The sequence below is a fragment of the Anastrepha ludens genome, chromosome 4 (assembly GCF_028408465.1).
Source record: "Anastrepha ludens isolate Willacy chromosome 4, idAnaLude1.1, whole genome shotgun sequence".
NCBI lineage: Eukaryota > Metazoa > Arthropoda > Insecta > Diptera > Tephritidae > Anastrepha > Anastrepha ludens.
In genome coordinates, this window is record NC_071500.1 from 90,900,475 (window position 1) to 91,044,653 (window position 144,179).

A 144,179-nucleotide genomic window follows, 5' to 3' on the forward strand; every position below is an offset into this window, starting at 1 on the left:
TATTTTGAATATTAAATTTGTAACCATTTTACGTCAATAAAGTTTCAAATTTCGAAAAAAAACCGCACGAACTTATTCATAGTCCTATTATATTAACATAACATAACATAACATAACATAACATAACATAACATAACATAACATAACATAACCATATCACAAATTGGTCAGTGAATGTTGAGGCCATTCAAAATTCAGATCACAGCGCAATAACTTTTAAAATCGAAAACAGCTCCAGCGTTACTGCTGCAAAAAGTACATCAACCTATCTATACAACAATAAGACAGCCAACTGGAAGAAGTTCGAAGAAGTTTTAGATGAGCAGCTCAACATAAAAGATATTTTAAATGTAGACCTTGCCAATTGTACCGCATATGATCTGGACAATACTGTAGAATCTCTTACTGGAATTATCAAGAAGGCGTGCTCAATATCTATGAAAATTCGAGGACGTGGCAAAGCAGCAAATCCATGGTGGAATAATGAACTCGAGGATCTTAAGAAAAAGTGCATCCAACTTCATCATAAGCTAAACAACTCAAAAAATACTCAAATTTCGACAGCAGTTGCTATGCAACATTCCAATGCTAAACGCACATATGCCGCTGCACTAAAGAAGGCATCAACTGAGCACTTCCGAGAATTCTGCGCACAACAAGGCAAAGAAAATGTCTGGTCACTGACAAATCGATTAATTAAGGATGCACCATTACATCGACCTCCAATGACGCTTCAATATAGCGGACTATACTCTGACACCAGCGCCGGCACAGCTGAAGCTCTCCTGCAACATTTCTTTCCTGACGACACCGTTGACTCTACGCGTGAACACCTCCACCGTCGCAATAGAAACAAACATTACCTTAACACACCCAAGGATGAACCATTCACTGAAGAAGAAGTACTCGAAGCGTTAGTAACCATGAATCCAAATAGAGCCCCAGGTTTAGATAACCTAACCTCAGACATATGCTTGGCTTTTACAAAGAAATATTCCAAATTTCTCACAGCTCTCTATAATGCATGCCTCCGTGTGGGCTACTTTCCAAAAATTTGGAAAAAGGCTTACATTAAAATTTTACCAAAGCCAAACAAAGTTGAAACTAATGAGCTAGGATCTTACCGCCCCATAGGACTCCTTCCTGTGTTCGGAAAGCTGTTAGAGAAACTCTTTACCAAACGCCTTATATATCATGCTGAATCGAATCAACTATGGTCTCCAAAACAATATGGTTTCAAAGAGCAGACCTCAACTTTGGATGCTTTGCGTAACGCAATTGAAACTATTGAGAAGGAGAAGCGTAAAAAGCGGCAGGTAATTTGTGTATCTCTAGACATTAAAGGTGCGTTTGATCACGCTTGGTGGCCGGCGCTCTTAAATCAGCTAGAACGAATGCAAACTCCGTCTAATATTTACAGGCTTATTATAAGCTATCTTACAGATCGCAGCGCTTCACTAAACTACGCCGACGCCACTGCAACAAAAGCAACAACTAGAGGCTGTATCCAAGGGTCTGCATGTGGTCCAATTTTTTGGAACATTATCATAGATGAGCTTCTTTCTATGCCGCTGCCTGAAGGGTGTGAAATTCAGGCCTTTGCAGATGACATCCTCTTAATAGTCAGCGCCAAAACTGCAAAAGAACTGCAACTTTAAGCTAATGATGCTTTGCGCCTAATATATAATTGGGGAAAGAATGTGAAGTTGACTTTTAGCGACACCAAGACATATGCTATGGCATTTAAAAGTAATGCTAAACAAGCTGAACTATTTTTAAATGGCAATCGACTTATCTTCGTCAAAGAAATTAAGTACCTGGGTATAGTAATAGATGATCGACTGAGATTCACCAACCACGCTAAGTACGTTGTCGATAAAGCTCAGCGAGTATATAAAAACTTATGCCGATATGTTAGACCCACATGGGGTGTACACGCAGACAACGTTATCACAATCTATAAGCATGTTGTGGAGCCAACTATAACTTACGCTGCAAGTATATGGGGCAAAGCTATACAGTTTAATTATATTCGCCGTCTTCTTCGCTCGTTCCAAAGAACTTTCGCTATACGAGCAATCAGAGGCTTTCACACAGTTTCGGCTAATTCGGCTCTGGCGCTTGCAGGTTTCACACCGCTGCATCTGAAGATAAAAGAAACTATGCAAATCGAAAGTGTCAAATTATCCGGAGTATATGATGAAACACTAAACGTCATGCTTGAACAACGCACTACACCAAAAAATCAACTACATCCTTCCGAGCGTCAGTCTATACGTTTTGAAAGTATAGCATCACAACAGGAAGCTGACAATACTATGGATGCAAATGCGACCCACATCTATACCGATGGAAGCAAGTTAGAAACAGGCGCTTGTGGATCAGCTTTTGTCGTTCATAAACAAGATGACGACTGGACGTCACGTAAATTTAAATTACATGACACATGCACTGTCTTCCAGGCTGAAGCTCTAGCAATTGACACTGCACTTAAATGGGCTCAGAATGAATTGAAAACTGAAAAGCTAGTCATATATAGCGACAGTCGCTCTTGTTTGGAAGCTATCCAAAATCGGAGCAACCCCAATCCTTTAATTGCATCAATTCATCAGCACCTGTACCTTCTTCGCCAGCGACACAGAATTGACTTTTACTGGGTCAAATCGCACATCGGTATTGAAGGAAACGAGCGTGCAGATGAACAGGCAAAAGAAGCAGCAAATCAAGGAGTCGATCCAGTATATACTGCATTTCCCTTAAGCTATGCTATACGGCAAATACGTTCTCAAATATTCGAGTCATGGCAGCAGGAGTATGCCGACGATACCACTGGCTCCATTACAAAGATTTTCTTTCCAATTCTTGAAGATGCGCAACTATACCGACAACTCTTTGGGATATCATTTGAATTGACACAGCTCTTTACTGGCCATGGTTTCAACAAGGCATACTTAAAGCGATTCAAAATCATTGACGAAGACTGGTGCCCGTGTGACCAACTCACTGTGCAGAGTATGCATCATCTTTTGCACGACTGCCCACGCTTTCACAGTGCACGACAGAGACACGAAACATTCTGTGCACAATATGATATTCCAGCATTCAACATAAAACAAATTGCAAAATATCCTAGTTTGATAACATCATTTAATGAATTTGTCAAAAAAATAATTGATAATTTAAAAAACTTCAATGCTTCAAACATTCCTACCTAATGTCTTAATCATAATAGTAATATAGTAGAATAACCATCTAACTGCTTGTATCCAATCGCAGGCATTTTATTTCAGTTAGTTTTGTTAAACTATAAAATATTTATGTAATTGAAAATACTTGTAATCTATCTGAATGTTATACTGCACATATGTATGAAAATATTTGCTCTAGAAAACAAACTAATTGAAATAATAAATTACTCGAAACGCAGTAAGCGCGTAGAGCCCAAGGAAAAAAAAAAACATAACATAACATAACATAACATAACATAACATAACATAACATAACATAACATAACATAGCATAACATAACATATCATAAAGCATTCACCAACAGCTTTCATTTGATACCCATATTGTACATACACGTCCGAAGGTTACCCGGGTCCACGTTTTGACCTATATCTCGAGACCCTATCTACCAATAGGTATTCAAACTATACGGAAATCATCTTCAATACCTACTTAACAATGTGTGTAAGTTTGGTTTAATTCGGTTCAAAGACACGGCGGGTCCACGTTTTGGCATATATTTCGAGACCCTAGTCATCAATAGATATGAAAATTACCTCGTATTAAAGCACTTATCAACAGCTTTCATTTGATATCCATATTGTACAAACACATTCTAGGGTCCACGTTTTGGTCTCTATCTCGAGACCCTAGTCACGGAGCGGATGGAAATACTCTGAACTAAAGCATTCACCAACAGCTTCCATTTGATACCCATATTGTACATACACATCCGAAGGTTACCCGGGTCCACGTTTTGACCTATATCTCGAGACCCTATCTACCAATAGGTATCCAAACTATACGGAAACCATCTTCAATACCTCCTTAACAATGTGTGTAAGTTTGGTTTAATTCGGTGCAAAGACACGGCGGGTCCACGTTTTGGCATATATTTCCAGACCCTAGTCATAAATAGGTATGAAAATTACCCCGTATTAAAGCACTTATCAACAGCTTTCATTTGATACCCATATTGTACATACACAACCAAAGGTTACCCGGGTCCACGTTTTGTTCTATATCTCGAGACCCCAGTCACGGAGCGGCATGAAAAATACTCTGTACTAAAACATTCACCAACAGCTTCAATTTGATATCCATATTGTACAAACACATTCTAGGGTCCACGTTTTGGTCTCTATTTCGAAACCCTAGTCACGGAGCGGCATGAAAAATACTCTGGACTAAAGCATTCACCAACAGCTTCCATTTGATACCCATATTGTACATACACATCCGAAGGTTACCCGGGTCCACGTTTTGACCTATATCTCGAGCCCTATTTCCAAAATAAAATATAATCCATGTTACTCGTGGATGATGTAGCTTTCGAATGGTGAAAGAATTTTTAAAATCGGTCCAGTAGTTTTGAGCCTATTCATTACAAACAAACAAAGTTTTCCTCTTGATAATATTAGTATAGACAACATATCTTATAAGGTATATGGTAAATATTAAAATACATTTTTTCCTTCATATATAATAAAAAAATTAATAATTATAACATTAAAACAACAGGTATTATTAACAAACTTGGTTTTATTTTAAATTCTTCAAGTGAATCAAATTAATAATAATCAATAAGGAGGCATATGCAAATACAAATACGTGAATTTATATATGTACATATGCGCATATACATACATATATACGCTCACTTAAGTAGGAGAGAGCAAGATGTCGAACGTTGCCGTTCGTTTGCTTTGTTTGCTTTGTCGTTTGTTCCGCGCTCTCGCTTGCAGTTCATTCAAGGTAACACTAATGAGCAAGGTAACACTAAAGAGCAAGGTAACACTAATGAGCAAGGTAACACTAAAGAGCAAGGTAACACTAAAGAGCAAGGTAACACTAATGAGCAAGGTAACACTAATATGAGCAAGGTAACACTAATGAGCAAGGTAACGACACATTTTTTCGTGCGTGCAGCCTGTTAAATCGAATTATAAGACGTTATCACGTCAAAAACAGATTACAAGGTGCGCCATCTTTTATGTCGGTATGAAAACAATGAATAACTTTGAAAAACAAAACAACTGATTTGTATAAGTGAGGTATTTTTATTTGGTTTGGTTATTTACAATTTATTAAAACTATTTTTGGAATACAATATCAATAGGCCACCTTTATTAAAAATCACAAACTGCGATCTTTTTTCTGCGTTTGTCATCACCTTGTCAAGCATTTCGATTTCGGCAGGAATGTTTGCCTTAAGCTGGTCAATAGTCTTCGGCTTGTTGACGTAAACTTTACTTTACAGATAACCCCACAAAAAGAAGTCCGGGGGTTAAGTCAGGTAATCTGGGGGGCCACATTGACATTTGCATTCACAGGATGGCATGGCGCACCGCCTTGTTGAAACCAGTAACCGTCTAAACCTTTCTCTCGCATTTGCGGGTAGACGTAATGAGGCAACATCCATAGATATCGGTTTCCATCGACCGTTTCATTTTCTCGGTAAAAAATATGGCCCAATGATGGTTTTGGCGCGAATGCCGGCCCAAACATTTAATTTCCGGTCATGCAATGGCGTTTCATGGATCCCGTGTGGATTCTCAATTCCCGTGAAATTGTACTGAATTGACGTATCGAAAACATGTACATATATTGAAGTCGATCGGTTGGTAAATGATAAAGTTATTCAGCGTTTAAATACCAACATAAAAAATGGCGCATCTTGTACTTAAAAAATGTCAGTAAAAATTTAATATCCGAATCTTCGTACATGAAACAGCCAAATGATAGAAAAAGTTTTTTCTCATAGCGGTCGCTCCTCGGCAAGCAATGGCAAACCTCCGAGTGTATTTCTGCCGTGAAAAAGCTCCTCATAAAAAACCATTTGCTGTTCGGACTGTAGATGCCTCCATTTGTGGAACAACATCAGAAAGCACACCACAAATAGGAGAAGGAACTGAGCCTAACACCTAACAGAGGTGTACGAGCCAATTAGTTACTCTTTTTTTTTTTAATAATAGGACTATGAATAAGTTCGTTACGGTTTTACAACAGATGGCGTAACTTGATTATTATTCCATCGATCCACATTTCCAAACATTCATTGGAGAGCTACTGTCGTAAGGCACAAACGTCAGTATAAGTTTTTTATTTGAAGCGTAAACAACAATATTTTTACCACACTTGAAAATGTCGAATTTCGTGCCAAATAATGTGTTTTTGCGGGGAATTCTTCTTCATTATTTTAATATGAAGAAAAAAGCAGCCGAAAGTCATCGTATCTTGGTGGAAGTTCATGGTGAGCATGCTCTATCTGAGCGAACGTGCCAGAAGTGGTTTGCACGCTTTAAAAGTGGTGATTTTGGCTTGGAAGACGAAGAACGCGAGGGTGCGCCGCCAAAGTTCATGGATACCGAATTGGAGGAATTGCTCGATCAAGATCCGGCTCAAACGCAAGAAGAGGTTGCAAAAACTTTGGGAGTTGATCAATCAACCATTTCCAAACGTTTAAAAGCCATGGGAATGATCCGAAAGGTAGGCCATTGGGTGCCGTATGAATTGAAGCCAAGAGACGTTGAACGCCGTTTTATGGCATGCGAACAACTGCTTCAACGGCACAAAAGAAAGGGTTTTTTGCATCGAATTGTGACTGGCGATGAAAAGTGGGTACATTACGAAAACGTCGGGCAACGTATGGATACCCTGGCCATGCTTCAACATCGACGTCGGCGCAGAATATTCATGGCCTGAAGGTTATGCTGTGTATCTGGTGGGACCAGCTGGGTGTTGTGTATTATGAGCTACTGAAACCGAATGAAACGATTACGGGGGATGTCTACCGACGACAATTGATGCGTTTGAGCCGAGCACTGCGAGAAAAACGGCCGCAATACGCCGATAGACACGACAAAGTTATTTTGCAACATGACAATGCTCGGCCACATGTTGCACAAGTGGTCAAAACATACTTAGAAACGCTCAAATGGGATGTCCTACCCCACCCGCCGTATAGTCCAGACCTTGCGCCATCCGATTACTATCTCTTCCGATCGATGCAACATGGCCTGGCTGACCAGCACTTCCGTAATTACGATGAAGTCAAAAAATGGATCGATTCGTGGATTGCGGCAAAACCGACCGAATTTTTCACAAAGGGAATCCGTGAATTGCCAGAAAGATGGGAAAAAGTAGTAGTAAGCGATGGACAATATTTTGAATATTAAATTTGTAACCATTTTACGTCAATAAAGTTTCAAATTTCGAAAAAAAACCGCACGAACTTATTCATAGTCCATTAAAAAAATTAAAAATAGATATTAAAATAAAAAGGCTATGCTTCTTAGAAACAAAAAAAAACAAATTACTTGAAAAATGTCACTGAAAACTTATTATTAAAAAAACAACTACACTTTATTTTTATACAACTACTCTTCCTTGCTCAACTCATTGCAAAAAGATATTAAAACGCTAAAAACACTAAAAAAATTATTAAAAAATATTTTAAAATAGGAAATAAATTATGTTTCTTAAAAAACTTCATTATAAAACTCATTACGAAACCCCCAAATGCACTCTTATCTTATTAAGCTACATTTTTTCACTGTCTAATAACAAAAAAGAACTTAAGAAATATAATTTTTTTTTTGAATTTTCAAACAAATTTGCTATTTTCACATAAAAAGTGTCAATAAAAATAACTCATTATAAAACACTCAAATACATTGTCTTTTTTATTTCACTGCAATAAATTTTTGGCTCAGTCCAAGCAATTTTTAAAGAATGCAGCGCATATCTTAGGCATTTCTTCATTACCACCGCCTCGCTTTGGCACATCATTTTTTATGTCCGCCTCGAATGGTTTTCGTTATGCAAAATCGTAAAATTATGACTTCATTGGCATCGGCATTTTTTGTACGGCCACTATTATTAATAAACTCATAAGCGCAAATTGCACGCATACACACGTATGTACATACATACATACATAGTTCATACTTGCATACAAAGCTACAAATGATATCAAGTTTCAAGGAAAAAAAACAAAACAAATAAGCAACTGCAGTAAAATTGCACTAAAAGAATAAAGGAATGGCAAAAACTTCCAAAGTCGAATTAGTCAGGCATTTATTTGACGATATTTTTCTGAAAATATTAGAATAAGCATTGAGCTATTTACGTTCTCCAGTGAAGCGCACAGATAATATTAGAAAAAATACGCACATAGAAAATCCTCAGCATACCCGCAACAGTGTATTGAAGAAGGTTTACACAGGAAGAAGGATTAACAACTTGTACATATTTACATATATACATTTGTATATAAATCAATTTCGAGCATTCGTTATATGGAAGAATATGTCCAATCCTTCTCCAAAAAATTCCTCAAAAATCAATGAAAATTTTTAGCTACCTCAAACTTGCGCTTTATTATAAAAAGTGGCGCAAAATTAATCATTCAACTTTGTTTTTGAATATTAATAAAACTGCAGCTGTTCACAAGTGTCAAATATGAGCGACGTACGACGTCATTCGCAAAAATTGTAAATCTTCCCTTAGGGTGATTAATTTTCCGCCACCTTGTACCCGAACTAAATGAACTATAAAACTGCATCCACACCATTTTCCCTGAAAATTGACGTACGACGCTATTCGCAAAACTTAAATATCATCCGTTAGGGTGATTAATTTTGCGCCACCTGTACTCGAATTGAATCAACTATAAAACTGCTTACATACAAGATTTTCTTCGAAATTTCGATTGACGTACGATGCGATTCGCAAAAATTATAAATCTTCCGATAGGGTGATTAGTTTTGCGCCACCTTGTACTTGAATTGATGAACTATAAAACTGTCTTTTGTCTTTTAAATTTTGATTGACGCACGACCTTTCTTCTGCAGTCTAGCGACGAAATTTATAGAATTAAACTAAAATTGATCAATTTTAAGATGTTAAACACTTTAAGATCAGTTGACGCGGCTCACGTAATTAGCACACGCATTCTTCGGTAGGAGCTTCGCCTCTAAATTGATGAGTGAGTCTGGTTATTAATCCACAAATGGAAGAATCTCTTTTCATGAGGGAGCTTTACGATTGCCTTGCCGAGCGGTGATTCTTATAGCATAACAAATCTTTTTCCATATATCGTTTCATGTTTCACATCCACAATGGGCAGTTAACTCGAGCCAACCGAAAGATAGTGGCAGTCAATTTGTGTCTGTCACAGTGAAATTCAAATATGCAACTTTTATGCGACATAGGTACGTGCACATCCAACCAATTCAGCTAAGAAAGAATAAAAATAACACTTTTAGATTCTTATTGAAATATAGGGCAGACAGCTGCTTACAACTAATTTCAACCCTTTAATTAATGCAGTAAAAATTGCAAACAACAGGACTTAAAATCAAAGGAAGAAAGACAAAAGCATTTAATCTGAACTGTTCCTTATCAGATTCTTTAAAAGCTGTTGTGCAGTTTTTTGCAAAGTGGATAATTTTTGCTACTCGCCGCAGAAGGAGGATGTGAGACTGGCTTGAAAGCAGAATTACCAAAGCCAAAGCGCCGTTCGGCACTTTTGCACCGCTCGCACAAAATAATAACATAACTTCGCACACCAAACTGCGAATTTGCAACGCATGTGTCAAGTCCGTCCTGCCTTACGGGCGTGCAACGTGGACGGCCAGCGCAATGATCACAAGAGCTATCCAAACGCTCATTAATCGCTGCTTGCGCCACATAATGCGTATTTTCTGGCCTCGAACACCTCGAACTTTATCTAACACCGACTGAGGAAGTCTAATCCGATGTGGCGTTTGAAACCCGCAGAAGGAAATAGCAGTGAATTGGCCACACTCTGAGGAAGCGTGACGCCAATATCGCCACACAAGCGCTGCGATAGAACTCCTTCCAACAGACAGGACGAAATGTAAGCAGACCACGAATCAGCTAGAGCCTTTCAACGGAGACGGAATTGAGGTTTTTGAATAAGACTTGGCTCTGTGTTCCAACTACGAATTGGAGGGTCCTATATACTTATATATATGTATAAGCTACTATCCATCGATTTTGTGCAACACCATGAGTTATGCAAAGCAAATCCAGCACGTTTTGATGTTATTCAGCTGCACAAAATGTTGTATCAAAGAATTCAGCAAACGCCACATGCTTCTTTTTTGAAAATTTTACAAATACAATAACATTTTCAAATATTTCAGCTACGGAAAATTCGATTTCGGGCCTTTAAAAAGTTCTGATGTGAAATTCAGCTCGTCTCAAAAGTGCTTAAAAAGTAAATCAGAAAAAATAGCTATATTTTAATTAACGCAGCTAGCGAGCTTTGAGTGACAATTCTTTAATGCATACCTATTCAGCGGCTTGTAGAAAAAATTATAAGCAATTGAGCCAATGAACTTTCAGCGAAATATCTGCGATTTATGCCTATTCAGCGGCTTATAGGAAAATTGTAAGCAATCGAGCAAATACACTTGAAACGAAATATTTGTTTTTATACTTATTCAGCTTCTACATTAATTGTAAGTATTGAGTTAATCCACTTTAAACGAAATATTTGCAGTTTGTACCTATTCAGCGGCTCGTAAATAAATTGTAAGCGATTGAGCTAATGAGCTTTCAACGAAATATCTGCGATTTATACCTATTTAGCGGCTTCTATATAAATTGTATCAATTGAGCTAATGAATTTTCAGCGAAATATCTGCAGTTTGTACCTATTCAGCGGCTTCTAAATAAATTGTATCAATTGAGCTAATGCACTTTGAACAAAATATCTGCCATTTATACCTATTCATTGGCTTATAGGAAAATTGTAAGCAATCGAGCTAATACACTTCAAACGAAATATTTATTTTTATACTTATTCAGCTTCTAAATAAGTTGTTAGTATTGAGTTAATCCACTTTAAACGAAATATCTGCGATTTATTCCTATTCAGCTTCTAAATAAATTGTAAGTATTGAGTTAATCCACTTTAAACGAAATATCTGCAGTTTGTACCTATTCAGCGCCTTCTGAATAAATTGTAAGCAATTGAGCTAATAAACTTTACACGAAATATCATCAATTTATACCTATTCAGCGGCTTTTAAATAAAAAATTTAAAAAAAAATCAATTGAACTTTGAAAGCACCAACGGGTTCTAAAATATAAACTCTTCAACAGTTTAACTCATTGCTCCGAAACATAATTTTTATACAATTCAGCAAACGTTTTTTGCTTTATTTTTAAGAAGGAAATTTTGTCTACGGTTATTTTTTATAATTGTCTCCTTTTTCTTTGCTTTATTTGAAAAATAGTGGTTTTTCAGCGTTAAAAAATTCTAAAACACTTTTCTAAATTTCTTTTCTTTTCTAAATTTCTTTCAGAATTTTCCAGCAATTCAGCAACATATTAAAAATACAGATTTTTCAGCGTTATTTTAATACGCAAAATTAAATTCTAAAATCGTTTTAAGATTTTTCAGCAATTCAGCAAAATATTGTTTCTGTTCTTAAATTTAGTTTTCCTTAATTTCATAGTTATGAGGGAAGATAAAATTCTTTTCTGATTTCCTTTTCTTTTCTAAAATTCTTTTAGAATTTTTTTCAGCAATTCAGCAACATATTTAAAAAAAATATACCGATTTTTCAGCGTTATTTTAAAGTGCAAAAGTAAATTCTAAAAATTTTTTAGAATTTTCCAGCAACTCAGCAACATATTTTCCCCCTTATTTTGTAAAGTAAGTATAAACATCTTTTCTAGGGTTGTTTAAAAATTGTTTTATTTATTTTTTTGTTCAAATTTTGTGTTATTTATTACAAAAATATAAGTATGTTTTTCTTAAATTTAGTTTTCCTTAATTTCATAGCTCTAAGGGAAGATTTTCTTACACTTAAAGTCATACAAGCACATACAAATTTTTTTTTAAATCACAAATTTATGCATAACGAATGGAAGACTTTCGAAGATTTTGCCGTTATACATAGAATTTGTGTTGAATATCGTTAAAAAAATTATGACAGCTTACAACTAACGGAAATTAATTAATTAATAATTCTTAATACTAATTAAAGCTTCAAAACGCACACAAGCACACATTTTCATATAGAAAATAAAATGAAAAATTCACTCAATCAGTCAAAAAAAAAACCAAAAAACAATATTGCACTGATCCACAGGATATAAGACAGCTGATTGGAAAAGCGTTGCACTGGGTGATCCGCAGGCTTTCTAATCACTCGCTGCGATAGTCACAGTGAAAGTGACAAAACCGCGAAAATTGTTGAAGTTCTGCAAAAGCATCATCTGCACAGTTTGAATTCAATTCCTGCCGTTGAAACTCGCTTTTCTTCATTCCAGCGCCACACCACACTTTTTTACTCCCGTTTCAACGAAGGCCGCTTAATCCTTTTTCCTTCCTGCTATTCCTAATCACTCGAGGAGTGGTTAAAGCTTGTACGCAGACGCTCCAAGAGCTTTAAAGCTTTGCACCAGTGAGTACGAAAACTGCAAGAGCTGTGATAAAAGCAACCGATTATCCTTGCTACTTTTTTTCTTTGCTTCTACATGCAACATATATAAGTACATATGTATGTGTGTATGCATTTTGTCTCCAGCTCTCCAGCGCGCACACTTTAGGCGCACGCGCCCACTTTACGGAGTCGCGCTGGTCTACTACCAGCGTTCGCGGCACGTCTGGGGTCGTGTCAACTCGCGTTGTTCATTTCGTACTGATCGCGTCGGGTGCGTGGCAGCGAAATTTAAATGGTTCCGAAATGCGATAAAATGCGCGGACTTCTCTATGGGAGTATGTGAGCATATATACATATACATGCGCATACATATATGTATATGTATGAGGATGAATATATAAATGATAAATATACACATTGTAAAATATGCATATACATGTGTGTGTATGTATGTGTGCGCATAGCAGACACATAAAACGGCAATCAAAGCCCCCATGCCCAACCATGCACACCAACAACGACGCGGCCGACAACTTCAACGAAGGAACGATCATTAAATATACACAACGTCAATAACAACAGCAACAACACAACTACCAATAAATAAAAACAAAAACAAAAACAAAAACAAAAGCAATAAAGTATTGTGTTCCCGCGAAGACGCGAGAATCACATCACAAACAAATAAGAATTTCGAAGAAAGCAATAGGACTGAGTGGCTAACTGACTGCCTGTCTGTCTGTCTGAATGCCTTGTCGTTTAACTGCCTGCTAACATAGCTAACTTGGACGTTATATCTGTTCATATGTACGCATATGTAGTGTCGGGTTTATCAGTCTGCCTTACAAAAAAAGCAAAACATAAAATAATACCACAATAGCTTCACGTCAAAAATGATGACGATGCTGTATGAAGTATGTATCATACAAACAAACACATCAACACACGTACGAGTACGCTCAGATAAAACTTGGCTTCCAATAGTGGACCCTTTCATGTGCTTCATTCGTGGGCCGCAGCGGCTCACATACATAAATACAAATGCATACATAGGCCTATGTACAATTAGGCGCACATACATATGTACTTACATATTTATGTAGGAATATGTTAACTAAAAAAGGGGAAGAGTAAATAAATGCATGCAGGCAGAGAGGTCAACGGCATAGGGGGTATATGCACCACTGCCAGGGGGCTTACACGCATACATACCCGCATTTATTTGTAAAAAAATATATTATATGCATTTATGTATGTATGTGTGTATGCTCACAAGTAGAACTTGAACCCGATCCTAAACTCCACATCATCACTTAACTGAAATTCAACTCTTCCTCGTGATATTGAAACAACTTCGATTGTAGGAAAAATGCAATTCGGCAAAAGTGCACTTTAAGCTATTCAGCTTTGCACTTACATACATATGTATATGCATACTTATATTGAGCTTAAGTGGATATTATCATTTATAAGTATTTGGTTTGCATTTAGTAGTGTAATGCAATGCCTCCTTTAAGTGTTAGCGCACAATTCCATCGAAATAAACGTCATATTGCAATCACTTTCGCAAAGAGCTGACTAAAAAAAATCACTTTCTTGAAAGTAAAATTTTGTCAAAGCCCATCTCGAACTTGCAATAACGACGATAAAATACCCCCTTTTTTTGTGGTAGGTGAGGTAGGTTTCAAAATGCCCTCGCACTTACAGCAACCGTCGTCTATTACGTTGAGTGTTGTGACCACTAAAACAACCCCTCCTCCTCTTCTAGGAAGACTCCCTTCCCGGAACTTTCTGCATTACCTATTCAGCCACGTCTAGCTCCACCATAGTTGCAGCCAGCTTCATGCTATAGGTTAGGTTGAAGCGGTTGTCCTGTGGGACACACTCAGGCTTATAGCCCATTGTGTTGCCGCGAGGGGAGCTTTTCCTATTTCTCCTAAAACCAGTGTGTGCTTTTCAAAAATTTTAGAATATCTCCTATTTCTGCAGAACTGTGATCTTCCAATTCGTTAAAAAATTGTCTGCCTAGAATAGTAAATCTCCGTCTGAACAATGGCACAGAAGGTGCAAGATTGTCTATTCTTCTTCCTCATCAAGACAACTTTTACGGAAGTCATGTGCTTGCACACCCATCTTTTGGGCGTGCCTACCTATTAGGCAGTATCCCGTTATGACTGAAATCAATGTGCTAAGACTGTGTTTGTTTTGGCTTAGCAAAGATTCTGTGCGTGTAGCATTGAGTGTCGGCCACAGTTGATGGACGCTTTTGCAGGTGGCTTCATTACGGCATCTTTTGTTTGCTTTCCTTACGATTTCTTCAAGGATAAATAGCTTACATGTTTGTAAGGGTATGCCTATGTCATTGGCTATGTACTCATCGGTCAATTTGGTGCCGATTCTCGCTAGTTCAACGGCTCTACAGTTACCCTCAATGTCGCGATGGTCAGGAACCCATATTATCCTTAAGCGAAATGACTCAGCCATCTCGTTCAGAGATGTGCGGCATTTCATGGCTACCTTAGAGGTTGTTGACTGTTTTGTGAGAGGTTTTATCGCCGCCTGGCTGTCAGTGAAAATGTAAATGTCATTTCCAGATATCGCATCACACTGTACCAGTGTCGCGGCTTCCATTATTGCCATCAGCTCAGCCTGAAAAACTCTACAGAAGTCGGGGAGCCGAAAACTGAAGAAGGTCCCCAGATGCTCGGAGTATGCATCTCCGCCCACCCTGCCCTCGAGCTTTGAGGCATCTGTGTATACATGGATAGACTCACCCTGTTTTACATCGCCCCGTTCCCACTCTTTTCTTGAGGGTAGGAGGGTCTTAAATGCTGTAATGGCAAGTGTAGGCAGAAGTGCATAGCGCACCAATCCGGGAAGCTCTGAAGTGCCAGTCAGGATTTCACCGTGAGCGTAGTTCTTATTTGACCACTAACTTAGAGTATTCAGTCTTATTGCCGCATAGAATGCTTTCAATGGTGTGGTTGACATCTCGCCAGTTATGAGAATAGATGCTAGCCTTTGTCCATGCTATAGTCTCGTCTCTATTATTATTATTATTTATTGTTCGACTTTTTTAAAATAAACATTACATTTCATTTTTAATCATTAACATTAGAACGTACGACAGTGACACTAGGTCGTTTGTCGGAAGAAAAAAGAAACAAAAAAAAAACGAAAGCAAAATCTTACATATGTTACTATGGTACTATGTATTGAATTCGCTTAAAATTAATTTTCTATATTCTATAGCACCAGTGATGAACTTAAATAAGTTATTATATCCAGAAGGGCCAACACCATTTAAAATGTCTATGATTTCATCTCGGTTTAAACTATATTTTCCAAAAAATCTTTGACGAATTCTTTTAAGTATCGGGCATTTTCCTAAGAAATGTGTGATGTCTTCTAATTCATTTAAGTTACATAAAGTGCAATTTAAATCCCTTTGGCTTCCCAAGTATATTAAATCACATCTGGCTTTCATAATCCACATAATTTTATAGATTCTAGTATTATCGTTTAAATAGCTTCTGGCGTTGCTATGGTCTAATTCCTTATATAATCGGGTGCTTTGGTGTGCCCTTTCCCATAAAGTTCGAATATTCGAATCGTAAAGATTTTCTATTATTGAAATTATATTTCTATTCCACTCTCTTTTATTTGAAGTGCCCCAGTTACATGTTATATTTAACTTTTGTTCTAGATTACTAATTTCTTCAACCCAAAATATCTGTTTTTCTAAAATCTTTTTTGATAGTATATGAGGCAATCTATTATCATCATATTCAAATAACGTTTTGAATATATATTTTAAGTGAAGCAGTGTATCCAAATGAAAACTTGGAACATTTGTCTCCAAGAGAATGCAATAAGATGGCGTATTACTCGGGAGATGAAGTACCCTTTTTAAAAAATAAAGTTGAATTTTGTCTACTTCTTCAAACAACGAGTTTCCCCATACCTGAGCAGCATAACTCTGGATTGCTCTAGTCACCGCTAAAAACAGTTTCCATTTTGCCGACAACTTAATTTTATTTTTACTAAGAAATGTGCACCAAGTTGCATTTATGCTGTTTTTCGCTAGAACATTTCTATTTTCTATATGTTGCTTGAAACTGAGATTTGATGTTAGCTTTACACCCAAGTAATTATATTCTTTCGTTATTGGTATAACTTCGCCGTGAAAAAACCACTTTTCTTTTTCTGCTATTCTACCGCCTCTCCGAAAAATCATTATAGCTGACTTAGATAAGTTTACTTGCATATTCCACTTATCGCAGTATTTTTCTAAGTTGCTTATCATTTTTTGAAGAGCACTAACCTCATCTGCCAATATGACGATATCGTCAGCATATAATAGCAAACGGATATTTAACTCATCTATAAAGAGTCCCCCCTCCAAGCAGTCGTGCAGGTCATTCAAGTAAAGAGCAAAGAGCAAAGGTGAAAGCAGGCACCCTTGCTTTACTCCTGACGATATTTTGAATTTTTCACTCATTTCATCTCCTACTTTTACTATCGAACATGTATTTCTGTAATAACTTTCAATAAAGTTTGCCATTTTGGTGGAGATTCCTATTTCATGAAGCTTGTATAGCAATAGTTGTCTAGGGACAGTATCAAAAACTTAATATGGACTATTGCTGCTAGGTTATATATGTTATCTACAGTTGAATGTCGCTTCCTGAAACCTGCTTGAAATTCTGTTATAATATTTTTATTTTCTACCCAGCTTGTGAGTCGCTCATTTAAAATGTCCATCATTACCTTTGCAACACAATTCATGAATGAGATACCTCTATAATTGGAGGGAGATTTCCTATCGCCTTTTTTAAAGAGCGGATATATCAGACTTGTTTCGAAACATTCAGATACTTGGCCCATATTATATAGCCTATTAAAAACGTTTGCCAACTCAACAAGAAACCGGTCATCGGCATTTTTAAAAAACTCATATGGAACCTTGTCTGAGCCTGGAGCTTTTCCACATTTCGTTTTTTGTAACATTAATCTGATTTCATCTATTGAGATTGGTCTGTCTAGACAATCATCCCTTACTAAATTTCCCACATATTGTATACATGGTGCACAGCGAGTTGGATTTAATAATGTTTGAAAATAGTGCATGAATATTGCTGGTGATACCTCTAGACAAGATTCTGTGACTGAACACCGAAGGACGTTGACCATCTTCCACCAATCCTTACTGTTATTAACCGCATTTATTCTGAGTTCAAGATTGTCATAGTAATACTTCTTGCTCTCTTCACACAATTTCTTGTATTTTCTATTTGCCTGAATATATTTCTTTTTATCACTTCCACTCAAAGTTTTGTTATAAATTCTCAGTTGTTTTAATGACATCTTTCTAGCTGACTGACATTTCCAGGTAAACCATTCAGATTTTTTTTCTTAATCTTTCTTTATTTCGCCTCTGTGAAGTTGATATTCTAATTATTTCAGTTAAATCTTCAAGATCTAGCTCTTTTTTTACATATTTCTTTTTCTGTAGGTTGCTAATAAGTTTCTTGTTATACAATTCTGCTCATAATTCATCCCAAACAATTTTTGGTAACAAGTTCGCCTTGCATATTGAAGCTGATTTTCTTGCAGGCAATTGCATTTTTAAAATAATAGGCATGTGATCAGACCATGTTTTATTGTCCACTATCAAATCAGACGCATGTTTCAATATGTCCCGAGATATTGCACATATATCATTTACAGATTCACCTATATTTATTTATTTATTTATTTATTTATTTATTTATTTATTTATTTAATTAATTAATAGTCTAAAAAGTAAATTTTCCCTCAACATCACTACTTAACATGCCATTCAACACTATTAGACCATTATTTATACAGAACTCTATGAACTGCCTCCCACCTCTATTGATTTTTTTGTCTCTTGAATTCCTATCTGCTTTTCCTCCTACAATATCATTTAGTAAGATTTCGTCCATATTTACTTGTAAGTCTCCAATTCGTACATTAAGGTCACCGATTACAACACCATTTACAAAATCATTTTGAACAAAACTTTCTTCTCGTCTCGTCTCTATTTGTGCCGCGTTTGTGTCTATTGGCCACAATGGAGTCCTGGATCCAGAGTCCTCTCCTTTTGACATATAGAGGTTTTATGTCGTCGATAGTTTTCATTGCCCCACTTTTTGGATCAAAAGAAACATCGGAAGTAAAAGATATCAAATCTGTTCGTATCGACTTATTTCCGTCTGATATCGTCTTGAGCGTTACCTTAGGCGTTCGTGAGTGTCGTTCGTCAGTCAAGCAGTTAGTGGCTTCTTACTCAAGTGTTCCTACTCTTCCGCCGCCAACTCCGCGTTTCGGAGGTGCTGCATTATTTTTGCTGCATATATCTTAACAACATTCCAGTTATTGTTTGATCCACACTTGGCTGGTATCAGATTATTCGCCTGCAACGGGTATCCAAGAAGCACCTCTAGTGTTTGACGCTCGTCTCGAAAACGGTCACATTGAAAGATGACATGCTCTACAACTTCGATCGAGTTCGAACAATGTGGGTAGTAGGGGTTGTCTGCCAGCTTAAAACGGTGGAGGTACGACCGAAAGTATCCATGTCTGCTGATTAGCTAGAGCGTTAGCGTTAGATAGAAATCAGCGTCCCCGTATTTCCTGGTCAGGTATAAGTCACTTACTAAATACCTTAGTGTAATAATATAAAGTATGCTATTGTTTTCATTCTGTTTTATTCGTGAAAAGATATTCAACCCACATAGCGAACATTTTTTTAATTTGATACTAAATGAACAGAAAAGAATTAAAAAACCCCAATTAAGCAATTGAACAAAACACTTAAACAAAATGAGTTACACCAAAAATTAATCTAAAAATTAAAAATATATATATAAATTAAGTTTTGTTGGAAGATCTAGAGCAACTAGAGCTATATTTGCTAAAATCAAAAATTAAAATAGAAAACTTCAAATGGGCATACATCAAACTGTCTAGCATGTTTTATATTATGACACTATACTAAATAACAAACTCCAGTTCAATTAAAAATCGCCTCATGCAAACCGAGTGACCACCTTTTTCATATTCAATTTTCCGTTCAACAAATCGGCTGTGAAAATTTAAAAGTCGAAATCGCTTTTAACGTTCACTACATCATGAAATTATATATTTATCGATAATAAACGCTATCGATAAACATATACTCGCCACCCAAAGCTAATTCATAGCAGATAACTTCGCTGGAGCAAACCCAACAACATGTGTTTTGCTTTTACTACTAGTAGTCGGCTTAACAAAATTTCAATGAGAATGTAAACAAAGATATGAGGTAACAAAAAAAAGCAGTTCGCTTTACCATTCTAATTAATAAATTGTAAGGAAAACAAATATCAAGTGCTATAGCGAACTCGCCTTCCATGAATTCGCTTTATATCCGCCGTTGAGTGAACAGAGTTGCTATTAGTGCTGTAGGCGAATTGAATACTGAAGGTGGCGTCTTCCCAAAACATTTACTTTAAAGTGACGTCAGACATCATAATATAACAAAACAAGCAAACAAGAGGAGAAATTATGTGTTGTATAAAATTCAGTGTAATGTTGCGATTTATGTTATTTAAACTAAAGAAATAAATGTAAACGAAGTGCCACGTGTGAAATTGTGAAAGCACAATTTTAAAAATGCCACAAAATGCAATTTTTGTGCGGATGACTCCGTGGCAGGAAAGTGTATGTGGGTGTATAATTGCTTGTGCTAGCTACTTTCTATTGCTTGCGCCTACTATTCGCCTTCTTTTGTTTGTATATTCTAAGAGCATGACGTCACAGTGAATTTGGAAAGCGCAAGCTCTTATTCTATCATTCTTGGTACAATTTCACTATAAATTCACCTACGAATACAAGCATTCAATTTTGTAGTCCGATAGTGATATACGGGAAAATTTTCATGGCTGTGATGTAACAATTCACAATCTCTTCTCAGTGTTATGCAAAGCCAGGCGGAATCTATATACGGCAAGGCACATCAAACAAGTAGCAGGAGTAGGGCTCTAATTTTGATTTATTTTTCTATCTATTTATTATCTTTAAATTATCAAATTTTGTTTAAAATACTCTGAAGTGTCAATCTTTGCTTATAGTTTTTAAGATTCTATTCTGCTAACTGCTTAATGCGTCTTGATATACGGTAATACAGATTCTACGAATACAACTATTTGATGGACTAAGGAACAATAGGAAAGAAAATACAAATACACTCACTTTGTGGAACAGGTATCAATCAATGCAACTAAAGCTGATACAACACCACCTTGTATACATACGCCAAATTGCTGTTGAATGTCTCTTGATACAAGGTAAGACAGACTTCACAAATACAACTATTTAACGGGCTAAGGCAGAAAAGGAAAAAAGACACAAATACACTCACTTTGATACTCAGGTACCATTCAATACAACCAATGATGATAGAACACCTCCATGCAAGAACAAAGTGCCTGTATAATTTGCATTGTTGCTCTAGCGAACTCACCTTCTATGAATTCGCCGTGACAAAGCATGTTTTCTCTTCTCCTAATGTCATTTGATAACTTGAGTGACAACAACCAACAGCTGAGTTTATGGCACAAACTGTTTACAATTTACAAAGTGGACATAGAGATAGCACACCTAAATGTGTATTCAATATTAACAAGGCGGATTTATTACAGGTGACAGCAAACACATATAAGTAAAACCCTACATGTATTTGTTGTTGCGTTTGGTGCAAGCATCATGTCAAAATCAGCAAGCAAATGTAAACATACGAATGTAAACATACCAATACATACAAACAAAGCATATCATTTTGACGTAAGCCATACCTACGGCGAAAAATTCAGCTGGGTGAATGCTGTCACCTTATTAAATCCACCTTGAATATTAATAATAATAGGTTTACTCACCGGCGTTAACACAGTCGCTTAACGGAACTCGTGAGAAGCGCCAGCTAGTTAACTTGAAAAAAACGCTCTATTACTAATTGTTTAAGTTTTCTGTATAGACGCTAACAAAAAACAACTCCGGCAAATTGCTTGTGAAATTTTCCACGCATACATAAATGGTCATTCATTACGTGCGTGCGTGTTTACGTGTATGTTGTTAGACGCTTCTTGGCCAACACACTTGTTAACCATTCATAATTCTCGCTTACAAACGTAAACATATAACGAACATTCCAGAACTAGAAAAATGTCCCTTCGTCGCCGATACGCACAAGGTAGTTCAGCGCATTATACACAACAACCAATGGAACCCTTTTGTGATTGTGAGTTTCCAGACAGTGTACTGCTCTCCGCCCACAAAGGATATATACCGAATTTAATAAAATGTCGTTGTGGCGAACCTACAGAGAATAAAGAAAAAAATGAAATGACAGAAAGTGAAAATGTGAAGGAATCTGAAAATACGGTTTGTCAACCCAGTGGAGTAAAATGGAGTTGGCAGCCGGATGAGGCCAGTGACACATTAATATCTGGCCCTGACATTGTCTTTCATCCCACTTATAGTCAGGGTACGGGAATCGTGCGCAGTGAACTGCCGCTGAAAGCTGGTATGGTGCATTATTGGGAGATGCGCGTCCTAACGCCACTGGCGGGTACCGATGTGGTGAGTATTAATGTTGTGAAACATTTGTTAAAAAAATATAAAACGAGTTTTAAAAGGCATTGTGCTAAATTATAGTAAATCACTAAAATAATTGCGAAGTTATTGGTTGAGTCAATTAAGGATATTCTTCTAATGTGCGGTTTTAACTTAGCGCGCGATCTTTTTTTATATTATAAAAGATGAAGTCCAAAATAAACAAGACTGGCGTTATTTTAATGTTTTTGATGGCGCCATCTTTTTAATGAGTTAGTGCATTGAAAGTTACATCCCTAGCTGACTTCCAGTGAATGCTTGGTAACATTCGGTTCAGTGGAAGCGAAGTTATTGCGTCTAAAGTGTCAGTATGTTTGTGTTATGGGTACAAAAATGAGTTTCGAACAAAGATCTAATATCAAGTTTTGTTTTGAAATCGGTAAAACGTTTCCGAAACATTTAAATTGATGAAAAAAGTTGACGGCGATGACTGTCGTGTCAGAGTTCAAGAGTAGTTTACACGTTTCAGAGATGGGTGTGAGGACATAAATGACAATGAGCATACGGGCCGCCCAAAATCACTTATCACTAAAACGAAATCATCGTTGAAATTCATGGAATCGGAGTTGAATATCTCCAGAATAACGATTTTTCGCATTTGAACTGATCATTTGGACTTACGACAGGTCTGTGCACGTTTCATTCCGCACAAGTTTACTGATGACCAAAAATTGCTCAGAATTCAACATTCGAAATACCTCATCAAAGAGAAAAGACGAGAAAATCCTTTACAACATTGTAACTAGTTTTTCCAACATGAACCTGAAACTAAGCGTCAAAGTACCGAATGGATGGCTCCAGATGAGCCATCACTCATAAAATTGAGTTTGGAGAAGTCAAAAATCAACTCGATGCTCATTTGTTTTTACGATTCTTAAGGGAATTGTCCACAAGGAGTTCGTGTCAAAGGGCCAAACTGTCAATGCAATTTTCTATCTGGGCGTTTTGAAGCTTTTATTGCAACGCATTCGTCGAATTCGCCCTGAATACCGCGAAGGAGGAAACTGGCGCTTACTGCATGACAATGCACCATCTCATCGCATTTAAACCATCAATCACACACCATATTCGCCTGATATGGCTCCCTGTGACTTCTACCTATTCGAAAAACTGCATTTGGCCATGAAAGGAAAACGTTTTGCGTCCGTGGAGGTCATCCAAAAGGCTTGAACCGCCGACTTCCTGAAGGACATTCCGGTCAATGACCTGAAACACTCTTTCGAAAAGCTTTTAGATCGCGCGAAACAGTGTATCGAGGTCAGAGGGGACTATTTTGAATAAATAAACTCGAAGTTATCAGATTAAAGCTCCTATCGTTTCTGATTTAGCTCAGTCTTGTTTATTTTAGACTTCACCTTGTAAGTAGGTAGGTATACATACATATATTATATATTAGAGAACATATACATATGCATATATACACTAGCCTGAAAAAATATGCGTTCAGTTTTTCTTTCTGCAATATTCACAAAGTTTGTCCAGTTTAATGTTTTTCGCCAATTTTTTTGTAAAACTATAGCACTTACTGTAAAAGAAAAACGTTTAAGTAAAAGTTTCAAAAATACAAAAAATTTCCCAGAATTGCCATCAAAATTTTGACCAAAATTTTCAAAAACTTTTCAAGTATACAGATTTATAGCTCATTTAATTTCACTACACATGTTCAGAATCTTTTTCTGCCTAATGCGTATATATGTATACATAAATACTAATATATGTACATAATAATAGAAATAAAATATATGTTGTAAACCTAAAATTTCATCAATCTATAAAAAATAAGGGCGTTCTATTTTTATATTTTATAAATTTATATATTGTACTATATATACATATATTGTAGTATTTCTTTAATTCTTTTGAGATTATAATTTAGCATTTCTATTTATAAAATTTTAACCGCTCAATTCTCAAACTTATCACTTTGCGCGCTCATGTGCTCTTATGGAATATAGTAGGTAAAATTAATTTTAAGGCAATCGCATTTAAATTCAATATAGTCTCTAGGTGATTGATCAGAAATTCTATATATATAAAGTATAATCATCGCACTCATCAATATCCAGTTTATGTCGCATAAGCGCACGCTTCAAACGCATGCAGTCATTGTTTAAATGCGAATGTACAACTTTTTACCTGTAGATGTACAAAATATTTTTACATATATAGAGTTTACTACTTTGATTTTGTTTTGTTTACATTGAATTTATTATCAATGCCTTTGTCATAAAGCTCATTTCGTGCCCTTTGTTTTGCTTCAAAAAAACAAGAAACAAAATTATTAGTCCGGCAACATATGTATTTACATATATGTACATATACATATACATACATAAATAATCTTGTCCTATATTATCGCAGGGCTCGAGTCTATCAACGTTTTAAAGCCTCTGTTTCTATGAGTATATTTTTTTAATTTAATGTTCCAGCTATCTGCTGGTGATTAAGCGTTGGTACTACTAAGCACTCGAAACAGCAATTAATATTTTTGTTTTTTAGTTGTTATTGAAGATATGTTTTAAAGATTATTATTTTGAAAAAAATAATCACATAAATATTTCAACACAACTGCAACAGAGTTCTTTAACTTTGGTTTTGATGCTTAGGAAGAAACCTAATGACCTCAGTCAAGACAAAATACGTACTTCCATAGTACATATACTATGTACATATATGTATGTATGAATGTATGTGCGCTCGCTAGATATTTTACTGGACCAAATGATGGCTTTTAATTTATGACCGCATGGATTTTTGAGTTGTTTGCTTGGAGACACACATAAAGTAGGTCAACAGCGTGAAGCCACATATTGTTGTTATTGTAACAGAATATGGTGCTGTAATGATTGGTAGTACTTAATGGGCTATAAATTGACGTGCTTCCAGATCCATTTTTGGATGCATTTTTCCCAGCACACGTTTTCTTCAAATAATCGGTGATTTCGCGAGCTTTTTGGAAAAATTATTGTTGAACATGGCTCTCTAGCAATTGTTACTGTTAATAACATCAAGGGAATGATAGGAGAACGAAAATACTTGACTGGTTATAAAAACAAGGAGTGAAAATGGGTTCCGCATAGACTTTCCGTCGCCAACCTTCAGCAGAGAGTGAATTTGTGTTCTCAGCTGCTGCAACGGCTTGAAAATGAAAGTTTTTTGAACCGCATCGTTACTGGTGATGAAAAATGGCTCTTTACAATAATCCGGTTCGCAAACGCCAATGGTTAGATAAAGACGAAACACCGGAACCGACCCCTGGGGAGGACCTTCACCACAAGAAGATTCTCCTGTCTATTTGCTGGGATATGGCCGGTATTGTTTGTTATGAACTTCTGGCACCAAACCAGACGATAATTACTGATTATTATTCCCATCAGCTATCAAACCTGAATGAGGCACTTAACAAAAATCGACCGTCTTTAGTGAATATACGCCAAGTTTTGTTTCATCACGACAACGCAAGACCTCATACCGCAAGGCAAACATTAAGCAAGCTGAACGAGCTCGGATGGGAGCTAATGCCGCATCCACCATACTCTCCGGATATAGCACCCTGTGATTATCACCTTTCCCGTGAACTTCAATCCCATATAAGTAACAAGAACTACTCCTCAAAGAAGCTATAAAAAGCGATATCGAAGCGTATTTTGGCTCCAGGGACAACAATTTTTTTAAGCAGGGAATTAAAAATTTGCCTATACGCTGGGAAGACATTGTAAATAATGAAGGAGAATATATTATTGATTAATAAATACTTTAAACATCTTTTTTAATAATTTTAAAACCACCTTTAAAAAACGCACGAACTTATGGACTGACCTGAAGATAATCTTGTGCCTGATCAAAGCTTTTTTTTCAAAATCAACAATATGGCGGCCTCAGGAAATATTTTTCAGATTTTCGAGAAAAAAACCGACAATTAATTGTTAAAAAAATCGATATTTAAAAAATAAAAATGCTTCGATCAAGCACCAGTTTTTTATGTTTTTCAAAAGCAGTATAAATTTTATTGAAATCTACCAAGCGGTTTTTAAGTTACAGTGAACACCAGCTCAAAAAACATTATTTTGAGAAACACTCATTTAAAGTTTTGCGCCGAGCGCCCTTTGTTGTTGAACAACTCGAAAAGTATTTGTCGGATTCACTTCAAATTTTCACACAATATTTTTAAGATATTTTACTTTAAGAGGCCCGGAGCCCGTTCTGCCACTCCCTTCTGCAGCCATCAAAGCCACGGTTAGCAAACGGGTTACTCTAACCCACAAGCGAGCTTGGCAGGCTGAGAGAGGCTGCAGATGGACAAAACTGATGTTACCTGTCATGATTGACCGACTGTCGCAGTTCCTCCTGTCCCTAAGCAGAAGCAACTGTAGGAGGCTGGTTGGACTGATGAAGGGCCACCTTCTATGGGCACAGCACATGGAAAAGGTGGGCATCTCAGACAATGCACTCTGCCCAGCATGTGGAGAGGAGGATGAGACGACGGACCACTTTCTGTGCGTCTACCCCGCCCTCACTCGAATCAGGCTTGAGGTCTTTGGCACTGATGTGTTAAGAAGCGACCACCTTGGCTCTTTGGCACCATAAGTCCTACTCAGATTTCTTCGGAGGTCGAGTAGATTTAAAGAAAATTAAAAAGGGAATCCGAGTGCAGTACAATGGATTTAGTTGTGTCTGAGTGCTGTACTTGCTAGTCTTTCCGGACAAAAAAAAAAATTTTCAGAAATTAAAACAAAATTTTTTTTTGAAAATTCTGACTACCCCTAAACCACTTAAATAAAAAGTTTAGTTCTGCACACTTTCCTTTATCACTCAGTGGAATTCTTATTTCTTTACGTTCTTTAAATATATCTGTATGTTTGTCTATATTGGGTGAGGGCAATTGATTAGAAGCCACCCAATTGCTTTCAATTGAAAACGTTGGCATATGGTTAAAATCTTTAAGCAAAATGTGAGATGTCCCGTGGCATTTCCTTATCCATATGTATGGAGGTACATATGTATGTATGTCGTCAAACGTCTTTTGTATGTGACACTTTAAATTTCAATGGCATAATTGGTGAAATTGACGCAGTTAGAATACCAGTTGAGTTTAATTTTGAAAGAAGGAACATCACCTAAGCTACATATTCGTGCGTCAGAAATTAGAATTTATTAACGAGGAGTCAAAGCTGTAACTAAGCAAACGAAATCACAATGCTTTTGTTTTTGTTTTTTTTTATTTTTTTAATAATATTTGTTAATCTATTTAAATCGATGTGCACTTAGCGTCATACAGAATCACAACTTTGTGTGGGTTTACAAAAAAAATTCACACTTTTATTTTGCTATTAATTAATTTACGCCTCATTCATGCGGTTTCAATGTCAACCGGCACTCGGCACCCTAAATAGAAGCATCTTATGTAAAATTCCATTAGAGTTATAATTACACATTTATTTTACATTATCTTATCTGAATTGTAACAGATTAAATATGTGAAATGACAAAGGAAGAGTGTTGAATGCGCGCAGTGCCCGGCAGTAGTGAGTGCACTTGGCCGGAGAAATGGCACGTACCACGTTTCAAGTGCTGCTTGTTTTACTTACTCGTTTTATATTTTACTCTTTTTTTTTAGCTGCAATAAATTTTTAGAACCCTCTTTGTATGTTCTCCGCAAGTACATCTAAGCTCTACACAAACAAAGGATGTGAATGCGCTAAGTGCGCACACGCGCTGATAAAGTGGCTTTCCTAATTAATTCGACATAGTATTTATGTGTGTAAAAAAGGTTAGCTTACATACCTATGATTTGCAATAGTTATTAAGCACACATATTGATTTACTTACATATATGTACATATTTACATATTCATGCGCAAGCAGATGTAATTTTTAAATAATTTTTATTTAGTTCCTTATCTCTTTGTCGTGCATCATCTCACAGTCGTTATGCTTAAAATTTATGTACTTATTTTTCTTTCCTCCTCTACTTTCAGATGTTCGGTATTGGCACCGACAAAGTTGCACTCCATCAATTCCAGTACCATTTCGTTTCGGCGCTCGGCACCAATGCTGAATCGTGGGGCCTCTCATACTGTGGCAAAATTCAACATAATGGCGTACGCAAATCCTATGGTCAGAGGTTTTCTCAGGGTTGTATTGTAGGCATCTGTTTGGATAGGTCGCACGGCACTTTGGAGTTTTACCTTAATCGTCGTTCACTTGGTGTGGCCTATCGGAATATTCCATGTAGTTCACGAGTGAAACTCTATGCAATGGTCTGCTCGACGGCCGCTAGATCGTCTGTACGTCTAATCAACTCTACGTCACAAATGGATTGCCTGCAATTGCGCGCTTTTAAATTGCTTTCGAAGCGGCCAAAAGATCTACAACTGCTACGTGAGATGCCCGGTTTTCGTTGTTTATTTCGTGACTATTGGTTCCACGTAATGCCGGTGCGTTATTCGCGTCAAACCGCCGCCACTCAATTGGATATAGCCGATGAGGCGGTGATGCCAAGGATAAGGGCGCGACAGGCACGAAAGCAGAAATACGTAGGTTAGTACTCAATATTTCTTAATATGCAATATTTCCGAAATACAGCGTCCAGCACTCGAAGTGTGACCAATTGAAAAGGCCATAAATTTAGTTTGGAAAATTACTTTTATTCAATTCAAAGTGAAAAATATGTGAAAATATTTAATACAAAATTAAGAATCGATTTACTTGAGCACGATATGACCACCTTTTGCCTTGACTATGGCTTTAAAACGGTCCAGCAACGAATCGCAAGCTGCCCGAATGTGATTTGCGGGTATTTTGGCCCACTCACGGACACTCGGCTTTTTTCAGCACCTCGAGACTGGTGAATCTTTTAGCTCGGACTTTGCTCTCAATGAGAATAATCCATCGGATTCGCTTCGTGTGAATTTGCGAGCCATTGTGTGGACGTTATGAAGTTCGGAACGTTGTTTTTTAGCCATTCTTGGTTCACCCGAGCTTTGCGAGACCTTGCTGAGTGCTGTTGAATCATCCATGCTGTGCTACCGAAATGTTTGTCTGCCCACGGCTTCAAAGCAACCTCCAGAATAACTTTCCCGATAAAATTTCGTATTCACCTTGACGCCAGGCTCGATGAAAACGATTGGTGAGCACCCATCTGCGGTTACATCGGCCCAAACCATTACCTTTGGCGGATCGTTGACTCAAATTTTCGTATGAACGGTCGGTCAAAGAAACTCTATCATTTTGGGAGTTTACGAATTGCTCAATTTGAAAATTTTCTCGCCGCTTTCGGCCAAACGAAGCAACTCCTTCGCTCTCTCAAGTCTGACTCGTTGCTACTTTGGTGTGAGATCTTACGCCTTTTGGATCTTGTAAGGATTGACTTTGAGATTTGATTTGATTTTTCAGTATGCAGCGGATGCTACGATCAGATGTTTTCAGTTCCTTCACCATTTGATTGGCACTTCGTCGGGGATTTCGCTCAAGTCGCTTCTTCACTCTTTGAACCATTTCACGTGACGTTGCTGTCTTTTGATGACCACCTCCATGACGTTTCGCGATGTTACCAGTATCATTGTAACGAGTAATGGTGCGATAAACAAAAACTTGATTTACTTTAAGATGCTCGAGCTCACGAGCAATCGCTGGTTGTGATTTTCCAACCAAATATAATGCAATCACGTTTGCTATGACGTTTGAAATCCATTACTGATTTTCTTTTTTCGCGTTTACTTTCGGCAAAATGCTTCCGCGCGCCTGTAAACAATACTTTGGACTGTCATTTAGCCAACTAACAGACAGTTGATGGCCGTGCATCAGGTGCGCGAGCGGTCGGAAATTGGTTACACTTCGAGTGCCGGATCCTGTATTTTGGAGTTTGGTTGTTTGAGCTGGTTAAAAAACACCCATTATGTGTTTTTTCTTTTTTGTTTTTTTTTTTATTTTTATTTTTTGTTTTTTTTTTATTTTTATTTTATTTTTTGTTTTTTTTTTTTGTGTTTGTAAAGAAGATTACCTTAGTGGAATTATGGTTGCAATGTGGTTAGGCTTGTATAAAATGGCTGCGAATACTCGTATTTGACAAAGAAGTTTAAAGGTATTTAAAATCAAATTTTCGTAATAACTTTAGATCGAATATTCTTAGTTTGTTAATTGCTTGGTATTCAGATGGATACTTAGATTTCATATTAGATTAGATTTCAGCTATTTTGAATATGCATACGTATGTACAGATGTACATATGTGCTTGAATACATAATTATATTTTCGTTTTTATTTTTTATTTTTTGCAGATGATGACTCCGACACAGACGATCTCTATTCAAATGCCCACAAGATAGCGATACGTTTTTTTACACCCGAGGAGGAAAATGATTCGCATCCACTAGAAGGTTTCGATGAATATTTTCATTTTCTCACTAAGAACTCAGCTTAAATAGACTTAATGGCAAAAAGAACACAGTTAGCTAATTTAAAGAACAAAACAAAGAAATTATGCGAATAGCAGTGGCAATGTTATTGCACTTGAGTGCCTCTAGTGCTCATATGTATTGTACTATATCATAGGCATATCTATATATACAAACATACATGTGTATGTATGTATGTAATTAGAAATTTGTTATTGCGCAAGAAGTTTATTGTACTTAGCATCAGAATTTTCCATTGCCATATCAGTCACTAAATTTACAAAACGTAACTACGAAATCCGTGGCATTTATTTATTTACTTTAATAATTCACGACTGTTAACTACAAATGTTTATAACTGTATTTTCCTGTCTTTTTACGACTTAATATTTTCTACGCTTCACATTGAGTCGCATAAATAATTTTTTGTCGTTTTGATTTTTTGTTTTTTTTTCTTTTATATTCGATTGGTGTTATAGCAAATAAGAGTTAGTGGAAACAGTTGCGAAATATTATAATAAGAGATCTTATATCTTATATATGTGTGTGTATACATATGCATATATGCATGTAATTGTACACTTGCATAAAGGGTTAGGGGTAGTCAGAGGCCTGAAAAAATGATGCTTTTCAATAATTTTTTTTTTGCTAGTCAATTACTTTAATATATTTTACAAAAATAAAAACAAAGCATTAATACATCATGTTTCGACTTGAATTTAACAAAATTTCAAAAAAAAAATATTAAAAAAATTATAATTATAAAAGTTATCGCTGTTTGTGTGGAGCCCGTTTCTCCAGAAGTCCCTTGCGGTGATCATCACAAGTCCTTGGAGATTCATCTAAACTCAATCGGACAAGAGAAATAAGTTTTAATAATAGATAATCTTGTGCCTGATCGAAGCTTTTTTTCAAAATTAACTACATATATGGCGGCCTTAGAAAATATTTTTCAGATTTTCGTTTATGTTTTTCAAAAGCAGTATAAATTTTATTGAAATCTACCAAGCGGTTTTTAAGTTACAGTGATCACCAGTTCAAAAAACATGGTTTTGAGAAAAACGCATTTAAAGTTTTACTATCAATTGCCGATTTGCCCGAGCGCCCTTTGTTAATTGTTAAATAACTCGAAAAGTATTTGTCAGACTCACTTCTTATTTTCTCACAATATTTTTAAGGTATTATATTTTAAGAAAATGCAAAAAAAATCCAATTTTTTGAAAATTCTGACTACCCCTAACCCCATAAGTAGATATGTGAATTGTTTACCGTTATAGCGTTAATTACTTATTAGTGTTATGCCGTTTTGAAATATACAAATTTCAAAACTTACATAAATAACTCTATTATGAGTTGAAATCATTGATTGTGTTCAATTAAAATTGATTTTTCATTTGGCTATCATATTTTAATTAAGCTCTTTTTTATTATAACGATCTTTCATATTATATTAACTACATTTTCAAAGATTTTTTATACATTGTACTAGAAAAGCTAGCACAACAAAAATCAATAAAAAAATGTTCATCTTTTACTAAATGTCAAAAGTTTGTTTCAACTTTACACAGGCAAATGATAGGAAATCAAATCAAAAAAATTTTTTTTTCAGCATCATTTTCGTGTATTCACCCACCCGCCTTATTTTACAGTGCATTATATCGTTCTAAATTGCATTTATAAAGAGTAAACTAAATAAAAACAGCAGTTAGTTAATTTTGTACACTTCATTTTTTATACTCCCATATCCGAGAACAGCTTTGAAGTAGCGGAATTTTAATAATAAATTGAAATATGACGTAAAATAAACAAATAAAAATAAATAAAAACTGTATACGTACGCGTGTATATATGTACAAATCATTTCTTATGTACAGCTGCATAGTTAAATAATTTCTTGTGTACAGCTGCAGTAGATTTATGCAATATTTACAAAGGAAACTCTAAACCAGGGTGGTGCAGAAAATTCGATCGCCATAAATGCTTGCGCAAATGAGCTTTCGCGAAAAAGCTGTCTTCGCGTTCGTTGGCAAACGAACAACGATCGCACAAAAGTAGTTGCCTGCCCAAAAGTGCTGGTATGAAAAATGTTCGTATGCGTTCGTTCGCCAACGTAATTCAGTCTCGGTCGAACGCGTTTGTTCGCCATTCCAGCGGTGGTATGCGTTTGCTTTGCCAATATGCAAAACACAACTAGGCAAAATACGAAATATGTTTATATTTGTCCAGAGAGGCAGACCGTGGCGTTAATGGGGATTTACCGCTTAATTCCGAATTATCTCCGGAATGAAGTGCAACTAATCCGCATCAATTAGGTTAGGTTAGGTTATGGTGGTAGTCGGCCTGCACGGCCAACTCACTTAGACCTTACAGGTTCGTTGTGCTAAAACTATGCTACACGGGAACCTCATTTATCTTCCTTCGTGGAATCATTTTGTGGCTCTTGTGAAACGTAGGTTTGATGCCAACCCCACGCCAGACAGTTCTGCAAGAGAATTAAAAAAGTATTTACTTAGACAACCTGCTCTGATTTTAACTAGGGCTGGACAATTGCAAAAGAAGTGCTCGACTGTTTCTTCCTCATCTCTGCAACTTCTGCAAAATTCATGGGAGAAAACTCCAAGTCTCGAGAAATGCCTCCCAAATAGCCAATGACCGGTTATGCAAGCCACGACCTACGAGATATTCGCCCTTGAGAGACTAAGCATTCCCTTTACCTTTTTCTTGTTTATTTGCGGCCCCAGTAGCTTAAAACTGATATGCATGTGACTTCATCTCTCCATGACCTATTTGCTCTTGGCTAATGTTATATTTAATTATTAATTTGCTCGAGGCCATGGGTATTCCAATGGTACTTTTATCACTGAACAGTTGGAGAGCATTGCCTTTTCTGGCTAGCTCATCAGCTCTACAGTTTCGCTCAATATCTCTATGTCTCGGACCCCAAATAAGGCTGACCTTGAATACGTCACCAATATCATTTAGAGCTGCCCGGCATTCCTGTGCAATCTTCGATTTTAGTAAAGCCGCATTCATTGATTTGATGGCCGCCTGGCTATCCGAGAATATATTTATAGTCGTTTTTGCTACGGCGTGCGTATTTAGATATGTAACCAGTTCTTTTATAGCTAGTACCTTTGCGTGATAGACGCTGTAGTAGTCTCGTAGTCGAACTGATAGCCCCAGTCCTAATTCCTTCGAGAAAACTCCATATCCAACATTATCGCCCACCTTTCAAAGATGAGTCTAGGGATAGAGTAGTCTATTTCTTGTTTGTGACTATTCAGAGAGTGCAAAATAGAAGCGTGGCCAAACCTCCGGTCTTTCCATAGCGCCCAACTTTTGAATCTGAGCGCCGAGGCGGCGGTCACGTGTTTCCCTACCAGATTTAGGGCAGGTAAATTGATTAGCACTTCCAGCACTTTGTTTGGGTTAGTCCTTATCCCGCTTCAACTGCTAGACTTAATTCCCATAATTTAGGGGTTTAGGAGAATTTTCGATGGCAACACTGCCGGAAAACACACACTCGGTAGTAAAATTCTGCCTAAATGGAACCAACAAAAATAATTAAATGAAAAAAAGGCTTTTATATAGTTTGTATAAAATCTAATTTATTTTAAATTCATTCATCGATATTTAGCTTTTAGTTTCATGAAAATAAAAGAGATATATATTTCATCAATAACATGCAAACAAAACAAACAAACAAACAACAAACATTCGCCTTCCATTCTCCAAATCCATTAGAAAAAGTCTGCGTACAAGGTGCAGTCTGTGTCAGAAAAAAAGGAACCGCGATTATTCACGAAGTATAGAAGATATACATATAGGGTGGGCCATGTAAAATTTGTTTTTTGAATCGGCTATAAAAAAAAACTAATCAATATTTTTTCAAACTTTTTTATTTATTTTGAAGATTGAACATTGTCACTTATGAATAAAAAATAATATCGTTCAAATGACTGCGACGACTGGCTTTACAGTGGGCCATTCGATCAACCCAATTTTTAAGCACATTTTCGATTGTTTGGGCTCCAATTTCAACTTCGATTTCGTGTTTTAAAGCATCAATCGTCTCTGGATGGTTCGCATAGCATTTGTCCTTAACGGCTCCCCACAAAAAATAGTCCAACGGGCGTAAATCACAGCTCCGAGGCGGCCAATTGATATCGGAATTCAAAAACGGTAGCCAAAAGTTGGAGTGTAACTTTGGCAGTGTGACAAGTTGCACCGTCCTGTTGAAACCAAATGTCGTCTATGTCATCCTCTTCAATTTTTGGAAACAAGAACTCGTTGAGCATGTCACGGTAACGCTCGCCATTTACTGCAACCCCAGCTCCTCGCTCATTTTCGAAAAAAAATGGCCCGATGATGCCGCCAGACCAAAACCGCACCAAACAGTGACTCGTTGTGGATGCATTTGCTTCTCTCTCTACAGTAACGTGTGGATTTTCTGAGCCCCAAATCCGTTAATTTTGCTTATTGACGTAGCCACCAATGTGAAAATCAGAAAAGAAGAAGAAGACTCACCACTTTGAAAATAGGTCTTCAATATTTCCCAATTTTGTTTAAGCGTATAGCGTCCCATTTCGTAAATGCCAAACCTTTAATTAAATTATGAACACATTTGACATGTTATTTGTGTTACCATTCTCAAAAAAATAGGTGGTGCAAAAAGCAAACGCTATATGGCCCACCCGTTATATAAAAAAAATTTACATGAAGGTGTGCACAAAGCTACGAGTCGTAATTACTCAATAAACCATGTTGTCTCAATCGTTGTCTAGTATAGTTTGGCATCTTCTCGGCATGCTTTGAACCAGCTTTTCTGCGTAGTTCGAAAGAAGATCATCGTCGACAAAGAGGACCAGATTTTACGAATTTGGCACTCGAGTGCCTGGCTTTCCGGCAAGATGCGTTTTCATAACTCCCCATACATTTTCAATGGGGTTAGCATCTGGGGACTGGGAAGGCCAGTCCGTAACTGTGTTCTTCTTGTTTTGTTGTTTCTCAATGTGTTTTTCTGAGAGCAATGGTTTTGATGATGTGGGACGGTAGGATATGTTCGCCTCCTTTAGTCGTCGTTCGATAGTGTTGATACTCACATCTATTCCCTTTTTAGCAAGAATTGTGCGTAGTCACAAAGAAGGATCTCGCTTAAAAAGTTGGACGATCACTTTATCCTGCTTTTTTGTCGTCATTCGCTTCAAGCCGCGCTCGGAAAAGTCATCAATATTTTTGTACACCTTCTATCGCTGATTCCACATCACAACAAACTTTTTTGATTTTTTAATCACGCTTGCAGCTGCGGCTTAAGATAATTTCGGCCCTTTGGAATACGCGCATAAAAATACCGCCTCGAAACGCTTCGCGTACTTCTCACTCATTTTTGTTTAGCTGCGTTTACGGAAAATTTTCAAACGAGACTTACCTGAGTTAGCACTGGCGTCGTAGCTCTTGAATGGGGCTATTACGCAGCAAAAAGCAGAACGAAATATATCTTGATGTTACAAGAAAAAATCGGTTCTTTTCTTCTTCTGAAGTAGCCCGATATCCCCTACGTTTCACGGAATTGACAAGCTTACAGGTTTCCATCGAAGGGATTTCAGCCCATTCCTCGCGCAGCACTTCCTTGAGCATAGCCATTGAGGTAATTGTGTGCTGGTGGATTTTTCGTTCCAGTAAATCCCATAGGTGCTCTATAGGATTCAAATCTGGTGATTGTGGTGGTGTTTGAAGCTGATGAGGAACGTTATTGAGTAACAAAAGCCTAACTTTGTCAGCAGTATGGTTCGGATTGGTATCCTGCTAAAAGTAGTGGCCATTTCGTAGACCTAATTCCTCAGATCTTTGCGTCAAATTTCTTTTCAAGATATTTAGGTATGCATATTTGTCCATAGTGGACTCAATAATCATGCATCCTCATATTATTGCTCCACCACCACCTTGCTTCACAGTAGGCATTAAGTTGCACTTATCATCGAGGGCCGCATTCTTTTTTCGCCACACAATCTTACACACTTTGATTCCAAAAGTGCAAAACTTGCTCTCATCGGAGAAAAAAACGTTCTCCCAAAACTCGAGGCTTGTTTGTAAGCTTGCGAAAGCAATACGATTTTGACTATTAACTGATTATATTAAGAAATTTTTGCGCGCGATGTGACACCCTGGTTGGTTGGTTAGAATGGTGATTCATCCAGAATCCAACTAGCGCTTCCGCATCATTTTGTTGCCACCTCCTCGTTACCAACTTGTTTGCAGTTATTTACGGCCTGATTATATCCGGTCTGTGCGGTTTAAGAACCTTATTAGGTTATCGATATCTAATCCAGACAGTTGCTCGAGACCCTCGAACAGCGGTTTGCCCAGGGTTAACATTGTGTTCTTCCATAGGGCAGGGCATTCACAGAAGAACTGGAATATTGTTTCCTTTTTCTTCGGTTGTTTACAACTGTGACAGTATGTGTTGTGAGGGATGCCCATTTTGGCTGCTTGTTCTCCGATAGGCCAAAAGCCGGTTATGCCTGCCGTTAGTCTCCAGGCGTCCCGTCGATTCATGTTTAACAATGTTGACGACTGTTTGAGGTTGTAGGTGGGCCATAAAGTCCTGCTAATTTTGCATTTTGTCTGATCTCTCCATCTACAATCCGCGACTCGGAGGTATTTTAGGGAAATTTCATTCTTGCTTGCACCCAGTGGTGTGAATACCGATTCTGCAAGAATGTTATACATGGCAGATTCCCCTCTTACCAGTTCATCTGCTTTTTTTTCCTACTTTGTGCCACCACTGTAGAGGTTGTTGTAGCCGAATCCAGTGTCTGGATTGCAGCTTGGCTATCCGAAAGAATAGCGATATTGCCCTTAAAAGAGAAATCTGCGATTAGTAGCCAACAAACTTCCCCAATTGCAAGTACTTCCGTACAGATTTTTCACGTTTAAGTCTATGAGAATATACATACAAGTATACCAGCTCCAATACCATAATCCATTTTACAGCCGTCTGTATAGACTGTAGTGTCGAAGCTGTTTAGTGAGAATCCCTTATTCCATTTCTTTTTAGATGGAAAGAGAGTGTCAAAATTCCTATTGAATGTTACAGTAGGGTCGATGTTGCCAGTCCTCACCGAGGTTAACTGAGTTTGTCGCAATAATAGACTGGCATGACCATAAGTTTTCTCTTTCCAGCGACCCGCTTCATTTAACCTAAATGCACTCACGGTTACCGTCTTTTTAATACGTAGGTCTATTGGAATAACGTGTGTCAGTGCATTGAGGGCCTCCCTAGGACATGCTCTGATTGCACCGACCGTTATTGCACAGGGTGATCTTTGTATTCTGCCGAGTAATTTGATGTTGTATTCTCTCTCTAGGCGGCCGCCGTAGCCGAATGGGTTGGTGCGTGACTACCATTCGGAATTCACAAGGAGAACGTCGGTTCGAATCTCGGTGAAAACACCAAATTAAGAAAAACATTTTTCTAATAGCGGTCGCCCCTCGGCAGGCAATGGCAAACCTCCGAGTGTATTTCTGCCATTAAAAAGCTCCTCATAAAAATATCTGCCGTTCGGAGTCGGCTTCAAACTGTAGGTCCCTCCATTTGTGGAACAACATCAAGACGCACACCACAAATACGAGGAGGAGCTCGGCCAAACACCCAAAAAGGGTGTACGCGCCAATTATATATATATATATTCTTTCTCTAGAGCTTTCCACCAAACCACCGAGCCATACGTAATGTATACTTGGGTTGAAGACCCAATCTTCTTTCAAGCATAAAGCAATTTCTGCTTTTCCTTAACCGTTCTTCGACGCTTAATTTCCTGCTAAATTTGGAGAACAAAATTGCCCTTAAGTACTTTGCACTGGGTGAAAGTGAGAGGGTTTGTCCGTTAATATTTGGTAGGGTAAAAATTGGTACCTTATATCCAGTCGTAGGTAGGTGGGGTGGCTGTCGCAATGGAAAACTTAGACTTTTCATAGGTCCATTGTGATACCACGTGAACTTATCCTTATCCTATGGGTTCCTTTTCAAATCATCTGGTAGCTTTAATAAACGAGCAAAGCTTCGTTAGTTTTAGATGCGCTATGTCCGCTACATCAATTAAAAATGCCATGTCAAGAGTGCGGAGCCTCCTTGTCGCTAAGCTTTCACCCTCACATAAAAGGTGCCTGACTGTTTCCTCTTCTTCTGTATTTAGACAGCTTCTACAGAAATCGAAGTACCGGAGTCCTAACCTTCTAGCGTGGCTGCATATCAGACAATGACCAGTTAATACCGCTATCATTTTTCTTATAGTTTATAGTTTAAATCTTAACAAGCTTTTTGATCGATTGCTGTTCCATTTCGGCCATGCCTGTCTGCTTAGTTTGCATGTTGAGAGGTTTTGCCAACTTGTATTTACCTTATTGTTAGTTTCCCTATCTATCAGTAGTTTACAAGTGGCTAAAGGTCGTAAATAGCATAAGTTCTGGTTTAAGTTAGGCCACAGCCTGTAGCCCAAGAGTTAAGCTCACCTAGCGCCCTTTGAAGGATCCCGCTGATCGCATTAGGATACAGTCCTGACGCCATTAGCACCACATCATGTATGCACGTACAAATGTACTCGTATTCTTATATAGTACATATGTGAAAATTATTTGGCTATTTGTTTTTTGTTTGTTTTTTTCTTTTCTTTTCTTTTTGTTTACAAATATTCGTTATCTTTCCCAAATATTTGTTATCAACTTATCGTAAATTACTTTATTTTTATCAACATTATTTAAATCCAAGTGTGATTAGTTATAAATTTGTTTTTCTAGTAGACGCTAGTCTGGTGCGTAGTGGCTCACTAATGGTTGTTTACGTGGAGGTAATTAAATTAAGATATACATATGTAGGTATACAAACTTACGAGGTGTGACTGTTGAATGTCGCGACTGACGCCATAAAACTAAGGCCCCTATTATGAGTTGTATTCGATCTTCGATATTCGCTGGTTGTCGAAGATCGAAAATCGAATGTCAATTTGGTATTATGAGCGGTGCAACCCTATCGAAATTTTCGTTGTTTACCGAATTTAGAGTCGAATGCAATTTTGCTTTCGATCGTGTAGCGTATAGTGGGAAAACTTGTTAAAGTGTAAGTTGTTTGCGATTATTTATGGTTTTATAGTAACCAAATAATAAATATATACTAATTTTGTTAATATTATGCAGGGCGAAAGTCGTGAGTACCAAACAACAATTAGAAAGGCGAATCCACAATTCGCAAAAGGGATTTGCACCAAACTTCAAGCAGCAAAAAAATGGGAGGAATTTACAACGGAGCTGAATTGCTTGGGACCACCAGTGAGAACGGCAGCAAAATGGATTAAGCTTAATAATGGTTTTTTTTGCGATGTTTATAGAAATACATTTTCATATTTTTTTCGAATGACGAATAATTGAATAAAGAAAATTTATAACAAAAATAAAACAGAAAGTGTGGTGTAAAGGTTTCTATTTAATACTTTTTAGATTTTTCTATAATATTCTCAAAATTTCATTTCTTATGTTTTCTAATTCTCCGTTATTTGACTCCACTTCAATATCTTCAGCATCATCGTACACATTGGGTTGAGCAAGTCCTAGCATACCTTCATTACCAATACTCAATTGGTACGATCCCTGAGCACAAACTCGCAGAACTGTGGCTAGCTTTAAAATATTTGGAATCAATTTGGCTCGGGTGCACTGCTGCAACTGATTTTCTGTACTGGACAGTAGGTTCACAAACGGCTCTTTAGATAATCTAAAGTTCTTTAAAAATCTGTAAGGAAATTTCTGTAATATTAAGTACGTCAACACATTTTGAAAGCTCTAAATTTACTCAGTGGAAGCCATTTCTAAGTGGTTGGATGCGTCCCTCAACTGTTTCCTACTTCTAGCTAGTTCCACTAATCTTTCATCGTCCGATGAATCGTCGAACCACAACTCCGTTGTACTCATTTTCACAAAAAATACTTTTTTTACCTTTTAAAAATAATGTTAGCAAAGAATTTCAACACAATCGGTTTTTCTTTTATTTTGATTTGCTGTATCAGCTGAGAAAAAATTATCTATTGTAAATGCGTCGAGCGATCGAAATTCACAATAGTCCTATTCTTCAACGAATGAGCACCATAATACCAAATGAAAATTCGTTCGATCAGCACTTTCGACTACAGTCGAAGATCGAATGTTGCTCATAATAGGGGCCTAACTCTTTATTTTGAATTCATACATATCACCTTTAATACATACTATACCCTTCCTTCCCTATTCCTAAAAGTTTAAAAGCGAATCTTCCATTCCTGGGAACAACACCGTAAAGCTAGAACTTAAAAACCAAGCATTCCAGGCGCTATGGCTTTCAGCGCTTTATTCAGCTATAAGATTTGTCAACTGAATAAAGTGCTGAATGCCGAAGCGCCTGGATCGATATGGAGATATGGAGTTCTGGCTCAAGTCGTTTTTTTTTCTTTTATCACTTTTAATGAATTGTACCATATTGAATGCTGGTTAAAGAATATCATGTCGTTTTTCAGAGGGTCTTTCAAATCGCCAAATTGCCAAAAATATTGGTCGAGGTCCAAACGTTGTGGATTTTTACATGAAACAAGGTGCCTCGTGTGGTGAGAACAACAAAGGCAGAACTGCAATGGCTTTGACACCGGTAAAAACCTGAGCAATGGATGAAATTCCGCACTTTCAACAACAAAAATGAAAGAAATGGAAAATGTTGCAGCCAGCGAAGCTAAAAGCGCCACATTTGAAGCATAAAAAATTACAAAAACAAACACCTTTAAATAAATTTCGCAAAGAATGCCGCCTTGATTTTGCAAGGGACTACATGGCTTGGAGTTCTGTTACGAATAACGGATCGGTGTATGGAAAAAAGTAGTAGTAGTTAGTGACAAAAAAGAAGTTCAATCTGGATGGGCTACATGGATCTTCTTCTTCTTTCTTAGCATGACAGTGCATCTTTATCCAGATTTCTCGATCCACCTTCAATCGCTACCAGCTTTGTATGTTTATCTCTTTGGGGACATCGATACCCGAATCTATTCATATTTTCTTGGTCTCCCTTAGTTCGCTTCGCATATGGTTGCTTCTTCTTGAGGGCTCGTTTTGGTGCTCTTTGCCCTGACATTCTTTCTACGTGTCCAAGCCAGCGTATTAGTTGGGCTTTTGTGTATTTCATGATGTTTCGCCCCTTTTATGAGGTGTTCAAGTTCTAGATTGGATCGAATACGATGTGTGCCATCTGCCAACTTGATTGGGCCATATATTTTTCTCAAAATTGCCGGAAATTTTTCAAATGAAAAGCAGTCCATACAGTAAATAAATCAATTTAACAAGCAAGTATTTTATTATTTTATTTAATAAGAACTTTTCCAAATACGCAAATCCTCGGTAGCGCGCTTTAAGGCTCATAACACTCGCTTCAGATTAGCCTGAATAGCAGATTTGTATGCCCCTCACAAAGGTTGATTTTGAGTGGTCGATAGTTTTGACACTCCCAGCTGCTTCGCGGTAGATGACTGTCAGTTATTTTCAAAGTTCTGCACTTTACGCTTGAACTGGTAAGGAATTTGGCTGCTATTGACCATAGTGGTTAGGAAATCAATGTCCTAGAATCGTTGATGGTTGATGGTCTTATTTCTCTATAAGTCTTTTATGTATATTTCGCTATCAAATTAAAATGAGTAGGTCCAGGTCATCGGGACTTATGACTGATGAGCTGGCTACTCAGTGCATCCGCTGCTGCTTCTCGCAAAGCCAGAGTTCCTTTTGCTACTTGTGGTCAGGCATTGAATAGGTGAACGATGAGTCAACCTAAAGAACACTGAGTGGTAACACTCACATGCAACTTACATGAGATCCTTCTACCCACATGTGGATCGGAAGTGGTCGTTGGAGTTTCTAAGGCAAGTTTCTATAGATAAAGTTGGATATTCATATGGAGCTACTTAATGTAACTTTGAGTGGATATAATTACTATTTCCATGACTTAAGAACGGAGGTGAAGGTGGTGTTATGGTATGTGGACCAATATCGTACCATGGCGCGTTCGAATTGAAAATTGTAGACTATAAAATGACGGGAAACAGTTACAAAGCTCTTGGAGATTGAAAGATTTGGAGCTATTAATTAGATCAGTCTGCAGTACACACTTCAAGTGTGGTCAAAACGCGGATTGCGTCCCAAAAGGCTAATGAGAATGGGCAACAATTAGAAGACTAAAATGCGTTAACCCTTTGGGGACGCGTTAGGTATAGTAAAAGAGTCACGTTTTCATTCAAAGACATTGGGGCCATTAGCGATGAAGTCTTATCTTCCTTATAATGTAAACTTACGATGTGAGACGACGGTAGAGTCAGAACGCATTTCAGTTCTTCGATTCAGTCTCTCAGTGTCACTGATAGAGGAACCAGCAGGATTTTTATATATTTTATATTTTATCCTACGCACGATGGCTAAGCAATATAGAGATGATGCGTTAAATAGTGACAGTTCTGACGAATATTACTTTGTATATGATAAGACAGTGCAATAAGGAATCCACTGAGGTATTTGAACATTAGCAGTGATAGCTGATTGTTTATAATTATTTTTGACGTGATAACGTCTTACAATTCGATTTAGCCGGCTGCACACACCAAAAAATGCGGCGTTACCTTGCTTGAACTTCAAGCGAGAGCGCGGAACGAACGACAAAGAGCACAATCGGCCCCCGCGTTCGGCAACGTTCGACTTCTGGCACTCTCCTACTTGAGTGAGCATATACATATATGTATATATGTATATGCGCATATGTACATATTAAATTCACATATTATATTTGTATTTGCATATGCCTTCTTCCCGTGTGCATGGTAATGAACCGTTTCTCTGTTGAGAATAGGACGATGATAGGAAAAGTAGGAAATGAAAGGGGGTGTTTCGAGTGTAATGTGTCTTGGAAAAAGCAAATCGATGGTGTTGCCTCTTAGAGTTGCTGACTTATTAACGTCTGATGCACAATCGAAATTGAACATATCTTTCATGAATTTGATAAATGTTTCGTCATTTTTCACGTTTGTGTAAATGTAACTTGATCAATTCCATTGCGATTCCATTTACCTCCTCTATATCCATACAAAATATCTATCAAACAAATAAAATTAAAATTTTCTTTTGAAAAATGCAACCATTCCATCAGTATTTTCTTATGACGTTGTCACGTTAAACTATCGTCAGTAAACCGACTTTACAGACAACCTCTTTTTTAATTTTATGAAAAAAATTTCCTCTGTTTAATTAAGCCTTAATTTTTGTAACGTTCAATGTATTTATTTTCTTTACTGTCCCCAAAAGGTTAATTCGCATCATTAAAATGGCCTGATCTGAAATTTCATAAGGCTTTCTGAAGAATTTGTACAAATCCATTCATCAACGTATTTACGAAGTAATTTATAATCAAGGTGGCAGCACAAACTATTTAACTTTAAATAATATTAAATGTAAAAAAACAAATTCCTATATTTGTTACTATTTTTTCTTATTTGGCTAGTGCCTCTATTCAAGTAAACCAATCAAACAAGCACAATATAACAACTGCTGAAATTTTACTGCTGCGAAATACCGTTAGATAGAATATGTTGATGCATGTTTATTTTCGAGCAAAATACAGTCTTTACTTGAATTATCAGAAACGGATTCACTTGGATTACTAGATCAAATACGGTTGCTTTAGTAGCCATTTTCTTCCATAAAAATGATCGCCTTTAAGGGGTTACAGAATGTTCAAAAAATCAATTTTTTTTTACAGATTATTATTCCTTATAGTTTTAGGCGTATTTCTGTGGAAGTCGATTGTAAAAATTTCCCATAGAGGCAAAGTTATGGTAAAAAATGAAAGTTTAAACTCGTTTTTCTTGAAACTACCTTTTCCGGCACGGTCTGCATGATAGGTCATACAGTTTTTAATATTTTTTGATCCATTTTTTTTAATATTTGAAAGTGTTTTCTATATATTCTGTCGAGCCGGACTTTTGATATTTTTATTAAAAAATTTTATAAATATAATTAAAGTGTGACATTTATGACGTAAAACGCGTACTTTTTTTAAATGCCGTAAATTGCAAAATTTTTCGAAATTGAGAAATCCGACTCGACAGACTATAACTAAAACTTTATTTTACAACAATTTTTTTACATTTTACAGATCCATCAACATTTCAAGGAGAAATGATGCAGACCGTGGAGCAACTTTTTTTCATTGTACTTTTGGATATCACGTGACTATATACAGTTTGTGTGTTTATTTAATAACTGTTGGCGCCTAATAGTCGTAGACAAGTACAGTAATGGAATGTGTGTATACATTTTTTGTTAGCTTTTTTAATTGTTGTTGGAATTCTCGATCAAAGCTAAAATTTTAAATTTTTCTTCACTATGCAAAGATATTCTTGACAAACTAATTTTTGTAAAGAATTTTTTTTATTTTATATATTTATTTATTTATTAGAAATATAATTATAAATAACTATATTACATTACGAAAGGCACTAGTAGCTAGGACTATCGGCCTGAGAATTTTTTTTAACTCTTTATTATTGATTCTATTTCAATTTAAAATATTTACAATTTATCTTTCTTTTCATCACTACCACTATATCTACCACTACATACATTGATTTAAAAAATTAACTCGTAAAGAAAAATTGAAATAATCTTTCTTATAAAGTTTAAGTACTAAAAACAATGTGTAAATTTTTTTATATTTATTTCTATTATTATCCCTTCTAAAAATAGTTTTTCTTTTAGCGCATTTTTGGCGCTGCTGGACGTATGTAACCCCTTAATCAAGTGAACCGGACTGTACTTTTCCACGTCATTTGCATATATGTATGTAAATATGGTAATATACTGTACTTCAAGCGAAAAAGGCTCATTATTCTATACACAAATATATTTTTCTCATATTTGCAAGGTCATAGTAAAAACAACGTTTAGTTACTGCTTATTGATTATTGCTGTAAAATTATACTGAAGCACAAAGGTAAGAATGTTTTACTAAATACACAGCCACAGCAAACGCAAAAAGAAAAACCATTTGCCATACGCTGTCTTTGACAATTTTTCGCGGTAAGCCATTGTAAGTGCTCGCGAATGGACTACCTCCATCGCTTTTCGCATTTATGAGCGATCCATGTTGGCAATGTGCGGACTTCTCATATTTTAGTGTTGAAAAGACAATGTGCTACCGCCGATTTTCAGTATTTAATCCCTTTTATTTTTACCTTTATTCTTTCCATCTTAGCGCACATATGTATGTACATGCATACACAATTCTGAAAATGAAAAGGTCTACATTTTACAATATCTTTAGTTGAGTCCCTAAATTTCAAGGTAGACGTTATGAGCTATCTCGTCACGGGTATTGCAAATTAGCTGTACCGTGAAAATACCCAACTCTGCTAAATTTAGGTTTCGAGTTGCCTTTTGTTTCGCTTTCCAGGAAAAAAATTAGTTAGTCGTTAGGTTATTAAGTTTTCGGAAATGATGTCCAATACATTAAAACTAAAAACATAGTATTAAGAATTCGCTTAAGTACTAAATAAGTAAGTAAGTAATAGCATTGACAGACGGCGGCATTAAACCGGGCCAACGAGACAGTTAATCTGATTAAAATTGTAGTGTGACAGATGGTTGTTACGCGGATTAGTGAACAGCTGGCTTGTTCATTGGATAGATTTGACAGCAAAAGATGGACGCAGGCTACAAAGACGAGCATAAGCTGCCCTGATACTAAAAAATATTTATTTATTTAAAAAAAAAGTCTTAAAGTCCGAAATATCAAAACAATTAATTAAATTTCGTAAAATTCTTAAAATATTCTGGCCAAATATTATCTCGAATGCTGACTTATGGGCCAGAATCCAGCAGAAGCCAATAGTATTGGAGATCCGAAATAGAAAATGGGGCTGGATTGGCCATGTCCTACGCAGAGAGCCATCATTTAACAAGGACCGCCATTGATTGGAACTCCCAAGGAAGCCGCAGACATTGAATATCAGAGTCAAAAACTCGTGACATGCGTCTTAGCTTGAATGAAGTTAAAGATTGCCGCAAAGCAGGCCAGAATGGAAAAAATTCGTTGTGGTCCTATGTTCCACACTGGAACTCTAGGAATTTATGATGATGATGAATGCAATTTCGAACCATGTTGCAATAATATGATAAGCTTCCCTTAGTAAGCAGCTTTCGCGTTCCCCCTGGACAAATCGGCCCCCTTAGCAAGACACTGGGTTGCTAGCTCTAGAAATTTTCAGTAAAAATGGAGGAAAAGCAAAATGTGTAGAAAAAATATTTCATTTTCAAGATAGGCTGCTTACGAGCTGCAACACGTTCCAGAGTTTGTATCGGTATGTTCAGAACCTGGTATGACATGGAATACATCCTGACGTACCGTTTAAGCTTGGGGAAGATAGAGTAATTGAGGCAAGACGAGATACACTAATGGAGAATTAAAAAAAAAATTATTTCTTACGATGTGTTGATTTTGAAAGAATTTATCTTTTGCAAAGAGCCAGCATTTCCCAAAACATTACAACAGGGAGAATAATTGGATAGTCCCGACGTGATCGATAGCATTGCAGTCTTCATTATAAGAAAGTTGGGATTGACGTAATTTGTTTCCAATGAGTCTACCTTGACATGAGCGGATGAAGTGTACAGAGGAGGCTTAGCAAAGCACAGTACCAGCTTTCTAAGTTTTGTTAAAAAAATGGAGCTACTATTGAAAAGTGTTAACGGTACAACTATTCGGCATGCGGCAGCTACTGGGAAAAGCTTATTGCGTGTCCAGAGCACTTGAATGCCAGCGCCAACGACAAGAAGCTGGTTTTAAAACAGGAATGTGGTTAGTAATCTAAGAATTATCGAGACTTCAAGGTCAAAACTCTATGCGTACATTCTGTTAAAATAAAATCTGGAACTGTTCATATAACAAGCGTCTGCGACAGTCAACCGCAGTTGTGCTCTGCGACTTTCACTATGGATAAAAATATCGAACAAAGAATTTGTCTTAAATTTTTTTAAACGGGATTTCGTGTGTCGAATCGTTGAAAATGTTGCAGAAAGCCTATGGCGAGTGTGCTTTATCAAAAACACGGCTCTACGAGTGGTATAAGGGCCGAGGGCACTTACTAACCCTTGGCGAAAAGAAGAGACCTATTGTATAACTAAAAAAGAAAAGGGGCTGAACATAATTGGAATTTTGCTGATTATGTGTACGTTTTTACAATGCTAACTACAATTCTATATGCCCTGCTGCCAGAGAATGATAGATGAAATTAACATATGGTGGATCCATTCAATGGTATCTCGAAGATGGCTTACAGATGGCAGCGTATTCTTACTACATCTACGGTGTTTAATAGTTGAATCCCTCCTATTAGAGAGGCAAAACTTCAACCAAGTCCAAGGCTGGCTCAATACATTTGCGCTTGTTGAACTTTGATTTCATATTTTACCTCTTCAGCTCTGGAATCATCTCTAGATTGTTATCGTAACATATCCTTAACGGCGCCCCACAAAAAATAGTGAAAGGAGTAAAATTTTAGATGCTTTTAGATGCCCAATTGACGTCATCGTTTCGGCTAGTTATTCGATTTTCGAATGCTTTGAATATTGTCCAGTTTTGTTTAAGCGAACAGCGAGTCTTTTTATGAATGTTTATCCTTGAACTGCATTATTGACACATCAGGGATATGAGCTTAGCTGTCAAAGTAAAAAAATCGATAGCTCAAACTGTTGTTCCACCCTGTATACACATGCATACATATGTACATACGCATTTACAAAAGCACTCGCAGGCATGTATGTAAATGCGCACAATGGAGGAATTTAGTTAGTACCTTTAAGTACAAAAATTTACGCACCACTGTACGAATTTGCCTATTGACTAAAACTGCGAAATGGGTAGTCCTCCGGTGCAGCAAACAGCTAAGCACAAAAACAAATCAATATTACAGTTACCTGATAAATTTCTCAAGTTAACCATAAACCGAAATGAAAGATTAATGAATTCCGCGCGTTGATTGGCCAGCGCTGCTCTGCTTATTGCAATCCCTAACACGAGCGCGCTTGCACATAAAAGCCCGACCGACCAGGACAAAAATTGTCAGTCGTAGCATTGCATTTCAGCAACTAACTACAAAGTGATTATCATAGGAATTTGCGACAAATAAATTTTGTGTTGGTGAAATCATAAAATTCTAAATGTCGAAGAAAGTCCGTACACCGGCTCAGTAAGCATTTGTTAGCTAGAACTCCATTTCAAGGTGTTATGGCGCTCGCCGCTCTATTCAGTTAGCATATTTTTTTGTTAGCTTGACAGAGCCTTGAAAGCCACAACGCCTGGAATGCTCGGTATGGAGTTCTAGCACAAATCAACACTTTGACCGGTAAAAGGACAGAAAATGGCTTTAAAGATATTGCGTCCAGTACTCGAGCCAACATCATCGACCAAAGTAATTATCGAAGCCCACAAATCGCCTGAGAAGCGGAAAAGTGACGAAACTGGCGTTTATATGGACTCACAACGATGGCGCATTCACCACTTGTCCAACACCAGCGTAGAAGAGTTTGAGAACGGACTCAAAGAATTCGCCGGGTTGGCGGCTGTATCTGCTGAAGGAGGCGATCGCTGCCGAATAATGGGTTGTAGATTGCTGGTTGATGTTCGTGGATATTGGGGCATGCTACTGACAGGCCACCAGCATGTGATAGGACCTAGTACGTCCGTTAAACCGCACCAAATCTAATCATATTGTGGAATCCTTAATGGTATGTGGTACAGCTAAGCGTGAAAGTACTGCGGTGATACAGTGTAACTGACAACAAATACATAAATCGATACGATTTGGAGCCCTTAATCGTTCACGTAGTGGACTGGCCAAACTCAAACTAATCCTCGATGATAATTTGAAAGCTTTAATATGTAAAACAAATAGTTTTAGAAGTAAGTTCGTACCTGATTATAATAAGAGAAAAATCATATATTTTTACATAAAATTTTAGTTTTAGAAGAACGTCAGTACCTGATTATAATAAGAGAAAAATCATATATTTTTGCATAAAATTTTAGTTTTAGAAGGACGTCAGTACCTGATTATAATAAGAGAAAAATCATATATTTTTGCATAAAATTTTAGTTTTAGAAGGACGTCAGTACCTGATTATAATAAGAGAAAAATCATATATTTTTGCATAAAATTTTAGTTTTAGAAGAACGTCAGTACCTGATTATAATAAGAGAAAAATCATATATTTTTGCATAAAATTTTAGTTTTAGAAGGACGTCAGTACCTGATTATAATAAGAGAAAAATCATATATTTTTGCATAAAATTTTAGTTTTAGAAGGACGTCAGTACCTGATTATAATAAGAGAAAAATCATATATTTTTGCATAAAATTTTAGTTTTAGAAGAACGTCAGTACCTGATAATTATAAGAAAAAAAGTTATATATTTTTGCATAAAATTTTAGTTTTAGAAGAACGTCAGTACCTGATTATAATAAGAGAAAAATCATATATTTTTGCATAAAATTTTAGTTTTAGAAGGACGTCAGTACCTGATTATAATAAGAGAAAAATCATATATTTTTGCATAAAATTTTAGTTTTAGAAGGACGTCAGTACCTGATTATAATAAGAGAAAAATCATATATTTTTGCATAAAATTTTAGTTTTAGAAGGACGTCAGTACCTGATTATAATAAGAGAAAAATCATATATTTTTGCATAAAATTTTAGTTTTAGAAGGACGTCAGTACCTGATTATAATAAGAGAAAAATCATATATTTTTGCATAAAATTTTAGTTTTAGAAGAACGTCAGTACCTGATTATAATAAGAGAAAAATCATATATTTTTGCATAAAATTTTAGTTTTAGAAGGACGTCAGTACCTGATTATAATAAGAGAAAAATCATATATTTTTGCATAAAATTTTAGTTTTAGAAGGACGTCAGTACCTGATAATTATAAGAAAAAAAGTTATATATTTTTGATATTTTTGTTTTAAATAAAACCGTTATTGCTGTTAAATCGTAAAATGCTTGGATTTATTTTTATTTGGGTTGGTGTACTTTTCTGTCGACTATGGCTTTTGGTTAACCATCATCTACAGTGGTAAAAAATTTACCCTGGTATCAAAATTTTACTGAAACGTAAATTTTGTTCTTACATATGTATAACGTATTCTAAGTTTGTTAGTTGCTAGGTACGCATACGCTCTGCCCGTGTTTTACGCGCACGTCCGCATATCTGCTTCTTCCAGTTGTTCAGAGACTAACATTTTAATCTGCGATTTCATTCCCAGTAATTTCTATGTGCCCTGGAGGCTATAGGATACGTACCTGGTTATGGTAATCTAAGATATTCAGCTTATCAAGACATTCCAGCACCAGGTTTGATGTAGTCGAGTCTTCATTGTAGCCTGGCTATCAGTGAGGATAGCTACATATGCCTTTGTTGTTATAGTTGCATTCAAATTCAAGTTCAAAATTAAAGTGATCGCCTTTTTCTATTGCATCAACTTTCGTTTGAAATATATTGGTAATCTTCCCTTGCGTTTCCGGGTGTATTTACACCGATTCTGATCCTCCATCTTCCTCGGTAAGCGATCCCTCCGTGTACCATTTTAACATGTTCTGAATTTTTTTGTAAGTTTTAGATAAACTTTTATTGTTTGTTATTAATTTTAAAATATATTTTATGCAGTTGGAAGTTTTCTTCTTTTGCCAACTTAGTTTTCGGTACTGAAAATCTTGGTGATAAGAAACCCTCCTAACACTTCTAGATAAATTGAACGAGTACACAATATTATAAACTTTCATGTACATTTTCAGCTTTTTCAATAGTTTTTCTAATTTTCATCGGTAAGTTTACATAAAACCCCATTTTCACGTATAAATCGCCAGTTCTAAGTGCTTTCTGATCTCAACTTGTGGAAATAGCACTAAGCACTTAACCTTGGTTCCTTTTATATATTATATAAAGGGTGGTTAAGTTTCAAGGACCGGTGTTGATTTTGAATAAAATTCAATTTTTTTAGAAAATTATTGTCATTTCTTTTTATTATAATAATATTGGTATAGCTCAATTACGTATGGAACAAAATATCGGCCAAATAGCCGCCGCGGTCTCGGCAGCACACCTCCATCCGATGGTCCAAATTTTCGATGACGCTGAGGCATAATTGAGGTTCTATGCCGTTAATGTGCCGAATTATCTCATCCTTTAGCTCTTAAATTGTTGCTGGCTTAGCGACGTACACCTTTTCTTTCAAATAACCCCAAAGAAAGAAGTCCAACGGTGTCGTTGACGCTTAGGTGTGGTTCACATTCAACATCGGTCCTTGAAATTTAACCACCCTTTATATATAACTTAGCGCTTGATTTTCAAAAAATCATCAAAAGCGTTTTTTTTCTTTTTTTTAAATTTATGTCAAGGATGAAAACAAAAAATTTCGGAAAAATGAGGAGAATTTATTCGAGTTTCAATTTCTGTGTGATCATACATTGGTTGTTGAGAGAGATATCAATGATCGAAGACGAAACGATAATTTTCTATTCAAAATTGGTCCTAACGATCTACAAAAACCAAAACCCAACTTGATGCTGCATAAATAAGTTATCCGGTCCAAGCAGTGGTTTAGGCAGAAAAAAATTTCCAAGCTTGTTAACTTAAAACAAAAAAAAATGTTTCTTTTAATATTTTTTAACACCAAGTATGTATTAGAATAGCTGATACTCGTTGGAGTGACATTTTTTCGTCAAAATATCTGAAAATTAGAGACTTAAAGCTTCACATTGAACTCACGTGCCCCCAGCTTTTTGGAAAACCTCTAAATTTTGGGAAAAACTTGTTGATTCCTTAATTACTCCCAAAAGTGTATAATAAGCAATCTATTAGAATGCATTTTTTTACTAGAAAGAACTAAACTTGCCATTAAATACGAAACACAGTTTCATTTAAATGACATCCACAGCTGGCTTAATACATTTTCACGAGTTTGGGCACTTATATAGACCTTGGTGAGCTTGGATTTCATATTTCAACTCTTCAACTCTAGAACCATCTCTAGATTCTTAGCGTAACATATCCTCAATGGCGCCTCACAAAAAAGGGAGAGGAGTGAAATCACAGCTTTTACATGCCCCATTGACGTCACCGTTTCGGCTGATTATTCGATTTTCGAATGCTTTGATTATTTTCCAACTTTGTTCAAGCGAATAGCGAGCATTTTTATAAATTTCTACCCAGCATTTCAGCATTTAGCTGTCAAAGTAAAAAATCGATAGTTCAAACTTGAAATGTTGCTCTACCCTGTATATACACACACACATACACATTTACAAAAGCACTCGCAGGCATGCAAAATGCACACAATGAAGAAATTTAGTTAGTACCTTTAAGTACAATTTACGCATCTTTGTACGAACTTCCCTTCTCAGTAAAACCGCGAAGTGGGTTTCCCTCCGGTGCAGCAAATAGCTAAACACAAAAACAAATCAATGTCACAGTTACCTGACAAATTCTCAAATTAGCCTAACAACGAAATGTAATAAATCCCGCGCGTTGATTGGCTAGCGCTGCTCTGCTTATTGCAATCACTAACACGAGCGCGCATGCACAAACGTGCACATAGAAATCTGCCATACCAAGGGGCAGAACATCAGTCTTAGCAATGCATTTCGGCAACGAACTGCAACAAAGTAAACTTAGGAATTTGTGACAAATAAATTTTATAAAATGTTGACGTGATTAACGTCTTATTATTCGATTAGCCGGCTGCACACACCGAAAAATTCGGTGTTACCTTGCTTGAACTGCAAACGAGAGCGCGGAATGAACGACAAAGAGGCACAATCGGCCCCCGCGTTCGGCAACGTTCGACAACTGGCTCTCTCCTACTTGAGTGAGCATATATATGAATGTACATGCGCATATGTACATATTTCTCTGTTGATATTAGGACGATGATAGGAAAAGTAGGAAATGAAAGGGAGTGTTTCGAGTGTAATGTGTCTTGTAATTTTTTACGTTTGTGTAAATGTAACTTAATCAATTCCATTGCGATTCTATTTACCTCCTTCTCTATATCCATACAAAATATCTATCAAACAAATAAAATTAAAATTTTCTTTTGAAAAATGCAACCAGTATTTTCTTACGACGTTGTCACGTTAAACCAACGTCAGTAAACCGACTTTACAGACAACCTCTTCTTTATAAAACTAAGAGCACAAAATGCAATTGCTTATGCGTGGCTTTGAAACTGGCGATGTTAAGGCACAAATCGTTCAATCTCATGGCTTGAAAACGAAAGAAATCATATTGAATTGTGAAGGAATGCTGCTGTGACCTCGTTGCCATCATACGAGTTAGATATGACAGTACCAATGTTGGGTGGTAAAGTGCACAGTTCTTTAGCGCGTGCCGGAGAGGTCAGAGGGCAAACACCCAAGGTGGAGAAACAGAAAAAGAAGAATAATACAGGTCGTGCTAAGCGAAGGATGCAATACAACCGCCGTTTCGTGAACGTTGCTCCAGATAAAAGACTTGAGTCTGAGTTTCGATTCCAAACTTAACTTTTGTGGAGTATGTGGATCTTATTTTGTCTAAAGCATTCTTAATTTAAAGCATTGGGTTTATTCATAGGAACTGCGAAGAGTTCTTTATATACAATGTCCTTAAAGGTTTAGTAGCCTATAGTGAAAGTTACGATATGCTAAACCTTCATTATCCCAAATGTGCATTGCGTTAGAATTTTTACGGTCGCTGTACCAGGCAGTCGAAAAGAGGAGCACCCCCCAGTGACCTTAATCGTCTAGCTGCCAAACCCGGACATTTACAGAGAAAGTACTCAACGGAATCCTTCTCTGAAAGATCCCACAGCTTCGTTATCTACGAAATAGGAGATCGTATCTCTCTACTGAACTCACTTAACGAACAATTTTCTTGCGAAAGTAACAACCAAAGGCCTCTTCTATTCGTCACTTCTCTGCTCCCTATCTCTCTGTTCGATTAATTTGACGAAAAATTTGCATGCGAAAGCAACAACAAAAGGCCTTTTATATTCGCCACTTCTCTGCTCGATTAATGTGACGAAAAATTTACATGCAAAAGCGACAGCAAAAGGCCTCTGCTCGACTAACTTAGCGAAAAATTTGCATATGAAAGCAACAACAAAGTTATCGGGTCGATGCGCCGCTAGCGAGTGTGGCTATAACTCATTAGACTGGTATAGCGCACTGCCTTACCAACACATTTCATTTAAAGCAGCTCCCTTCCCGCGTTGCCAACATATGTTCATTTCTACCAGTTGCTTCATCTATTCGCCACTTTCTAACGCTTGGCGAAAAGAAGAGGCCTTATGATTTTGAACTCTTTTTTCACATACAGTTTGTGGATTACCCTTCCAAAATTGCAGCTCTTTGATTATTCGAGCATATTTTCTGAAAAGCACTAAGTTTTACTTCAGATTAGTTCAAGAATGATGGAGTGAGAGATTGCCCCATCCGAATTCACTGTGTCGTAAGAGTCCATGAATAAACGAACAAAAGGAAGGGTGAATAAGAAGGGAGGCTTAATATTAATTTGTGCTTACACAATTTAACACACGGCACTTCGTTTGCATTAGTTTGTGTAGTTTAGATCTCACAAATCACAATATTACTACGTCCTTCATGAATTTTGACAAACATGGAATTTCTCCTACTTTAGTCTGTTTTGTATTGCGAAGGTAGCTGACGTTAGACTTATCAAAATCGCTAAAAATGAAGTAACTGTAATGAAGTAACCACCTATGGTACTTAATTCACCTTCAGTTTAGTTTAGTTCAAATTTACAACAAACTAAACAAAGTATATGGAGTTTCCGCTACTTCAGCCATTTCGCTGCCAGTTAGGCTCTTAAAGGGTTATATACAGTTTTTACCAGATTTTTTTCTGAGAAAACTTTTAAATTTATTGATCTAAAAATTTGTACACATATTATGTTATCTTTTAACTGTATTTTAAGACTTATATATATATGTATATATGTATATCTATACTAATATTATAAAGAGGAAAACTTTGTTTGTTTGTTTGTAACGAATAGGCTCAAAAACTACTGGACCGATTTTAAAAATTCTTTTACCATTCGAAAACTACATTATCCAAGAGTAACATGGATTACATTTTATTTTGGAAAAAAATAGGGTTCCGTAAGATATTTGGATTTTTCGGACACAAACTGAAAAAAATCGGGAGAGGTACTAAATTCTGCTTTTCAAAACTCTTTTGCATGAAAATTCTGTAAAAATCAAAAAAAAAATTCTGTCCAGCCTAAATTCTTTTGGTTCAATATTCTGTATTTAAAATTCTGTATGATCAAAATGATGGAGAACTGAAATTCTGTATATTAAAATTCTGGAATCAAAATTATTTTCGATCAAAATGCTGTAACAATATAACCAAATAAGCAGATAACCTAATAAGCACGCTTACCTGAATAGCACATTTATTTTATGAATAATGGAATTCTGATTTTTTAGAAACAATGGTATATATACATATCAATACATCAATTAAAGAAAAATTCAAAAATTCATTCAAAACAAAAGTTATTACATTATAATGGCGAAACAATTATTATATTATTAAATTTTTAGCAATTCGCTTTATAAAAGAAACATGCCTTAATATAAGCCTTTTTTGTTATTCTTTTAATTCTGTTGTTTGCTTTTACAGCCTTCTTCGTTTGACTAATTTTGTGACCATTTTGAATTTTAGCTAGTTGTGCTTTCGCACAAACCAGCTCGCCTTTTAGATCATTAATTAGTTTGTACAACCCTGAGTTTCTTTTCCCAACAATAACTTTTAGCCGTCGATGCCAAGCCTCAATACTGTTTTGCGTTCTGGGGAAAGCGATATTGGACTCATCGAGCACTGACCAAAATTTTGGTGGGTATTTTGGTATACAATGAAAGAATGGGAATTGATTAAAACAGTTAGGTATTTGAACGAAGTATACAGAAAATATTGCAATTATTCTACAATATATTTTGTCTGAAGCTATAAATACATACAAACATATGTATATTTGCTTTATGTAAATCTGTTTTGATAATATAGGAAACCATATGGGTCAAGACAAGTCTTGTATTGGCAGTATTTTGTTTTGCAAAACTCTATATTGAAAAATCGGAAGAGCATATGGAAAAATAAAAAAGTGCGCACTTTTTTTATTTATCCATATGCTCTTCCGATTTTTCAATACAGAATTTTGCAATGCAGAATTTTGACAATACATAATTTTGATTTACAAAATTTTAAATTACAGTGTTCCGCAATACAGAATTTTAACATTACAGAATTTTGCATTACAGATTTTTGAATACAAAATATTGAATACAAAATTTTAAATACAGAATTTTGAACCAAAATCATATTGTACCCAACCCAAAAAAATCTTATACATATATAAAATAAAGTCAACTTTTTGTGTGTGTTCGCTAACCGGCCGTGTCTGCACCGAATTAAACCAAACTTACACACAATGTTAAGAAGGTATTGAAGATGATTTCCGTATAGTTTGGATACCTATTGGTGGATAGGGCTCGAGATATAGGTCAAAACGTGGACCCGGGTAACCTTTGGTTTGTGTATGTACAATATGGATATCAAATGAAAGCTGTTGATAAGTGCTTTAATACGGGGTAATTTTCATACCTATTGATGACTAGGGTCTCGAAATATATGCCAAAACGTGGACCCGCCGTGTCTTTGCAATTAAACCAAACTTATGCACTTTGTTAAGTAAGTATTGAAAATGGGTTTCGTAAAGTTTGGTTGTAATTCGGAGCACTGGCAACGGGTACAGCGTTCTTTTGAACCAGCCATAATGTCGCTTACTTTTTTAACGCTTGGGGCGGAACTGAACTGTCAAATTGACAGTGTGAGTTACAATCTTTCTGATTTGGATGCCATAAGGAAAAAAAGTAAGTGCAACATGTAAAAATTGTTTGTGAATTTTTTTGGAGTGGATTTTGGAACAGTGAATAATTTCTTACGAAATTTGAGAATTTAATGTGAAATCAGAATGAAATTAGGTGTTCGTGGAAAAAACAATTTTTTTCGTTTTTTTTTTTTTTGAAAAATATAAATGGATAATGGTTAAAAAAGCTCCAATGCTTAATAAAACATATAAATTGAAACGAAAAATTCATGGATGATCAGGAAAAAAGACGGTTCTTTATTCATATGCGTTGATTTGAAATTTAAAAACAATCTTCTTTTTTCCTGATTTTCAATTTATATTTTATATTTACTCAAAAACAAATAGAAAAACAAAAAAATATTGTTTATGCCAAAGCGCTTGAATAAAGAATAAAGAAATAAATAATATGAAAACCATATATTTTCTGTTCTAAACCATATCTATTCTATTTTAGTGTGCCCAGCGAAGGGGGCCGGGTTTGCTAGTATATATATAATTGGCGCGTACACCCTTTTTGGATGTTTGGCCGCGCTCCTCCTCCTATTTGTGGTGTGCATCTTGATGTTGTTCCACAAAAGGAGGGACCTACAGTTTCAAGCCGACTCCGAACGGCAGATATTTTTATGAAGAGCTGTTTCATAGCAGAAATACACTCGGAGATTTGCCATTGCCTGCCAAGGGGCGACCGCTATTAGAAAAATGTTTTTATTAATTTTGGTGTTTCACCGAGATTCGAACCTATGTTCTCTCTGTGAATTCCGAATGGTAGTCACGCACCAACCCATTCGGCTACGGCGGCCGCCGTAAGACTTAGTATTAGTAAAAATATATATTTGGAAGGGATCTACATCTGATCTCCGGGAGCTCCTCTCCAAAAAGTCGTTTTACGGTGACCACTATATCTCTGAACTGGATCCTCTGAGATTAAAAAACCAAACAGATTTCGTTAAGGTAATGTTAAATCTAGTAATTAATCGAAGGAATAAAGCAAAATGGCGGTTTCTAAAAACAAAATCGATTTTTGGCCAAAACTTTGACCTTAAATTGTTCATAAAAAAAAATCTATCGTCGATTAATTCCTAAAAAATATATTTATATATGAGCCTCTTGTTAAAATTTGGTTTAATCGGTTTAGCCGTTTTCGAGTAATATTGGTCACCGACTTTGAAAACACGATTTTGAGAAAAACGCGTTGTACTTTCAAGCTCTCTGAAACGCCTTTTCAAATTTGCGTGTAACTTCAAAAATATTCACCGGAACGATATTAAATTTTCTGCGGCAGCTAATCAGTTGAACAATCAAAAAAGAAACAGGGTGGGAAAATTGCTGTAATTGTTGAGCGCGATGAACAAACCCATAGACCGTTTCGAAAGAAAGTCCGAGAGACCAAAAGCAGAAAGATGCCAGACGAATATTTTTAAATAAGTATGCGGATAAAAGTGCTGCAATTCGGCGACGGCGCAGACTGTGCAATTTCTACACCAGCCAATCATAAATTCTCTTGTAATTAACTAATTGAGGGGTTAGGGGTAGTCAGAGGAGCGAAAAAATAATGATTTTCAATAAACTTTTTTCTAGTCATTTGCTTGACTTTAGCAAAATTTCAAAAAAAAATAATTCTAAAAGTTATCGCTGTTTGTGTGGAGCCCATTTCTCCAGAAGTTCCTTGCGGTGAACATCTCAAATCCTTGGAGATTCACTTAGACCAATCGGACAAGAGAAAAGAGTTTTATTAATAGATGATCTAGATAATTTTTTTTTCAAAATTAATAATATGGCGGCTACAGGAAATATTTTTCAGATTTTCGAGAAAAAAAAACCGACAATTAATTGTTAAAAAAAATCGAAATTTTTTAAGAAAAAAATAGAAATTTTTGAAAAAAAATATCCTTCGATCAGGCACGCGTTTTTTATGTTTTTCAAAAGCAGTATACATTTTATTGAAATCTACCAAGTTTTTAAGTTACAGTTATCACCAGTTCAAAAAACATATATTAGTTTTGAGAAAAACGCATTTAAAGTTTTGCTATCGATTTATGTAAAGTTGTACGAATTATTTAATTACTTACACTGTGCCGTCTATTCCTGGTCCATATAATAGTTCTTCAGCCGTCATAGCAGCTTCCAAAATATCGATTTGCTGTTGCCTACGTAGCATTCTACCTTCTCGAGTGTTAACGTTAGCGCGCTTATCTGCCCCTTTCATACGTGCATCATCCATTTTTCCAGCATACGAACGCTCCGGAGCGCTCGAGCGTTCTTTGTTAATTGTTGAATAACTCGAAAAATATTTGTCGGATTCACTTCAAATTTTCACACAATATTTCTAAGATATACTTTAAGGAAATGCAAAAAAATGAAAATTCTGACTACCCCTAAACAATAAACTCGTACTTCATACTGTATATTGGTTTTAATAAATAAATCCAAAGACTTGTGTTGTTTTACTTTTTATTCTCCAATGCGCTGACGCACTCAATCATATTACTTTTACAATTGCCATACATATCTGTCAGTATAGATTTAAGTGAGCAGAATAAAATATATTTTTACGAATAAATGTATTCAACTGTGTAAAGTATAAACAAATTAAAATTTGCAAATTATACAATTGACGGATAAATAGAGAGTAATTAATTAAAACATCATTAAAACAAATTCACAAACGCAAATCCTGTTTCCCGCTAAACTTATAAAAATTAAAAATCTTATTTAAATACTCATTATGTTCCTCATGTTTTTGCCACTATTATAGTAATTTGTGTTGAATTCCAAATTCCCAGCATGGAGTTTCAACTTTAGTGCCGCCCCTTTACTCATCATTATCATCGTCACCATCATAATCGTCGTGTTCAAGCTCACGTTGCCGTTTGCCACCTCCCACTCTTGCCATTGTAACCGGTGTATCCCCTCCCACGCAAGCCTGCTGCGTACTGCGCGCAAATACTACACCCAATGGCAGCTAATCTATGTCATCGTCATCATCATCGAAAATTGCGTATTTCTTCTGTGAACGCTTACGGCGCGTTTGCTTCTTGGAAGTAGTGGCCGCACTAGTGGGTACCGGTGGCGCCGGAGTTGGTGTTGCCGGTGCGCTAGCTAATGACTTGTTCAATTTCAACTTCATTTTCACTGCCGCCGTAGAGGTGGTTGGAATTTCCTCATCATCCGAGCCATCATCGCCCACTTCCTCCTCTTCATTGTCAGAAGCCTCTGAGCCAGCAGCTGTACCGCCACCTCCACCGCCTCCACCACCACTTGCCGACTCATTGCCAGCGGCAGCCGCAGCCGATGCAGCAGCTGCTGCGGCGGCAGTTATGCGTGCACGTGCACTTGCAAATACTTTCTGCAATTCAATCGAATCTAGATAGATGAGTGAAGCTTCCTCATTGTAGATTTGTGCATTCTGACAGAGCTGTACAAAGTCTTTCTCCAGCTCATTGATATCGCCATATTTGCAATCTTCAATACGTTGCAAAATTTTCTTAATATCCACAGGTCGTTTTATGATTTCATAGTAGTCGGGTAGGCGTTGACGTGATGGTAACTTCATAAACGGTTCGGATAGTACACGACCATCGTCATTGGTATACTTAATGACCGCAGACATAATCTTATTCATTTGTTTTTTTAAACGCTTGTCAATATTCTGGCGCCGACGACGTTTCATAATCAACTCATCTTCATCAGAATCATCTTTACGATTTTTACGCTTACGGCGCTTACGTTTGGCGTCATCTTCGTCTTCCTCTTCTTCGAATTCGGCGCCATCATCGATGGCCTTTAGCCATTCCTTCTCGGTCAGGCTGTCTGTGTAGTCGACCTCTTTGCGTTGACGTGAGCCGCGACCTAAAGAAACAGTGGGAGGTGATTAATTTAAACAATTTAGCCATCTTTCGAGAGAAAATAATTAAGAGAAAAACGCTCCAAGGAGTAGGAGCAGGAATAGTGGGGTGCACATAAATCCATAACACTAATTACAGATACCACGATTTTCCATGCGGAAACAGTGGAAATCATATCCAAAAGAGGGTTCGAGAAAGTAAAAATTAAAATACTTTCGGGCAGCCAATCGGTTCTCAATGAACGATGAATAGCTTCACTTTCAAGTCAAAAGTCATAATAGAGTGTAACAATGCACTCAACAAACTAGCAACTCATAATCAGGTCCCACTGATTTGAGTACCAGGACATGAGGGACACGGAGGAAACGAGAAGGTTTTTTTATGCAAAAAAAGGGGCAGATGGGCTATTTATTGGACCCCTTTTTTCGGCTTTAAAACAAAAATCAGGGAACACTGGAACGGCACAAGCGGCCTTAGCCACTCCAAAAAGTTTTTGAACCTCAATGCCAACAGAGCAAAATCTGCTCTAACCCTAGATAAAAGGGCCTCAGATTACTCTGTGGAGCACTTCAAGGTAACTTTGCCTGTTTGCATTAGGCCACAGGAGACACAGAACCCTGGGCTCGTACCTACTGGAGGAAGAAGACCTACAATTACTCCCTCCTAAGGAGCTGGTTCGATTCTTCGGAATACTAAATAATTATAAATAAGTAATTAGAGGCGCACAATAGATCAATCTGGTCGCAGTACACAAAGGCCTTGGCCTAACCCGTACAACTATTACAATTACCAAGAGAAAAAACACAGACGCAATTAAAAATAAAGTGCATCTACTTTAAAACCTGGATCAATTAAGTTGTAAATCTTCTCATGGAAAACTATTTGCCCGTTCGGAGTCAGCTTGAAACTGTAGGTCCCTCCATTTTTGGAACAACATCACGATGCACACTGCAGAAAGAGGAGCTCGCCCAAACACCCATCAGAAGTGTACGCGCCAATTATTTATTTATTATTATCTTTTTCTTTATACACTTTAATCACTTTTTTCTATTTGGCGCCATTTTGTTTGTATGCAACATATTTGCACAACTCTCGTCAAAGAGGTTAAAGCAGTAGAGTACAGCAGTGACGAATGCATTAAAGCGCATCATAGAGCTGCAACGGATACCAAGATTTTGGTGCCATCTTGGCCATTTACTCGGGCTTTGTATGATAAGTCGTTTGTGTGCACGTCGACTGCGGCAACACATGCATGCGCACTTCATCGACCAAAGTGGCGTATAGAAATGCTGTGTGTAGCGCGAGCCACTCGAAATCTTCGAGTGCTCTGTGTCTATACATGCATTAGTTGAACAGCGATCATATGGGACATTCACTAATTTCTCAAGTTGTGCTATTCATTGAGTGCAGTAATTGATCGACGGCGACGATCATGAAGTACGTGATTTATAATCGTAGTTATCGTGAGATGGCACATACAATAGGATTCGCTTCTGAACGAATGACAAGTGGTAATTATCACTAATCCAGATGTCGAAAGGGTAAAAGCTTTGTTTGGAATATGGTTGCTTAAATCCTAAAGCCGCGTAATACTGTAATGAAAGGTTTTATTTACTGCCGCACTTGCTGTAAAGTGCTGAAGTATACCAGAAGCCAAACATCTGATGTGAATCGCCTTTGAAGTGCAGTAAAAACATTAAGGAATCGCGGCCAATCGGAAACTAACACAGCTTTGCGCAAATTGAGAAATGCACTTTTTGGGTCATTGAAGGTAGCCAGCCATTTTCGGCAGTAAATGGTACCGGCTTTACCGAGCTTCTGCTCCTCCTATTTGTGGCGTGCGTCTTGATGGTGCTCCACAAATGGAGGGTATAGTTTTAACACCATCACACAGAGACCAACAATCGTTTATCAACAAATGCCACCGCATCATCTGCAGAATATTCTGGCCAAACACCTTCAGTAACGACGCTCTGTGGAGATTAACGAACGAGGAACCCATCTTAGGCAAATCAAACGCAGAAAGTGGCGATGGATAGGTCATACATTAAGAAAACCACCAGATAGTATCACGAAAATGGCGCTGGACTGGAACCCGCAAGGTAGCAGAGGTCGCGGTCGACCAAAAAACACTTGGAGAAGGTCGATGCTGCGCGAACTAGCAGATGCCGACATTTTATGGGGCGGTGTAAAAACAACAGCATAGAACCGTGTAAAATGGAAGAGTCTTGTCGAGGCCCTTTGCTCCCGAGAGGAGTGAACAAGAAAGAGAAACAAAAAATGGTTTAAGAGCCGACTCCGAACGGCAAATATTTTTTATTAGAATCCTTTTTCATGGCAGAAATACACTCGGCGGTTTGCCATTGCCTGTCGAGGGGCCACCGCTATTAGAAAACACTTTTTCTTTATTTTGGTGCTTCACGGAGATTCGAACCTGCGTACTCTGAATAGTAGTCACGCACCAATCAATTCGGCTAAAGCGGTTGTGTTTACTTGTACCAAATTTAGAGAATAATACACGAGATGGCTCGAGAATACTCGATGCCAGTCTCTGATGCACATGAAAACGAATCAACTGTTTGCGAAATCCACATTAGAGCGTTTATAGATCCGCTTTAACCCTGTCATATTATTCAACTAATCTAAATTTATACGAACTCACCCAAAATGGTATCCTCATCGTACTGATGCCAACGCTCTACCTCATCATCGTCCTTCGTCAACCAATCCGGCAACTCTGACTCATCGATTAAACGCTCCCTACCCGGATGCAATTCTTCATCCTCTTTCTTCCGATCGATATCCATCTTTTTAAACAATTCTATCTCTTCCTCACTACGCGCAATCATCATATTGATCACCTCATCGTCCGGCACTTCATTCTCTTCCTCCTCTTCATTGTCATCCTGATGCAAAATCGTTTGCAAGAATTGCTGTCGCTCACTTCCCGTGGATTTCTGATCGAACATACCAGCCTGAATGACTTTCTCATCCATGTTCAACTTGTAACGCGCCGCAGCTAAGATGCGCTCCTCCACAGAGTTCACCGTCATCAAACGCAACACGCGCACCTCATTGCGCTGACCGATACGATGTGCACGATCTTGTGCTTGCAAATCCTGATGCGGATTCCAATCCGAATCGAAGATGACAACAGTATCGGCTGTTTGTAAGTTCAGACCCAAACCACCGGCGCGTGTCGAGAGCAAGAAGACAAAATAGTCGGAATCTTTTGCATTAAATTTACGCAGCAATTCACCACGATCCTCTGCCTTGGTAGTACCGTCCAAACGCAAATAACCAAACTGGCGCCAGCTCAAATAATCCTCGATAATAGTCATGCACTGTGTCATTTGACAGAAGAGCAGCACGCGATGGTTGCTCGCCTTCAGCTTCGGCAAAATGCGATCGAGTAATTCAAATTTGCCCGATACACGATATAGATCCGGTCCGGAAGCGACACTATGTGCGCCAGTGTGATCGCAATACTTTTCTTCAATGTGCTGGAACATGAATGGATGATTGCAAAGTTTACGCAACTGTACTATGGTGTTCATTAAAGCCTTAGCGCCACCCTTGCCTTGTTTGCCCTTCTCCGAACCATCCGTGAGTAGCACACCCTTGCTCTGCATATGTTTGTAGAGCACACGTTGCAGTCCAGACATATCGCACTTGATGATGTACTCGACCTTATCGGGCAATTGATGTTCCACCTCCTTTTTGAGGCGACGCAATAGGAAGGGACGCAACACTTTGTGCAAACGACGAATAATCAAAATCGTCTCTTCCTCATTCAATTCGACCTTCTCGCCTGTGGTAGCAAAGGGTGCATTAAACCACTGTTCAAAAGTGGAGCACGACTTGAAAATCGATGGTAGTAAGAAATTGAGCAGAGCCCACAATTCGGGCAATTTATTTTGTAGCGGTGTGCCAGTCAGCAGCAAGCGATACGGTGCAATATAGTGAGTGTTCAGCACCTGTGTTAGCTTGCAGTGATGATTCTTCATGCGATGGCCTTCATCAATAATCATATACTTCCACTGAATTTTAGCAAGCACGGCCTTGTCCTTGATAACATACTCGTACGTTGTGAGCAGTACATTGAATTTGGTGGCGCGCATTTGATTCTGCAACAAACGGCGACCCTGTGGGCTGCCTTTGTAACTGACCACGCCAACGGAAGGTGCCCACTTTTCGAACTCCAGCACCCAATTGGGCAGTGTCGAGAGCGGCACGATAATGAGGTAAGGGCCCATGACCTAAAACGAAAAATCGTAAAGAAGAAAAAAAAAATAGATATATTAATATTATATTTGATGTGCTGCGTACTCACCTTCTTTCGATCCATCAGATAGGTAACCAGCGAAATTGTCTGTATAGTTTTACCCAAACCCATCTCGTCAGCTAAAATACCATTTAAGTTGTTGTTATACAATGACACAAGCCATTCCAAGCCCTTCAACTGATACTCCTTCAATTGGCCATTAACCATAATGGATGCTTGTTCGAATACTTTTTCGTGTACGGTATGCGCGATGCTGTAGTAGGTCTGCTCCTCGGTACGATATTCATCATCTTCAACTTTTACTTTCTTGATAAAGTCCTTAGCATCCTCGACATTTGCCACCTCTTTGCTCTCTGCTTCTTCGGATTTTTTTTCTTCCTCCTCCTCCTTAGATTTAATGTATTCCTTGCTGTTAATATCGCGCATCTCTGAATCACCCTCATCATCGGAATCCGACTCTATCCAATCCCAGCCCGGATGACGCTCCAACCAGTTATGCAAGTTCTTTAGCATTGGCGCCTCTTCGCCCGAGAGTCGCGTGCCTGTAGATTGCTCCACCACAGTGACGCGCATGTCCGCTGCAATGCAACTCTCATCGATGTTCATATATTCGCCACTCATCAGCAGTTCCTTCTTGTATTGCAGCAAACGTTTGCTTTCCTCCTCCTTCTTCTTCTTTTGATCATCTTTGTGCTGCTTAACCATCTGTGTAAGATTACTGATATATTCATCGGTCTGCGAAAGTAGGAATGCCAGTCGTTTATCTTTCTTCTGATCGATCAGTTTGCGGTAGCCCTCTTCATCCTCGGCCATCAAACGGCGCATACGCTCCTTCTCGATGCGCTCTTGCTCCTTCTTTTGCTCACGCTCCGCATTGGCGTGATGATTCATGATTGCCTTATTGACGCGTGCCAGCTGCGCTTTATTATTGCGGTGATACTCCTTGAAATCTTTGCCATGTTGCAGCACTGCTGCCAAGAACTCTTGATGCTTCTGGCGCCGCTTGCGCTCGGCCTCTAATTTCTGTTGCTTCTCTAGCTTCTCAGTGGCGCGCGCCTCACGTAACCCCTGTCGTTTTGTGCGCTTATACGCTTTAATATTGACCGCCGTCTCCAGCGTGGTGTCGCGACGCGTGCACTGCACAATCTCAGCACGCAGTTGACGTTGAAAGTTGAGCACGCGCAGCGCACGCAACTCAATGGCCGCTTGCAGACGCAAGTCTTCCGGCATAGTGGCAGGCAACCGCTGCAATTCTTGCATGCGCAATGAAATACGCGAAGCTATACGATTTTCACGCTCCTGCAGCAAAGTGATCGGATCTAAACCAACTGGCTTCGCGACAGTCGTAACGCGATTCGGTTTCGGCATTGGCTGCTGTGGTGGCGGCGCACCTGGTTTGGGTGCTTGCATGCCAGGTGGTGCCTGTGGTGGCAAACCGGGAGCGCCGGGCGGCATACCCGGGCGCACACCCTGCGCTACTGTGGCGGGCATTGGTGATGAAATTGGCGGTTGACCGCCCCCCATCATTGGTGGCGGCGGTCCGGCATTCGGCTTGCCGCCAGCGCCATTGGGCAACTGATGCGTCACATCTTGTTGTGGTGGTATTGGCGGCACACCGCCAGGAGCCATGGGTTGCTGCTGCACATGGGGCAGTGATGGCGCTTGCAACTTCGGCCCGCCCGGCACCTGCTGCTGTGCGTAAGGACTGGCAGGCGGTGTAGGACACTGCGGTGGTGTGCCCGCATTGCCAGGGACACATGGCGGCGGTGCGCCACTTGGTCCGGGCGGTTGCTGTTGTACTGGCACACCGGGATGTTGACCCGGTGGTCCGGGTGGACCTGGCGGTACGCCAGCCTGTTGCTGTTGCTGCTGTTGTTGCTGCTGCTGCTGTTGCGGTGGTGCCAACTGCTGTTGCATTTGCATGGATATGGGTTTGTTGCGCGCCAGCAATCGATATGCGGTAATTTGTGCGCGTAACATATTCACTTGGTTGCCAGTGAGATGTTGATGCTTCGATGTGGCGCGTATAGCCAGTAATTGCGAGTAGCGTGGATCCTCTTGCAGACCCTTCTCCTCCATGGTGTCGATAGCGCGTTGAAGTGCGGTTAGACTTTCCTGTACGGGACGATCGCCAGGTGGTGGGCCCTGGCCGGGAGCCGGTGGACCCTAAATGTGGAAAAGAAAAGGTTGAAAATTAGGGAGGCTAATAATAAGAAACTTCTCTTGAATTTGTTTTATTTGAAGCTGAAAAAACTCTTGAATCGGATTGCGCAAAGAAAAAAATGTGGGACAAAAAAATTGTAAAACGGTGTATAAGTTCAGAAAATGTTTTCAAAGTTTTATTTTATTGTTATGTTAATTAAAAAACACTAAACTAGACTAGTAGAAAAACGTTAGCTGCACAACACGTACAAGAAGATCTTCCTCCATTCGCTCCCATTCACGATTATTCGTATTTGTTGCTACTGACTTTTTTTGAGATCAGTGCCAGGAGTGTACAACACCCATTTGACTGATAAGAAAATTGATAAAAAGATGCAGAGTAACGCATGAAATGTTCCGTCCCAAAGCCATTTACCGAATCTTCATTTCAGTATCTAAAACAGGGTGGGGCAGGCAATTGACTGACTAAAAAGAAGCACCTGCATTTCGTTAACATTTCTCGGTAACAGATTCAGTTAAGAAATATGGTTATGTAAGCTATCCATAAGAGATTCAGGCCATTAAAACGCATATCTTCCGAGCTACTCGTGAGAGAAAGGGACAGAGAAAATGTCAACAAGTTGCTGGGAAATTGAATTGAAAAATGTATCGTTTAAAAAAGAATTATTTGGACAAAGAAAAAATTAAAAAAAAAAACAATAATAATAAAAATAAATTTAAAAAAAATAATAATAATAAATAAAAAAAATATAAAAATAATTAAAAAAAATAATAATAATGTATTTGAAAAAAAATGTATTTAAAAAAAAATGTATTAAAAAAAATTATTAAAAAAAAATAATAAAAAAATAATTAATTAAAAAAAAAACTTAAAACTGGGTATTTCAAGGCGCTGCTATTATTTTGTACACCGGTGTATATAATAACAGGCCAATTTTTTTAAACAGCCAATTTTTTTGAACCATTTTTGTAGAGCAAAGTTATAGGCCAGTAGGTTTCTGTTTGATTTTACAGTAGCTTAAAATCTCCATTTTTTCGGGTAATAGACATTTTGCGTATTGCGTGTCGATTTCTGACAGAAACATTATTGTCAAAATTATGTAGCAGAATTTCCCGAAGCTCATTTTTGTGGAACATTTTAACTCCCTAACTTCCCTTTTTACGCGTGAGTTTGACTGCAATTTTGAGTAAAGTCCAAAACTCCTTTAAAATAGCGCATTTGAGGTGAAAAATTTGTCTACGAAAATATTTGTCAGACAATTTTAGTGCAAGTTACCAAATAAATAAGCGTTGACTCGTAATTGACAGAATTGCACCGTGAAATTGAGAAATTTTACAGTAGGATTTCAAGTAAGAATTGTCTGATTATTTATATGTTTATAAAAAACAAGACTGAAATATAGATGCACATCCTCTTTTTATTTAAAATAAGCCCACAATTCAATCCATTTTTTTTTAATTTTTATTTAATATTGTGAGCCAATGACAGTTTATATCACTACCATAGCTAAGTTAACCGAGTTGGGAAAAAAAATACGGCTAGTAATAAATATTTTGTTTTTTACTAAACAATTCCCGATTTTACTAAACTATATCTTTCAATGATGATAGATTACAAGATTTGATCATCCAAAGCAAAATTGTGAGAGTAACTTCGGCTGCCACGTCAGCGGGTACTCGTCAGCAAAATTCTGCCCGCTCATTTCACACATATTCACACATTCGTCCAATCAGTCGATGTTCAGACGGCAACGAAGTAATATAAATGGAGACTGCTGATTTTTTTCGTATATCACTAACATAATAACAGTTTTTTCATAAACAAACCGCTGTCATAATTCCGGTTACATCAGCCAATAGGACAATCTCTTTAAAATCGCTGAAAGCCGGTTAACGGTCTGATGCATTCCGTACATCGTGAATTCTTTTTTATCAGAATAAGTGACAATAAGTGCCATATATTTACAATTATGGATCTCAATTTCGAAATGAACAATTTTTAAGTTTTTGTATTGCATGCAACGCTGTGCTGGAAATCAGGGAATGTCAGCTGTGGGAAGCTTTAAAGTCAGCTGATAAAAAATCGTGCTTACAAACTTTTACAATGAATAAATTAAGTAAAAAAGTTTTCAACGTTTCTTCGCTTTATTTCGACGATGAATTGAGAATGAGGCCAGAGTTGTATCTTGAAGAAAATGCTGCCAATACTTGAAGCAATGTTAATCGCTTGGTGTCAGGTCAGGACTATATGGCCACACATAAAAACTTTTGATGGGTCGTTGAAAATGTGTTATTTTAATCTGCTGTTATTGACCGTAGAGATTCGAATTGAGTGTTTAACTTAATAGGAGCAGCTTTAATAAATGATTTCCTTATAATCCCACCAATGTAGAGCAAAACCTTTTATCCCACGATAGTCCGTTACCGGAACGACCCGGTTTAATATCCGGTCGAATAGTGTCACTCCAGCAGCATTTCCCAAACATGTATTCGCCGTATAGTATGGTCCGTTACAATGTATACATCCTGAGATATGGCTAACGAAAAACATCTACCAGAAAATGGTCAGAACTTTTTACTTCACCTAATATAACCAATTCGGCCGCCGTAGCCGAATGGGTTGGCACGTGATTATCATTCGGAATGCAGAGAGAACGTAGGTTCGAATCTCGGTGAAAGACCAAAAATGTAGAAAACGTTTTTTCTAATAGCGGTCGCCGCTCGGCAAAACCAGAACAGCTTTTAATCGGGAATTCATAGAATCTACAAGTTTTGCTGTATAATCGGAACTAATTGTATCCCACTCTTCCTCTAGTGCCCGTTTCAGACCAGAAGCATTAGAAATATTGTGGTTTCTTATTTTATTTTTCAGCACTGACCACAAATTCTCAATAACATTGAGATCTGGACTCTGTACAGGTGTTTGTACTACATGTGGGCAGTTTCAGATAAGCCCAGTTTTTACAATACCAGACGTACATATGCTTGGGATCGTTGTCTTAGTAGAACCTAAACAAATTCGTAATGCCCATTTTATCCGCACTTTGTACTAAATTATCTTTTTGCAGATCCAGATACTTTCTTTTATTTATGTTTCCTTTGATAAATGTTAACTTTCCGACGCCTTAATAGGACATGCAACCCCGTACCATCGCACTGCCCCCACCGTGTTTAACTGTAGAGCGCAAATTGCATGGTTGAAGCGCGGTGTTTGGTTTTCTCCAAACGCAGGACTTCCCATCAAACCTGAAAAGGTTAAATTTGCTTTCATGCGCAAAAACAGAGGGCTTCCAGAACGAAATGTCTTCGTTTAAATGTTGTCTGCAAAGCTCTATCCTTTGTTAATCAACGGCTTATTTCGCGCAGTCCTTCCATGAAAATTTTCTTGGCGCAGAACTCTACGAAGAGTTTTAGGGTTACAGATCTTGCCTAAGTATTTTTCGACTTCGCTCGTTAATTTTGGAGCGCTTAAATCGGGTTTTTCTTTAACTTTGCGAACAATCCACCTCTTATCTGCATCATTAAATACTTTATTTGGCGCAGATCTGCTCTTATTAAACCTTTCTATAATGTGCTGGACAGTTGAGGAACCAATAACAACAATTTTTGCTATTTTTCGTTGGCTTTTGCCCTCTTTATAATGACGAATAAGGTTTTTCCATTTTGAAAAATTTAAATTTTTTCAACTTTTCCTTACAAATTTACTTAAGACGCTAAGTTAAACAGAAAAAAAATACATTTCACCGTTATTGCATTCTCAGAGAAAATATACAATACGCTGCATCATTTAAGCTGTGAGCATATTTCGATGAGAAAACTATTTGTTTCTGTATTTTTTCAGCAAGCTTTGTTTTTGTTATTGTTCTTTCTGCAGTGGTAAACAGTACATACATACGCAAGCGAGTGTTTTATTATTTACTGAAAATCTCTTCATTTAGCTCATACATTGCAATAATAGGAAAATTCGTTGTTATAGCTTCGCCAAACCCCTCCTTTGCACGCTACTGCCCATATAATTGTTATCGAGCAGCGAGACAATTCTTATTACTACTAACAAAAAGTAATTAAAATCTGAAAAAGAATAGGTAATGAAACTCAATAAAAACGGATACTGAAACACAAAATAAAGTAAGAAAGATACAGCGATGTTCAGCGGCGATAGAAGCGGTAGAGGCAGCAAGAGCATAATTTCCATAACAAGTAAGCTCGTATTTGTCTCGACACAGCATTCAATTCAGTTGATTTGTGAACGGTGGAGATCGTAAACGCTTTTTTTCAACAGTTAACATCAAACGAAAAAATACAAAATAAAAAAATAAATCGTTGTTGAAAACTCCACTACCAAAATATTAAATAAAAATTATTGAATATTAGAAAAAAATATTTTTTTAATTAAAACATTTACTGCTGAGAAAATGGCGAGTCAGCAGCTAATCGACGAATTGTATGACTTCATGTACCCGCTTGCATTGCGCGTTGGCGAAATGCTGCTGAAGGGCTACGAGGAAGTGGGCAAGCAGATCAATATCAAGACAGCATTTTATGATGTAGTCACCGAGTATGACAACAAAATCGAAGAATTTTTGATCGAACAAGTATTGGCACGCTACCCTGAACATAAATTTATTGGCGAAGAGGATACAGCGAAAAATAATCATGTGACCAAAGAGTTAACCGATGCACCTACATGGATCATTGATCCCATCGATGGTACATCGAACTTCATCAAACAGATACCGCATGTTTGCATCTCAATTGGTTTGGCAGTGAAGAAGCAAATCGTTTTGGGCATTATTAACAATCCGGTGCAAAAGAAAATCTACACAACAAAATTGGGTGGTGGTGCATTTTGCAATGGCCAGCGCATACAAGCGAGCAGTGTAGATAACGTGAGTGTGTGCATGTGTGTTTATATATGTGTGTGTACATGTGGTAGTGTGTAATTAGAGCAAAACGCAGCAGCACATTCAGACATATATAATAATAAATTTCAATAAAATTCACAGATGAACGAGGCAAATGTGGCTTACGAAGTCTCGCTGTTGCATGCACATAAAATACGTAATAAACATATAAAACGGATCTATCACATAGGTGCAGAGGCAAGAAGGTGAGCCCCGACAGAATACTATCCGTAGATATGTATGTAGCATCCACCAGTATCTACTATGTAGATATGGAGATATTGTAAAGTTGTGTCTAGTCAAATTTGTGCTTAATCACTTGAGACGCGACAATCAGGCGCATAGAATTTTTTTCCCACAAGGTGTAATTAAATATGTTTGTACATACAAATATACAATGTAGAAGAATGATAAGCTTTCAGGTCAGCTGGTGCTGATGCAATAGGGAAAGAGACAATTTACGTTTATTATTATTAACTCGGCTTAACTCTTTCAGAGAACTCAGTTTGTTTAATCAGTTTCAAAATTTACAACGTCTGCTATCTGCTCCTTTTATGGTGGCAAATAGTAATTAAATGCATTTCGCATAGGTGAGATAAGCACAAAAGGAATTATTTCGTAATTTGTTTGCGAATAAAAAATACCTTATACATTATTTGCATTTAATTTCGAGATTAAGAAATTATTCATAAATTTAATCTAACTATCTTTAATTTTATTTTATTATTTTCTATTATTTTTTTTTTTTTAATTATTATTTTTTTTTTTTTAATTATTATTTTTTTTTGGACTAATTTATTATTTTTACTTATTTTTTTTACTTTTAATAATTTTTCTTTTCCTCTTATTTTTTTTTTGTTTTTCTTTTACTTTTATTTTTTTTTTTCACTTTTATTTATATTTTTTACTTTTGTATATTTTTTATTTTCTTTTTATTTTTGCTTTATTTATTTGTTTTTGATTTATTTATTTGTTTTTGATTTATTTATTTTATTTATGTTTAATTTTTTTTTTTACTTTTATTTTATTATTTTTTTCTTTGACTTTCGTTCTTTTTTACTTTTATTTTTTATTTTCTTACTTTTATTTTTTATTTTCTTACTTTTATTTATTTTTTCCTCTTATTTTAATTTAATTTTTTTTTACTTTTATTTCATTTTTTTTTACTTTTTTTGTTTACTTTTGTTACACTTGTTAATTTAATGTAATTTTATTTTATATTATTTAATTTGAAGTTAACTTCATTTATTTTTATTGTATTTTTTCATATTTTATTTTATCCTATTTAATTTTTTTTAATTTTTTTTTTATTTTTAAGCTTTTTATATTTTTAAACATTTTTTTGTTTTTGCTTTTTATATTTTTTTTATTTTTTAGCTTTTTATTATTATTATTATTTATTTTTTTTTTTATTTTTTTTTTATATACAAGGTATACATATATTTTTTTTATTCTTATATTTTTATATTACATTATTATTTTAATTTATTTTTATTTTTACTTTGTTATATACTTTTTTACTTTTTTATTTATTTTTTATGGGAGGTTGAATTAGTTTTAAAGGTGACACACAGATGGCGCTATTTATCACTTTATCGCGTTGGCAATACTGAATATATATTCATGACAAAGCCTCATCCCTAGGCTTTGTTTATCAGTATCTGTCATTTCGCTGAAGTATAAACAACGCAGTGTTTTCGTGCTCCGAGTATGTCAACTTTCGTGCCGTCGAAACGCAATTTGCGGGAAGCTTTGCTTTTCTGCTTCAATTTGAAAAAAAATACAGCCCAAGCCCGTAAATTGCTGCAGGAGGCCTACCCAGACCATACTCCGTCGATTTCAACATGTGAGTACTGGTTTCGACGATTCAAAAGTGGTGATTTTCACACCGAAGACAAGGAGCGTCTTGGCCAGCCCAAAAAGTTCGAGGACGCGGAATTGGGGGAATTGGTAAACGAGGACTCGTGCCAAACCCAAGAAGAGCTTGCTGAATCATTGGGCGTTGATAAATCAACCGTTTGCAAGCGTCTAAAAGCGATGGGAATGATCCAAAAGCAAGGACATTGGGTCCCGTACGAGTTGAAGCTGCGCGACGTCGAACGGCGACTTTTTACGTGCGAATTGCTGATCGAGCGACAAAATCGGAAGGGTTTTTTGCATCGGGTGGTGACTGGCGACGAAAAATGGATCCACTACGATAACCCAAAACGCAAAAAATCATGGGGTTTGCCCGGCCACGCATCAACGTCGACGGCCAAGCAGAATATTCACGGCAAGAAAATCATGCTCTGCATTTGGTGGGATCAGGTCGGCGTCGTATATTTTGAGCTGCTCCAACCGGGCGAAACAATCACGGGGGATCGTTACCGACTGCAATTGATGCGTTTAAGCCGGGCATTGAAAGAAAAACGGCCGGAAACGGTAAAAAGGCACGACAAGGTTATTTTGCAACATGACAACGCTCGGCCGCATGTTGCTCAACCTGTCAAAAAATACCTTGGAACGCTTGGCTGGGAAGTGTTACCCCACCCGCCGTATAGTCCAGACATAGCTCCCTCCGATTATCATTTGTTCCGGCATATGAGTCTCGATTTGGCGGACCAGCGGTTCTCCTCGTACGAGGCTACCAAAATATGGGTTGAGTCATGGATAGCCAAGCAGCGGACAGAATTTTGGAGAAACGGCATCCGGAAATTGCCCGAAAGATGGGCGAAAGTTGTAGCTAGCGATGGCCAATACTTCGAATAAAATATTTTGTACCGTTTTTTCACAATAAAGCCCCAAATCTTCGAAAAAAACCTTTAAAACTAATTCAACCTCCAATATATTTGTTTTTACTCTTTTATATTTTTTAGTTTGTTATATATATTTTTTTTCCTTTTTTATATATATATATTTTTTTTATTTTATTTTATTTTGCTTTTGTTTTTTATTTATTTATTATTTAATTAAATTTTTTTTTAGATTTTTAGAGTTTTTATATTTTTCATATTCCTATATTTTTTTATATATTTTTTTTACTTTTTTCATTTTTTTATTAGTACTTTTTCTTTCATTCCTTCAAATAATATTTTTTTTTTTGCTTTTTTATTTTATTTAAATTAATTTCTCTTATGATTTTGTTTTATTCAATTTCATTTACTAATTTTAATTTTTTTTATATTGTATATTAATTATTTATTTATTATATCTAATATTTTTGTTTCGTTTTTAAATTTTATTTTAATTAATTTTTATTCTAAATGATTTTAATTATTTCATTTAATTTTGCATTATTTGTTTTAATTTATTTTTTCTTTGGCACTTTTTCATATAATTTTATTTAATTGAACTTTCTTTTATTTTATCTAATTAAAATGCAATCAATTTAAATTGAACTCCCTCTATGTATTCCGTACTGATAAATAAATACAAATGAAAAGAAAAATCCAAACAAAACACAAATAATAAATAATGAAAAAATTCAAAACAAAGAGAAAAGACTGTAACTCTCGCAAATCTTTCAAATACACTTGCAAGCTTTTTCTCTTCACATTTGATTCGAAGCTCGTAACCGAGTATTTTTACACTTTCAGATTACTCGCCTATGCATCTGTGGTGGATTCCTTGTGCATGGTGGCTGCCGGAAATTTGGATGCCTTTCACATTGAAGACATGTACCCATGGGATTGTGCTGCCGGCTATTTGCTAATACGCGAAGCCGGTGGCGTTGTAACACATCCCTATGGAGGACCATTTGAAATTATGAAGCCAGATTTAATATGCGCTGGCACAGAGCGATTACGTAAGGAAATGGAGGAGCTAATAAAGAAAGCCGATCAAGAGAAGTCGGTTGGTGGTGAAGAGGAATAAGGAATATGTTGGGAAAAAAATTAAGATAAAAACCGGAAAAAGTAATTAAATTTGTAACATTTTAACAGGAATAAATAAATTTTGTAAATTCTTATAGTAATAAATAAAGTTTGTAAAATTCTTACAGTAATAAATAAATTTGGTGAATATTCGTAAAAATCACTCCACCTGACACAACCACTGAGCCAGAGTTTCATCGGATAAATAAAGGGTAAGCCGTATCACTTGCTTGAGCTTCATTCCCCTCCTTATCCTATCCCCCGCTTCTCCTCAAGCTTATGAAATAATCAAAGGCATGGTGTCCCCTATCTGGTCAACTATCTGGTAATTGGTTAATGGCATAGTTTACCACGTCACAAGCAATACAAATGCTACACCCGGTGGGCTAAGCACCGAACCCTAGAGCTTAAAATGAATATGCATACATATGTATGACCAAACAACAGGGCTTAATGCCCTTAATATTCAAACTCACTCACAAACTAAAATTAACTAACGCGTCTGTATTTATTAACGCAATATACTAAGCATACATGTAATATTCCTTAGAAACTCGCCGCTGTTACAGTAATCAGCTGTTTGGCCGTAAAATTATTATTAATATTTATAGTAAGCAAAGACGCAAGGTGGATTTAATAAGGTGACAGCATTCACCCAGCTGAATTTTTCGTCGTAGGTATGGTTTACGTCAAAATGATATGCTTTGTTTGTATGTATTGGTATGTTTAATATACATTCGTATGTTTACATTTGCTTGCTGATTTTGACATGATGCTTGCACCAAACGCAACAACAAATACATGTAGGGTTTTACTTATATGTGTTTGCTGTCACCTGTAATAAATTCGCCTTGGTTTTACTTATATGTGTTTGCTGTCACCTGTAATAAATTCGCCTTGCAAAGACGCGAGATATTGCGAGCGAAGAAAAACTCTGAGATGACTAAGCATTTGCCTATTTGATGAAAGAGTTTAATTCGCTTACGCTCTCTTTAGTATAGATATTCATGCCTTTACTTTTTCACTCAAATACTCATCAGCGGTACTATATAAAAGTGCTCGTGTTGTAGTCGTCAGTAGTAGATGATACATTGGTGTAGGAAGTCGCAGTAATAATCGCAGAAAAAAAAAACAATAATAAACAGAGAAAGAACCATTCTCTTAATTATTTTTTTGTTGTTACATTACAAATAAACCCACAACAAATTAAAATGTCTGACATTAGTGAAAAACAAACAATACATAACTACTATAATGTCGCTTTGGAATTGGTAATGAAATGTGGTCCAATAGCCTTTGAAGGTTATGAAAAGGCCGAAGCTGACTTTCAAACAAAATCCGCTTTCTATGATCTTGTAACTATTTATGATAAGAAAGTGGAAGATCTACTCATTGAGGGGCTGCAAAAAGCCTTTCCCGAAACGAAATTCATTGGTGAGGAGAATACAGCGGAAGACAAAAGTGAACCGGTATTGACAGATGCGCCCACATGGATTATTGATCCAATAGATGGGACAACAAATTTTATTCGCCGATTTCCCAATTGGTGTATATCCGTTGGTTTGGCTATACGAAAGGAATTAGTAGTGGGTATAGTTTATCTTCCAGTGGTAAATGAGATGTATTCGGCATGGAAGGGCCATGGCGCTTATCTGAATGGGCAGCCTATCAGTGTCAGCAAATGTACTAATGTAAGTATCATACTTATATACATATGTATAAAGAGTAGAGAGCATTTTCAAGTGATTCGAAATTGGAAGTAAAATAGTTTTATTCTTGAAAATACATTAGATGAGTCCAAAAGGAAAAAAAGAAGCAAAAAAACTACTGATTTTTTTTTGTATATCAAATAAATAAAAAATTATGTTTACGAATATAAGAGAAGAGAAGAAGAAATTAATAACGACTAGCAGTTGAATTAAACAAAAATATATCCAAATCAAAAGAAAAAAATTACTTTATTGCTTTACGTTATAAAAGTATAAATATTTAATTTTTTTTCTTTATTTTTGGTTTTATTTAATCTTGTTTTTGTTTTATTTTATTCATTTTTTGTTTTTTTTTTTTTTGTTATTTTTTATTATGTTTTTTCTTCATTTTTACTTAACTTTCTTATCTTTATTCTGCCTTTTGCCTTGTAAGATTATTTAATTTTTATTTTCTTTTATTTTATGTTTTTAATTAATTTTATTTTATATCTTTTCTATTTTTTTTTTCCTTTTTTATTTTATATTTATTTATTTATTTTTTTTAATATTCTTTTATTTTTTAATATTCTTTTATTTTTTAATTATTCTTTTATTTTTTATTTATTTATTTATTTTTTTTTTTGTTATTATTTTTTTATCCCTTTGTTTGTTTGATCTGTTTTATTTATTTTGTTTAACTTTTTTTGTTAATTTTAAACGAGTTTTACTTTATCCTATTTTCATTTATTTTTAATTTTGTAATTTTTTATTTGGTTTTTTTTTTAAATATTTCTAATTTATGAATTCGTTGTTCTCTGCAGATCAACAGCGCTGTTGTTGGCACAGAAATGTCACTCATTCAACGACCAGCCGTACGAGACAAACATGTTAAGCGTCTGTGTAAGCTGGCATCAAATTGCAGTGGGTAATGGGAAATGAGCGTCAATTATTGAGCATCAATTTCATATTTCCCCTCATAATTTCAGTTGTCGCAGCATTGGCAGTGCAGCTGTAACGCTGTGCTATGTGGCACGTGGCAGCCTTGATTGCTTTGCCGTAGAAGATCTGCAACCGTGGGATATTGCAGGAGGTGCTTTGATAATACGCGAAGCTGGTGGCTTGGTATGCCACTCAAAAGGTGGTGAATTTTCCATATTGAAACCGGACTGTATTGCTGCAGCTACGCCTGAACTGGCTAAGGATATGATAGAATTGATCAATGAAGCCGATCAGTTAACAGAATTTACTTTTTGAATTAATGGAGGATTGATAATCAGTGATGCGAAATAGCAACAACAATTTAAATATTCTTCGCCATTAGGTGGTACGATATGTTAACAGAAATATAAAGCTTTTCCAACTTTCATAGTATTAAGAAATTACAAGTAATAAAAATAGTTATTAATCAATATTGGAAATGCATTTTCAAGACCTGGTTCAGAAAAAAAATACACATACAAATACACATAAATACAAAAGCTAGCCACCACCAACAGGTTAAAGCGAAATCATCTCTTTGGAATGTGCGAGAGGTACGCTTCTGAAAACAAATCTTCATAGACATAGACTTCGTTCGCATTTGAGTTGTTCTTTGGTTTGACCCAAGGCACATCCATTAAAGGTGGTGGCACTAGACCAACAACAATATTTTGTACGTTTGATTGTCAAGGGCAAAGTAGAAAACAAAAAATGAATTAGATTTGTTTCACTCTGGGGTGGCAACCACATGGACACGGCGAAAGAAAAATAAATAGATCAGCTGATTTACCGATACCGATTTTTGGTGAGCTCTTTGAAAAAATAAGGAAAAAACGACCCGAATAGTGGAACGAGTTCCTCTTCAAAGCAATACACTGACACATTCTGCATTGTCTATAGAAATTGCCAGCCAAGTATAGCATTCCAGTTCTTAGTCCTAAAAGAGCTGACAGAAGACTTCTAGCACTTTTTCTAAGAATAACATGGGCGTTTTAGGCATAGAATAGTTAAATAGATTGAATATTTTACAGAAAGCTAGACCAAAATATCAGATCAATGGCAGCCAAAAAATTGTTTCGAGTTAGACCAGAAAATCAGAACATCTTATGAATGCTGACAGGAACTTCAGACAGGGAAGTTAACAGCAAAAATTTAGCATATAGCTAAGGGTCTGATCGCCTCTGTGATATGATCCGACCTCGAGTCACCTGCTTAAAACGGATTAACCATTTTAGCTTGTCCTATGCAGTCACCAATCATTCATCTATTATTACTACAGAACTTCTAGTAAACAGGGGCACTACGTGCCGCACAGCACATGCAGCGGTAATTAAAAAATTAAACCTGTATCAGGGCGAGTCTTTAAAAGGTGCTTTCGTTACAGCAGCTGATGGGCCCCTGAATGTCAAAGAGCAAGTATTTGTATTTTCTCTCCCTCTTCTTCCTTCAACTGAAATTTGACAATAGCCCGCCAATTTGTTGTATTTGTAGAATCTATATCACCTTGTATAGATGCGCTTTGACCTGTATAATAATTTTGAAAGTTCAAAGGTGGGTCACCTATGTATGTATGCATGTATTTAGTTTTAACTCTTAAAGAATTCTTCTTATTCTTATTCTTATCTTAGTTAATTATCAGTATGCAAATTTCTTCATAAAAACAAAAAACAACACGTCTGCACTTCTTACGCTTAGTAGGCAAATGAGATAAGATAAAAATGCCAAGAGAGCAGCAACTTTAAAGAGTATGCGCCAAATATAAAAATCTGCATTTGCATTTGACTCTTTCGGTATCATTTCATAAAAAAAACAAAAACACGCCGGTGACTACAAAAAAAACATTTCACATATCAGTGTATTTGGCTTGCCTAACAGCGAGTGTACTACAAGTACGTACTTCTAAACAAAAACAAAAAGAAACGAACAACATATGTACGGTATACATACATACACATACATGCACACATGAGAGCATACATCTGCATGTAAGATACAAGTTAAGTGCAAAACAGTTCTCAATAAAACAAACTTGTTTAGAATAAGTGCGGTAAGTATTTAAAAATCTGAAAATAAAAAAATACATCAATATTCCAAGCACAATTAACTACCTATCGTATATGCAACACATACATACATAAATAGTTTTGTTTAATTTTGTTATCTTCTTTTTTGCCCGCAAAGTCAGCCAAAGCGAACGTGATAAAACAAAATTCGCGTATAATAAAAACAGAATAATAAAGATTTCAACGTCATTCCGTCAAAAAATTTTGCCAAACGAAAGAGTTACTTTTTGACAGCATTATATGTGCTACCGGTTCTTCTTCTTATTATTATTTATTATATTTTCTTCTTATACTCTCGCGCTCTGTAGCACTCTCATCTTAAATATTACACCGACCAAACACGACCAAATCTATATGAAAATGTTTCCGCTACGAAGTCAGTCGTTGTCGATTCATCAGTATAATAAGTGCTTGCTCAGGAAAGATACAGCCACAGCAACAGCAGCAGCGGTTGTAGCAACAATAATAAGGCGCGTAACAAAATTTACGAAATACGAGAATTGTAGTGTAATAACAAAAAACACCGACACCAACGCCACCAACAGCGGAGTGTCGTCAGTGTCCCTGAATCGTTACTTCCCTCAACGTAAACAACAAACACCGTTTGCCTACCCACTGACCACATTTGTTTCGAGTAATCGTGCAATTACAACAACAATGTCAAATAAAAGTGATGATATAAATGTACGTAACTACTATAATGTGGCTTTAGAATTGGTAATGAAATGTGGTCCACTGGTGCGAGAGGGTTACAACAAAACTAATGCGGATTACAAACAGAAATCGGAATTTTTCGATTTAGTCACTAAATATGATAAACAAATCGAAGATATACTCATTGAAGGTTTGCAAAACGCTTTTCCCGAATCGAAATTCATTGGCGAGGAGGCTGCAGCGGAAAGCGGTAAAGTGCCAGAACTAACTGATGCACCCACATGGATTATTGATCCCATTGATGGTACAACAAATTTCATACATCGCATACCACATTGGTGTATATCGGTTGGGTTGGCCATTAATAAGGAACTGGTGGTGGGTATTGTGTATAATCCCATAGCAAATGAAATGTACTCAGCGTCGAAGGGAAATGGCGCCTATTTAAATGGACAACCTATACATGTCAAAAAATGTAATAAAGTGAGTACATAGTTCAATTTTGTAATTTATTTGTACATATCTATGCATACATATACTGGCGTATGTTATGTAAAAATATGCATGCGCTTAATTAGTTTCACGCAGAAAAAATTGAATAGAAATAAACAAAGTTTTATCTTTTAGAGTATATTGATAAGGCAATTGAAAATAAAAGAAAGCGATTAGCTATTGTAATATCGATAAACGTACAAACAATGAACTTGTGCCCAGACGCCACTCGTCAATAACATTTCCAAATTAGATTTCCAAACAGAAGGAGATAAAGTAAGGGTGGTGTTTTTTACCGTACCCCGTACCAAAAACAATTTCTTTAATCTCATAAATTGATCATTGCTCAATATTAGCGTCAGGCAATGACATTGAGGTAAAGTGGTCAAACCTAAACGGTTATCTGAGCTTTGTCATCATATGGACTGTCAGTTCCTACGACAATCGCTTCTACGTTAAGGGACCGACCCAGATTTATATCCGGTCAAGGACTGTCACTTTATTTATGCTGCTACAAAAAGAACAACAACCCCATGGGCGAAGGTGGTCAAACTCTAACCGAAAGCAAAAGTCAATGACACACCAATTCCGGCTGTAAACAACCTTAAGTTAATCGGGAGGCTAGGAATAGCGAAGGTTCAAGCTAGCCAAACCGGAGCAATCAGGGCAAGAAAAGGTATCTTCTGATGTGGCCCACACATCATCTTACTAAGAAATTAAGCAGCATAACGCCACTTCAGCGAGCAGTTTCTGCGGAATTCGTAGGATTCATTCCAACAATAATCTGCTGCAAGTCTGACAACTACTACTGGACCTGACGGAATACAGACAGTCTTTAAACGACACACGCAGAAAGTGAACTCTGTTCTATCCAAAATTAAGGTAGATATATTTAATGTATATCCGTCAGTTGAAAGTAGATCGATTGACACTAACCACCTCTACAATGCCTTCTTAACCTAACACATCTCTCTCTTCGACTCCAAACTATCGGAACAGCCAGTTTCCTTAGCATACAATTGGATGGGATTAAAGGAAATTACTCGTGGTTTCAGCTTCACCATACTAAGCAGAGATTTGTAGGCTGCTACAACAACAACTCTTAACTCAGGCAGTAAGACTAAGATCTGTAAGTTTGTGACATGGAATCGGGCATGGTTAAATCAGAGTTACTAGCTATTGTAGTACCTGCTTTTGTAACAGCCAACTGCTTTGCAATAATGGAATAAGTAGTTTATAATACTAAAATGTGGCTCTTGTTTTCGTTGTAATGGCATACAAAATTCTCCATACATTTTTGACTAATGCTGGTGAAGTGACAGTTCTCGGTCGGTAATCGACGTAGCGAAAGTCGTAGAGCCAACATGTATTGGGAAGGAACACACTAGTGGTGAAGTGATAATGTTTCCACGATTAAAATGACTTTGAGAGTCGACTTTGTACGTAAATTATTTTTATTGAAATATCACAGCTCATTATCAAGAGGTTAAGTGTGTAAAAGTAGTCAGTTTACGATGCATATATGTATGATAGATATATGTACTAAGTAAATTTACCTTAAGAGATTACAGGACGACCGTGATTATATTTCCGCCAAAAAACAAAGCGTTGCAATTACAAATATTTGTATTATAAACGGTTTAATAATCTGTATGCAATCACTGAATTTACATACTAAACAAATGTGGCAATCTGTATTTACATAAGGTGATTGTGAAACAAAGAAGATATTTCACGATCTCAACAAACAGTTAAATTGTAGTTAACAGATGAATTATTTAACCCGACTTGGAGAAGGGAATCTACTTTTTCTATTGCATTACCGATACCTCAGAGTTGTATCTGAAAGTGCGATTTTCAAGTTTATCAATTCCAGAAGTATGTGCATACACCTTATTTTTACATGTAATTTAAGGTACTTGTCAATTTGTACCTGTATAATTGTAAATAGAGGCAGAGCAGACCAAAATGTATTTATATACAGAAACACTAACTAAAATAATTAGCAACATGTCGTTAGTGGCATGCAAATTGTATATACACAACAGCATACATAAATACCTATTGGAAACCCTAAAAAATTTTATTTAAAACGTTTACACCTTTTCTACCATTTCAGATGAACGATGCCGTTTTAGCTTACGAAATCTCGCTCATCCATGCACCCGCAGTACGTGACAAGAATGTGAAACGCCTTTCGAAACTTGCCGCTAATAGTACAGGGTATAGGCATATTTTGCATTAATATTTTTTACGAAATTATAATCTAATTTTTTTTTTTATTTTTTTCAGCACCCGTTGCATTGGCAGCGGCGCACTGACTCTGTGCTATGTTGCACGCGGTAGCTTCGATTGCTATCATGTGGAGGATCTACAAGCATGGGACATTGCAGGTGGTGCAGTTATATTACGTGAAGCCGGTGGTGTTCTCTATCATACCAAAGGTGGAGAATTCGAAATAATGAAACCAAATTTGATAGCGGCTGCAACACCAGAATTAGCAAAGATCATGGTGGGTTTGATTGAGGAAGCCGATGCTTTGACTGATTTCACATTTAAATAATGTATGCTGCGCTGATTTTAAAGGACTCAATTGGGTTACTCTTCTATAACTTTTTAACTTTAATCTCAAAGCATAAGGACGAGAAATTATTGCAATAATAGTGAAATAAAATATTGAAAAACTTACGTTTGGCGGCATTCCATGCGTTTGATAGCCCATTGGTGGCATATTTGGCCCTTGTGGTGGCATTTGCATCCCCATATGTGGACCTGTACAAATGTGTTTGGCTAATTATTATTAATACTCGTATACTTCTGTTTACTTTCTGCTGCTCACCCATGGCTTGATGATGTGGCGGCATGTGATGTCCCTGTGGTGGAGGTCCAGGTGGACCGGGTGGCCCTTGCCCCGGTGGTCCATTCATATGCGGCGGTGGCGCTCCTTGCACTCCCGGTTGCTGTTGTGGACCTGGCGGTCCATGCGGTGGTGGCACACCATGAGGTGGGGGTGCATGTGGCATTGGTGGCCCACTTCCAGGGGCACCACCACTACCAGGCGGCGGTGGTCCATGCTGACCAGGGGGTACTTGTCCATGAGGGGGTGGTGGGCCGTGTTGCCCCACTCCATGTTGTCCCGGTGGCATTGCACCATGTTGTTGGTGCTGTGGTGGTCCATGTGGAGAACCATGAGGCGGTGCGTGTTGCATAGGATGCGTATACGGTCCGCCGGGATGCCCCGGTGGTGGTGGTGGACCATGATGACCACCCGTCGGTATGGGGCCGTGTTGGCTATGTGGTGGTGGGGCTTGCATATGGGATTGTTGAGGCGGGCCATGTGGTGGTCCAGATGGTCCCGCGCCAGACGGGCCTTGTTGTCCCGGTGGGCCTTGCGGCATTTGTTGATGTTGATAGGGACTGTGCGGTGATGGTGAAGGACTTTGCGCAGGCGGTGCCTGGGGTGGCGGCATAGGACTATTCGCCGGTGAGGGCGAGGTCATATTCAGCCTAACACGTTCGCTGGTTAAATGAATAGACACTGAGAACTATGACTTCTTCACTTTCGTGGAAGTATACCAATACAAAAGCAAATATGCGAATGCCAACAAATTTTTCTCTGGCCTAATTTGCTGCAAAGAACACAAATTTTCACAGTTCTATACACAAATTAGCAAAGCAGCACTTATAGTGCGCATACGTTTATATTTTTGGAGACTTTTTGAATGATAAATTAGATAATTTCGCACTTTTCGAGTACACACAAAGTTATTTTTTTAAGACGACGCGAAGAGAAAATTCAATGGCTGCCATCGAGGTGTTGGTAAACGTCAACGTGAATTTGATGTTGGTAGCACTGTGAGCCGGCTGTCAAACCAAGAATGATAGATTTGTTTCTTTACTTTTAAAACTATTGTCATCCCGTATTCTAATAAAAATATTATCGCATATTCTTTTCGTGAAAGCAAATATTATATTTCATTATGTAAAGTATTTTAATTAAAAATAATATTTTATACTTAATTTAATTTTGATTTTGTATTTAAATCGATATAATGAAAACAACAACGATAAAAAAAAGAAGTTGTCATTTGCGCCGAGTAGGCCCGTCACAGTAGCCCATTGGCTCTCAGCGAATTTGCTAGAATCAGCGGTTGCGCTGACGCAGCCGGGGTTATGAATCGGTTTGTTTACGAAAAAACTAAGAATGTATTAGTGATATTCGAAAAAAATAAGCACAATGTCACTTCGTTGCCGTCTAAACAAAGACTGATTGGACAAATGTGTGGAATATGTGTGAAATGATGGTGCACATATCGGCTGACGATAAGATTGTGTAAGTGATATACGAAAAAATCTGCACAGTCCGATTATGATATTATACTTCGTTGCTATCTGTACAATGACAGATTGGATGAGTGTATAAATGCATATGAAATGATCATAATTCAATTATTAAAGGTTTACGCACTTGTGGAATATGATTTTTCACACTCCCTTACAAATGAATGGGAAGAAAGTGGAAAGAATTCCTTACCTTTTGTTAAAAATGGTAGCAAAAAAGCGTTTTTTTTTACCTAAATATAAACAATCTTTAAACGGTATAAAAAAATAATAATTTAAATTAATATTTGAAGGTAAATATGGTAAATGGTATGGACGATGTAAATTTACTTATATTTGTAAATATATGGTACAAAGGGAAAGTGCTAAGTGTGATAAAAAACTAAATAATTGGTGCGTACACTTCTGTTAGGTGTTTGACCAAGCCTTATTTGTGGCGTACGTCCTTATATTATTTTACAAATAGAGGAACCTACAGTTTTGAACCGATTCCGAACGGCAAACGGTTTTTATGAGGAGCTTTTTTAGAAATACACTAGGAGGTTTGCCATTGCCTGACGAGGGGCCAACGCTTTAAAAAAAACGTATTCTCTTATTTGGTGTTCATGCACGGAGATTCGAACCTACGTAATAGTAGTCTCGCACCAACTCTTTCGGCTACGGCGGTCAAGTGCGATATTAAGACGAAAAAAAAAATTTATCTCAATTCAAAAATTAAGTTTTGCAAATTAATTTTTAAATTTAAAGCAGATCGTGAAGTTGGAAGTTTCGCTAATATGATGCCATTATGTTACCTAACCATTATGACCCTAAGCGATTTTTTTATAGAATAATCGAATATATCATAAATTTAATTGGCTAAAAACAAACCTTGAACATACTTACACCTTACTTTACTAAGCTTTGCCCACGTACCTTTGGAGTTTAACCTCCAAGTTACTTTACATTACTAACTACTTAACAAACTTCCGACACTTATTTAACAGCTGCTTGACGTCGGCGCTGTCATTCAGGTGCTCGCAACACTTTTTCCACCCATGTGAAGGTAGGTTTATTGGAAACGTGCTCCGTCAATCGCTTTCTTATAATGAAGCCTGCAGTGTATTGGACCGCGTCCTCTTGGAGACTGTCCAGCTCTTCTTCCTATTTTGGCTCTTTCTTCTTCTAGATCGTTTCAAAACGTGAATTTCTTCAAAATCACCTCATCAACAGAGAGAAAGATTTCTTAATTAGTGATTAATTATATATATTACTAAATAATTTCTTGTTGGTAACTTATCAAGGTGAATTGTGTATTCTACCATTCTTGGTAACTTATGTACTTTTAAAGCTGTCTAGTAAGTGCATCCGCAACCTATAGTTGAAAGACATTTCGCGCTCATGGACGAAAAAGATACTCCATGATATCACGATTCAAGCGGTGTGTCAGGATGTATTCCATGTCGTATTGGTCCTGGACATACCGAGCAAGTTCTTGCTCATAAGTATCCCCTTTGAAAATGAAATATTTTTTCTACAAAATTTACTTTCCGTCCACTTTCACTGAAAATTTCTAGAGCATGCAACCCAGTGTTTTGCTAAGGTGGCAGATTAGTCAAGAAGGAACGAGACCCCTGCTTACTGAGCGAATCCTTTACTATTGAATTATGATCGTGAAAAACTCGGCTGGCGAATCTGCCGCAACAACGTGCCGAAATTCCCCTAACAATTTTGTTTATTGCCCAATATTGCGGTGTATTTTGCATTTAAAATCGGTTTGGCAAGGGCATTTTGCTGGGAGCGACCTTTTCGCCTTTTTTGTTTAGTATAGTATTGTTCTTTCGCACCAGCTGACAAAAAACGCTTTCATTACATACAGATACAATTTAAAACAAAAATCTAAAAATACCGATCTATGGTGAACAAGCGAAAGTGATTTATCAATTAATAAAAAGCGTTGCGGAACAAATTACTTTGATTAAAGGTAAAGAGTTTTTAACATCACTGTATTTTGTATCTAATTGTATAAAATTCACCTAACGGTGTTTATTTTCATTCAAACCCACAGAGATTTGTTTACATAAATTCGTTTTTTTCATTTTTTGATATTCCAAATATAAAAAATGCCTATTGCGAAACGGCTGTGTACTTTGCACTGTGTATTAAAAATAAGTTAAAATAAATAAAAGAACAAGAACACGCCTAAATGTATATAAGAAAATATATTCTTGTTACGGAATAAATCGATTTAGAGTTACTATATCGCTAATATTTTATTCGTGTCAAATACTAGATTTGAAAAAATATATCGTCATCCGATATCTTTGTCCATGTACTAGTCGATATACTATGATAAAATGTAAATTCATAATTCGATAGAATATCAACAATTCTAGTAAAAACAGGGCGCGAAATTGCATTCAACACATTTGAAGTGATTGTTTCATGCTAATTTCATTTGATAAAATTATTTGTTTCACCATTCGCACAATTAAAACGAATAGTGAAAATGAGTGGCTTTTCTGGCAAAAGAAAATTTACAGAAAACGGCAAAGCAGGCAATAATGGTCAACCCGCGGGAGGGAAACAGTCAAAACCGCGGTTTGTTTTTGGCATTTTATTGAAAGCGTTTCCATTCTATGTACATTTATATTATATCTTGCAGGAACGATGAAGAGGATTTTGATTTTGATGAAATGGAAGATGATATGGCTGCGGACGGTTTTAGAGAGGATATAGATCCGAATACTTTACTTGGCGAAGGTCCAGAAAATCAGCAAACTTCTGTGAAATGGTCTCGCGCTGATCCACCTAAATTAGATCCTTCGTCTGATGAATTGGTATTTCAACAAATTGACATTGAAAATTACTTGGGTGAGCCATTGCCAAGTATGCCAGGATCACAGATTGGTCCTGTTCCAATAATACGCATGTTTGGCATTACCATGAAGGGCAACTCGGTGTGTTGTCATGTGCATGGCTTCTGTCCCTATTTTTACATAGCGGCTCCTCGCAGTTTCGAGCAAAATCATTGTAATGCCCTACGCGAAGCTTTAGATAAAAAAGTATTGGCCGATATGCGCAGCAATAAAAATAACGTACAAGAAGCTGTGCTAGAGGTGCAACTCGTAGAGCGTCTCAATATTTACGGTTATCAAGGTGATACTAAGCAGCGCTATATAAAAATAACTATGTCAATGCCCAAACTAGTGGCAGCAGCAGTGCGTCTACTTACCCATCAGGTAGTTATGTCGGATTTTGATTTTCAAGATTGTCGTGCATTCGAAAGCAACATTGACTTCGATATACGTTTCATGGTGGATACACATGTAGTGGGCTGCAATTGGATTGAGCTGCCAGCGGGTACATGGCGGATACGAGACAAAAGAACAAAACCTTTGCCGGAGTCACGTTGCCAAATCGAAGTTGACGTGGCATACGATAAATTCATATCGCATGAGCCGGAGGGAGAGTGGGCAAAGGTTGCGCCTTTTCGTATACTCTCATTTGATATTGAGTGTGCTGGACGCAGAGGCATTTTCCCCGAGCCTAAAATGGATGCTGTTATACAGATTGCTAACATGGTAATACGACAGGGTGAACCCGAACCGTTCATAAGGAATGTGTTTACCTTAAACACATGTGCGCCTATCGTTGGTTCCGAGGTACGTTGTTTTCCTAAAGAAACTGACCTCCTAGATGCTTGGTCCAGTTTTGTGCGCGAAGTTGATCCGGATATATTAACGGGCTACAATATAAATAACTTTGATATACCCTATCTACTGAATCGTGCTGCTCATTTAAAAGTGAAGAATTTTGAATATCTTGGTCGTATACGGAATATACGTTCGGTTATCAAGGAGCAAATTCTGCAATCGAAACAAATGGGCCGACGTGAGAATAAGTATGTCAATTTTGAGGGTCGCGTTCCTTTTGATTTGCTTTTTGTGCTGTTGCGAGATTACAAGTTGCGTTCGTATACGCTTAATGCTGTGAGCTATCATTTTTTGCAAGAGCAAAAAGAGGATGTGCATCATAGCATAATTACAGACCTGCAAAATGGGGACGAGCAAACGCGCCGGCGTTTGGCTATGTACTGCTTGAAAGATGCCTACTTGCCTTTACGACTGCTCGATAAGCTAATGCCTGTCGTGAATTATATGGAAATGGCTAGGGTTACAGGCGTGCCTTTGGAATCATTGCTCACACGTGGCCAGCAAATTAAAGTGCTGAGTCAACTGCTGCGCACTGCGCGTACTAAAAACTTCATAATGCCTGCCCATCAATCGAAGGCGTCCGAGGAGCAGTATGAGGGCGCAACAGTTATAGAGCCGAAGCGTGGCTACTATGCTGATCCAATAGCAACGCTCGATTTCGCTTCACTATACCCGAGTATAATGATTGCACACAATCTCTGCTATACGACGCTGTTGCAGCCAGGCATGAAAGAACGCTTGGGACTTTCAGATGAACAGGTTCAACGAACGCCAGCTAATAACACATTCGTGCGCGCAGATGTGCGGCGTGGACTGTTGCCAGAGATCTTGGAATCATTACTAGCGGCGCGTAAGCGTGCCAAAAATGATTTAAAGGTATAAAATTTAAAAACTATCACAAATGAAATTCACTAATTCAAACGTTTGCTTAATTTTTTAGGTAGAAAAAGATCCTTTTCGACGCAAAGTGCTCGATGGTCGTCAATTGGCATTGAAAATATCCGCCAATTCTGTTTATGGTTTCACGGGCGCACAAGTTGGCAAACTGCCATGTCTAGAAATATCAGGCAGCGTTACCGCCTTTGGACGTACGATGATTGAATTGACAAAAAATGAGGTAGAACAACATTATAAAATCGCCAACGGTTATGAAAATGACGCCGTAGTCATCTACGGTGACACTGATTCGGTGATGGTAAATTTTGGTGTTAAAACTTTAGAGCGCGCCATGGAGCTTGGGCGTGAAGCGGCGGAAATAGTGAGCGCGAAGTTTGTGAGACCCATCAAATTGGAATTCGAAAAGGTCTACTATCCTTATTTGTTGATCAATAAAAAACGTTATGCAGGATTGTATTTCACACGTCCCGAGACGTATGACAAAATGGATTGCAAAGGTAAGACAGTGTCTACTGTTTTTTTTTTAAATACACACATTTCTGGTTATTTATACTTTTCTCATCAGGCATTGAAACCGTTCGTCGTGATAATTCACCGCTCGTTGCGAATCTCATGAACACTTGCTTGCAAAAGCTACTCATCGAACGCAATCCCGAAGGTGCCGTTGACTATGCGAAACGTATTATAGCCGATTTACTATGTAATCGCGTCGACATCTCACAGCTAGTTATCACTAAAGAGCTGTCCAAGACAGATTATGCTGCTAAGCAAGCGCATGTAGAATTGGCAAGCAAAATGAAGAAACGTGACCCTGGCACAGCACCGAAATTGGGTGACCGTGTGCCTTATGTCATTTGTGCGGCAGCAAAGAACACACCCGCCTACATGAAGGCAGAAGATCCATTGTACGTGTTGGAGAATTGTGTGCCTATCGACGCGAACTACTATCTGGAGCAACAACTTTCGAAACCTTTGTTACGCATATTCGAACCGCTGCTTGGCGATCGTGCCGAATCAATTTTGCTGAGTATGTTGAAACCCACTTTGAACTACTTCCTCAACTCTATATTAACCATTCATTTTTCTTTCAGAGGGCGAGCACACACGCACACGTTCTGTGGTTACTTCAAAAGTTGGTGGTCTTGCCGGCTTTATGACGAAGAAATCATCCTGTCTTGGCTGTCGTGCGCTCATGCCTAACGGCTACGAGAAGGCGGCACTCTGTCCGCATTGTGAGCCACGCATGGCCGAACTGTATCAGCGCGAAGTCATAGCAAAGCGCTCGTTGGAGGAAACCTTTAACAGGCTATGGACCGAGTGTCAACGTTGTCAGGGTTCACTGCACGAAGAGGTATTGTGCTCGAATCGTGATTGCCCGATTTTTTACATGCGTCAAAAAATACGCATGGACTTGGATACGCAGGAAAAACGTGTGCAGCGTTTCGGCGCGACGGATTGGTGAATAGTGTTTGCGTGTTTTGCATGTATTACGCCTAACGGTTTTGAACTAAATTGTGAACTTTATCCAGCGAATACCATATTTATAATTTATTTGTTTTGATTTTTATTAACGTTTGTAAGGATGATATTCAATTTGACAGCGAACAATAAAATTTACAAAAATGCTGACCGATATTTGGAAATTGAGTCACGTCGGGTGGGGGCCTGCATAGCCAGAAAGATGATGTCTTGCAGCATAAGTAGATGAAAGTGTCTTTAAAAAGAGCTTTCGATATAGAAAAATCTTCGAAAACTGGTTGGGTTCTTAAACCAATGCATATAAGAAGTATGTGCCGCTCCTCTTACTTTTCTGATAATTCTTTATCTTTGGTTTTTTCATTTTTTCTTTATTAATGCTATCAATTAAATTGTTTTTTTTTTTTTGTTTTTTTATTACAAAGATACCGCGCCATACCGTTGACTAAAAACTAAAATACCTACATGCGCGTTGGTAATAGAAAGCGCGGCGCTACCCTTATTCTCAAATTTAATATTTTTTTTTTACATTTCAAACGAAACTACAAATCGTAGTACCTAAGCATTTTAGGGAATACATTTACATAAATATAATTACTGAATTTAAATTTTGCAGTAGCCAATTTTCCGTTAAATTATGCGCTTTAGTTTAACAATTAGAATTTTTGATCTGAAATACAACTGTTTCTATTTTTACGTGGGAGCGCCGTGGTGGATTGGTATCCATGCCTTTTCTTATTAATGTACACTTGCAATTGCTTTGCGGTGCCTATAAACAAATCACTTGATTTCATTCAGATTTTTTTATACGTTTGATGTATATAAAATGCATATAATTACTTAAAATTAAGAACAAATTAAAATATTTTAAAGAACTTTTTTTTTAAGGGGAACAGTAGGTATGGGAGAGGAAATTCTGTATATCTCTAGTTGCACTATTTACGACTTTGCAACGTATTGGATAGCCAATCCATCGCCTGATCCAAACCTTCCCCTTTGGTCGCCGATGTTTTGAATATTTGGAAAGTACGATTTTTCAAATTTTCCAAACCGAGGGCATGATGCACTTCCGCAACTGTCATACAACCCTCCATATCCTGTTTGTTGGCAAGCACAACAAGTATGGCGCCTGCAAGTTCTTCCTCCTATGAAGAATATATATTTACAATAGTAATCATACTAGTAAATAAATGCGTTATATTTAGAAAACACTCACCCGTAACATATAGAGCAGCTCATCTTTAGATATGCCTATCCGATCACGATCTGCTGAGTCCACTACATAAATGATAGCGTCTGTGTTGCTATAGTAACAACGCCAATACGGTCTGCAACAATCAAACGTAGATACAAAAAAAAGACAGTTTAGCAATATTGCTGAATAATTTATGTTTGCAGTTCGCAAACCTTATACTCGTCTGACCGCCCAAATCCCATACTTGAAATTTCAAATTCTTATACGTAACCTGCTCGACATTGAAACCGATTGTGGGTATTGTTGTAACCACTTCACCGACTTGCAGCCGATAAAGTATAGTCGTTTTGCCAGCACCGTCGAGACCCAATATCAGTATGCGCATCTCGCGTGAGCCGAGCAGACCGCGGAAATAACTCAGTACACCACCTAAGAGACAAGACAAATATTTTAACAACTGGAAAATGTTGGATTTAGCAACGAATGGTATTCATTGGTGGTTGACTCACAACACCGGCAGACACAGAATTGAAAAACAGGCTCTAGGCACAATAGCCTGCCCCTGCCACTGGTGCCACACACATAGCTTACCCATATTATATTTATTAACTCAATACGCTGGCAAATGTGATGCGTCACTTATTACGTTAACTTGGATAAGTGTAGCTTTCCTAGACAAATTAATGAACGCACATTTGATTAAATTATGCAGCATAAATACATATGTGAAAATAATTCGTATTTTCACTTTTTTTACACAGACGATGAGAACGGTTTGACTTATGTCAAAAATTGTTTGTCATGCGTAGCGGTTATGACGTGTCTGTGTAAAATTGCAGAGTTGCATCGCCAACGAAACGGTTGTAAACAATATTAATAAGCGGAATAATATATAATTATCGAATTTTTACTAAATTAAAATTGTAAAATTTATGACAAATTTTTCCTAACCAATTATATACGAGTAATATATCTATGTAATTGGCGCTTAACCCCTTTCTGGGGGTTTGACCGACCTCCTACTTCTACTTGTGGTGTGTGTCTTAATGTTACTCTACAAATGGACTAATCAGTTATACTGCAATAATAATAATAATAATGGTTATACGAATTTTAATCGGGGGTTTTAAGGTTAGTTAGAAGTCCGAAAAAAAACGAATTTCATATCATTTTTTCTGAGAAAACTTTTAAATTTATTGACCTAAAAATTTTTACACACATTAGGTTATCTTTTAACTGTATTTTAAGACCTGATATTAGTAAAAATATTCTTTAGGAAAGGAGTTACATCTGATCTCCGGTAGCTTCTCTCAAAAAAGACGTTTTGCGGTGAACACTATATCTCTGAACTGGATCCTCTGAAATTAAAAAACCAAACAGATTTCGTTAAAGTAATTTTAAATCTAGTATTTAATCGAAGGAATAAGCAAAATAAATTTTTTTGACAAAATGGCGGTTTCTCACAAAAAAAAATCGATTTTTTACCAAAATTACGGCCATAAATTGTTTATAAAAAAATATTTATCAGTGAGAAAAAATCTTCAATTACAAAAAAATATATTTAAGAAGCTCGTGCTAAAATTTGAGACTAATCGGTTTAGCTGTTTTCGAGTAATGTTGGTCACCGACTTTGAAAACACCATTTTGAGAAAATCGCGCTGCCGCTCCGGCCTTGTACTTTCAAGCACTTTGAAACGCCTTTTCAAATTTGCGTGTAACTTTGAAAATATTCACCGGAACGATATTAAATTTTCTGTGTGTTTTCTTAAATATATGTACATTAAGAAAAAAAAAAAAATGAGTTTTTGAAAATTCTAACTGTATATAACCTCTTCATAAAATGACGAGAGTCATATAGAGTTTTTAGTATTTTAATAATTTTAAATGTTTTAGTATATAAACCTACGTGACGTTTTCAGTCGCTTATAAATTTAATTTCAAAAAAAAAAACGAGGGTGCAAAAATTATAAGCTTGAATGACAACGATATGATACGTGTCTGAACCAAAACCTGGAAAATATTTTTTATTTCTTTATTGCAATTTCTTATTAACTGCATTTAAATTATTTAAAACTTTATTTGGTTTCTTCATGATTAACGATTATTCGAATGATTACATATTCCGGCAATCATTGTATGCCTTAATATTTATTTATATTATACTTGACTATTCCCTTCAATAAACTTATACTTATTTCTAATAGCTTTTTACAATTATCTTTTTTTTATTTTCTCATACATATTTGTTGCTTTCGTTTTTGATGTAGTTTATTCAATAAATACAGCGAAGTTGCGAAAATGAATATTTTTAAATATATATTTATGCATCGTTTAATTTTTCTATGATAATATGGATCCCTTTTTGCATAACATTTTTTATTTAGTTTTCAATATTTTAGTGGTACAACTTTATATATTTTACAGTAAAAGCAAGGATATATTTTCTCAAGGTTTTTTGATTTTTTTTTTTTACTTTTGAGTTTATAAATATAAATAAAGCACACACACGTACGAATATTTTAGGAAATTCGAACGGAAAATAAGGAATTGAACAAACATTAAACATCTTTTTATGTTAATATTATTTTCTCTTAAGTTTTTCGAATTAGATATTATATTGAAGTTAATACACCTAGTAAAAATGCAGCTTAGTAAAAAAACATCAATGTGCTAGAAAATATCAGTCGGAAATCTTATAAACACTGTAATATGCTATTCAATTCCCTTATTAGAAGGTAAGTTACTGAATGCCGTAGAAATTGTGTACAATTGTACAGTTATATCAACCTTATTTTGTATATAGTGAATGGTTTTGTGTGAGTTAGATATGGCTTCAGTTAAGAGAAATGTTTAGGAGTGCAGAAAAAATGCGTTAAAAATTAAATAATAGTTGGAAAGCTACAAGGCGAATAAAATTAAAAATAAAACCTCTATTTTAAAAAGTAAGCAATGTAGGTAATAAATGATCATTCTTTTTTTATTCATATTTATCTACTCAATGCATAAAATAAAAAATGGAGAAATAATTAAAACCAGTTATGGGGGCAAAAAAAATATATGGAAAATAATTTGAGCTAAAAAACCGAAAATAATAACAACTGGGCATAACAAAAAAACAAAATAATAATAATAATAAAAATATATTATAAAAAAAATTTATAATAACAATATATTATAAAAATATAAAAATCACAATAATAATAAATTATAAAAAACAAAACAAACAAAAAAATAATACAAATAAAAACAAAAAAATAAGAAAAATAATAACAATAAATTATTATAATAATAATAAATTATCAAAAACAAAACAAACAATAATAAAAATAAATAATAATAATACTAATATATAAAAAAATAGTAGTAATAATAAAAATAAATTATAAAAATAAGAAAATAATAAAAGAAAATTATAAAGAAAAAAAAATTATAAAAAAAATAAAAAAAAAAATAATAATAATAACAATAAATTATAAAAATATAAAAATTATAATAATAAATTATAAAAAACAAAAAAAAAAATAATAATAATAAAAATAAATTATAAAAAATAATAATAATAACAATAAAAATAAATTGTAAAAAAAAAAATAATAATAATAACAATAAATTATAAAACTATAAAAAAAATAGTAATAATAATAAAAATAAATTATAAAAATAATAATAATAATAAAAATAAATTATAATATATAATAAAAAAATTATAATAATAATAAATTATAAAAAACAAAACAAGCAAAAAAATAATAATAATAATAATATAAAATTTATAGTAATAAAAAATTATAAAAAAACAATTGTAATAATAATAATTAATATTTTAAAATAAGCAATGCAGAACTATAAATGATGCACATGAATGCCTCTTACCACGCCCTAGAAAAGCTCGATAGTATGTCGAAAAGTATACCTCTCTTTGTTTTGATTTTCATCCACCTGTGCTTAAGGGGTTAGGGTTAGTCAGAATTTTCAAAACATTTGATTTTTTTTTGCATTTTTTAAAGTATAATATCTTAAAATGTTGTGTGAAAATTGAAATTGAATCCGACAAAATTACTTTTCGAGTTATTCAACAATTAACAAAGGGCGTTCCGGAGCTCTCGTATGCTGGAAAAATGGTTTCTGCACGCATGAAAGTGGCTGATAAGCGCACTAATGATAACACTCGAGAAGTCAGAATGCTACGTAGGCAACAGCAAATCGATATTTTGGATACTGCTATGACGGCTGAAGAACTATTCTATGGACCAGGAATAGACGGCACAGTGTAAGTAATTAAATAATTCGTACAACTCTACATAATTCGATAGCAAAACTTTAAATGCGTTTTTCTCGAAACTATGTTTTTTGAACTGGTGATCACTGTAATTTCAAAACCGCTTGGTAGATTTCTATAAAATTTATACTGGTTTTGAAAAACATAAAAAACTCGTGCCTGATCAAAATATTTGTTTTCTCAAAAATTTCGATTTTTTTAAACAATTTTGGGACGTAAATGACAATCCGTTTCCTTTTTTTAATACAAAACTTTTATTAATGTTTAAAACAGAAGTGCACATTTTAATAACTAATTAAGAACTTTTGTCTTTTTACCACGCTGAAAGAAAGTCTTGTCGGGATGCAAAAATTACCGGAATGAGAAAAATAACGGGAGCACAATATGAATCGCTGTCGTTCGTTAAAAATAAAAATCGATTGTTGCGATTACTAAGAGTTACCACAAATTAATTGTCGGTTTTTTTTGTCGAAAATCTGAAAAATATTTCCTGAGGCCGCCATATTGTTAATTTTGAATAAAAAAGCTTCGATCAAGCACAAGATTATCTATTAATAAAACTAATTCCTTTTGCCCGATTGATTTTAGATGAATCTCCAAGGACTTGTGATGATCACCGCAAAGCACTACTGGAGAAACGAGCTCCACACAAACAGTGATAACTTTTACAATTATTAATTTGTTTTTCTTTTGAAATTTTGTTAAATTCAAGTCGAAACCTAATGTATTAATGCTATGTTTTAATTTTTGGAAAATAAAGCAATTGACTAGCTAAAAAAAATTTTTGAAAATCATCATTTTTTCGGGCCTTTTACTACCCCTAACCCCTTAAGTAATCAATGAAAAAATGCAAATTTTATAGTAATTTTTAAACTTCAACGCCTTAAATTTAACTTCATGTGAATTTTTATTCATGTGTATATAATGTTAGTATTTATTTTATTTCATTATGTACGCACAGTTTTAAATTAATTTATAGAATTATGTTAAATGGTAATGTGAACGTAATTGTAAGCATGTTTGGCTGACTAGAATGTTTGGTGCAAAGTGTTATGTTTCTATTATATTTTCGTCGTTTTTTTTGTTTTGTGTTTTGATAAAATATTTATTAGATTTAATTTAATAATTTGTTACTTAACTCTTGTTTGATTGCATAAAACTGAATGCTTTGAAATGTACAGTTTTTGCTCATGTAATACTTGCATAGTATTAATTATACCTATTTACGCTATTTATCTTGTAATATATTATAAATGTTTACACACACAATTATCGATAGATTGAAGCATATTTTAGTGTTTTCTATTTTGCCATTATTTAACAGCATAAAACGTTCTCCATACATTTGTATCGAATACTGCTGTTTTTTGTTCATCTTTTCCGTTTTGTTTTACTTATCAATGCAGTTTCTTTATAAATTTAATTCAAAAAACATACATTTCATTATTTGTTATTTTTTACATATTCAAGTATTTGGTGTTTGGTTTCCACTTGTTTGTTATGTCAATGCTTTGAATCGTGCTTTTAGTTGTTCGCTTATAATACTTTTCTTTTTGTATTTTTGGCGCGAAAAAATTTTAATTTAAAATTTTCGTACAGTTACACAGAAAAACAGCAGAAAATGCGGCTTAAATTACTGCGCTGAAAACACACAAAATAAAAAAGCTCGGCCTAAAGTTACAAAATTATTAATATCAAGGCGCCATGGTGTTTTGTTTTTTTATAAATATTTATCATTTATTAAATTACTTTCAAACTATTGCTGATTGTTTTGGTGGGAAAAAATGTGAATTACTTTTAGTGCTGACAAAATGAAAAGCAGCCTGTGCTAGTGCTGTAAAAAGTTAAATAAAAATTTGTGCACTTTAGAATTGTTTATGGCCATTTGGTGACTTCTCGCAAATATAATTTCTATTATTGCTACAAATTTTAATAAATTAATTTTACTATTATTTTTATTGAATTACTTTTACTTGCATCATTATTTTTCTAACTTTCAATCTGTTTCTTCTATAATCCTGATCGTTGAGTTTGGTGGGAAATATGAAAAGGTGCAAAGTCAATTTTAAAAATATTTGGTTCTCAGTTGAAACCATTTCTAAACTTGACTTTGTTTCTCCTATTTTTTGCACCATATTTTTTGCAATTTTGTGTGTGTGTGTGTGTGTTTTTTTTTTTTTTTTCTAACTAAAAAGTAACAAACGCATGTGCGTGTTTCCATCGTTCATCGTTTTTTGTTAATTATTAACATGCATTAAATTTATTATTAAGTATAAATGCCAGTGTAAAGACTTAGCAAAGCCACGAATTAATATTAATTTATTTTTTAAAGTTATACTTTGTTACGAAAAAAATGTCTCGGAAATTAAAACCGATTATGAAAATTTGTTAAATTTTGTATATAATTTCTTAAAAAGAAATAAAACCAAATTAAAAACTTGAACAGTGTTTTTTTTTCTTGAAATATAAATCTCTTTATACACCTATGTCTATTAAGCGGCTTTAACTGTGTGCTAGTAAATTTGTATGTCTTATTAAAAAGCTTGCGGACAACGATTTTTATATAAATATTATTTCATACTTGCTTTGTTTATGCATGTGTTATATTATATTTTTGTCTTTCTTTATAATGGATATTAAATCTGAATTCAATTAAAGCAGATGCATGCGTTGGAAGTGGTCGAAATGTAGACTAGCCATTATCTATAAGGATTGCTGATTAATTTTTTTCTGGTTAGGTAAATTAATCCCGAAATGGCTGGTCTGGGAGTGCAACTAATGTGTAGAGTTCATGTTGATTGTAATTTCAATTTAAGTTTTGTTAATGGAACATTATTACGATAAAAAACTAAGTAAAATAGTAAAGGGTTTTCCAATAACAGGTGTTATTTTGAATGGAATAGAGATGATTAACGATTTTTTATGACCGGAATTGGATGGTATTGATCTGGACAACGTTTATTTTCAACAAGACGGCGCTACGTGCCACACAAGCAACGGATCCATTGATCTTTTACGGGAAAAGTTTTCGGACTGTGTTATCTCTCGAAGAGGTGATCACAATTGGCTACCGAAATTATGTGATTTAACACCTTGTGACTTTTTTCTTTGGGGCCACGTGAGAGAGAAATTCTACGCCAACAGCCCAGGGTCGATTCAAGACCTCAAAGAGGGAATTCGTGGGGCTATCGATGACATAAGGCAGCCACTTTGCAAGTCGGTTATGGAAAATTTCATGAAAAGGATATTGTCATGTAAGCGTTGTTGAGGTGGTCATTTGCCTGATGTTATTTTCCACTATAAACGGCATACCTTCTTCCCCTTTATAATGAAATAAACATCCGATCATTTGTATTAGAAAATAGCATCTTTCTTTGAATATCAAAATAACACCTCTTATTGTATGATAAAATCCTTTAGCTTGCTTATGATTAAAAAAAATCATTTAAAAGATTAAAAAAAAATAAAGATTTACAAGATTAAAAAAAAAATTGTTTAAAAGGTTAAAAAAAAAAAATCATTTACAAGATTAAAAAAAATAAAGATTTTTAAGATTTAAAATAAAATTGTTTATAAATTAAAAAAAATCATTTACAAGATTTAAAAAAAAATCGTTCGCAAAATCACAAAAAAAAAATCATTTACCAGATGTACAAAAAAAAATCATTCACAAGATCACAAAAAAAAAAAAAGTCATTTACCAGATTGAAAAAAATCACTCATAGGATGACAAAAAAAATCATTTACAAGATTAAAAAAAAAATTATTCTCAAGGTCACAAAAAAAAAGTCATTTACCAGATGAACAAAAAAAAAATCATTTACAAGATTAAAAAAAAAATCCTTTACAAGATTAAAAAAAAAATTTATTCACAAGGTCACAAAAAAATCATTTACCAGATGTAAAAAAAAATCATTTACCAGATGTACAAAATCATTTATATTACAAGATTAAAAAAAAAATCATTTAGAACATTACAAAAAATAATTATATTACAAGATTTACAAAAAACAAAAAAAAAATAATAATTATAAGATTAAAAAGAAAAATCATTTACAAAATTTAAAATAAAAGAAACAATTTAAGTTTAAATTAAGACAATTCGAATATTTTTCGAAATAAAAAAAATGACTACATGATGAAATAATTATAAAAAACAAAAAATTAAATAATTATACAAAAACAAAAGATACACACAATTTAGTTGCACTAAACTGAATTGTTCCCCACGTTCGAATCACATCCTCCTACGCTAAACACCACTTTAATTTTATATTATTGTACAATATATATATATATATATAAATATAATATATAAATCTTATGAGCACTTATGACACCAAGAAGTTTTAGAAAAAAATACATATTTGTATAACAAATTGTTCACTATGTTTCTTATGTAACTCCCAATGCATTCTTCCTACAATGCACGATATCTTCATACTAACATGAATCGGTTTACGTTGACCACACACATACGGCTACCCAATCAGCAAATGCACTACATTTTTCCATGCATAAATATTTATGCGAATTTGCTTTTGTTCTCGACGTAACTTTAAGTGCTTGCTAAATATTTCAAACGAGAATACAAGAGAACACATTTGTATGTCTGAAGTAATAAAACACTCTAACCTAAACTAGCAAAGCCTACTGGTATGCTAACCTATACGTGTATTTTGCGTACAAATAATCAATTTTGGGCTGCGATAGATTGTTATCTAAAACTTCACGGATTAGCAATCTATTTAAATCAATAGCGTATATACTAATAACAACTATAGTTATGGTAAATTAATTATTACTAAACACGATGCACATTAAAATAAAATTAATTTTAGCTTTGTTCACCTATTTTCACTTAAGCTTCACCTTATGAATTAAAATAATTAGGTTTACATATAATACAGTAAAATTCTAAAGCGTATAGCAAATGCTCTTTCTCGCTTACTATTTTCCCTTTATCTAAACACAGATAGTGTCTCCTTCTAGGCAGTTAAAAACTCTGTACAACTGTCAAACGTGCAAAGTTTTAAAATGGCGCTGTTTTGGTGTTGTTACAATTGAAGACAAATTAATTTGCCAATTAGTATTGCCATTGCCGAAAATTGTTGGAGAATGTTATAGGCTATTACAAGAATTCATTCGTCCCCATTTATTAGTACCCATTATATAAAATTCCGGAAAACCTCGATCAACACCATTCTACAGCGTACATACCTTACAAGCCCCACTACCTCTAAATCACCTTTTCCCCAAATACCACCTACTATTTTTTGTTTTGAATAATGCACTTGGAAAAATATGCCCTTGATTGTATACCTTTGCGGCCCTGCTATGTCTGCTTTTCTGCCTACACATTTGCTATGGGTGCATTGCGCGTCTCCGCATCCCGATTCGACTTATCCTACACATACTGATAGTGCGCCAACTCCGTGCCACCGCCTTCGCCATCGGCATTGCCTCTCAACAACGGCTCTTGCTCCACCGTTGTACGTCCTATCTGCATATCCATATCGTAGTAGTTCATCCAATCGATGCGTCGCGGTTTCATCATACCAAAAAAAGTGCACTCCAAGAAATCGACTAAATTGTTGAATGGGCCACGTGTGAAAGGACTTTGTCCACCTTTCGCTTGAAAATGTCGATATCGTCCACGATTCATGCGCTCATTAGTGGTCATCCCTAAGCATACAACTTGATATGTCTGACAAATTGTTAGTAGTACAACCCAGGAGAGATGTAGCATTGCATTGGCCATCACCCAACCAACCCAGGCATTGCAATTAGCTATGTCACTTATTGCTTTTTCAAAATCCGTCAACGGCATGAAAGTAAAATGCACATTACACTGATAGATGTAATAACAGGCGCCACCGTATAACATCCAACTGCACATGATGAGTAGCATCCATAGAAAACCCATGAAGTATGCGTGATTCTTGAGACCGATACAATTGCCCACCCAGGGGCAATGATGATCGAAGCGTGCTACACACCGATCACAAACACTGCAATGTTTCGAACGTATGGGCCGACGCACCAAACAGCCGGAGCAGAAGGACGAAGGTTCGAAACCGATGCCGCCACGTTCCGATAATTCGACAATCGTCTGAAATGGAATATGTTAGTTGGCAACTTAGAAATAATAAGAACACAGTCTACACATAATTTATATGCAATATTTCTGCGTATAAATGTTAAACTCTCTCTTACTTTAAAACGTTGCTCTTGCGTTGGTCGTATGATTCCTGGATCTCCCTTCCACGATTTAATGAAGCACAACCAAAGTGCTGCAGAACAGGCTAGAAAAACCAATGTTTCGGCAAACGACACCGCATCCACAATATATACTATCCATGTTACATAGAACCAGGCCTTCGTCGCCAGATATACACTTAGTGGCAATAGCGCTAGTAAATGGTCATCGAATAACGCTTTGCCGAGCGTATGGAAGATGGCGTACAGGCAGCCAAGTAGGAAGAATTTAATAATATATATAATGTTCAGAGTAAAAACTACACCAGCCAAATAAAAAGCGGTGAAGGGGCATGCTACCATTGCCCACCAACGTAGACGTTTATCATGTCGCAGTCGTGATATCAATGAACGTTGCGGTTGTGATTTGTGTGAAGCTTCACGTACGCGATCTAATACTTTGGCTCCGATCCATATGGCTCCAGCCTGAGTTTCTAGCATCGTTAGAGGTGTTTCGCCGCGCAGGTTAGGAACGTCGAGAGAGGCGCGTGATTTGAGGACCAGTGTCGAGATGGCAGTAGCGTTACGTGCAAGTATTGCCCAATGTAATGCTGTGTTGCCGTGTGTGTAATCAACCATGGCGGGATTTGCGCCAAGTGTGAGCAATAAACGTACGGGATCTAATGCGCAGACCTAGCAAAGAATAGGAACATTTAATTTCAAGTGGAAAACTGACAAAATGTTGCTTTTTTACTAAAAAGTGACTTCTTACTTTCCATGCGGCCCACATAAGAGCAGTCATTCCACCACGATCCTGTAAATCTGGATCCACACCTTTTGCTATGAAGTATGCTACCAGCGCTGTGTGTGCGAATTGCGCTGCAATATGTATACAGGAGCATCCCTCGGCATCTCGTATTCGCGGGTCAGCGCCAGCATTCATAAGCAGCACTACAGATGCAAGATGTCCTTGCCGTGTGGCCCAATGTAAGGGTGTAGCATTCAATTCACCCCCTATTGCATCAACGGTAGCGCCTTTTTCCAGAAAATATCGTATTATATCACGCCTATTATTGATAGCTGCCCAATGTAGCAATGTTACAGTCTCGCTATCAGGCTGATTAACATCCCAACCAGACTCGATAAGTTCACGTACGCGTGCTATAGCGCCATACTGTGTTGCTTTGACAATATCGAATCCACTGTAATCGGGCTCAACTGGTGCTGTCGGCGGCTGTTGGGACATAAGCGCAGCTTGACGCTCTGTCTCACGATCATTTTCAGTACCAGGCGTACACGAGCCAGTCGTAGCAACATTGCAGGCGCTCTGATACATGATGCTTAGCTATCGATGGTACCTTGAAAGAAACAGATCTGCTCCAACTATGAAATGTAGTAAATTGTATGGTCTATCACCTTGAAGTACATTTGCGAACACTAAATAACAATGCAAAATGTAGCTTACCACTTACCTATACTATTTCAATTATTTTCGTTGAGCTAACCAGTGGGGTCCTTAAATATGAATCAGCTTGCTGCCGCTGCTGCTATCATTAAACGCAATAATGCTTTGGTATGAGTGACGGTGCACCCAATCCAGCATTTAAATACAATTTATGGCTGCTTTTACAAACAACCTTTGTAAATATTTATTGAGTTTTAAAAGAGATCCATTTAACTACGTAAATTCAATTTACCAATAGATAAATCTTGTCTGACCGACGTAATTTTCACAAATCTAAAAAATTTTATCACGCAACTCGGAAAAAATAGATTACACTCTGCGTTTTTACCACTTTTGACGTTTCAAATGACAATTCTTTCATGTTGACAGTGGGGGTGACATTTTTTAGCATCTATGTGTGTATTTGTGGACAGGCTTCTAATGTCCACAGAGACCATTGATATATAAAGGGTCTTTCAAAAGTGACGCAAGTAGATGTCAGTAGTGAATAATTCTTAGGCGAAACCTTTTTAATTTCCTCTTTAACATTTGTTAGGTATACAGTTGCACAATTTTACACGATAGAACAACGCGTTGAAATTATTAAAACTTATTATGGAAATGTTCGATCTTTAAATACAACATTTCGCAAAATTCGTGAGTTTTTGGTTGTAGTAATCGTTCGAATGAGTCGACAATTCAAAGGTTGGAGAAAAACGTTCAAGAAATTGGTTCTGTGGACGATAGAAAAAGGGCTGGCTGACTAAAAACTGAGCTTTCTGTTGAGAATATTGCTGCTGTGATGCTGAACAACCTTTAATATCGATATCTTAACGTTCTCAACAATAAGGCTTTCATGAATCGACCGTTATTACATATAATTGGACGACATTAAATTGTTACCACTTTTCCCAAATAATTGTTAAGAGCCGTATTTTGCATGATGAAACTTGAAAGAATGAAAATTTTTACATGTTTTGTTTTAAAACAACATCTAGGCGCCGCTTTTCAGGCACCCTTTATAATAAAAAATCTCTGTGTGTATGGGTGCGAAGGTGTTAACAAAAGAAAGCTACGAAGTAGTCGATGTTGCCATATGGAAAATTTAAAATGTATACCCCATACAAAAGCTGCCCTTTTTTAATTATGAAATTATTTAAAAATAAAATTATTAAAAAATATATGAACGTGTTTATTCAAGAGCTATCGTATAACAGTTCTATGCGATGTAATAGAGTAGAACCCACCATAGTCGATTCCATGTTACCGGAACGACGGGGATGTTTAGCCCTCCAAGGACTGCCACTCCAAACATTTATAGCGAATGCTTTTTCTGGTACAACAAAAATAGCGAAGGGAATAATAAAATAATAATGATAATAATAAAAGTAGTAATAACAATAATACGTGTTGCATTTATACTCCTAATGTCACAAAAAAGTCACAATCGTTAAAGATAAATAAAATAAGGATCAATGAACTCATAAAATCGTTGTTATCGCAAGGATACCATTAAGCATTTGGAAATCCGTAGAGGGTACCAAATTGTGTACAGAGGAACTGTTGCATCTCCAGACGGATCAAATGCAGCTCTTGAAGCAACGGCACGATGGATGAAATTATCACTCGCTTAGGAAATGGTATTTGTTTTGAATTGGCAGTTCCCTTGATAAATAGAGCAGAAACGTGCCCGATGTTTATTAAAAGCTTTAGAACATAAAATGATAATATAAAGTAAGAATATTTTTGGGATAATTTTTTGTTTTTGTTATAATCTTGTAGACAATGTCATGGCATTTATTCAAGGCACATTTATTAAAGGGTGTGGCACTAGGCCAACAACAATATTTTGTATGTTTGATTGTCAAAGAAAAGTATAGGCAAAGTAGAAAACAAAGACTGAATTCGCCTTGTTTCACTCTGGGCTCACAGCCACATGGGCACGACGAAAGGGAAAAAATAAATCAGCTGATTTACCGACACCACCTTTAATAGATTCGCCTTGCAGTTATTTTTTGAATATGATATCCGGCATAGTCCCTTCGATCAGTCTAATTATCCATTACTTTTTCCTGTGTGGCGTCAATGGTGGCTTGAATATTGCAATAAATGGATTGCTAAGCACGCCGTATGACACATTACGCCGTCTTGTTGGGCCCAAATGTCGTCAATGTTTAGCTGATTAGTTTTTGGAAACAAAAATTCAGTCAGCATGGCTCTAAAGCGCTTGCCATTCACTGTAACGGCAGCTCCTCCATAATTTCGAACGAAATAAGGACAGATGATTCCGCCAGTGCTCTTTGAACTGACCGAACGGATTTTCCTTTTTTAAAGTAAATATCCTAAATTTGGATGCATTGTTTCGGCGTTATATGATTCATGATAACTTGCCTAAAGTTTGTCAGTACAGAAATGCCAGTTTGCTATTCTCAGTTGTCAAACCATAGTTATCAAGATCGATAGTTCTCATGCAGCACGGATACAATAATAAACGAAATATATTTTTATCCGTTAGAAGGCGATTTCTAAAAAAAAATCGATTTTTTACCAAAATATCGGCCTTACATTGTTTATAAAAACAAAAATATCGTCGATTAATTCCTAAACAATATATTTATACACGAGCTTCTTGTTAAAATTTTATACTAATCGGTTTATCCGTTTTCGAGTAATATTGGTCACCGACTTTGAAAACACCATTTTGAGAAAAACGCGCTGCCGCTCTTTGTACTTTCAAGCACTCTGAAACGCCTTTTCAAATTTTCGTGTAACTTCGAATATATTCCGCGGAACGATATTACATTTTCTGTGTGTATTCTTAAATGTATGTAAATTAAGAAAATAAAATAAAAAAAATCGAGTTTTTCAAAATTTTAACTGTATATAACCCCTCAATATGATAGCTGGACGCAAATCTACAAAAGTTTTTGTAACAATATTAGGATTTTTTGCATTTGTTACAATTCAGGCGCACCTAATGGATATGGAACGGTTCGATAAAATCATTATTTTTAGGCTTCTTCACATTATTCCAGTAAATTATTAATTAAGTATTAGGATTCACTAAATTGGCAGTTTCCAGATGTAAAGTTATTTTCAGACTGAATCAAAAACGAGTTCGGTTTGCAGAGCACCTAAAATAAAATTTACTAATTTTTAAATTTACTTTAATATTCACTTTCATTCGGATTACTTAACCTGCCTAATTGGAACTAATTAATTTTGGTGGTTGGTAGTGTTGTAGATGATCCCATTATTCATTATGCATTGGTTAACCACCCCCAGCTTTTTTTTTTTGACGGGACAACTAGCAAGTACAGCACTCAGACACAATTAAGTCTATTGTACTGCACTCGGATTCCTTTTTTAATTTTCTTTGAATCTACGACCTCCGAAGAAATCTGAGTCTGTCTAAGGCCATGAGCGCAGCTTGGCTGTCGCTGCAGACACATATAGATCTGCCTCTCCATCTGTTTTCGACAACAAAGTTCATCGGCTCTTGAACAGCATACACCTCCGCTTAAAACACAGAATCGTGCTCGGTCCTGGAGTCATCCGTGAAAATGCGAAAACAGTGTGCCGGAAACATTTTCTGAGTTCGATCAGAAAAGCACGACTCTGGATGGCATGGAGTCAAGGGGCATGGCGAGGATCGTTGGATCGAAGTCCATGCTTACTCTGTTCTCCAATGCCGGACAGGGGCCGTACCAATTCCCATTTTGTTTCAGCCTGTAGATGGCCTTCAAGGCCTCTCCTTGGACGAAAACATCAAGTGCTGGTAGACTAATCAGATCATCTAATGCCGAACCTAAATTAGCCGGAAAAGCTCCGACCCAACAGATGGCCACAGTGCGTTGTAGTCTCGATAAGGTCCTCCTGACTGCTGCGAGAGGGAGTCTACTCATCCAGATCACTGATGTATAGGTGATAATAGGTCGTATCATTGCCGTATAGATCCATAGGACCTTGCTAGGAGAAAGACCCCACGTTTTTCCAAAAACACCTTGACACTGCCAGAAAGCTGTCAGTGCTCTGGATGTCTTTGTTTCAACGTGTGATTTCCAGTGGAGTTTACCATCGAAGATTACTCCAAGATATTAAATTTCCTTGGATAGCTGGATTGTGACTCCTTCTAGCTTAGGCAGAACGAGTCCATCAAGCTTCCTCCTTCTGGTGAAAGGCAATACCTGTCTTGGTGGGATTTTCCGATAGCCCATTCGCACAGCACCAAGTGGCAATCAGATCCAGAGTTTTCCTACAGATGTTCATAAGCGAAGGCAACGTCGTTCGCATATGCTTGTGCGTAGACTCCCGAGTCGTTTAAGGTGGTGAGTAGAGGATCGATCCCCATGCACCCCCAGTACTCATTATTAAGAAAATATTAAATAAAACTAGCTCTTTCTCTCAATTTACTCTTACATATTTTTTTGTCTTGGATTCATTTTATTTGACAGTATAATAAAGTTAAATAGTTTTACACTTAATTATGCAATGATGATAAAATTAAAAAATATACATTTTATTCTTTCTTCATAATGCTTTTATATGTATGGTCTCATTTGAGTATTGCAACACTGCACGTGAATGGTGGGTTTAAAAATAAGCAAATAGTATGAAGTTGAAATAAAATTTTTTTAGAATGGGCTCTTGTATATGAAAAAGTGACATCAGGTAATTAATTACATATTATAAAAAAATGTTTTCACATTGCATTTCAGCGCTAATATATTTATGTTATCAAACTGGTTTTTAATTTAAATTTCACTGCAATTCCACTATTCTCGTGCAGTGTTGCACTCATTTTCCACTAGTTGCAATTTCCTTATAATTTATGTATATGGCTTACCTTTTTTGTTTTAGACGTTTTGTGTTTTTTTTTTTTTTTGTTTTTTCTGATGATCAATCAGTTTGCTTACTATTTTTAAGCCTATGATATATTCATATTCTAAGTTTTATGTCTTGGGATATATATTGTATAATATAAAAAATAACGTTTACAACGTTTATACGCATTTTTTTGTTAGCTCTTATATTTTACAAAAAAGTTTCTGACTTACAGAGTATAAATGTATTTTTTTATTTTTATTCTTTAATAGGCTTTGCTTTAGGGCTTTGGTTCTATAATTTTGTATAATATTTTGTTGTTTCTACTGTTTTGGGCTGGATAACTGTTCTTCATAAATTTCTGTTTTTCGTTTTCTACTCTCCTCTACATTTAGACTTTAAGTATTTATTAAATTCCTTAATTTGTCGCCATGCTAACCGATTGATAATGTGGCCGCGAAAATTTATGAATATGCAACAAAAGGGAAAAATGTACTTTTGTGGAAAAATAAATAGAAAAAAACTAAGGATTTAGTGCATTAGACGTTTGTATAGTTGATATTTTTATTTCAAATAAAAAACTGCTTAATATTTAGATTTTTATTGTACAAGGGCATAGGATGATAGAGGTAGTGAGCGCAGCTGAGAGCTTAATATATGCACTTATATACATACATACATATATTTGACGTGTTTAGGTGGGCCGATGCATTTTTGCTTGCGCTTAAAATTATTCAGCATTTGCGTATTTTCTCATGATTCTATTACTAATATTTGTATCTATTATATAGTTTTATTCAGAGCAGTGTTTAGACATAAATATGTAGAATTCTGTGATTTGAAAATGGCAATATATTTTTAGTTTTACTGTTTTTTTTTCAGAAATTTATATACTTATACTTATTTTGTTATATTTTACACAGTGTTGCCTAATTTATTGGTTTATAATTATTACATGTATAAAGCTAAAGTATTGTGTCCCTTAAAATACACATACATACATATGTAGTTTTTCTAGAAAGCAAGCTGCGCTCAATTTTCGTACTTTAATATAGCGAATGCGTGTAAATAAGTATAACAAATTGAAGATAACAAAGAAAATTTGTTTTATATGATAACACATATTCGTAGCAACACTCTTGGTAATCGACTTTTATCGATTATTCGCTGAATATTGTCATACGCAGTTAACGGAAACGGAAACACATCAGTGGAATAATTTATTACATGAATAAGTACCGAGTATTTTCATAGTTTCTGCAGTGTTTGAAGTTTGAAAAATATTTTAAGTTTAAATGCATGCAAATTAAGGGGGCCCCTTATTAGTTGGCTTCAAAAAATCGATTTTTTTATACTGCAGTCGTTACATATATTATAGGAGAATATGCCCTCAAAATTTTATAGCGGAATTCAAAGTGATTTCGGAGTTACAGGAATGTGTACCGTCCCTCGTGTGAGTATTCTGTCCACCATCTGAAAACTTTGAAACACGTTTTCTCAAAACCATGTTTTTGAAAATGGTGCGTAAGATTAAAAAAACGACGAAAGTTATCGTTTCAAACCGATAATCTATTCAAAAAAGAAAATTAAAATGCGCAACTAATTAACTAACAAAATATAAAAAAAAATCATTTCTTAATGTTATTTAACACCTTTTTTGAAAAAAAAAAATAGCGAAAAAAAGCACTTTTTTCAATAATTATTTGTGTGTTCATTTTTTCATATTTTTATACAAGAGTAGTCTATTATATGCGGGAAAGCCTTCTGAATAAGACAATATTTTTCTTTTGTGTTTCAGGTGAAAACTACGACCGCAATCTTACACGCCGTTTTACTAGTGCGCAACGAGAAGCTGTGCGAGATCCCTCATATGTCCGCCATTTTGTTTTTTTACATTTGTTAAAAAAATTTGTATTACTCTTTAATCATGCCTTCAAATAAATGCAAAAGATTATGCCTGTGTGTCCCTTTTTTCGCCTCGAAAAAAAAATTGAGAAAAAACAAATTTTTTGAAGTCACTGATAAGAAAGCTTAAAGAAAAGCTTAATAAAATTATTGAAAGACGTTTTAAAATAAGCCAAAAGTAATTGACAATTGGCTTCGGCAATATTGCTCAACTAGCGTCCTATAAAATATACCCAATGGGGGAAACAAATTTGTATGCCCAAATTTCAAATTCATATACTAAATGTAGTTGAAGAAACATTTCTAAGGGACGTGACGGAAATTTGAACTTAAGGGGTTATATACAGTTAGAATTTTATAAAATTCGATTTTTTTGTTTTTATTTTATTCTTAATGTACATAAATTTAAGAATACATACAGAAAATTGAATATTTTCGAAGTTACACGCAAATTTGAAAAGGCGTTTCAGAGTGCTTGAAATCACCTGCCTATTGTAAATGTTCCCTTATAATGTAAAGTATTTAGATGCGTTAAGCAACAGTGCGTTATTGTTTTTTTTATACCTGAAAGGTAAATTTTTATTTTAAGAGTGGTAGTCAGTATAAGCAGCTAAGCCAAGCAGCAAATTTGTGAGTTTGTTCATATTTTTTTCTGTAATTTTTTCGTGAAAATGAAGCCTTCAGAAAAACTCATGCGTAAGTCGAGAACAATAAAGCGCAAAAATGTTTTTAATCCAAAAAAAGCTCATACGGATGAAAATAGTTTCAGTGCCTCGGCGAAAAGATTTAAAGAACAAGAGGAAATCTCAGTTCCGCGTGATCCGTCTATTGAGTATCGCATTTAAATTTTATAACTGTTTTTGCAGCAATTTCTGCTTCTGAACAAGGACTTAGTTTTAAAATTGTTTTGCAGTGTGATAAGTGTGCAGATCGTAACAAAAATTCTAGTCCTTTTGTCGCGCACTCTTATGAAATAAATCGCCGATTTTTATTTGCCATGAGAGTCCTCGGATCAGGGTTAAAAGGTGCAGCAAAATTTTGTGGAATAATGGACATGCGAATAATATTCACTCCAGTGTAAAAACAGCCACCGAAAAACCGTTTCAACAGGCTTGTACTGAAGAAAAAATTTGACTTCCGAACATCAAGGTGATGAACATTCGACTGTATCTGGCGATGGCACATGAAAAAAGCGAGGATTTACTTACTTGTAGGGTGTGACATCATTGATCGGATACTATTCTGCTAAAATCATTGATATTATTGTAAAAAGTGCCTACTGCAAACAGCGTGAAACTTGGAGGAAGAAACTCGATACCGAAAAATATAATGAATGGTATGCCGAACATATTATGGTGACCGCCGTAGCCGAATGGGTTGGTGCGTGACTACCATTCGGAATTCACAGAGAGAAGGTAGGTTCGAATCTCGGTGAAACACCGAAATTAAGAAAAACATTTTTCTAATAGCGGTCGCCCCTCGGTAGGCAATGGCAAACCTCCGAGTGTATTTCTGCCATAAAAAAACTCCTCGGCTTAAAATTGTAGGTCCCTCCATTTTTGGAACAACATCAAGACGCACACCACAAATAGGAGGAGGAGCTCGGCCAAACACGCAAAAAGGGTGTAAGTGCCATTATATGCAGAACATAAAAATACTTGCACTGCAAATCATGCTGGTTCTTCTGGGAAAATGAAAGTAGATTCAGTCGTCGAAATGTTCCAACATTCATTGGAAAAACTTGGGGTCATGTACAAAAATTACATCGGAGACGGTGACTCCAAACCTACTCGGGAATTTCAAACGCTGCACCTTACAGTGATCAAGATGTTGTGAAAAAATAATGTATATTATTGGACACGTACAGAAATGAGTGGGCACGCGAACCCGAGATTGTGTCAAAAACAAAAAAAAAAAATGTTGAAACAGTTGAAAACAAAAAAGGGGCAAAAAATACAAAAAAACTCTCGGTGAAAAAGGCAAACTTACTGGAAAGCTGATCGATAAGTTGACAGTTTATTATGGCTTAGCAATAAGGAGAAATTGTGATTCCGTTGAAGAAATGTATAATGCTATCCGGGCCGCATATTATCATTCATTATTGCTCAACTGACCAGACTCATGGTGCAGCTGGCAGAAGGCTGCAGCTGCCAATCAATTATCCACTTTCGACCATGATTATGAGCCATTACCAGAAGATGTTATTGAGGCTATACTTCCGTTTTATACAGATCTCAGCAGTGAGCATTTATTAAGAGATATGTACATAGGTGGTTTAACCAAAACAACAACGAGAGCTACAATCAACTGATTTGGAAAATCTCTCCCAAAATTGACTATCGATTCGAAAACTGTGAAAATCGCTGCATACATAGCTGCCGGCATATTTAGGAAGAAGAAATATTTTAAATAGAAATATTAAATAAGTTGCCCATTTCAAAAGTGTCAAAAGTTTACTGGTATTCAGGACGATCTGGTCAGGTTCCAAGTTATAAATGTGTTTTTTGAACCGTGATCCCGTGATACTGTAGAACTACTAGTCAGTATGATCCACATTGATTATGAAGCAAATAAAACCAAATTTTATAGAAATAAGCACAGTATACTTTTTAATTTCTCTACGAAAACATTCAGTTGCATCTAATTGAGGCAACCTATCAACCGTTCCACATCATTAGTCAATCGCAAGTTACGTTTTGATTGATCGATGTTGAAAAGAGAGTATTTTAGGGTTAACCTTGTTAGTTGTCCATGGGATGTAAGTTTATGTCTTCTGTTTAGTGAGCAGATTTTATTGCTTTATTCCCACTACGAAGTATCAGGTCAGTCCACAAGTTCGTGGGTATTTTACCCATAATTTCACTTTTGTACGATTTTTACATACAAAAAATTATTCGCGGAATATAACGGAAGTATTTATATTTTCCTTGATATATTGTGATTGATTTTAATCGCGGATAGAAGCACGTGTTATTAAAAAATAAAATGGAATCTTCGAACGCGTCTAAGAGACATATTTTGTATTCTTTTTATAAAAGTGGTAAAAATGCGACAACTGCTGCTGCAGAAATAAACACTCTTCACGGAGAGGATACCGTGAGTGTAAGGACTGCGCAAAAGTGGTTTTCAAAATTCCGAAGTGGTAACTGCGACGTGGACCACTTCACAGGCACCTGGTTCAGTTGGGAAAGGTTTCAAAGCTGGGAAAATGGGTTCCGCATAGACTTTCCGTCGCCAACCTTCAGCAGAGAGTGAATGTGTGTTCTCAGCTGCTGCAACGGCTTGAAAATGAAAGTTTTTTGCACCGTAACGTTACTGGTGATGAAAAATGGGAATTAAAAATTTGCCTAAACGTTGGGAAGACATTGTAAATAATGAAGGAAAATATATTATTGATTAATAAATATTTTAAAAATCCTTTTTATTAATTTTAAAACCACCTTTAAAAAACGCACGAACTTATGGACTGACCTGATAATACCTCTTCAGCGTTCAATACGGAGAACTAAGGGCTTTTGCCTGTCATAAAATAAAAGAACGTGAACGAATATTAAAATTCGTTGGTACTTGCACCCAGAAATCAAAAATAGCTGCATAATGTGGCGCAAACTAAAAATTAAATGCGCATACTGAAAACATAATTGGTGATAGTTTGAAAAATCTAAAAATATATCCAATACAAAGCATAAATAAATAACACAGAAATTTTTAATTTTTTTTTTATTTATTTAGGTTAATTTTTTTATTGCATAAATTAAAAACAATTTTTTTCGCTGGTTTCTTGTAAAATACAATATAAATTATTTAAAATTAAAATTAATTTTTTTACGTAAAAATTATTGTTAAAAATGTTTGTCCTGCAAGAAGTAATTAAGAGTTTGGCGGGGATATGGTGTCAAATAAACTTAAAATTAGATGTGTAAAAATCGGTGTATTGTATGTTTATATAAAATATATAAAACTAAAACAAACAAAACTTGAGAGAGAAGAAAAGAAAAGTTATAAGTAAAAAAAACAAACAACAACAGTTAAAATACATTTTTCTGCACTTTGAAAATATTAACTAGTTTAAAGGTAGTCAGTTTAAGAGAAAGTGGGTGGCTGTCGTAAGACACAGTTTAACGGCGCGGAGTGAGCGTGAACAAAAATAAATATTAAAAAAAAAGAAAAACAAATCTATACATAATAAGCAGTGTTTGCATGCACTCATGCTGAGCACACGTACATATGCACATAAATATGTAGGTATGTATTTTCAAATAGTTATATGTCTGCATGTTGGTGTATGTGTGGCAGAAGTGATTCTCTACTTAATAGTATTTAATAGTAGAGGAGTTCTTTTTATTTAACATGCATTTTTTTAGTGCGATCAATTTGGTTTTTTTTTTTTTGTTTTCGGTTTTTCTTACGGATTTTTTTTTGCATAATTCCTTTTGCAGCCTTTCAACGCATTATGCAAATACCTATAAATACATACATAGTTTTATATTTGAATAAAAAATATAGATACGCTCGAGTTCATATGCATGATGTATGAATTTTTTATGCTCGCATGTATGTATGTATGTATGTACGCTGGCTTGTATGTAAATATGTTCAACTCTTTTCGTTTCAACAAACATTTTGCTCTTACATTGTAGCTGATTATTTTATGCTTGCTTTTTATTTATTTCATTTTATTTCTTGCCTTTTATTTTTTTATTTTCTTTTTCAGTTTTTTTTTCTCATCCGACTTTTTCGCTCACACACTTTCGCATTCTTCAACTTTTTTCGTTTCACATTATTTATACCTACAAATATCCTTACACGCCCATCTCATTGAACTGTGTCCTACCACTACTACTACTACTATTGTTGTTGTTGTTGTTGCTGCTGTTTCTACAGCTTCTGTTTGGTGGTTGTGGTTTACATAGCACGCATACATATATGTATGTATATCTATGCATGCATGCCTGTCACATTACTTGCATCTATATACGTATGTGTGTGTGTATGCTTGTATGTAAGTAATGCTTTAGAGCTGCACTTAATCATAATAAACTTGATCAGCATCTTCTGTTAATTTGTTGTCGATATATAGTATGTAAGTATGTACGTACTATGTATGTATGTATTTTTTGTATAGTATATAGTACGAGTATGCCTTCCTCAACTATGATACATACTTAACTATATCTGTATATCTGTGTGTTATTTATAAATACATTTACTTATTAATGCATATTCTCCTTCTTCTGTATGTATGTATGTATATATAAGTAGTATTATTATTTCAATTTGCTTTTTGTTTTGTTTACATTTTAATAAAAAAATTGCAGCAATTATTTTAGGAAAGTATTTCGCGGGGGGATAGGTAGCGCGTTAAATTTGTTTGTTTGTGTATTGTAGAATTTCTGATTTTGTTTTTTTTTCTTTCTTTCTTTCTTTGTCATATAAATATATATATCTATATAATATTTATATTATATGTACATATACATATATACATATCTGTGTGTATATGTATGTACGCTAAATTATTTAAAAGCAAAAAACGCAGAAATTAAATATTAATAAACATCAATTCCCACTGATGTTACGTTTTATTACTTAAATCGGGCGGATTTGGCGGACTACCTTCCAGTTGCTGCTGCTGATGCTGTTGGTTTGTTTGCAGTTGATGCTGCTGTTGTTGTTGTTGTTGCTGCTGTTGTACCTGATGCGGATGCTGTGTCGTCAGCAATGTGGGTACTGATATTGTTGTCGCTTGTGTTATGACCGTTGTTGCTGTAATCGTCTGCTGCACTGACTGCTGTTGATTTTGTGGATGTGTCGTTTGTATTTGCATTTGTTGCTGTTGCTGTAAAGATTGCTGCAACTGCACCTGCGGTGTGGACAATTGTTGTTGATTCGTGTTGTTGCTGTTGTGGGTAATAAGAAGGGTGAAAATGTTAATTAGTAAATATTTTCTGGGATTTTTCAAATTAATTTTAATTAATGCTTATAAAAATTATTAACTTGTCTTTTTAGTATTCCTATTTAGATTTTTTAGTTGTCTATTGAAGTGCGATATACAAGGAGAGGTCCAAAATAAACAAGACTGCGCTAAACGACAGGAGGTTTGTTCTGATAACTTCGAGATTATTTATTCAAAATAGTCCCCTCTGGCCTTGATACACTGTTTTACGCGACCTAAAAGCTTTTCGAAAGAGTGTTTCAGGTCATTGAAAGGTAATGCCCTTCAGGATGTACCAACATCCTTTTGGATGGGCTCTACGGACGCAAAACGTTTTCCTTTCATGGCGACATGCAGTTTTCCGAATAGGGAAAAGTTACAGGGAGCCATAACAGGTGAATACGGAGAGTGATTAATGGTTAAAATGCGATTTCTAGTCAAAAAGTCAGTCACAAGTGTGGATCGATGAGCTGGTGCATTATCATGCAATAAGCGCCAGCTCCCTTCGACGTATACGATGCAACAAATGCTTCAAAACGCTAAGATAGAGAATTGCATTGACGGTTCGGTCCGTTGGCATGGACTTCTTGTGGACAATTCCCTTGGAATCGTAAAAACAAATGAGCATCGACTTGATTTTTGACTTTTCCAAACGCGATTTTTTGGTGGCTCGTCTGCGGCTCTTTGACGCTTAGTTTCAGGTTCATGTTGGAAACACCTCATTTCATCACCAGTTACAATGTTGTAGAGGAAGTTCTCGTCTTTTCTCGCCTCTTTAATGAGTTCTTTTGAATGTTGAATCGTGAGCAATTTTTGGTCCTCAGTTAACTTGTGCGGAATGAAACGTGCACAGACCTTTCGTAAGCCCAAATGATCAGTTAAAATGCGATAAGTCGATGTTTTGGAGTTATTCAACTCCGATTCCATGAATTTCAACGATGATTTCGGTTCATTTTTGATAAATTTACGAACAATTTCGATGGAGTTTTCGGTAATTACTGATTTGTTGTCATTTATGTCCTCCTAAAAACGTTTAAACCACTCATGAACTCTGGCACGAGATATACAATCATCGCCATAAAGTTTTTTCATCAGTTCAAATGTTTGCGTAAGCGTTTTACCGATTTTAAATCAAAATTTGTTTTTAGCTCTTTCGAAACTCTATTTTGTACTGATGACTCAAACATACTGACACTTTAGACGCACTAACTTCACTTCCACTAAACCGAATGTCACCAAGCTTTCACTGGAAGTCAGCTAGGGATGTAACTTCCAACGCTCAAACTCATTAAAAATATACTCCATAAAACACATTTTTATGACGCCAGTCTTGATTATTTTGGGCTTCACCTTGTATGTATGTATGTAGGAACACGCTCTATAATCTAACGGACTGACCAGCATGTAGTAACACCCGCTATGACTTAACGGATTGCTAGAAGTACGTTCACATATGGAGTAATTAGCAATAAATCCACAAAATGTACGGGCAGAACACATATGGCAGATTACCTTGAAAAAATTGATAATCAGCTGTCAATACTGATGTCGTAAAGAGCACAGCGGTTAACAGAATAAGATTTAAATGTTTTGATGTTTCCAAGTGGAATAATAAAGGAATAAAAAAAAAATTTCGGGAGAGAAATTTTGTATGGGCCTCGCTTTTTAATTACGGATTGGGAGTTAAGCACGAAAAAGTAGATAATCTATTATACTTACATATATGTGAACGTATTATAACATACGCTACGAAAAAATGCTACTGACAGAGACGTAAAGCAGAGAGCACTAGAGCTTAAGCCGTCAAGTGAATTGACCGGCCAAACATATTAATTCTTAACGGCCGAAAGGCCCCGCCACGGGGACATAGTACTTATGCGATAGAAAACGAAAAGCCCCAATACGGGGACATGAAAAGAATTCAGTTTTCATTTCATTTATTTATCATCGCTGTAAGTTTCTTTAACAAATATTGCAACTTTGTACATCTCTGGTTTGTTGATCATACGAGTACACTGACAAGAAATATTTACCGTAATACTCGTACCTATAACGTTTGCGATTTAGAAGCTTACAACGTGCAAATATAATATATTGGCGTCTTCCAACTCTCGAGTACTTTTATTATAATAAGGTTGAGTTTATCTTTATTTTAAAAATACATAGCATAATAAAAAGTTCAAATAATAGATCATGGAGAAAAAAAATAAAGACGAAGATTATGAATATAACATTAGTGAAGACGAGTAGAGTTTGATTTACGAAATATAGATATGAAAAGTATCACAGTTTTGAAAACTATAAAAATTAATTTCATTTATAAAATTATAAATCAAGTAAATATATTGAATTCATATCTAAATAATTCTGTTTAAATGTTTAGTTTAAGTTTTCATCCTTATAAACGTTTTAGAATTTCGCCTAATTTTCTGCCGTCTCATGAGCTAGTATACAAAAAAAAGCTCTCGCCCGTTAAAGGTTAATATGTAAAACTATTTAATGTAACTTTTCAACTAAACTTATCAAACTGCCTAAAACTAAGCGATTTTATATCATGGATGAAGAAGATTTTTAATGGTGTGACCAATAACAGACGCCTTTCAGCGACTTTGAGAGAATCAGCGCTTGGGCTGACATAGCAGGGGTTATGAACTGGTTTGTTTACGAAAAAACTAAGAATGTGTTAGTGATATTTGAAAAAAATTAACACAATTTCACTTCGTTGCCGTCTGAACAACGACAGATTTGACGAGTGTGTGAATATGTGTGAAATTACCGTGCAGATTTCAGCTAGCGATAAGATTGTAGATATATATGTATATATAAGATATATGAACAAAAAAATCAACACAGTCATGTTGCGTCGTTGCAATCTGGACAACGACTGATTGGTCGAGTGTGTGAATAAATACATGTGAAATGATCCTGCAGAATTCGGCTGGCGAATTCCCCATAACGTGGCAGCCGAAGCGCCCCTCACAACTTTGTATTTCACCATAATTACTAGGTCAAACCTAGTAATCTATCATCCTTGATTTTATATCAATATTTATATCCTATTTTCTTAAATCTAAGTCTGTTGAAGTGAATCATAAATAAATGACTTGAAATATTAGTAAGAGCGTTTGATTTATCTCTACATGTATGTATACGTGTAAGTATGTATAGCACACATGTGCACATGAAAAAATAATAATAAAATTGTGAGATTTTAAGAGATACAAAGTGGCGCAAAATTAATCATCAAATTTTGTTTTTGAATAACATTTTACTAAATAAAACGAAAATGATTTTTACCGATATAAATCTTTATTTTTACCTTTACTCGCTCCATTGCTTGGCTGTTTGTACACTGCAGCTCTCAAGTTCACTAGTGTCAAATATGAGTGACGTACGACGCCGTTTGCAAATGTTATAAATTTTCCGATAGGGTGATTAATTTTGTGCCACCTTGTAGTAACAAACTTTATTGTATAAATATGAATTTTCAAATTATTCCAAAATTTCTCCAAAAATCTAAAAACTACTGAGCCGTGCCTTAAGTTCTGTTACAACTTCAAAGTAGGGTAATAATTAAACAGCGAATTTTAAGATTTCGTTGCAATTTTGAATTTCTTTTTATTACCTAATAACATTTCAAGGAAGTTAAAAATTATTAAAAATGATCACTGTTTGCGTTAATACAGGGTCTTAAAAGGTGTGGCCATAGTGCTATAGTAGCACGCATGGTTACCATAGATATGGATGAAGCCGCTGGTGACGAAATTTGCAAGCCATACCCTCTACGGCCATAATTTGTAGTCGAGCAGATTTAAAGCTGAGCTGCCCGAGGGAAAATCCTAAACGGAAACATTTAGAAAACCACCAGATAGCATCACGAGAATGCCACTGGACTGGAACCCGCAAAGGAGCAGAGGTCGCGGTCGGCCAAAGATCACTTGGTGAAGGTCGATGTTGCGCGAACTAGCAGACGCTGACATTACATGGGACGGCACAAAACCAACAGCCCAGAACCGCGTACAATGGAGGCGTCTTGTCGAGGCCCTATGTTCCTGAGCGGAGTGCACAAGAATATAAAAAAAATTATGCTGACCTACGCTTGGATTGTTTTAGCTTCATGTAGCCATGCAGGCCCTTGTTGAAATACTCAGTGTTCTCCATTAAAGGGGGCAACTATTAAATTCCTCACCACACCTGGCAAAATATTTTCTAGTACACTCTTGCGCTAGTTTGAATGTCCTTTTCGCAAAAAATGCAAAGAAGCGATAGCTTTGTGGGATACCCTCAATTTTCTTCAATTGGGATAAAACTACTGCAAACAGGGTGAAGTCCAAAATAATCAAGACTGACGTCATAAAAATGTTTTTGATGGCGCCACCTTTTTAATGAGTTAGTGCATTGGAAGTTGCATCCCTAGCTGACTTCCAGTGAAAGCTTGGTGAGATTCGATCCAGTGGAAGTGAAGTTATTGCGTCTAAAGTGTCTGTATGTTTGAGTCATCAGTACAAAAATGAGTTTCGAACAAAGAGCTAATAACAGATTTTGTTTTAAAATCAGTAAAACGTTTACCAAAATATTTGAATTGATGAAAAAAGTTTGTGGCGATGGTTGTCTATCTCGAGACAATGAACATACGACCCCCGCCCAAAATCAGTAATCACCGAAAACTCCATCGAAACTGTTCGTAATTTTATCAAAAATGAACCGAAATTCTCGTTGAAATTCATGGAATCGGAGTTGAATATGAAACTGAAACTAAGCGTCAAAGTGCCGAATGGAAGGCCCCAGACGAGCCACCACCCAAAAAATCGCCTTTGGACCAGTCAAAAATCAAATCGATGTTCATTTGTTTTTACGATTCCAAGGGAATTGTCCACAAGGAGTTCGTGCCAACTAGCCATACCGCGAAGGAGGAAGGTGTCGCTTATTGCATGATAATGCACTATCTCATCGCATTTAAACCATCAATCACTCTCCGTGTTCGTCTTATATGGCTCCCTCTGACTTCTACTTATTTGGAAAATTGCATTTGGCCGTTTTGCGTCCGTAGAGGCAATCCAAAAGGCTTGTACCGCCGACATCCTAAAGGATATTCCGGTCAATGGCCTAAAACAGGCCTTCGAAAAGCTTTTAGATCGCGTAAAACAGTGCACCGAGGCCAGAGGGGACTATTTTGAATAAGTTAACTGGAAGTTATCAGAATAAAACTCCTGCCGTTTCTATTTTAGCTCAGTCTTGTTTATTTTGGACTTCACCTTGTACATATAATAACTAACAGAGTCTCAATCTATATATAAATAAACGTGTGCCTACCCAAAAATTTATAAATGTATATACGTTGTGGGTCTTATTAAAATTTACTTACATTTTCGCAACACTATTCAGCGGATTGTTGGAATTGCACAGAACACTATATACAGAATCGACTTTGCTGAGTTTCTCAAACAGCGGTATCAGTTCTAGCAATTCGGAATCGTTTGTGTCATCAAACCATGACTTTACAGGAACCTAAAAGAAGAATGAAAAGAAATTGTTATAGTTTTTTTTTTTTTTTTTTTGTTTTGAAATATCATTTTATCAAAGTACGTTGCAATAAAAACTAGCATTTTTCATCTATTCAGTTTATAATATAATATATAAAATACTTAACGCGCCGTTGGACACCTTTTTTAAACCCTTTTTCGTACTGTTCGGGGATCCTTTTTAAAGAGTTAGGTCCATAAATCGATAGAAAATTTAATTTTTACAAGCTACCTGGAAGTCGTTAGCTTTAATAGAAATATGTTAAATTTTCGTCCAAAGACGAAAAAACCAGTCTAGCCAAACCCGGGTGCTCAACGGAAGGTTAAAAGCTTTTAAATATGTTTTTTTCTTACTGTCTACGAGTTTGCACTCCATTTTGGTTTAATGCCTTTTTCGCAGTTTTTTTCCGTGTATTTATTGCATCTGCTTATATTAATATTAACAATAAAATTTAAATTTAAAACCTAAATTACTGTCTTTTTAGCAAAAACTCTGCTTTCGAGTCTTTCGGTTTTATCAAGCCCATTACATTTACTATAATGCAAGCCATTTATCAGCGAATTCTTTCCACATAGGCAGGATTGGATCGAGGGGAAAATCTGGGCCGAAGCTTGCACCTCTGTCTTCACTGACGGTTCCAAGATGGAATTGGGAGTCGGAGCAGTGGTTTTCTCTAAATAAGCCAATTTATCTATCTCCTTTAAAATGCCGAATACTGCTTTGAGTTTATAATTATACACTCTCAAATACCAGATAATAGGCGCCTATGATTTGCCACTACTCTGCTCCCTATGTCTGGATTCTGCTCCTTTGATTAGAAATTTGCATGCGAAAGCAACAAAAGAGTTATCGAGCAAAGTTCGCCGTTGGCGAGTGCGGTTATACCTCATAGAACTCGTATAACTCACCATTGCTCAATGCTGCAAACTCTCTTTCAAGAGAGTTTCATTAGCACGCGCTCATACAGAGAGACTTTTGTTGCTTCAACTTTCCGTATGCTCCTTTGATGGTCGGTGCGCGTTCACTCACTTTGTAATTGTAAGTTTTTAGTCTACAGTGAACAACAATATTGGGGAGAAGGAGAATACAAAGGGTGTTGACAGGCAAGCAACGATAGTTTAAGCAACAAATATTATTCCTGTATGAACGCCTAACACTCATTGAGTGCTTCCAAACAAATGTAAGTTTTGGCAGTTCGTTTCCAGTACTACCCACATATATTTAATTATACCAGTTGCTTCAACTATTCGCCTTTTGTTAATGCTTGGCTAATCAAAGAGACCTAATATAAAATTACCCCTCACTAAAAAAATGCAATAATTTAAAGTTATTCCAAATTTTTACGCCCGGTGGAAACACACAAAAGGATCTATTTTATAATAAAAAAAAACTAATATTGAAGTCATTTTCTTTATTTGCTTACCGCATTATCTGGATGAAATATATAACTCGCTGGTGAATTATCGACAATGACAATTTTTTGTAAATCACGTCCAAGACGATTTAAATCCTTAATATAATTTCCCCTGTAATAAACGCACGATTCCCTAAACAGTCTTGCACGAAACACATCCCATCTGCGAAGAAAAATATTGAAAATAAATAAAATAATTTAATATTTTACTATTATTTTTATTAAATAGAAAAAAAAAAACAATACAACTCACTTGTCTAACAGATCAGCAACGGGATCTGCGTATTTGGCTAGTGATGCTGTAAATAAAACACATTCGTACAATTCGCCCATTTTTCGCAGGAACTCGTCGACGTAGGGCCGCTTGAGTACGTACACTTGATGTATAGTGCCGTCAATTTCCACTGGTACAATAAAATCAGCATTTGGAATCGGCTGAAATAAGGTATACAAATAATAGAATATTTTAGTAATCGGCAATTAATGATATAACGATTTTAATATGCAAGCCCTAAAGTAGGCTATTAAAAAGTCTTCAATACTAAATAGTCTAATAGTCTTCAAGTAAAATTGTGTGCTTCGGTAGAAGTTGCAAAAGCCTTGGCCGCTTTTAAGTGCATATTCTGTTGTTTTTTTGCTTTTTTCTTGAAAGTACATACATACATATATACATGTGTTTGGCGGTGTGTATTTTAAATATAGTATTTTCGCTTACCTTAAAGCTACTGTGCACTAAGGTCTCATCCAAATCGATGACCATGCATTTTTTATGCATATCCGAGTGCCTAACCTGAGGTAGAAGGTACCTTTGTTGGTCCGGTAGTGGTGGCGGTGTTGTGGAACCATCGATTGATGTGCCATTTTGATTGGTTTTCGTGCGATTACGTCGCCAGCAACATAGAAACGATTGAAAGAAGCCACGTTTTGGTGGTTTCAAACGTTCGACATCATCTGTAAGATTGAAAGGTAAAGTATTGAGTTCATACTTTTGCATTTATGTATAAGAGTAACAACTTTTTTCGTAAATATGCATTAATAAATATGTGTGCTACACATTTGTAATAAAAAAATGTAAGAAATTCCATTTCAAGTAAGCCAAGTATTTGGGACAATGTTGGTTTGTTTGTAGGCTTGAGTATATAAGTAATAAGAAGTTAAGTGGGAACATTTTAAGAAAAATAAATAAAAATTTTGAAAATTTTGGTACAGTTTTTTCAAGCGAAATAACTTCGGTTCTTTTAAACATTTTGAAATAATTTTTTTTTTTTAATTTTCAAAATAAAATATACTTTTAAAGTGAAAAAATTTTGTAGAAAATAAATAATAATACTTCGATATTAAGTTCATTTGGGTTCCCGGTTACAGCGGCTTCAAGGGAAACTGCTGGGCTGATGAGTTGGCTAGACACTGGGACCCTGCAGACGGTCTCATAGCAAAATGAGAGGATTGGGGTTCCCTGAGAACCTGTGATCTACTCTTGGAAAGATGGCCTTCGTGTCAACTCAGCGAGCGCTGGGCTAGTACGCAAACGTGCAAAGTAGTGAGATCCTTCTGCCCACGGGTAAATCGGGGTTGCTCAAGGGAGCTTCTAAGGCTAACAAAGTCGCAACACTCGAATCAGCTAGGTTTCCTTACCGGACAATGCCCGTTAGGTGTTCATGCGGTGGGGCTTGGGATTGCTTCAAGTCCTTTCTGCAGAAGCTGTCTGGAGGACGAGGATGAATCATCCTTCTCAACTGTCTTGCCCTGCTCTCATCGGGCAAAGCTTTAGACATCTGGGCTCTCGATTCCTCGCTACACCTGCGGATATTAAGGGTTTCATTGTCACACATCTGATGAAATCCATCAGTAGCTTACAGCGGTTAATACGAACATAAATTAGCCACTGTCGATCGTCATTCTCTAATCCAAAGTCTTTCTTCCTTTTTTTCACCTATCTGGTTCCTTTCCTTCTCCTCCCCTCCCCCTGTATGGTAACACAACGGACAAATTTTGAATATTTGCTCAAGTGGGCCCTCGCAAGGGCAGCCATTTATCCTAACCTAAGACTCCCATGGTTGAATGGCGTTGATCGGGAGGCTGAGCTATTTGGTATGCGATTGGTATGAGAACTCTTGCAATGAGTCACAACTGCCGCGAGAGCTTCTTGATGTGACGCATTGATGTCTTTATCAATTAAAAAACTAAGTGAAATTTTTGCATTTTAAGACAATTTATGGTACTTTGTCCAAGTTTTTTTTAGATTTTATGATTTATTATTTTTATTTTTTATTTTTATTAAATTATCTTTAGAGCCAATATTCCAACTTCAGCTCGAATTTAGCGAACATTTTTCTGTAATCTTTCCGTCTTCCATTTGAGCTAGAGTTTATTTTTAGATTTCCTGGCGTACTTTTTCACAAACCAAACCAGCAAACTTAATTGCTTTAATTGTCAATGACCTGTCTGTCGTCGGTGAAGGCACATACCGCCACACACCGAGACACACATTTTTGTATGCTTTCGCTTTCGCTATATTCGCGTCATTATGCAGTAGGCACTCGCCATGTAAGCGCTATTCATCATATGCTAACACATTTGTACAGGGGTTTGTTGTATGTTTTTATGCTTAATGCGAAACACAGTGCAAATATGTAGAGGTAAGCAGGACTAGTTAATTTTTGGACGGGCTCTGATAGGAGATGAGGTAGCAAACTTTGAGCATTACAGAACTCAGGATTGCAGCGATCAGAAAGATCTTTTTATCACCATAATCGGGTCACTACTCCATAGTCAGATTTCTTGATAAAGGATAAAGGCTTCTTTCTAACCGAATTGCTGTTACTTGAAGGGCTGTCTAGGCTATGTAATTTGGAAAGTTTACATAATTCGGTACATTCATAGAAAATGCATGGAGCGTCTACTGGACAAAGAATCAGCAAGCTGTTCCAACTGGCCCAGCTCTTCTACGCAGGTGGACATGGAGGCAATAGTGATTGTTTGAATAAATCTAGAATCGAGCAGCAATTTTTGCTATAAAGGAGCTAATATCGTGCGAGGTAACTGTGCAAGGTTCTCCTTTTCGTACTGTCGAATGCAGCTTTGAAGTCGACGAAAAGATGGTGTGTGTCGATTTTCCTTTCATGGGATGACAACATCCGACGAAGCGATGCTTGGAGTGTTTGAGAGAAAGTTTCTGCACAAGATTTTTGGACCTTTGCACGTTAGCAACGGCGAATATCGCAGGCGATGGAACGATGAGCTGTATGAGCTTTTCGACGACATAGACATAGCGCAGCGAATAAAGATCCATCGACTACGATGTCTGGGTCATGTAGTCCGAATGGATACAAACGCTCCGGCTTTGAAAGTATGCGATGTGGTACCAGCTGCTGATAGGCAGAGGAAGAGGAAGGCCTCCTCTGTGTTGGAAAGATTAGGTGGAGAAGGACTTGGCTTCACTTGGTGTTTCCAACGGGCGCCGATTAGCACGAGAAAGAAACGATTGGCGGGGTTTGTTAAACTCGGCCAAAATCATGTAAGCGGTTATCGCGCCAATTAAGCAGAAAGAGAGCTGTGCAAGGTGGTAGCACAGTTTAGTTTGCCAAGATCACACATTCATTGACAATCTGGCCGCAGGCAGCATTGAAGATAATAGGCTCAAGAGTAGTGAAAACAAGAATTTTAAAGAAATATCTTACTTCACCTACGTCAATGCGCGACCCAAAAATCTACAGAGCTGCGGAACAGCAGGAATATGGAAGAAAATTTAATTGTGGTGTGAGTTGCCCAGTTGGCTTGTCCTACTACTACTTCTTCTACACAGTCACTTTTGTTTGATTCACTAAGAAAAGTCTACGAATATATTACATTAATACCCAAATGATCTAGTCACTTAAGTGGACGATGTGGAAGCGCTGCTGTGGTTGTTTAGGCCAAAGTTAAACAAGAAAAGGACGAATGCACTCCTGAGAGTGGGCGGTAAGAGTTTTTACCGGAATCATAACTGGGCAACGCATTTTTGCACTAATTCTGCAGCTATTTCCATTTGCAGCTATTTGCAAAAATCTCTCTCTGGTTCAATTCACAAGTTGAAAAACAGGGTGACAAAGCAACTCAAATATTTTGTTTCACTCTACTTCGCTAGCCAGGCAAAAATAATGGAAGCAGAAGTATCGGATCTCTTTAATGTCATCTGGTATGGTAAGTGGATTAACGAGGCATTATTTCGGTGAATTATAGCAATTAGCATCTTACAGGCTTCATTCACAACGGGTATTTATGCGTCCAACCACCAACCTAATCCGGACCGAACGATTGAGACGATGAGCTCAGAATAGTATAAAAAGTGAAACAATTTGTTCTGAAATATGCACATCTGAAATAGAAATGAGACGCAACAATAGTCGGAGTATCATCTACGATCAGTTCCAACATTCTCCATTTTGATACACCAGATAAGGTCAGAGGTATATTTATACATATGCAGATGCAAGAGTAATACTCGTACCGTCGATCGTAAGGCTGTGCATGCTACAGGCATGAAATTCGAGTCTCATCTACTCGCTCTACACCCCATATTGCCACAGGGAAAGTTTATTTTCGTTTATACCTTCTATTTTTTATTTCCGGCTAATAAGAGTATTGCAATTGAGCTCATCACCATCGTCGCCTAGGATAAATGTTCACACACAATTGACTCCTTTCACAATGACTTTTCACCACTTTGAAGCAGCTCACGAAATGATTGAAAACCACTTTTCCTTCTCGGGCTGCCTGCTTCCTTACTATGTGGACGCTACCTCGTACCACCATGCCAGGGCATAACATACACTTGTTGCTGCGGGCACTAGCACTATGTGCTCATGCCACAGCGCACAAAAAATTAGGGTCAAATAGCTTAATTGACCGAAGGGTAGCCAGCCAGCAAGTCAGCGAGCCAGCGAGCCAAGCAACACCTACTAAACTAATAACGTTTCTTTGTATGTAGGTAAATACAAGCATATTTTTTCAGTGCTGCACAAATTGTTGGTAAACAGAAGTTTGTTTGGCTGCTACTCAAATAATAATAAATTTGCCCAGTATTTATGTACATCTGTGATCACAATAATGGCAAAGTTTTGACTGCTTATTAATTAATTTTTTGTTTTTAAATCAAAAATCAAAATCACCAAAATTTCAATCTTTTTATTCAGAAATTAATTTCTCGTTTTTTTTTTAATTTTGACTATTTAAAAAGGTTTTTTTTTTTTCTTATAAAAATATTAGTTTTTCAAAAAGTCAATAAGAATGTTTTTTTTTATAAAAATATAGTTTTTCAAGAAATCAATAAAAATGGTTTTTTTTTATAAAAATATAGTTTTTCAGAAATCAATAAAAATGTTTTTTTTTTATAAAAATATAGTTTTTAAAACAATCAAAACATTTTCATCAAAATTTCAAACTTTTTATTAAAAATTTTTAGACGTGGTTTTTTTTTGTAATTTTGACTTCTAAATTTTTAATTTGTTTAAATAAAAGTATCGTATTTAAAAAAAACATTTCCTCCATTTGTGGAACAACATCAAGACGCACATCACAAATAGGAGGCGGAGCTCGGCCAAACACCCAAAAAGGGTGTACGCGCCAATTATATATATTTATATATATATATCGTCACATGAAATCAAAAAAGCCCTAAGTTACATTTTAAAAATTTTACAGGGGAAGCAAAAAACCTTTTAAAATGAAAATGTTTTATTCACCGTCACCGTCACCGGCTTTTCGAATTTTGTTTATACCAACGTCATTATTGGTTGTTGGATTATAAAATTTTAAAGGAACATGTATAATGATACGGTGCATAATAATCAACTAAAAAGTCGATTTTGAATTTTTTGTAACTTAGGGCTTTTTTGAATTCATATGACGATATGTAAAAAAACAAAACATTTTCTTCAAAATTTCAATCTTTTTCGTCAAAAGTTTTAGATTTTTTTTTTTTTTTCAAATTTCTCATTTCTGATTACAAATTAGAGATTTTTATCGTGGGATTGTTTAAATTTTGTAAAAAATTTTTTTCTATTTTTTATAAAATATTTATTTATGTTTCATACTTTTTTTCATTTGATTAAAATATGTGCAAATGATTTAAATTTTGTAAATTTTTTTCTACTTTTCTCGAATTTTAAACTTTTTATTGAAAATTTTTAGAATTTGGTTTTGCTTTAATTCCGATTGCAAATTTGAAATTTCGGTTAAAATTGATGGAATTGCTTTAAATTTGGCAAACATTTTTGTTTTCTATTTTTTTTATAATATAATATTATTATTATTATATTATATTATTATTATATTATATATTATATTTCAAAAGCTGCAAACATTTTCAGCAAATTTTTAAAACTTTTTATTAAAATAAAAAAAAAATTGTTCTTTTGTTTTTAAATTCGGATTAAAAATTGAAATTTTGAATAAAATTGGTGGAATTGATTTAAATTTTTAAAAAATTTTTCTGCATTTTTAGAATTTCAAACTTTTTTAGAATGTATTTTTTTTAATTCTGATTAAAAAAGTTGACTGATTGATGGCATTGTGTTGAATTTTGAAAACATTTTTTTTCTATTTTTTACAAAATATTAATTTATGTTTTATAATTTTTTTTCAAATGCTGCAGCTAATTTTTCCCAAAAATCGCTCTCTGTTTCAGTTCACAAGTTGAAAAACAGGGTGACAAAGCAACTCAAATATTATATTAAATTTTACGAACATTATTTTTTTTCTATCTTTTATTATCATACTTTTTTTTCAATAGCTCAAAACATTTTGATCAAATTTTCAAACTTTTTTTCCGAATTTTTAGGAATGTTGTTTTTTTTGTTTTTTTTTAATTCTCATAAAAAAATTGTAATTTTGATTAAAATTAGTGGATTTGTTTAAATTTTATAAATTTTTTTTTCTACTACATATTCTAGAATTTCAAACTTTTCATCCAGCAGTAGAATTTTGTTTTTGTTTTAATTCTGATTGGAAATTTGAAATTCCGATTGAAATTGGTGGAATTGTTTTAAACTTTGTTAACATTTTTTTTTCTATTTTTTATAAAATATTTATTTATGTTTTATAACTTTTTTATCAAAAAATCTAAATATTTTCATCAAAATTTCACACTTCTTTTTCAAAATTTTTAGAATTTTGTTTACAAATTTCTCATTTCTGATTGCAAATTTGAAATTTTGATTAAAATTGGTGGAATTTTTTAAATTTTATACATCTTTTTCTTCATTTTTTATAAAATATTTATTTATATTTTCTAAAATTTTATCAGCAACTCAAAACATTTTTATTAAAACTTCACGCTCTTTAATCAGAATTTTCAAAAAAACTTCGAAATTGAAAAATTTCGAGTTCGCTAAAAAATTGTTAAATTTTTGTAAATTTTGTACAACTTTCAAACTTTAAGTTATACGTTTTTGTTGCAGTATAAACTATATTTTTATAAAAAAAATAATAGATAAACAGTAAAAACTTTTCAATATGTCGCGCTGCTATTGTTGTGCACACAGATGCATGTAGATGTATGAGTAATGTTTTTTGTCACTCTATAGCCAAGTTTTTGCTGCCATTTGTTATTTTTTGGCAGGCCATGCATGCATTTATACGCTTCATTTGTATAGCTTTATACGAATATATGTATGTATATGTGTGCGTGTGTATACAAAGGTATATGAAGGTAAATATGGATAGGTAGTTAATTCTATATATCCTTTAAGCGCTTCGGCAAAATTAATTTCCTGTTGGATTATCGACGTGAAAAAGCGCGCAACAACCAACAACGTATATGGCTGAAGCAATAAAAAGTATGCAGTAACGCGAATTCATAAAATTAGGAAAAATACGAAAAAAAAAACTGCTGGCTGACCCAATTTCGTTTGTGACTCAAGTAATTCCAACAAATGCATACCAATAAATGCAGATGCATATTCATATCCCCACACTCGTAAAAGAAATTATACTTATATATATATATATATATGTGTGTGTGTGTAAGTATATGTATACAGAGCACATAATGGACTGCATTTGCAGTAAATGCACCCAAATTGTGGGTGAAACAGCAACAGTTGCCAAAATACAGGGCGGCAATCGAAAAGCGGCGCATATATGCGAATATGTATTTGTTTGTTGTTGTTTTTGTAAAGGCATAAAATAATCAGCATAAGGCAGCAAAGGATATTAAATAAAGGAATTTCAGAGAAAATTAATTATCTGGTTCTCTCCAAATTAAAGAATAAAATTAGTGAAGCAGTTTAGTCGGAACTCCTACGGGCATGAAGGCTGTATCAGCTGCTAGCTCAGTAATGCCGTGCAGGTTGAATTCGAGCTAAAATATTTAAGCATGCCTTCCTGCAAATTCAATATGGGTAGCATCTTGACTTTATGCGGAAGAGTGTGAGGCAAATTATGGTCGCAGTAAACGCTTTTAAATTATCATTTCATAAGCCATCTGAAAGGTACAGTCATCTGTTAAGCGAGTGAAGTCGCAAACAAAAAGCGCAAAAATTGCTGCCTACTTATAGGCGAGGAAAATTTTACACAAAACTCGCTTAACCAACACTTATTCTGCAATACAGGCTAAGTCGTGCGTCCAAAATGGAGCTTGAGAAGATTGCAGATTGTTATTCGTCAACATGGAACTGCTTACATACAGTGTTGTGGTTGGGAGAAGTTCAGGATGTTCCTCATAGCGAGAAGATTGCTGAAGCTACAGAAACGAAGAACAGACTGAATACACTAAAAATTGACAGCGCTTGCGACGACCGCTTTGAGAAAAAATACATATTTAAGTGTAAATAATTTTGGACTTATTCGAGCAGAATGGTAAGGTTCGAAGTATTTATCTCACAAGTAATAAGGTTCTTAAACCGCACAGACTGGATACAGTCATGCTGTAAATAAACAAGTTGGTAGGGAGGATGTGGCAAGAACATGGTGTGGAAGCGCTGTTGGCTTCTGGATGATTCACCACTTTAAGCAAACAACCAACATAGTGCTGATGTAGGCATGAAATGAGCTATTTGCAGTAATTTATGGAAATAAATGTGAATATAACTTTACAAAAACAAACAAAAAACACACACACACGCATACAGAGTAAAATTTTTTTATAAAATCGGATCCAGTGTTTCCACCCTTTAAGGTTGCAATTGCAATGTGGATTTTCACAGCTAAAATAAAATTGTAGAAACGAAAATTTTATTTATTCTCTAAAAAAAAATAAAAATAATAATAATAATAGTCAAAAAAAAAATACACCCCTTATGTGAACATAATTCTGTAAATTTTTAGCAAAGTTACCTATCTAAACACAGAAGATTTTGCTTCCGAAGCAATAAAATACGGTTTGAACTTTTTTTAATATCGTAATTGAATAATTTTTTGCTAGATTAACACACAATTTAGTAAATTGGCGGCTTACACAGAGATAGTACAGAATTCATTTGTTGCACTCATACAAACTCCTAATTTTTTGTAAACTTTATAGCTAAAATTAAATTTCAGTGTATGAAAAATTTGCGCATTAGGATATCAGCAGGGCAGTAAATTTACTGTAATTGCAGCAGGGTGGGAGCTCAGATCAGAAACTATGTATATTAAATCGATTGAAAGTTTTATCATATGCAAATTGTCACCCTGTACATACACGTCTATACTAAGAATAACATATGCACACATTTAAATGCATATATATGTAGCTGCATATAGTTAAAACAAACTGTATATACCCAAGTTTACATATATTTACAAAAATCAAGTACCAGTTGTGGTGGTGCGGGCCAATGCGACCTACATTACGCATACGCGTTTATTAATTAACATATACGAGTACATACACACACATACGAGCTACATGCCGAATAATTCGCGTCACTCATACGCACCGTAAGCCAGTCGCGATGTGGTTGAGAGGTTGTGGTTTGAGTGCGCAAAAACAGGGCAAACAGAGGCAAAGAGAAAAACAAAAATGCACATGAGTTAAATGTGAACAAAATAAAAATGTTTTAACTTCCAGTCAGATAAATATGCTTACAAAAATATGTATGTACATATGCATCACATAGAGCAATTTGCTGCGATGCGCTGCGCTCGGTAATGCACTCAAAACTCGGCATATAAATGCATGTAATGCTGTTAATAAGCAAATATGCGCGCATGCAACGCATGTATGTACATAAATTATACACGCACACAAATAAAAACACTACATATATATGTACGAGTATATGTGTACATACATACACATACAAGCACATTTGAAAATGGGTACATTTTATGTATGTATTTATAAGCATTAACACATAAACGGCACACAGTTGTGTGTGCTGTATAAAATTTCCAATTTGGTTGGTTGTTGTCGATGTTGATGTCATGCACAACATTTGCAACTTGCAACATTTTTAATATTCTCACATACGTATTTGCACGTAGAGACTTCTACAAGGCCTGGTATACGCATCAAATATGCGTGCAAGTGTAGAATACGAGTAAATACATATGCAAACACACACACATAGAAATAGCTGCATATTTGCGGCACTAACACACATACACATATCAAGAAACTGAATGTTTTTTGCTGTTAATTGATGTCGAAAGCGACGTCAAAGCTGTTAACACTCTCACTTACATTAAGTCACAATTTGCACAGGTTAAATAACAGAAATAAAATGGCATTTTCAATAATCAATTGTGAGGTATGTACCGCATGCTGAAAGTGAAAAGCAAAAACTAATTACAAAACATAACAAAATAATTACAAATATAATTGGGCGCTAAACAATATGATGAGAAAAGTAAATAAGTGAGGAAAATGAGCGGAAATCATCATTTTAACTTTCGATGCCTACTATAAATTGAAAAAAATTATCATCGACCTACCGCCGTAGTCGAGTAGACTTTCATATGTGTGACTATCACTTGAATAGTCCCGGATTAGATGCCCATGAACCAAACACAAATCGATTCTGTGTTGGCCACTTGCTAAACTGAGTATTCTCAAGTATTTTAAATGTAAAAATTAGTACTCCTTTTTTATTTCTATTATCTATTTATCAGATAATTTTTTTCTATATTTTTCCATATTTTCAATTTTTAGGTTTAAGAAATGAGTAAAGAAATTTTTTCAAAAATCGTTTTCTTCTATATTTTCTACAAAATAAATTAAAAATGTTTATATTTTTTGAAAGGTAGCAAATTTAATTATCTTTAATTTGATTTATCACTAGCTTCAATTGGTTAATGCATTCTCAGTTATTAGAAATTTGTATGATCTCAGGGACCAATTTTACATAGGATTTGGATGATATTTTTTGTGTTTTTTTTGGATGGTTGTACACTCATCTTTTTTCATTCGCGCTATCGCTCATACCACAAGGACTCGCAATTTGTATGAAGTTACATTCCATAACTGATCGAATGGTTTCACTTTTTCTACTCAAACAAAAATTCTTAAAAAATACTAGAAATATTAAAAACAACATTTTCACATAATTTTTATAGAAAAACAGCTTAAGGGTCACTCAATATTTTATATTAATTCTATTTTTTATGAAGCGCCTGCATGTCTGCGTCATCATACTACACAATAGGTACGCTATCCATTAAAAACTATTGGGCAAAAACCACTTAGCATCGTTTACTGAATCCATTTGTCGTTCGTTAGCTCATTTGGTATACCAATAATTAATATAAAAATATATAAATTTCAGAATATTTCTTGACAATTATATTCATAACATATTGACATCATGAAGAATCATATATTCGTTAAAGCGTTTTTGTTTGTAGTTCTTCCATAAAAAAATCTTTGGGTAATTCCGTTATATTAGCGCATAATTTTAAATATCTTCATTAAATGTATTAGCAATTTAATTATAATAAAATTATAATTTCGTGTTTGAACTTGTGCCAAAGAATCAATAGAGAAATAATACAAAAATATCAATAAAAGACAGCAACAAACGTTGAATGCCAAGACGTCGAGTCGAGGCGGTCGATGGTGGTCGCTGCTAAGGCGGCTAAACAGAAGGCAATTCAATGCGCCAAAATATTTATAAGCAACAGAGGCATAGCTTTGCCTAAAACATGTATGCACAAGTTTACGTACATACATACATATATAAATAAATATGTATATTTGTAAATATACACTCTCATACAGTGTATTTTTAATAAGAATGCAATTTTTGTGCTATTCATTGAAAATTCAAAAATAATTGCTTTGCAACTCAACTAAGTGGGCTAGCAGTATTGGATAAAAGGCGAACAATTTTCGCGAGTACGGATGAAAGAAAGCAGTAATTTGTAAGATAATAAGGCGTATTTAAGAAAAGCAAAAAAAAAAAAAACAAGAAACAAAAAATGAACTGAAGAAAAGAAGTAATAATTTACAAGTAAAACAAAGAAGCTGAAGTGATAGCCCAGCAAAAACCAACAAAAATGAATTAAACGTTGAATATTTCCTTTTTGCTTTATTTTTATTAACACTTTTAGCTACATTTATATGTACATACAAACGCGTCATGTTATTTTATACCAAAAATATTCACTCACTTATGAAAACAGCGAAATTGTAAAGAGGCTGTAGACAACATTAGTGGCAAGTGTTTGCTATAAAACTCGTTGAAGAAATGGCGCGGAGCGTCGTCGTACGCTACGCTATTTGAGAGTTTAATGCGTTTGACGCAAACCAACGCAGTGCTAACGATTATGACTTTGCGGTATTTACCGATTTTTCTTTTTTTGTACTTTTTCGGTACTACAACACAACGCACAATAAAAATAGCGACTGAAACTTTACTAGAGTGACATAAGAAGTGCGAATATAGCGGCAGGGGGCAACGCAAGATAAGATGAGATACAAAGAAGCTGAGCGGAAAATGAATCGCGCTTGTTTTGTTTTGTTTTCTTGTGTGACTAATTGTTTGGGTTATTAACGCAGCAACAAATAAAAAACAAAATTAATATGCGTCGAAAATAAAAATGTTATGTAAAAAAAATATGGGGAACTGCATGTTGTAAAAATATTTTTATTGCGAATGCGAAGGGAAAGTATAGCAAAATAATTGCAGTAAAAAGTAAATTTTATTACAAACTTAAATGTGGGATTTTGTAATTTTTTTCTTTTTGAGAATTAAATTGTAATTGAATATTGTAACTTTCATCTCTCCCATATCCCAGATATATCATAGTAGCATATCTAGTATGGAGATTTTGAGATGAACATAAAATCTTTACCGCACATTTACACTTTATGTATATAAAAAAAAAATAATTGGCGCGTACACTTCTGTAAGGTGTTTGGCTGACCTCATCCTCTTATTTATGGGGTGCGTCTTGATGTTGTTCCACAAAAAGCCTTATGTTTTAAGCGGCCAAACGGCAAATGGTTTTTATAGAGAAGTTTTTCATGGCAGGAATACACTTGGCGGTTTTGTCATTGCCTGCCGAGGGGCGACCTCTATTAGCAGAAACTTTTTCTATAATTTTGCTATTTCATGCACGGAGCTTCGAACCTGCGCACTCCCGCGCAATAGTAGTCCCGTACAAACCGCTTCGGTTACGGCTGCCGCCCTTGGTTTTTAGGTGCATGCGAAACTATAGAAAACGAGGGTTTGACAGCTGAGAACGGCAAACTTTGTGGACATTTCTGTTCAATAAGGTTTGGCAAGTCAGCATGAAACGTTTATTTCTTTCGAAATGAGGAAGTAGTTGCCGTTACAAGCTGACAAGTACTATAGAGCCATACTGACTGACCGATGATAGTTGGTTCCAACGACGGCGCAGTTTGCCATACAGCGCGCTTAACAATCGATTTATTGCAATCGAAAATTTAGTCAATACTTGGACTAAAGCGGCCTAGGTAGTCTAGCGTAAGTGCACGAGCCTGCCATCCTGGAGATTGTGGGTTCGAATCTCACGTGGAGCACGGTACACGCACTTTTCCAAATTTTCCATTTCAAAAACATTTTCAAAAACCTCGCTTCTCAAACCCAAACTTATCCTTTCTAAATCCTTTTCTCTCTAAATCCGTTTCATTCTCCTCTCCACATGCTGGGCAGAGTGCACTGCCGTCATCGTACCGTCACCAGTCCACCTAGCCTCCTACAGTCCCCTCTGCTTAGTTACAGGAAGAACTGCGACAATCGGTCGGACATGACAGGTAACATCAGTTTTGTCCACTGTATTAGGATACTCTATTTAAACTTTATGGAAATAAATAAATGATTTTTTTTTTGTTTTAAATCGAGCAGGCCTTGTGGCTTTTTGTGCCTTCTTTTCCATTTATTTGTAACACCAAAGAGGGAAGCCTTTGTATTTATGTATTTATTCAGATAATTGTTTGTGAGAATTAGCTAACTTCTTTATTTGTCTAGAGCTGAATTAAGAGTGAGGTCACATTCAAGATCAGAGCTACGGATATATCGGGGAGCACTAATGACACATTTTAGCACTTTGAATTAGATGAATATTACTTTGGCTGCAGGTTTTAGTATTTGCTTGTACAGAATTTTCTTTTTTCGGGTAAATAATGGTGATTGCTTACGCATATTTCTATATTTAAATTCAAGCTCCTCTTTTTTCTTTCTTTACGTGTTTGCTCCATCTGAGCTTAGCTTCCTATGTCATGCCTAAGTATTGAATTTGTGTCCCATTTATGTATATAGGAAGGTAATGTATATTGTTGTGTATCAAATTTACACGTACAGACATTGTTCCATTAAGTCAAATATGCCAATTCGCTGTCTATTCGTAAATGTTGTTTATGGCGATTTGCAATTGCGAGGTCAATTCGTTTGCAGTCTTGCTTACTTAAAGCATTGCTGTATCATCAGTGAATGTTGCTCTTACGCAGTTTTTATTGCATGACAGGTCATACAGGAGAGAGGGCCAATCACACACTCTTGAGGGACACCAGGCGTTATTTCTTTGAGGCCTGAATACGCATCTTCTGGCTTGTCTCTGAAGTGACGATCGGATAAATAAGAACGTAAAATTAGATAATACTGATTTGGTAATAGTGCATTTATTTTGTTTAGTAGCCCAGCTCTATAGGAACTCTAATAACACCGTTTCAATTAGCTGAGATACATGGTCATATTTACAGCCCGCGACATAAGGATGACTGATTAATACCCTGACTAGTTTTGATTACTTATATTTTGTTTTTTTTGAAAATTCATTGTTTTGTTTTTAATAAAAGAACAATAGTTCAGTGTTGGAAATGGAATGGAAAGATCATATAAATAAAAGTTTCAAATAGAAAAGAAAATGCAAAAAACAAAAATTCAAAAAAAAAAAAAATTCAAAAAACAAAAATTAAAAAAATATTAAAAAAAAAATTAGAAAAAAAGTGAGTGTAGCGTAGTATACATAACAGAAGTGAAACTTTCAAGGCAGACAAAGAAAGAGGGAGAGACCCGAGAGAGAATGAGAGAGAGAAGGAATATATATCTAAATAAATTCACAACATTTGCAGAGAATACAAATAGACAAAATTTACAGAAAAGGGCGAAGGATCGACCGGTGCAGGTAAACGCCGGACACAAACCGTGGCAACAACGCGCACTACTCCGAGCGTTTATCACCCGCACAAAGGCAGCGATTCCAGGACCGCAGCAACGGTACAAATTACAGCAAGGCAATACCAATAAATCCGGAACGAACTCTCGCGGAACGAAAATGCCCAAAACATTGCATGGCCTTGAAATTTTACTCTCCCTTTTCGCTCGTCCATCGACACCTAAGAAGTTTCACTTCAAAAAATTAAAAAAAAAGATAATTAAAAAAAAAAGGAAAATTCCCAAACTTTTGATTATAAATTCCAAGGTTTTTAATTAGAATTTTTAGAAAAACTTTTCGTATGCAATTTTATAGCTTATTAAATTCTAGTACAATAAAGTGCAAATTTCAAGTTCCCTAAAAATCCGTTCCATATAAAAAATTACTTTGTGTATACGAAACGCTCAACACCGCCTGCTAAAAAAATTAAGTAAAAATAAAAATCGGTATGGTTCTAAAAATTATTTAAGTTATTGCCAATAAAGCATTCAGGATAAATTCTTTCCAATTTCATGTTTCTAAATTTTTAACTCTTAACAAGTCACATCTTTGCTTGACTTTCTTGGTGTGCTCTAAATTGTTCTTCTTCTTGATGTTCAAAGTAATTTTTGAGTGACCTACTCCGCAAACATTTGTTATAAAATTCACAAAAAAACGGCTAAAACCGTTGCAAAGCTTCGGGCTGTTGACCGAAAACCCAATTTTTAATTACTTCAACGAAAAAAAATGAAAAAAGAGACAGAAAACGAAAAAAAAACTGGTGTTTATATTTACATAGGCACAAAAAACATAAACAAAAAATCCAAAGTTTTAACATAAATGTAAACTACTACAATAAGAACAATGCAAACACAATTGTAACAGCAAAGACCTATTTTTCTTACATTTTAGCGTGACGCTAGTGACCCGCTTACCGCTTCGCTTTTGAGCCATAGTTTTAGTTGTTCGCCAGCTGTCATGTTTCATGAACCTGTTGTTGTACATATATCAGCGCATGGGCTTTATTTGTTTGACAACATGAGGATGCTTTTTGTAGAACACACACACACACACACACAAACAGCAGCTTCAGCGGCAGCAACAACAACAATAAAAAAATAACAATAAACACAGACACTACGTCGTCAAAACTCAACTCATCTCATCTCAAAGTCACTGCTGGTGTGCCGCCCACATAGATGTAGTTTGCTTGTATGTATGTATATACCTGTGCATGTATGTATGTATATATTATGTGTCTCTATGTACGTGGCATTCACATGGCATACCGCCGACGGCAATAACCGAAAGGACACATACACAACCACATGCATGCGTACAAATTTTTGTATGATTGTATTAACGTAGAAATGTATAGTTGTTGACATACAAAAATAGAGACACCCACCTACCGTTTTATTTTAGGCTCGGCACAATGTCTACTTGTTGCTTCATGCAAAGGCAAAACCAAAAGCCAGAAGAAAAAGAAAAACGAAAACAAAAAAAGGTAGCATAAAAATAGGCGTCAAAATGTGTGGGCTATTATTTACAAAACTCAGTGCTTAGCAAATATAAATGTACGCAAAAGAAAGTTGGATTCATTAACTGGCTTTGCGTTTTTGCGTCGTTCATGATTATTTGTAAAGACGTTGTGGGGGTCAGCCTTTCGTGGGTATGAATAATTTTATGCAATTACTTATGACAAAAACTAATTAACTGTCAACTCTCACTTCGTAGCAAATTGCGGTTTATTAGTCGGTCGGCTGGCGGTCAAAACCTTACATATACACACTTATGAATGTAAGTTGAGGTGTTTTTTTTTAATGTTTGCTTGCGTTGTCCTTGACATTTTATTGCGTGCAGAAAAGGAGTTCAAGTAAATACAGACTTTAATTTTCAAGCACCGAAACACTGAAGTATTTTTTAGTGATACGAGTATAACCAGATGATGGTCGAGACCTATGGTGTTTAGCCGAGACCTAGGACTGCCTCATTGCAAGTGCAAGTAACGCCCCTTTTTTATTTGGTTCATTAACAATGGCCAAAAATTGGAGGCAGATATTTGAACAAGGAAGGGAGACCTGCGGAAACCTATGGAAATGTGCAAAAAGTTGTGCTTGTCGATCGAAGTAAAGATTAGCAAATACAGAATTGGAGAGATTTTGCATGAATATTTGCGCATAGCCGAATGGGTTGATGCGTGACTACCATTCTGGAGTGCGTTGAATAACATTTCGAATCTCCGTGCATGAAATAGCAAAGCGATAGAAACAGTTTTTTCTAATCGGGGTCGCCCCTCGGCAGGTGATGGAAAACCTCCGAGTTTATTTCTGCCATGAAAAAGCTTCTCATAAAATATATCTGCCGTTCGGAGTCGGGGGTCTTTTGTGGAACAACATCAGGACGCACGTCATAAATAAGAGGATGAGCTCAGCCAAACACCTTACAGGGTACACGTTACAGGGTATATCGTTTTTTGAAGTGAAATATCTTCGTTTAGTTTTAACATTTTTATGCAATTTTTTTTTTAGTTTTTTATGTTGAAAAATATTTATAAAAAAGACTTCTTGGTAAAAATTTGTAAGAAAATTTTGTCACAATTGAAAAAAAAATGTTAGAAGAATTAAAAAAAAAAAACTACCTAGAAAAATTAAAAAAAAACATAATAAAAAATTTTAATGAAAATGTTAACGAAATTTTTTTTTATCGTTTTGAAAAACAAAAAACAAGAAAACTGCAAAATTTTGAAAAATATTTCATAATTTTAATTTTACGTTAAATGTTCAAAACAAAAAAAAATTATGCA

General features: G+C 35.8%; 10 protein-coding genes across 14 annotated transcripts; 5 read left to right on the plus strand and 5 right to left on the minus strand.

Annotated features, from left to right (window-relative positions):
• Window positions 1-21,559: 21,559 nt before the first annotated feature.
• Window positions 21,560-31,690, plus strand: LOC128860155 (SPRY domain-containing SOCS box protein 3). 2 transcript variants are annotated; one of them, XM_054097442.1, is made up of 4 exons: window positions 21,560-22,298; window positions 28,310-28,871; window positions 30,326-30,414; window positions 30,611-30,698. In XM_054097442.1, the coding sequence occupies exons 1-3, from the start codon at window positions 21,882-21,884 to the stop codon at window positions 30,397-30,399; spliced, it is 1,053 nt and encodes a 350-aa protein (XP_053953417.1). In that variant the 5' UTR covers window positions 21,560-21,881; the 3' UTR covers window positions 30,400-30,414; window positions 30,611-30,698. The 2 variants fall into 2 exon arrangements, with proteins under 2 accessions (XP_053953417.1, XP_053953416.1); XM_054097441.1 differs by lacking the exon at window positions 30,326-30,414 and having other exon boundaries at window positions 30,611-31,690.
• An 8,495-nt stretch (window positions 31,691-40,185) lies between these two features.
• On the minus strand, window positions 40,186-40,932 carry LOC128862055 (uncharacterized). The gene is made up of 2 exons (XM_054100457.1): window positions 40,572-40,932; window positions 40,186-40,511 (listed from the first exon to the last, which is right to left on the minus strand). The coding sequence occupies exons 1-2, from the start codon at window positions 40,688-40,690 to the stop codon at window positions 40,226-40,228; spliced, it is 405 nt and encodes a 134-aa protein (XP_053956432.1). The 5' UTR covers window positions 40,691-40,932; the 3' UTR covers window positions 40,186-40,225.
• A 19,268-nt stretch (window positions 40,933-60,200) lies between these two features.
• Window positions 60,201-86,550, minus strand: LOC128860156 (ATP-dependent helicase brm). Its single transcript, XM_054097443.1, has 5 exons — window positions 85,529-86,550; window positions 85,379-85,461; window positions 65,945-68,062; window positions 64,274-65,870; window positions 60,201-61,615 (listed from the first exon to the last, which is right to left on the minus strand). The coding sequence occupies exons 1-5, from the start codon at window positions 86,187-86,189 to the stop codon at window positions 60,729-60,731; spliced, it is 5,346 nt and encodes a 1,781-aa protein (XP_053953418.1). The 5' UTR covers window positions 86,190-86,550; the 3' UTR covers window positions 60,201-60,728.
• On the plus strand, window positions 72,206-76,992 carry LOC128860159 (inositol monophosphatase 2). The gene is made up of 3 exons (XM_054097445.1): window positions 72,206-72,948; window positions 73,066-73,169; window positions 76,539-76,992. The coding sequence occupies exons 1-3, from the start codon at window positions 72,475-72,477 to the stop codon at window positions 76,813-76,815; spliced, it is 855 nt and encodes a 284-aa protein (XP_053953420.1). The 5' UTR covers window positions 72,206-72,474; the 3' UTR covers window positions 76,816-76,992.
• On the plus strand, window positions 77,897-79,913 carry LOC128860160 (uncharacterized). The gene is made up of 3 exons (XM_054097446.1): window positions 77,897-78,505; window positions 79,324-79,427; window positions 79,489-79,913. Exons 1-3 carry the CDS (start codon window positions 78,026-78,028, stop codon window positions 79,754-79,756), a joined length of 852 nt encoding a protein of 283 aa, XP_053953421.1. The 5' UTR covers window positions 77,897-78,025; the 3' UTR covers window positions 79,757-79,913.
• LOC128860158 (uncharacterized) lies at window positions 81,854-85,377 on the plus strand. Its single transcript, XM_054097444.1, has 3 exons — window positions 81,854-82,680; window positions 84,809-84,912; window positions 84,982-85,377. The coding sequence occupies exons 1-3, from the start codon at window positions 81,898-81,900 to the stop codon at window positions 85,250-85,252; spliced, it is 1,158 nt and encodes a 385-aa protein (XP_053953419.1). The 5' UTR covers window positions 81,854-81,897; the 3' UTR covers window positions 85,253-85,377.
• A 2,801-nt stretch (window positions 86,551-89,351) lies between the features above and the next one.
• LOC128860161 (DNA polymerase delta catalytic subunit) lies at window positions 89,352-93,257 on the plus strand. Its single transcript, XM_054097448.1, has 5 exons — window positions 89,352-89,610; window positions 89,675-91,601; window positions 91,666-92,119; window positions 92,188-92,649; window positions 92,714-93,257. The coding sequence occupies exons 1-5, from the start codon at window positions 89,519-89,521 to the stop codon at window positions 93,082-93,084; spliced, it is 3,306 nt and encodes a 1,101-aa protein (XP_053953423.1). The 5' UTR covers window positions 89,352-89,518; the 3' UTR covers window positions 93,085-93,257.
• Window positions 93,258-93,882: 625 nt separating this feature from the next.
• LOC128860162 (ADP-ribosylation factor-like protein 1) lies at window positions 93,883-95,092 on the minus strand. Its single transcript, XM_054097449.1, has 4 exons — window positions 94,885-95,092; window positions 94,506-94,722; window positions 94,315-94,426; window positions 93,883-94,243 (listed from the first exon to the last, which is right to left on the minus strand). Exons 1-4 carry the CDS (start codon window positions 94,886-94,888, stop codon window positions 94,034-94,036), a joined length of 543 nt encoding a protein of 180 aa, XP_053953424.1. The 5' UTR covers window positions 94,889-95,092; the 3' UTR covers window positions 93,883-94,033.
• Window positions 95,093-102,633: 7,541 nt separating this feature from the next.
• LOC128860164 (palmitoyltransferase Hip14) lies at window positions 102,634-106,565 on the minus strand. Of its 4 annotated transcripts, XM_054097453.1 has the most exons (5): window positions 106,468-106,565; window positions 106,243-106,407; window positions 105,543-106,144; window positions 104,789-105,463; window positions 102,634-104,684 (listed from the first exon to the last, which is right to left on the minus strand). In XM_054097453.1, exons 3-5 carry the CDS (start codon window positions 106,104-106,106, stop codon window positions 103,980-103,982), a joined length of 1,944 nt encoding a protein of 647 aa, XP_053953428.1. In that variant the 5' UTR covers window positions 106,107-106,144; window positions 106,243-106,407; window positions 106,468-106,565; the 3' UTR covers window positions 102,634-103,979. The 4 variants fall into 4 exon arrangements, with proteins under 4 accessions (XP_053953428.1, XP_053953429.1, XP_053953426.1 ...); XM_054097454.1 differs by having other exon boundaries at window positions 105,543-106,128; window positions 106,243-106,565; XM_054097451.1 differs by having other exon boundaries at window positions 106,243-106,565.
• Window positions 106,566-118,288: 11,723 nt separating this feature from the next.
• Window positions 118,289-126,824, minus strand: LOC128860165 (phosphatase Herzog). The gene is made up of 5 exons (XM_054097455.1): window positions 126,531-126,824; window positions 126,069-126,250; window positions 125,825-125,978; window positions 124,244-124,386; window positions 118,289-118,843 (listed from the first exon to the last, which is right to left on the minus strand). The coding sequence occupies exons 1-5, from the start codon at window positions 126,807-126,809 to the stop codon at window positions 118,519-118,521; spliced, it is 1,083 nt and encodes a 360-aa protein (XP_053953430.1). The 5' UTR covers window positions 126,810-126,824; the 3' UTR covers window positions 118,289-118,518.
• Window positions 126,825-144,179: the final 17,355 nt, after the last annotated feature.

What these genes read in the sequence shown, in the direction of transcription:
- LOC128860155 (XM_054097441.1), top strand. Translation starts at nt 21,882, where the DNA reads ATGTCCCTTCGTCGCCGATACGCACAAGGTAGTTCAGCGCATTATACA. An exon ending in CACTGGCGGGTACCGATGTG is followed by an intron (nt 22,299 to 28,309) that starts GTGAGTATTAAT and finishes CTCTACTTTCAG; the next exon opens with ATGTTCGGTATTGGCACCGA. An exon ending in ACGAAAGCAGAAATACGTAG is followed by an intron (nt 28,872 to 30,610) that starts GTTAGTACTCAA and finishes TATTTTTTGCAG; the next exon opens with ATGATGACTCCGACACAGAC.
- LOC128862055 (XM_054100457.1), bottom strand. Translation starts at nt 40,690, where the DNA reads ATGAGTACAACGGAGTTGTGGTTCGACGATTCATCGGACGATGAAAGA. An exon ending in TTAGAAATGGCTTCCACTGA is followed by an intron (nt 40,512 to 40,571) that starts GTAAATTTAGAG and finishes ATTTCCTTACAG; the next exon opens with ATTTTTAAAGAACTTTAGAT.
- LOC128860159 (XM_054097445.1), top strand. Translation starts at nt 72,475, where the DNA reads ATGGCGAGTCAGCAGCTAATCGACGAATTGTATGACTTCATGTACCCG. An exon ending in AAGCGAGCAGTGTAGATAAC is followed by an intron (nt 72,949 to 73,065) that starts GTGAGTGTGTGC and finishes TAAAATTCACAG; the next exon opens with ATGAACGAGGCAAATGTGGC. An exon ending in ATAGGTGCAGAGGCAAGAAG is followed by an intron (nt 73,170 to 76,538) that starts GTGAGCCCCGAC and finishes TTACACTTTCAG; the next exon opens with ATTACTCGCCTATGCATCTG.
- LOC128860160 (XM_054097446.1), top strand. Translation starts at nt 78,026, where the DNA reads ATGTCTGACATTAGTGAAAAACAAACAATACATAACTACTATAATGTC. An exon ending in GTGTCAGCAAATGTACTAAT is followed by an intron (nt 78,506 to 79,323) that starts GTAAGTATCATA and finishes TGTTCTCTGCAG; the next exon opens with ATCAACAGCGCTGTTGTTGG. An exon ending in CTGGCATCAAATTGCAGTGG is followed by an intron (nt 79,428 to 79,488) that starts GTAATGGGAAAT and finishes TCATAATTTCAG; the next exon opens with TTGTCGCAGCATTGGCAGTG.
- LOC128860158 (XM_054097444.1), top strand. Translation starts at nt 81,898, where the DNA reads ATGAAAATGTTTCCGCTACGAAGTCAGTCGTTGTCGATTCATCAGTAT. An exon ending in ATGTCAAAAAATGTAATAAA is followed by an intron (nt 82,681 to 84,808) that starts GTGAGTACATAG and finishes CTACCATTTCAG; the next exon opens with ATGAACGATGCCGTTTTAGC. An exon ending in CTTGCCGCTAATAGTACAGG is followed by an intron (nt 84,913 to 84,981) that starts GTATAGGCATAT and finishes TATTTTTTTCAG; the next exon opens with CACCCGTTGCATTGGCAGCG.
- LOC128860156 (XM_054097443.1), bottom strand. Translation starts at nt 86,189, where the DNA reads ATGACCTCGCCCTCACCGGCGAATAGTCCTATGCCGCCACCCCAGGCA. An exon ending in GCCACATCATCAAGCCATGG is followed by an intron (nt 85,462 to 85,528) that starts GTGAGCAGCAGA and finishes ACATTTGTACAG; the next exon opens with GTCCACATATGGGGATGCAA. An exon ending in ATCTGATGGATCGAAAGAAG is followed by an intron (nt 65,871 to 65,944) that starts GTGAGTACGCAG and finishes TTTTCGTTTTAG; the next exon opens with GTCATGGGCCCTTACCTCAT.
- LOC128860161 (XM_054097448.1), top strand. Translation starts at nt 89,519, where the DNA reads ATGAGTGGCTTTTCTGGCAAAAGAAAATTTACAGAAAACGGCAAAGCA. An exon ending in TGACAAAATGGATTGCAAAG is followed by an intron (nt 92,120 to 92,187) that starts GTAAGACAGTGT and finishes TTTTCTCATCAG; the next exon opens with GCATTGAAACCGTTCGTCGT. An exon ending in TGCCGAATCAATTTTGCTGA is followed by an intron (nt 92,650 to 92,713) that starts GTATGTTGAAAC and finishes TTTTTCTTTCAG; the next exon opens with AGGGCGAGCACACACGCACA.
- LOC128860162 (XM_054097449.1), bottom strand. An exon ending in GGCGGTCAGACGAGTATAAG is followed by an intron (nt 94,427 to 94,505) that starts GTTTGCGAACTG and finishes TGATTGTTGCAG; the next exon opens with ACCGTATTGGCGTTGTTACT. An exon ending in AGCTGCTCTATATGTTACGG is followed by an intron (nt 94,244 to 94,314) that starts GTGAGTGTTTTC and finishes TATTCTTCATAG; the next exon opens with GAGGAAGAACTTGCAGGCGC.
- LOC128860164 (XM_054097453.1), bottom strand. Translation starts at nt 106,106, where the DNA reads ATGTATCAGAGCGCCTGCAATGTTGCTACGACTGGCTCGTGTACGCCT. An exon ending in TTATGTGGGCCGCATGGAAA is followed by an intron (nt 105,464 to 105,542) that starts GTAAGAAGTCAC and finishes ATTCTTTGCTAG; the next exon opens with GTCTGCGCATTAGATCCCGT. An exon ending in CGCAAGAGCAACGTTTTAAA is followed by an intron (nt 104,685 to 104,788) that starts GTAAGAGAGAGT and finishes ATTCCATTTCAG; the next exon opens with ACGATTGTCGAATTATCGGA.
- LOC128860165 (XM_054097455.1), bottom strand. Translation starts at nt 126,809, where the DNA reads ATGCAAAAGTATGAACTCAATACTTTACCTTTCAATCTTACAGATGAT. An exon ending in GTTGCTGATCTGTTAGACAA is followed by an intron (nt 125,979 to 126,068) that starts GTGAGTTGTATT and finishes TTTTCTTCGCAG; the next exon opens with ATGGGATGTGTTTCGTGCAA. An exon ending in CTGAATAGTGTTGCGAAAAT is followed by an intron (nt 118,844 to 124,243) that starts GTAAGTAAATTT and finishes TACCCACAACAG; the next exon opens with CAACAACACGAATCAACAAC.